Source organism: Thunnus albacares, chromosome 2 (genome assembly GCF_914725855.1).
Source record: "Thunnus albacares chromosome 2, fThuAlb1.1, whole genome shotgun sequence".
Taxonomy (NCBI): domain Eukaryota; kingdom Metazoa; phylum Chordata; class Actinopteri; order Scombriformes; family Scombridae; genus Thunnus; species Thunnus albacares.
The window spans coordinates 3,419,746-3,541,641 of NC_058107.1; the positions used below are offsets into that span (position 1 = coordinate 3,419,746).

The 121,896-nt window shown below is 38.8% G+C and overlaps 7 protein-coding genes and 2 long non-coding RNA genes across 10 annotated transcripts; 5 read left to right on the forward strand and 4 right to left on the reverse strand.

The window, feature by feature from the left end:
- Positions 1-17,313: 17,313 nt before the first annotated feature.
- On the reverse strand, positions 17,314-21,786 carry LOC122970327. Its single transcript, XR_006399183.1, has 3 exons — positions 21,551-21,786; positions 19,146-19,321; positions 17,314-19,015 (listed from the first exon to the last, which is right to left on the reverse strand). It is a non-coding gene; the product is annotated as an uncharacterized LOC122970327 (long non-coding RNA).
- A 15,378-nt stretch (positions 21,787-37,164) lies between these two features.
- sdf2l1 (stromal cell-derived factor 2-like 1) lies at positions 37,165-41,053 on the reverse strand. The gene is made up of 3 exons (XM_044363243.1): positions 40,803-41,053; positions 38,133-38,329; positions 37,165-37,847 (listed from the first exon to the last, which is right to left on the reverse strand). Exons 1-3 carry the CDS (start codon positions 40,978-40,980, stop codon positions 37,569-37,571), a joined length of 654 nt encoding a protein of 217 aa, XP_044219178.1. The 5' UTR covers positions 40,981-41,053; the 3' UTR covers positions 37,165-37,568.
- A 3,503-nt stretch (positions 41,054-44,556) lies between these two features.
- LOC122990143 lies at positions 44,557-72,184 on the forward strand. Its single transcript, XM_044363275.1, has 16 exons — positions 44,557-44,716; positions 49,094-50,318; positions 51,639-51,674; positions 51,771-51,949; positions 53,767-53,938; positions 54,102-54,152; positions 55,671-55,760; positions 62,638-62,639; positions 63,685-63,744; positions 65,000-65,699; positions 66,798-66,962; positions 68,861-68,976; positions 70,456-70,560; positions 70,760-70,931; positions 71,267-71,308; positions 71,414-72,184. Exons 2-16 carry the CDS (start codon positions 49,116-49,118, stop codon positions 71,510-71,512), a joined length of 3,192 nt encoding a protein of 1,063 aa, XP_044219210.1. The 5' UTR covers positions 44,557-44,716; positions 49,094-49,115; the 3' UTR covers positions 71,513-72,184.
- LOC122990151 lies at positions 71,175-80,533 on the reverse strand. Its single transcript, XR_006405274.1, has 3 exons — positions 80,438-80,533; positions 74,892-74,903; positions 71,175-71,185 (listed from the first exon to the last, which is right to left on the reverse strand). It is a non-coding gene; the product is annotated as an uncharacterized LOC122990151 (long non-coding RNA).
- gtf2h2 (general transcription factor IIH, polypeptide 2) lies at positions 72,323-83,795 on the forward strand. 2 transcript variants are annotated; one of them, XM_044363254.1, is made up of 15 exons: positions 72,323-72,394; positions 75,299-75,381; positions 75,488-75,565; positions 77,170-77,206; positions 78,390-78,476; positions 78,562-78,612; positions 79,071-79,125; positions 79,510-79,615; positions 79,700-79,790; positions 80,848-81,043; positions 82,231-82,294; positions 82,402-82,505; positions 82,612-82,714; positions 82,829-82,868; positions 83,270-83,795. In XM_044363254.1, exons 2-15 carry the CDS (start codon positions 75,326-75,328, stop codon positions 83,378-83,380), a joined length of 1,179 nt encoding a protein of 392 aa, XP_044219189.1. In that variant the 5' UTR covers positions 72,323-72,394; positions 75,299-75,325; the 3' UTR covers positions 83,381-83,795. The 2 variants fall into 2 exon arrangements, with proteins under 2 accessions (XP_044219189.1, XP_044219197.1); XM_044363262.1 differs by lacking the exon at positions 72,323-72,394 and adding an exon at positions 74,382-74,440.
- Positions 83,796-88,222: 4,427 nt separating this feature from the next.
- On the forward strand, positions 88,223-91,841 carry LOC122971113 (heavy metal-binding protein HIP-like). Its single transcript, XM_044337618.1, has 9 exons — positions 88,223-88,543; positions 88,627-88,668; positions 88,826-88,888; positions 89,067-89,108; positions 89,194-89,256; positions 89,562-89,624; positions 89,723-89,785; positions 89,966-90,094; positions 90,641-91,841. Exons 1-9 carry the CDS (start codon positions 88,297-88,299, stop codon positions 90,922-90,924), a joined length of 996 nt encoding a protein of 331 aa, XP_044193553.1. The 5' UTR covers positions 88,223-88,296; the 3' UTR covers positions 90,925-91,841.
- A 619-nt stretch (positions 91,842-92,460) lies between these two features.
- On the forward strand, positions 92,461-98,181 carry dhfr (dihydrofolate reductase). The gene is made up of 6 exons (XM_044363294.1): positions 92,461-92,637; positions 93,308-93,357; positions 94,424-94,529; positions 97,064-97,187; positions 97,376-97,491; positions 97,931-98,181. Exons 1-6 carry the CDS (start codon positions 92,546-92,548, stop codon positions 98,010-98,012), a joined length of 570 nt encoding a protein of 189 aa, XP_044219229.1. The 5' UTR covers positions 92,461-92,545; the 3' UTR covers positions 98,013-98,181.
- A 9,407-nt stretch (positions 98,182-107,588) lies between these two features.
- Positions 107,589-109,708, forward strand: ankrd34bb (ankyrin repeat domain 34Bb). The gene is made up of 2 exons (XM_044337470.1): positions 107,589-107,892; positions 107,999-109,708. The coding sequence occupies exons 1-2, from the start codon at positions 107,690-107,692 to the stop codon at positions 109,497-109,499; spliced, it is 1,704 nt and encodes a 567-aa protein (XP_044193405.1). The 5' UTR covers positions 107,589-107,689; the 3' UTR covers positions 109,500-109,708.
- Positions 109,709-112,341: 2,633 nt separating this feature from the next.
- Positions 112,342-121,574, reverse strand: fam151b (family with sequence similarity 151 member B). The gene is made up of 6 exons (XM_044363307.1): positions 121,378-121,574; positions 121,151-121,276; positions 119,580-119,739; positions 119,278-119,495; positions 116,351-116,486; positions 112,342-114,807 (listed from the first exon to the last, which is right to left on the reverse strand). Exons 1-6 carry the CDS (start codon positions 121,454-121,456, stop codon positions 114,654-114,656), a joined length of 873 nt encoding a protein of 290 aa, XP_044219242.1. The 5' UTR covers positions 121,457-121,574; the 3' UTR covers positions 112,342-114,653.
- Positions 121,575-121,896: the final 322 nt, after the last annotated feature.

Below are 121,896 nucleotides of genomic sequence, written 5' to 3' on the forward strand. Positions count from 1 at the left end.
TAGAAGTACTTTAACTTCAAAAGTAATGATCCTAATCATACCAGTCAAACCTATTGTCTTCTGACTTGTTGTCTCCTGGAAGACTACGTCTTGCTCAAAGACACTTCAGCAGAATGGGGGCTTTGTATTCAAAACTGTGGATCCAGATCATCGTGTCACCCTCAGTGTCAGGTGTCATCCCTAGCTGTGATATATTGAAACAAATATGCTTTTAAATGTGTTTAGTGAGCTCATCGTAGTAGTTGTACAGTAGATCTTCATTTGAAGTGTTCATAGAAGACGTCTTTCCCCATGTCAGGGTCGTAGAACAGAACCTCCAGCTGCAGCAGCCCCGCTTCTCCAGCTGATGAAAGCAAACATGGCCTATGGTTGTTTTCCTGTGAGAGTGGGAGGTGTGTCCTGCTGCTGCTGACTGGTCACATGGCCTGCACCAGGGGGCGGGGCCAGGACGCACACAGGCTGACTTTTTTGAATTCTTTCAGCTGTGATTGGCTCAGGGTCACAATGTGACACGTTGGCGCCTGACAGTCAGCATTGTTGAGGTTTTTTTCTTCTTCTAATGCCACAAAACACTCAGTATGATCAGCAGGCCAGTATCACTTTGAATGGAGGGAGCAGCCAAATGACTTTAAGGCTACAGAGTCACTTCTAAGAAATTTTGACACACATTTCTCCTTAAATACTGGCACTCAGGTTGAAACATCTGAGGGCTTATTAAAGCAAGGATGGTACCATAAAGTCTTGCTGCTGATACCTAATCAGTTTCAGAAGATGTCAAAGATCATTTATGCAGAAAGTGGTGACAAGCTTAATCAAGACAACTGTAATACAGTATGTATTCTGTATACAACTAAAAAAGCCACAAAAAAAAAGTGCTACTGGAGGAATGTATTGATCACAACAGCAAGGAAATTTAATGGTGAAGGTATCATAGGCAGAAAAATAAATGTGTTCATTTTTTCTCAATTGCTTTGGCACATTTCTTGAGACAAGTGCTCAGCACTGAAGATACATCTCCCAAACAACTCATATGTGCAGCAAAACACTATAGTTAACCTGCAAAAGGCTGTAACCCACCCAAAACTTTTAATCCGTGTTTCAAAATTTAATTATTTTGTCAATTAATATATTATTGCCACCAAAATGACACAATCCTTTGACAGTGTGTAAAGCTGATCAAAATGTTTAGATGTTTTATCTGAACAACAGTGGACTCTGGAAGTGTGTTCCTCATCTACTAATTTCCAAACGCTCTTGTCTGTCATGTTTTTACTGACACTGAATGCCTACAGTACCACACAGTATTTTTCTGAAGCTAACTGACTGCTACTGGGTATCAAAGTGAATACTCTTCAGATGCTGATTTCAAGAGTACAAGGTTTCACATTCCACTTTGTCAAGCAAAAGAGCACTTAAATTTGCATGTAATGTGAGGAAAAACACTTTATTTTCATGCAGTGGGCACACAACACACTATAATACAGAACAGAAAAAAACTGGGAATCACAAGACATCCTGTCACTCCTGTCTGTTTGGCCACAGATTCTCATCAACCTCACATCTAAGGCTCTTCCTTGCAATGCAGCAACCATCCTCTGCACGCTTCTGCTTTTATTTCATCACAAGCAGCATCCACTGCAGCAAGCAAAGACATTTGATTATCATGTACTTTACACCTACGTTGCCCTGTCCAATGTTAATCTGAGCAGGCTCTTCCATGTTCACAAATTGTTGTAACTCTGTTGTCCTGCAGCTCTATAAATGTGTTTTACACATTTATAGAGCTGCAGGACAACATGAGGACTTACTTAAGTCATGAGGACTTACACCTGTAAGCTAACTGGACAGCACATGCCATTGGTTGATCTAAGATGTAAGAAACTCCCCATTCGTAAGTGAAGTTTGAGTACTGACAACATATTTACCAGTTTAACATACTTTATGACCTCTACATTTCAATGCAAGTTATGAAACATGGGCTCAGAAGATTTCGACAGTTAGGTGGACTATTCTGCATGTGGTGACTTACACAATGAAATCATTTTAACATATTTTTGAGAGTAAAACTATTAAACTGAGAAGAAACATAATCTATTTTGATCACAAAGACATATATAACCAATAATTGTTCAAATTGTAGATAATTGTACTTAGTCATTTGCCTAAATGTGCTAAAATATTTGCAAATGGTAACAAAGAATGAGAAATGCTCTTTCTGTGGTGCACAAACTGTTTTGACATCAACTGTCATTCGAGAATTCAGCCAAAGCAACTGAGGAAAACTGTCATCTAAAAGCAAGTTTTGATTTTTTGGGGACAAACAGAAGGTTAAATCACTTTGCATAAAGATGCACCATTAACAGCAAGACGGAAGCTAATTTGAGGATTCGAGGGGGCGCAATTCTGTTAACATGAGACTACATAAGTTAAATAAATACCATTTCCAATGAAATCTGGCTGATATCTCAAAGCTGTTACTGTGGTCTCTGTGGTTTTCCTTCTCATTTCTCGCGCCTACAGTGGCCCTGAGAGCTCAATGTACTGCAACTTAAAGGACCAGTGTGTAATATTTAGGGGGATCTATTTGATCTATAATCACCTGAAAATAAGAATCGTGTTTTCGTTACCTTATGATGAGCCCTTTATATCTACATAGAGAGCGGGTTCTCTTCCACGGAACTTGCCATATTTCTATGGTAGCCCGGAAACGGACAAACCAAACACTGGCTCTAGAGAGGACCTTTTGAGTTTTTCCAACCCAATCGCCAGAACAAAACGTTGGCATTGTACATTTCTGCAAACCACGGATACATTAAATGTCTACGTTTCAGTGTTGGCCATTATCAGTTGAATAATGATGTTTTATGATGTGACAACGCTGTGGTTAACGTCTGGTTAGAGTTAGGGAAAGTTCATGGTTTGAATTAAAATAAAAAAATAAAATAAAAATGGTTGCAAATGTCCTGACGTCTCGCTAAAAACACACAGTTTTGTCAGTTGAAACAGGAAGCTGGCATTGGTTTTGAGGTGGTCTTGAACCGTGCTCTCTGCTGGTTTCCAACTTTCTTCCAACAAACTTCCCAACCATCCACCGACCCCTCCTCCTCCGAATAAGAAAGTCAGCTCACATAGATCATGTGAACTACGTTACTTTAGAAATGTTGACAGGATACGTATTGTTGAAAATGTTAATATGCTATGTATTACAGGTGTTGAAATGTAGAGATTCAACGTATCTGTGGTTTGTAGAAACACACAATGCCAATAATTTATTCTGGTGACCAGGCTGGTTTTTCACGAGTTTCGTGGCCAATGTAGGTTTTCCTACACGCTTGGAAGAGGAGGGGGAGGGAAGGGGTATTCATTTGGTTGCAATCCGCATCCTCACTGCTAGATTCCACTAAATCTTACACACTGCACCTTTAAGATTACACATGCATGCATGTGTTGTCAAATTGATGAAGATGTTTTCTTAATTTGCTTGTGTTTTGTCTATTTGCATGTGTTTTCTTCAGTTGCAGTGCACTGAGCTCAGGGCCACCGTATGCTCCACAACATTGTCACCAAACCACAAAATGTGCTACAGTCCACTCTCCTTTTTGTTTCGTTTCATTGTCAGCAGATGCCTCTGATATTATGAAAAACAAACAAATAAAGGATATATATATTTGTGTGCAAGAGCCTAACTCTCATTAGACTAACTGGGACTGGACTAAAATACTAGTTGTGCTGCCACAGGTCTTCTCCACAATGAAGCCAACTGTCCTCCTGCACATCATCATGGTTATTTCAAGCATGTGCTCCGTGGTCCAGGAGTTGCAGGACCTTATCTCAACAGATAGACTTGCAGAGGCCTGCTTGGTCATATGAAGACAACCTTTAGCCAGTCTGTCCACCACCATCCCTCTCACACAACAAACTCCTCACTGAGTGTTTGAGTTAGCTTGCATATAGATAGTATAGATATTGTATTCTGTACAACTAAATAGCTGAGATGTCTGTTCTAAATAAAAGAAAATGTTGAAAACGTTAACTCTGACTGATGAATTCATAACATGCTGTTACGCCGTGAGTTTCTTTACATGTGTGAAAGGTGAGCAGTTACAACGGTTCTGCTCTGTGCAATCTGTTGCTCAATTTTCTCTAAACATTGACTTACTGCAGCCTGCACTGACAAACAAGATTGGACCCTGGCCATGCATGACACAGCCTGCAGTCACAGCAAAATGCACTCAAGTACATTTCTGTCTGTCAATAAAAACACGTTATGTCTCATGTGTGAAATCTCATCATCATCATCATCACAAGAGATACTGCAGTTTCCAGAGAAACCTTACATGTAATTCATTTCATGTAAAGCTGCAGCCACAGTCATATTTTTGTAGATGATAATGAAGGGAGAAAGTTGTTCAAGGGTAAATTTAAGGGAGTTGTTGAGAAAAAAAATGTTAACAATTCAAGAATGAACTTCTAACTAGCACATACCTTCATTTTTCAATTGAATGACAATACATCTGACAGCAGTTGAATTCTAAGATTAGATTTTTTAATCCATGGCTAACATGTAATCATTCAATTTATTACAAATATGAAAATCATTAAATGGATCTTTTTTTAATTTTAAAATTCATCTTATGGCTCAAAGATGGCGGAGTCTGGCCACAATGTTGGCTAAACATGAGGATTATCAAACACTGCAGACATTAATACTGCAAACTATAAACAGTATAAGCAATGTGCTGTTTTCAAGAAATTCTATGTCCTTCACTTTATTTTGTACTAAAAGTCAGTTTGCAATGCACAACATCATGATAGAAAAACATCACAAAAAGCTTGAGAAATACTTCTCTGAAGATTCATTTGTTTTGGGTTTTTTCTTTCTTTCTGTCAATAAAATCCATTATATAACCATCCACAATCTTTTTCTCACTTTCTTCCATTATGGATCAATAGCGTCCATCAATAACACACTCATAAATTAAATAATTATCCTCTGCGTGCTGCCGTTTTTACTTTCGACTGTGAACATACAACATACGAAGTAATGTGTTGTCAGCTAAATCTTGATCTTGTTTAAACAGAAGCATGCACAGTGTACTGCTCCGTTATGCTGCAACAGAGATATTTATCTTCAACACACTATGACCCAGCTATCTGTTACTGATGATACACGGTCTGCAGGCTCTAATTCCTTTTGAACTCTTTGTCTGCTTTCCTGCTTCTAATCCAGCAGTTCTCAGGTCAGTAGAATTTTCAGGTCTCTTTGATGAGATTGAATCTTTTTTCTTTTTTTTTTTTTTTTTACACATTATGTAACACATAGCCTACAGTATATCATGTCCTGCACTAACACATACTGGATTCTAGATCCTTCCATTAAGTGACATGGTCAAAAATAAATCACCATGTTTTAATTGTAACACAATTTCATCAAATGAAAATACTATACATGTTTGTTCATCATTTCACATTCTCTCAAATGTAGCCTGACAGTATTTTTGGGAAACTTTGCAAACTATATCTAAGGTGTAATGTATTTTGTAGTAATTATCCCAGATACTATGTTTGAGAATTATTCATTTAAACCACGAACAAATAAAATCTTTTCATATTGATTCTTGCCTGTAAAATGGACTAAATGCATCTGTGGCCTCATACGTTGGGGTCTTTGTAAAAATGCTGAGAACATGCAGCTTTAATTGGATTTGATAAGAAGATCGGTCTAATATGTTTCATACATACTTTATATGTTTTACCCCAAAGTAAATAAAATAAAGTTTTATTTAAAACACTTCCCAGAACAGAAACATAACATGGAGTGTGTAAAAGATATGTGTGTAATTAGTTTCTGTGTATTTCTTAAACGTCTCTGGTTTTAAATGTTCTTTTGTTTGCATCTTCTGCATGTCCTGTATCCTCCCCAAAAAGCTACAAACAGTTCACTTCAAAAACAACAAACCCCAAGTGTAGAACAGCTCTTTAGTGCGGGCAGCATGTCAACCTGATCAGTCAGCCGTCACGGCTAAATATGGGCATAGGGCTTCCTGCGGCCCCACATACTTCGCTCGGCAACGCTACTTTACGCACAGGCGCGCGCGTGCACGCATCACTACACATACAGGCAGAGGCAAACATGAACGAGCATTCCTTACATAGCATCTAAAGCACGTCATGGCAGACAGGTTTCTTCTCAAAACTCGGGAGCAAAGTAAAGAAAGTAAAGGAGAGGACTGGCTGTACTGAGGGAAAGCTCACACTTCCAAACTTCAATAATGTGCCTTCCCACACTGCTGCAGATAGTCACATATATTATTCAGTAAATAATTAGCTTTCCCTGGCTAGATATTTTATAGCCTATATGTGAGTTTGGGTTGAGTTGTAAGCATACTTGACAATAAAGTTTACTGCACTGCATTGAGCTGGGGGAGGGGGCAGAGAGGTGGGGTGGAGGCATCCCTTTCTCTCCTCAGCTCAAATCCAGCAGGCTGTATTTGCATTAATAGGAAAAGCCAGTGTTTCATGTGCACCTCATCGGGCTTCACTGGAAATAATTTGCGTAAAAGTGCACGTTTTGCCATTTAGCGCGGTATAAATTAGCCACCGGCTGTGGAGTTGACTAGAGGAAAAACGAAATTAAACGAAATAGGCAAATGCGGAGTTTTAATTATTTATTTACTCATTCATACCAAAAATAACCCTCACTGTAAGTACACCAAACACTCAGCATCGCAAGTCGGTCCGGTGTCGGTGGAGGGGGGGGGGGGTTGGGGGGGGTCGGATGGTGGTGGTTTTGGAGGCGGGTCTTTTCCGCCGGACAATGCAGTTATTTAAGCTCCATTGGTCAGGAATGTCAGATTTCACAGGCCGCTGCCCTCCTCCAAGCGTCGACCGCAGCACCTCCAGTGAGCCTGTTGCCCTCTGCCCCGCGCTACACCACCCCGGCACTGCTACTGCGACCTGCAGCCCGCCTTCTCCCACAGTGGAACTTCTGTTACTGCAACATCCATTTGCATCGGGAGTATCTTTGGCACCCGCATGTAGCAACTTTTAAATACGCAGCGCGTAAAGTGTGAAAAACAATTACGCAGAATAAGATGTGGGCTACACATTCACCTACAAATTGCAGCAATGGATTGTATCCACATGTAGACTACTGTGCAGACTTTGGGTGGTCCTCAATGTGGACAGGATTGGCCAGTCCACCATCAGTTTCCATTCTTGTGTTTTACTGACAGCAGCCGACTGAAAACCTGATTGTTAATTTTTTTTTCGTTCTTTTCAAACACAGTAACACGATGTAGCACCTCAAAAGCGGGTAATGAGAAATTTGTGAATGGAAGAGAGAATTTGTGTTCATTGTTAAAATTAAACTATACAATGACGTCCCCTTGGTATTTGACCAATCCCGAATGTGATGAGATAAATTTTCCACCAATAAGGGCAAAGACAAGCGCAAAAACGGACCAATGGCAGGCTGGCATGCAAATAAGGAATTTGTCTCGGCAAGAGCTGAATGTCAACTAGTCAAAGATGGAGTCCGGAGCTCGGAGGCCGTGAGGTTGCCAATGGACGAAATACCGTTTTTATAACCGAGGAGCTGTCACACCCCGCGAACCGTTACTGCGGTTGAAACGGACGTATGTGTGGGAGATAGATGGTAATGGCCGCGGCGTTTTTCCACGCTCAAGTGGCCAACTTGGCTCCGTTGTGCCTCTTCTGTGTGTTGAGCCGTACGGACCGGCCCTGCCTCCGCCAGGTACCGTCCAACAGAACCTCTGCCCGCGCGAGGAGCGCTCCTGCTGCGCGGCGGACACGGCGTGGAGCTCGCGGACGGACGTGGATGTCGGTGGGTTTAACTGGCTGCAGAGAGGTTCCGTGAGCTCCCGTCTCTCAAACTGTATAGCAGCTATTGTGTGTGTGTGTGTGTGTGTGTGTGTGTGTGTGTGTGTGTGTGTGTGTGTGTGTGCCTGCGCGCGCGTCTGTGTGTGAGAGAAAGAGAGAGAGAAGTGGGGACAGATCGAGCACGCGCGTCCACGTGAGGGCACGCGTGATAAAAGCAGTGATTGACAGGTGGGTGCCCGTCCAATGATTATTTCTGGTAGCAAACCGAGATATCAAAAGTAAGTACTATCATATGAGCTAATCCGCAGGCTTCAAAGTGGGGTCCGGGGACACCCAGGGGTCCGCCAGTGATGCCAGAGGGCCCAAGCAAAACGACAAATGAGTCCATTAATTTCACTATAATATAATAATCCAGCTATTAAGCCTATTAGTTATTGCTTTAGACCTATAGCCTACTGTCGTACGTAAGTTTCTATTTAAATACTATACGACTAGCTCTCCATGCAGAAGTCAATTTTTATGTGCAACATAAATTGGTCGAAAATCTTTCTATGGGAGTCCGTTGATAATTGAGTGTTTTTTTTTTATTTGTTTGTTTTTATTTTATTTATTTATTTTTGTTGCTGTTGTTTTTTTTGTATTAAACTGTTTGAGAAACATGTAGAGTTAAATCATTGTGAGTTATATGTCTATACACCAGGTTTAGCCTACAGTGTGTTAAATATACGTTCTTTCTCGTAGAAATGCTTAATTCACAGTGCTTGACACAGAATATGGTAGCCTGGCTGTGTGACATTTTGCACAGCCCCACATGTGTCTGTAGGAGTTGTGTTTGAAGCTGTTCTCTGTACCGTTGGAATGTGTGCTTGGTATGGCTGCAGCGTTTTCAGAATACCTTTGTATTTTATTAACAGGAACATATGGAGTAAACAACTTCAGAGAGAGAAAAAAGACGTTTCCACGTTGAAACAAATGTGTAACCTCGTTCTTCTGTTAGGCATGAAGTGGACAGTACGTTTCTCACATATTGGCTTATTTGTTTTCTACTTTTAAATTTGAAAGTAGAAAAGTGCAACAACACGCTGTGTTAGCTTGCTGCTGCTTTCATGACATTTTTGGTCAGTTTGAAAGTGATAGAATTTGAAGTTTGAAGACTTTGGGCAGACAAAGAGTTTGATTGTAAACTTCTCTGAATATTGGAAATAACAAAGCCCCCCCCTCCTCACCCCTACCCCCCACCCCTCCATAGGCCCCCCGCCCCTCGGTTTCCTAAACGAGAAGGGTTTCAAATTGCCACTTTGGCCAAAGGGACAGGAATAGTAGTTACTAAATGAAGGTTTCTGGTATTGTATCGCGGAATGTGCTCTTTGCCCTATATGTTTTCCCCACCCTCGTTTCCTCCAGGCGAAGTCCTGCTCACTGCCTGTTTTCTGAGAGGCCGCAGCCTATAGGAAGAGCTTTGCTTTAGGTTGAAGTAAATATGTTTCCCTCCATGCTCTCATAATGCTGACCGACAGATCATTCGGTAATAACATAAACTAGAGAGATGTCACCTTACCACCAAATCACTATCAACAAACATTACTTATTGTTTAATAGTATAACAATTCATTACCGATTTACATAGTTGATTCCTATTTGTGTCGGCTGCATTGTATTGTAAAGCTAATAAGCCTATTCGCTTGTTTCACGGCTGCTGGTTTGCATATGGCTTCCAACATGTTAACAGTTGTCTGCTTGTGGGCTCGCAGATATTAGAAGCCCCGCACTGTCCACACTGTTTAGTAACGTGGAAGCTGACGGCTTGCATGCTGGGTTTGCAATAGAAACTGAACGGATTTGAGGAGCAGCCGTGTTGTCCAAAGCCCTTTTTCTGTTGTACTACTGTGAAATCAGATGAGCAGTGCAATATTAAAAGGGCATTGGCTGACACCCCCCCCCCACCCCTCCAGCCCCCACCCCTCCGCCTACCACTTCCTCTACTTACAAATCTTATTTAGACGTGACAAGAAAATATAGAATTGTCTCTCTGTTGGCCTTAAATGGATGCGACGCACAGCCAGCCGCAGTATGTAAAGCTACGGCTGTTACAGCTTTCATTTCTTTAGACATGTCACTTTGTCGTTGTGGTGTCTCCCTATGTGTGTGGTATGGCTGTCTTGGTGTGTGTGTGTGTGTGTGTGTGTGTGTGTGTGTTTCCCAGCGTGCAGAGGTCAGCTGCTTTGACGATGTTGCACTACTGTACCATCCGCTAAAGCAGTGCAATAGTATTGTCATAGCATTCGGCCTTCGCCCTGTACTACAGCAGCAGCACCGCGGAGGGACACATGCGGCTAAATGGGGAAAAATAGACGAGAAAATAGAAACCACGGAGGAGTCTCTGTAGGATCTTATAGGAAGGGCCCCCCCACCTCTTCCTCACACACACACACACACACACACACACGAACACACACACACACACACACACACACACACACACACGAACACACACACACACACACACGAACACGCACACACACACACACACGAACACGCACACACACACACACCACCAATCATAGGCCATAGGTTTTAGAGCCATTTTTTACCACAGCTGTTTCTTGCTTGCTGGCTTGTTGTCAGTTCACAGTAATGCATGGGAAAAATCCATGAATCCAATTCCAATAAATTATGACACATAAAATGTTATATTTTATTTAGTTAGCATAATCAATAAATAGCCCACTACAATTTTAAAGGGAGCATTGACTCTGCTGATATTTGTAAAGTGACTTGATAATTTCTTAAAAGTCTTTGGTGGAATTGTGATTGTGCTTATATATATATATATATATATATATATATATATATATATATATATATATATATATATATATATATATATATTCACACACACATATATATAGATATAGATATAAATAAATATAGATATACATATATGTGTGTGTATGTATGTATATATTGTATATATATATATACACACACAAACACACACACACACACACACACACACACATATATAAATATATATATACATACATACATACATACATACATACATACATACATACATACATACATACATACATACATACATACATATGTATATATAGTCAGGCTTTGGAGCTTATGTTGGTTGGCTGCTCTCATAGAAGGACTTTTCCACACAGACATATTTCACTGTAATTTTGAAGATTATCTCAAAGAAGAATCTATTTGAGATTTTTCAAATTTTTAGAATAAAATTCAGTATCTATATGTGAAGGTTAGTTAAACTCTTGGCGAAAACAATATATTTAAATTTGTTCATTGCAGTTGTATTGAAATAAAAATGTATTTTTTTATTTTGACCCATTTGAAACTCCCTCCTGGACCGCTGGAGGTCCTCAGTCCATAGTTTGAGAACCAGCAGTGGCTAAGACCTGAGGTCCATATGACAGGAAGAGTCCATGGTTTTTCTTTGCAAGCATGCTGCATTATTAGGCTATATTTTACCCTGGGAGATATAGGCCTCCTGGACCACGCCTCCTAAAAAAAAAGAACATTTTGTTCACAGAACTTCAGGGGCTGTCTTGGTTTGCATTGCAGACCACGTGTCAGATTAAGTAACATGCTTTGAGGTCAACTTTCCTAACTTTTAACACATTTTGTTCAAGAGTGTAATTTGTTGTTACATCATGACCCACAGTATGAAATCATTTGTTGTAAGTGTTGGATCTAGTTTACCTTAAAATGAGTTGCTGGACAGGACATTTATAAATGATCTGATTTTAGCAGGATCCTGATTAAATCACACGCCACAACCAAACCTTCATACATTTTTATTTGCAAAAGTAGTTTATTTATATTTGACATACATCCTACTGATATGAATTGATAGTGTAAAATCAGTGTGTGGAAGCCAGTCAGTCTGTGTGTTGGAAAGTAATAAAAGGGCTGTTTATTAAAAATAATTGATTTTATTGTAATGTTGTGATTTTGGGGCGTTGATTTAATGATTTTACGTAATGTGTTGATTTCGTGATTTTACATGAGTGAAATGATATGCAGCTCTTTTTTATTGTTAAGACTTATGACTGTTAATTATTTAACAGGACATACAACCCTTTGAACTATAAAATGTAGTCCAGTTAAAAAAAAACAGTTTTTATGTGTTTAAAATGAAAACACAGCCACCCATTTAAAAATCAAGATCCTCTTTGGAATATATTTTAGTTGCAACTGTGTTAAAGCCTCTGGTTTATTGCATATAAACATTTTACTTGTGAACATGTGTTATATATTCTACAATTAAAAAAAGCAACTGTGTGTGACTTCCCTGTAAAGGAACATGTGAGCCTTTAGGCTAACGCTGCAGTCATTTTGTTATGGCCATGCAGTGTGTGCGTGCGGGCGTGCATGCGTGTGTGTGTGTGTGTGTGTGCGTGCATATGTGTGTGTGTATGTGTGTGTGTGTATGTATAGCACAGGGCTCCCCCCCCCACCCCACCCTCCCCCCTCCCCTCTTTCAGTCGGCTTTTGAAAGCATAATTTGAGTGTGCAGGCTTGAAGAAGTCACGGTGTGGGTGGGAAAAAAGGGGTAAGTTTCCTATTTGGGGCAGGTCGTAGGGGGGATGGGGCTCCTTGTGAGGAATGTGGAGGGCAGGGCCGCTCTAAGGGAAGGAGGGGGGAGCAGGAGGAAGGGGGGTATGTTTCATCCTCCTCGGTTACCGCCTTCTGCTCTGTGTGTGTGTTTGTGTGTGTGTGTGTGTGTGTGTGTGCACCGTGGAGCGTTGGAGCCTGTAGCGTCATATTTAGCCACTGTTTTGCAAGCGACTGTGGAATTTGCTGTTTTTATTGTGTGTCTTTAGTGGGGAAAGTGTTGCAGTGAGGGATGGAGTGGCGGGCACAACCACCTGAAAGTGAGGACTACTTTCCTTTTAGTAGCTGCTGATTTAAGCTCACACACATCTCATGTTATTCAAGGAAAAAACATAAAGCTTAAAATAGTTAAATTGATGTAGTTTTCAGGGTATTACTCTTTTGCCTTATAATAATCACTCAGTGGAGTTCATAGTGCACCTTTTTTATTTTGAGGATTAGATCTGACCGTGTTTACATGTTGATATCAAGCTTTTTATTGTAGATTAATACATTAATTATAACAAATAGTATTAAACCCAGATAAAAGTGGGGAATTTAACTACAAACTATAAATGAATGTGTTTTTAGAAAGCATTGTGTTTTGTATGGGGAAGGTGAATGTTTACCCTCTTTTTTTTTATAGAACACTGCCTTTGCAGTTGTAGTGCAGCCATGCTGGGGACTCCATGCTGGAATAGCATGCGTTGGCCCTGTAGTGTAAGTTCAACCACTGCTCCACATGTAAACAATCAAAGCCTCCACAAGGTGAACGTGGCATGTTATCAAATGAGTATGACTGAAAAAGCATGAAGCTGATGGGAGAGTTTGGATCTGCAGCGTGTAGAAGCTTGTCTCTCTCACTGCGCTGGCAGGCAAATACCAGAGCTGACTGGGTCTATATGAAGTGTAGCCGACAGGGACCGTCCATGGAGGAGGGACTAATACTGTGTTTACAGCTGCCATTAACATGTCTCCAGTGATCGGCCAGCTACTCCGTCATGCTCAGCAGAATACAGATCCAGGTGTAAACACACCTGAACCACATAAAAAGGGTGATCCTATCACTCAAACGAGCTCCAGAAGCTGTTAGAGAAACATTGTATTCAGATGTATCTGTTTTGAATAGTGCACCAGCTCTCAGAACATCCATAGACTTTGTCATATTTGCTTTAGCGAGGGCCACACACAACATCCTGCTTGTGTTGCCGTCTCTACTGGACACGGTGCTGCGGACATACTTTCTCCCTCCAGCTTTTATTATGGTAGCTGCTAATATAAATCACAAGTAATGAAGCCCTTACCATGATTAACACCAATACAGCGGAAAAAGCCTTTGATAGGAGCGGTTTGCATTTTCAGGGTGAAGAGGTCAGGTTATATGTCACTGCAAAGGCATGTGTAGTATATGTGCAGTGTGATCATGGCTGATCTGTGTCAGAGCTGGAAGAATGAGTCAATACCTGAATGACAGAAAATTAAATCTTTCATTGATTATGAAAATAATTGCAGATTAAATATTTTTTAAGCAAAAATGGCAAAAATGCAGCTTCTCAAATGCAAATCTATTCTGGTTTTCTCAGCCTTCTATGATGGTAAACGGAATATCTTTTGGTTTTGGACTGTCGGTTGGATGTTACCATGGGCTCTGGAAACATGTGATGGACATTTTTTGTTATTTGCTGACATTCTATAGAGCAAACATTTAACTGATGATGAAAAGAACTGTTAATTGCAGCCCTAATCTACACCTATCCGGATAATGGTAGAATGATAATGTAAGTGTAAACAGGGCAAAACATCTTCTATGCACTATGACCTTACATGGGCTATTAGCTATAGCATTAAGGTCATAGTCTTGCTACATCATTTTAAGGTGGCTGTATGGTCATGACTGTTCTACATTTAAATAATCATGAGCTTTTTAAATGCTTGATCCTTCCATATGAGTGAATTCCAGTGAGCCTGAGTCAAGGCACTGACAGGGCAACTCTGTCAGTTTGCTAGTTGTGAAGATACAGGTTTGATATGATGGTAGGGTCAGTGGTGATATTGAGTATAAATGTATAATTGTATTGTTGGTTGAAATGTTTATGTTGGCACACCAAGATTTAAATTGTATAGTTGTTTAGGAATAAGCAAAGTGACAGGATTTGATACAACATGGCATGGAAATTGAATGTATCGGTGAATGGAAATTTTGAATGAACTTTCTGAAATGTTCTGTACTTAAAAGTCAAAACAAAGACGTTTTATTGTATTTATGACTCTACCATGCAACACAGGCCATCCTGAGGTGAGCTGTTTGTGTGGTTACGGAGCAGATCAAAGACATGCAGAGACCCCCTGACCATTTCTAAAAGAGCAAAAAAGGGGGAAAAAAGAAGATTGGAATTTATCACATCTGTTGTCTCGAAAGTCTTTGGTTTTAATGAGGGTCAGAGTGCAGCATTTCTGCCACTGAAAATAATAGAGGCTCCTCGGAAGCTGTTTCTGTTTAAAATGACCCAACTGTTTCCTCAATCCTGATAAATGGAAACATGATGAATGGCAGAGACTTTAGATGGAATGTCCTGCAACAGACAGACAGACAGACAGACAGACAGATAGATAGACAGACAGATAGATAGATAGATAGATAGATAGATAGTGAAAGTGAAAGTGTAAAGAATTCTTGAAAGGATTTTTGGTGTACAGGTGGATATTGCAGGCTGATATGAAATTGTAATCTTTGGCATGAACTTTGCCCCCTAACACACAAATGTAGTTGGTGTTGTTTGCTTAGCTATGGCAGTAACCTTTGTGCTGGTACAGATGGTGGGGGTTGGGAAATTAGAACCATCCGAAACATCTGAGTGTCAAAACTCCCAAACCTCCTCCAGCCTGGTCTCACAGGAAATTCAAAACCGTTATCCGATATACAATAAATAGAAAAAGAGCAGACCACGTGGATTCAACTAGGACTTTATTTTACTGTCATCAAAACAAACCGGAACCCGCCAAAATAATTTATCCTCGCTGGGTACCCAAAAACCTCTAGTAAAACTGAGAAATAGAGGTGTGCCAGCATTTCATATTAATTAGAGGAAATCAGATGTAAAATAGGGTTGTTCATTTTTAAAGGTATGAAGACATGAAGTGAGTTTCTGATATGTAATGTTGTCCATTGATTTGGGCTCATATTGATCAAACTTGTGAGACTGCTCATAAGAGTCAACTGAGGAGTTGAAAAGTTCTTCACTAAGGGTGAAGAATAAGACGTATTTATCAAGTGGCTTATTCCTACCGACTGCCAATAAGAGTAACAAAAAAAACAAAACACCGGTGTAATGTTTTATGTGTGTTCAGATTCAGCTTAATCCAATTTAAAATTGTACATATTGCTTCAGGTTAAGACCAATGATATTTAGGTATTTTGTCATTCATGAGCTCTCTTTAATTTAAGAGCATTTGTAAATAAAATGAAATTTGATAGATAAAGTTTATTCTGAAATTTACAGGTTGATAAAAGTTTGCAACTAATTTTTATTTTTCATTTAATTCCAAAATGTCACTTCCAACAGCTTGATGAACACGGGTCTAGATGGAAAGTATAGATCACATTATCAGCTGCACTCAAATATTGTGTAGAAATAAAATTCAGACAGTTTTTTACCAGGTCCACGCTCCAACTGAAAACTTCAAATTGTGACTCAGGTAGGCTGAATTCTCAGCTCTTTATCAAAGCTGTCTTCTGTTTCCGAGGCTTTCAGGAGCCTCATATAGAATTGAAATGTGTGGACAAGCTGCATGAGATTATTCTCACAGTGGCAGCGTGAGAGTGATGATCTCCACAGGTCTGTACTCCTTCATCTCTTTCACCCTCTTCTTCTCCTTCATCATTTTATGTCAGTCCTCTTCATCAGCGGCACAGCTTCTGGAAGAAAATTCACATTTTCTTCTTTTTATTCTCACACAGTTACAAAATCTCAATAAGAGGTTTAAGTAAAAATGACAACTTTTACCTTTGTCTCATTTTTAACTAATATAATAAAATATGCAGTTGGATAGGACATGATTTGCTTCTATAGACTTTTTAAAAAAATTTCTTCATAATATTCTACATTGATGCGCCTAGAAGAACAGTAGATTTGAAAAAGTGGATAAAACTGGGAATAAAGAAAGTTTCCCAACAACATCAAGATTAGATTGATGGATTCTACAGATGCACAGTTTAGATGGTAAGTCTGCCTCACAACATTTCTACATGAAGGGGAACTTGACTTCCAGAAGCTGATGTTTGATGTCTGTATGGATTTGTAGTTGTTTACCTCCTCCCTCCTGTCTCCGTCGGTCACCTGTTGGCCTCAGATTGAGACTCTCCCGCACTGTGAAGAAGTGGGTCTCATACACGTCACCTTGCAGACGAGACCCTATCAATATTGCCTCTGCTTTCACTAGAGTTAACAGAGTAGTGCAATATTGCTTATAGGGTCTTGACTCTGAGGGATGATCTTCCTCCTCTGATGTGGTATGCTGCTGATGTCACACTGGTGGTCCTTCTCATTTCATGACATAACATGAGGTTGTGTTGCTGCTGGCTGCATATCTCACTCATGTTAAATATACAGTGCGATAAAAAAAAAACAACATTTTAGCTTTGCTCTAAGCGAAATGCTGAGTCTTTATTGTGTCGACCAAATAAATGTGATGGCTAATGAAGATGTTTGATCCCTCTTTGTGAGATGTTTATTTCTTTATTGCTTCACAGAATTGTCACTTGTGTAACTTTATACCTTTTTCAGCTGAAAATGTGTCCCCATGAAGTCAATTCAAAGTTGTAATACACTCACAATAACATTGAAATAATAAGAGTCCCTGCATAGCTGTTTATTCATTAACGTGCTTATTGGAAACATCTCACAAAATAAGTCAGTCGTTTGGAATTCCTAATTCACATCCACACAATCAAAAAAACATAAATACGATACGAACACTGAAAGAGTCGGTTCACCTCAATTATAATAAAAACATTTCTGTCTCACCTCTATTGTTGCATGTAACCATGGTTTGTCCGGGTTTTGAGGTATCTGTCTCATCGGTCTTCACCTCAATTTTTCAATGATTTTCACAGCATTGAAAAATGATATTTAAAAAGATTCAACAGCAACATCTCTCTCTAGAAACAGTGTCCCATTATGAAAATAGTAGAGCTGTGGTTCCCAACTGATTTTTATTTGTGAGCCCTTCATACACAGGAATATACTGAGTGCATGTATTTGAGAATTAAGAACAGTTCCGTATTAGAGTATGTAATTTGAATAATTTTTAGGCTCACGAGGTAAAACTATACAGTACTTTATAAGAAACAAGAGAACTGTATGTATTAGATAATGTAATTTTTTTGAGGAAGGATTTTCTTATTTTCTACTCCCAGGAATCACCTCACAATCCCCTTCTGACCCCTGGTTTAGGTTTATTGACAACACTGTACTATATTTTAAAATACAACATATCAGACTCTGTCAGGGATAGGATGATAAAGTCATTGTTGTCCCTGATTTTTTCACAAGGTTGGGAACCACTATAGTAGAGGAACAAAGACACATTTTTGAAAAGAAAAAATCATTTTGATGCTGTAAGTGGCACAAACAGTCATTTGCCTCCATTATATTGGGGTGGAGACAGAAATCTCAAAATGTGGGCAAAACAAGACGAGATTACCTGCATGGCTAGATAACTCAAGAGGAAAGTAAAAAAAAAAATGTTTTGTCATTTGCATGAACTGACCCTTAAAATACTTTAAAAAGTCCTAATGTAATGCAGCAGCTTTACTTTTATAACACTAAAAATGTTTTAAATCTTCATTCAAATTGAGAGTCATTTCAGACAAAATCAAAATGAAAACAATGCACTCGCACATGTTCATAGCACTTTTAAAGCTTATCACTGATGTATCTCGCAAAGGCTTAAAAACTGCTCAATAGACGTCACTTTTTGGAAGCAGTGCTGTGAAATCATTATACTATTGATGAAGGTAATAGTATGTGTCGCTGTGTCAGGATGTGGTGTTCAGCTTGTACAGCTGTATCCTCTGATGCCTGTTGTCAGCTCAGTCTGCTCCTGTACAGACCACTCATTACTCACCAAAGTTTTCTTTGCAATGAAACATTTGCATAAAATGCAGAAGCCAAGGAGCAAAAACATGAAACCATGTTAATGTCACAATTCTGTCTCAGATTTCCTGCTTCTGAAACAATGACTGAGTCCAAAATCCCAAAGAGTTGCAGTATTCTGATTCACCGAGTACTGAAACGAGTAGTAAACAGAACTCCACTCGATGATTTAGTGGTGACCATCAGAGGGATTTCTGCTCCCAGGCGGGTTGAAGAGGGAATTCTGGTCCTCAGGTTGCACTTTGTCACCCAGGATGAAACTCACAGGACGCTCTCTGCTTGACACTCTTTCCCTGTTGCACTACTGTGGGAGCTGCAGCAAGCAGTGCAATAATGAAAGGGCATCGGTCAGCTGGGCCTAACCCTCCTCCTCATATCCTCACCCTGCCCTGTCTCTGAGTGAGGAAGCACAACACGACACTAACTCACACTTTCCACTGTCCACCTTCATCTTGTCATGAGGACAATCACTTCAATAAAGGCAACATTACATTAAAAAAGAGGCGTTTGTGTTTTATTCCAAACCTGGATATGATGATGATGTGATGTTGGGGCGGGGTGGGGTGTTGACAGACAGAGTGCCTCCTGTCGGTCCGGAGCAGCGGGGTGTGCAGCAGAAAACATGTTGGCACCATGGATGTGTTGGCTTCCCCTGGTTATACTACTGCAATATAAGCCCCATACAAGATCAACTGAAATGACTGGGTTGCAGTGGCAGGTAGCAACAAGAGACAGAAAAAGAATAAAGCAAAAGAAGTATAGGAAAAGTTTCAATTTAGACAAAAAGAAAATGAAAGGAAAAAAGTGACTTGCATCAAAATACAGCAGTAGGAGCTGTTAGTGTGTTAGTGTTTCATTTATAAATAAAAGCATCTCTCCATGCAGATAGTTTTGAGATTTCTGCCTCCAGCCCAATATAATGAAGGTGAATAAAATTTAGTTTGCAGTGCTCATAGCAATTAATAATCAACGTTATCAACAAAAAACAGTGTCAACAGTTTTCATAGAAACTATTTCTAAAGCACAAACTAGTCCATGAAAACTGTCGACGGTATCTTCTGTGCTGGTGCACTTATTCTATACATTTTTTATTAATTGCTATGAGCATCACAAACTAAATATCATTTCCTTCCATTGTATCGGAGTGGAGGCAGAAAAACAAAGACACAATCTGGACAAATAAAACCAAAACTATCTTCATGTCTAGAACACTGTATTGCTTTTATTAAGAAAGAAGGATAATATCTACAACATGATTTCCAGGATAATTTACAGTTACACCATTTAGATGCAAAATGATCCTTTGAGCACCATCCACATGAGAACATTCAGTAGCCAGTCTAGTTGTGTTGCTGTATTTTGACAAATACTTATCCAGTTAACGTCTCATCTCAACATGTACTGTAGGTTTGAGTGAGCAAACTAAAAGCTTCTCTTGCAGGGGTATAAATCACTAATTTTATAGAGCCCCTGATAATACAGCTACAAATAAAAAAAAACTGTTTACCATCTTCCTGATCCCAAACAAAACATATGTCCATAAGATTTGTTATCAAAAACTTTTGAGAACTGAAAGCTGGTATTAAATTTGTGGTCAGATTAAAAATCTTGTTGACTTATTCCTCGATATGACTGAAATCATATTCTTGCCAGTTTTATTTTAGTTCTTTCAAGCTGCTTGTGTTTAGACGACATTCAACATTTGACGAATTTGGCTTCTTTTATTAAATGAAAAAAAGGTTCAAAAAAGGTTTTTATAGAAAAACATGTTTTAATTCTCAGACCAAGATATAGAAAAATATAATTTTGATATCAGTACCAAAACTCATGTATCGTATTGGCAAAACGATTGAAACCTTTCAGCCAATCTAGACTGCACCAAACTGATCTTGTTTATCTTCATTAAATTGTCTGTGGGTGTAAAAGGCTTTTTAAATATCTGACTGACTTAAACATAATCTTATATACACTGTAAAACATGATTCACTTATAGACAATGGTGGGTAAACTAATTATCTAAACCTGAGATTATAAATACATTCCTAATCTTTGATCTGTACATTTATAGTAGACATCATTGAAACTAGCTTAGAACTGATATAGATAACATTAAAATTCATTTTGTTCACAGACAGCTTAATTCCACATGCAGTCATAAAATTGTAAATAAAAGACAAATTGAGCAGGTCGAATGCTCGCCTGTGCAGGACTCTGAGTGTCAGTCAGCAGCTGCAGTGTCATTTAAACGTTCCGAGCTGCTTTTAATCTCCAATGAAACAGCCAGACTTTGTAGAAATAAGGCCAGAGCTGGAGAAACATTAGAAACAGTGAGGTAATAGAACAACACAGCACTTCCTCTTCAGAGGTGGGTGGCCACATGTACATTTCCTCTGCTCTGCCTGCTGGGACTCCTGCATGGAGAGCCTGGAAGCCTGTCACTCCACCCCCACACACCTACTGATAGTTTGGCAAATTAAAATTTAAACACACCGATTTTAAGTGTTTGTAGGATTCACATCCCTTAAAAAAATTTAAAAAATGTTTTAATAATTTCTCAATCTACAAAGAAGAAAGGAATTGTTAAGTACATCCGAATGTGATAGCTTCCTGTAATGAAATTGTAAAGCTTCCCGCCTGACAGAATCATATTTGTCGGGTTTATTATGAAGGTATAATGACTCTGGAAGGATAATAAGACACACATGAATAGATAAAGCAATAAATGATTTATGAGCGTGTTATTTAACATGATGCGGCGTCAATATTCGGATTTTTCGTTAGCTATTAATTTAACATTCCAATAAAAAGAAAAAGAGGAACTTATAATGTATGTTACAAGCCGTAAATAGCTGAAATGTTGCTGCTGACGTCAGTGATATGAATGGAAAATATACAGTAGGTTTCAAGGGCAGGTAGACGTTATTTTTCACCTTTTCTTGCCTGAGCTGACGTAGAATGAAACAGCAGTCTGTCATATTACATGAAGGCATGAAACCTTAGTTAGCAGCCCTGCATGTGTTCTAGACAGTAGCCTGTGATTCAAACACAGAGTCCAGGTCCTCATCAGGACTCAGTGAGGCCGATTGGCTCTCTGAGCTTTAATATCTCCTGATGCAGGAGATCTGCAGGAGATGCTGGATGTTGAAGAAGAGAATGCTGCTGATGATGACGGAGGTGATGATGATGGTAATAAACATCCTCCATGCACGCAGTCTTTCTTTACTGTTGCTTTGTCGCCACCTGCTGGACAAAAAGTGAGCAAACGTGGAGACGCTGCTTCGAGACATTGCTGGGCTTAGTGAACATAAAGACACAATTTAACATTAACAGGCAGAGATAAGAATTGATCTGACATAATCAATCAGGAGAGGACTGATTTATGATGGTGGTGGTGGTGGTGGAGTGTGTTATATTGAAAAGTGTGTGACATGAGGTTGCGAAGCCCAAGAAAAAAGCCAAAGCCAGAGAAGAGCAGGCCAAAACTGGTGAAATGACCCAGAAGAAAGAGGGTGACACTTTGTTTAGGGTGCAGCTTCTTATGAAAGAAAAAAATAAATTTAAAAAACAGGTTGAAGGGTTGGCTCACTGCGTAAAAGAGCTCGAGGGGCAGAAGAGGGCTGCAGATAAAATAATTAATGAACAGAAAGAGCTGTTAAAAAAAGATTGACAAAGAAAACAGTTACACGATGAAAATGCTTCATTAAAAGAACAAGTGACACACGGCATCAACCATGAAAAAGGACTGCACCGTTGATGATGGTAAGACAGACATACACAGAAAGACAAACAAATTAAAGTCATAACATATGAGAAAGAAAAACTTGTTCAGAAAAATGTGCAACTCCAACAAAGGATATGCTGTCTAGAGGAAGACAAATCTTCCTTAGCAGTGAAAATAGTAAAGCCAGAAGAAAAGGTAGAAAAACAGTACAACAGCATGGAATACGTCAAAATGAAGCTGAACAAGGTCAACAATAAAAAAGCTCAACTTGAATATAAGTGCGACAAAGACACTCAGATCATGAAGAACAGAGAAGACGAGGTAACCAATAGTAGACTTTTGGTTAATGAGTCAGAGAAGAAGATGAGGCAGCAAAAAGTGCAGAGAGCTTAAAGATAAGTTAAAAGCATCGATGGCAGAAGCCTGGGTATTCAATGATAAGTACTCTAGTGCGACAGGAGAGAACAATGGGCTGAAAGATGAGTTAAAGGAATTGTATATTAGAGACAAATCAAGTAACACCCCTTTGCCTCCTATTTCCAAAAAGTCCCAGCTCCACTCTGAGAAGAAGCCAGAGGATGGATCTAAGATCACCCTCCATCCTCCCTTTAAGGTCTATGGAAGACAAGTGAGGCCACACCCACCACCACCCCGTAAGATGGGCTGGGTTTCAAAGTGGTCGGCACTGCAGAGGATCAGTTTCCCCATGGGGATCAAAGTACTGTAAAAAATCTTATCATCATATCTGAGAGAAAAATATTGCACTTTGTTGTCCATTTTTATTGCACACTAAGGTGCAAATTCACAAAGAATGGACTGCGGCCACTGATAGCACCAGGAATTGTGCATCACTTTCAACTGCTACCTGCATGGTCTCAAGGTCCGATTCACAAAAGATATTGTGCTAATGATATTACAGTGCAAACAAGCCCATAAAGTTCTCCAGCTGAGAAACTGTATTTGGGATTTAATATCTCAGTCTCTCAGTGCTGTTGGTTGTTTTAAATGCACACCTTCAGACTGCAAAAGAAGATAGCATGATTTGAAGAGGAGAACAAAAGAAAAATTTGGAGAGAGAGAGTGAGTGAGTGACTGAGTGTGCACTTCAGTGACCACCAACTCTCTGAAGATGCTAATAATTTCACTCTAACTGCATGTGGCTATTAACACTGGTCTTTGTGAACTGGACTGTTTTTATAATGAGACTCATTTGCATAGAAAGAGGCCAAATTTGTGCCAAATGTACAGTATGCATATCACCTAATTTAAATACATGCAGATAGCAAACGTGCACCAAGACACTATTTCCTTGGCACAGTTAGGGGTGCATTTCACACTTTGCGGGTGCTTTGTGAATTACACAGTTTAGCACAATCCTTTTGTGAATTTGCGTGTTATTGTTTGTGTACATTGATTTAATTATATCATATGTTTACCCCCTAAACCACATTCAATGCCTTTGTAAAATAGACTATTGTGCCAAATAGAATCGAATGCTATTTTGAAATCTATGAAATACACAAAGATTTTGTCATTGTTTTGGTTAACATGTTTGTCAGTTAAGGTGTGTAGGGTGTAAATCTGAATTGAAATCCAATTTGACTTTCACTCAAGACATTGTGTTTGGTAAAGAAGATTATAAACCTTGAATTTATAATGCTATAAAGAACCTTCCCCAGATTACTGTTCACACAGATGCCAGTTACATCTGTGTGAACAGATGTGTGCCCAGAGCTCTTCTGAGAAGAAAGCTTTAAAGAATACAATTTTGGCTCTGACAGGGAACACCTGAAATTTCAATACCAATACTCCTCTGGGAAGACAAAAGACAGAAGGGGAAAGATATCTTCATCATAGTATGGTGAGTCACTAGGGGGACTGTAGACGAGCAGCACATAGGAATATGTATGTTGGAGTAAATGATGTCTTGTTTTATTTTAAGCCATATGTGTGAGCATTCATATTTTATAAGGGTAATGTAATTTGATATTTCTTCTTTGTACCAGATGATAATCTCTCCTGAATCCCTCCCTCTTTTAACAGTAGGGAGTCTGACTGATGATTTCTTTGTCGTTTGGGGGACAGTGAGTGACAGAGGCTGATGTACACCTACATTTATAAAGCCTTGCGTACAAATGGTTCAGTTTTATACATCTCAGTCGTAGAGGGACTGTACGCAAGCCTCATTTCCACTCCCACAATTAACCATAAATGGATGAAGACATGCCCTGAACCAGTCATTTTCACATCAATTTTCCGCCTGCTCCACCGGTCTGTATAGCTGTCAATTAAACAAACAGGAAAGAAGTAGTGCAGTTTCACTGATTGTGTTGCACCGGCGAGGATCTCCAACAGCAGAGCAGCTGTCATTAAGTGCGACCATTACACACGGCTGTGCGGCTCTTTATACCATCTACGTTATTAATTCATCACATGGACTGTAAACCGTTGTCAGCAGTGATATCTCAGAAATGTAATCAGTGATGTAATCAGATTCAGCAGATCGTTGGTACTGAACTCATGGCTTTCAACTGCACGTACTGTCCATTCACTGTACTTTGTTGACAATTTCAACTTTTTCTGGGACCGCAGACATCTTTTTAAGGCAGATGGACTTTGCCTTAACAAGTGAGAGGTCTTTTTTTTAAATCTCTAACCTATTTTACTTCCTGCTTCACCCATCTGGTCCCTCTTCCAAGGACAAGAGATAAGAGGAATCTAAACAAGGAGAAGACATAACATAATGCGGCAGAAAGAGAGTTTTAAACATGAGAGTCATCAGAGCCAAGAGGAAGAAGAGATTTTAAAATTACATTCTGGATATCTCGAATGGTTTTTCATTTTGGATATCTGAAATTACAATTATGACTAGTAAGAATTGGGTTATAGATACCTTGAAATACAGTTTCTACTAGTAAGAATGTTATTGTGGATATCTTTAATTACCATTCTGACTGGTGAGAATACATTTTTGACTAGGAGAAATGCTATTATGGATATCTAAAATGTAATTACAGACAGGAGTGTGGTTCAATTAAATGTTAAAATGGCTTGCCATATAAAGGACCAGTTTAAGAGACTGAAAGGACCAGTGTGTAGGACTTAATGGTATCTAGTGGTGAGCTTACAGATTGAAACCAAATGAATGCCCCTCCCCCTCCCCTTCCAAGCATGTAGGAGAACCTATGGTGGCTGTGAAACTCACGAAAAACGTGAAAGGCCCTCTTTAAAGTGTTTTGTTTGTCCGTTCTGGGCTACTGTGGAAACATGGTGGTCTCTGTGGAAGAGGACCCGTTATGGTGTTAAAAAAGTATAACTATTTACAAACAGAATGCAAATAAATGCAGAGTGATTTGTATCTGTAAATCTGTATCTGTGCCTCTAATTCACTTCTTGTAAATCATTTGTAACATATATCATCATTTGTAACTCGTATATCATCATTTGTATATCAACTTAGCATTTTTAAATGGAAATCTATTCGGGAATCTCCACCTTTGTGTGGATCCTTTTGAGACTGTTGTACCATGCCGTTTTACACAAAATCCACAAATGCAGGAAGCATATGACTTGTAAAATGTCATGTGTCTTGTGTCTCGTAAAAATGATGCACAAATAAATGCAGAGTGGTTTGTATCTGTAACATATCATTTGAATAAATGTAAACTGACTTGAAAATATGCATCAACGGTAATTTACGACTCGTATATCATAATGTACAAATAAACACAAACATTTGTACAAATACATTGTCATATTTTTACTCAAACATCCCCATTTACATGGCTTAATAACATTCACAATCCTTAAATTCATTTGTGAATCGTCAACCGAGCATTTTTAATGGAAATGTATTTGTGAATTTCAACAGATTCGTGTGGATCCTTTTGAGACCATGTGTGTCAAACTAAATCCACAGACGCAGGGAAGACCAAGCGCTTTCCAGTAGATGGCGGTAATGCAACATATATGGATGCCAAGATGCCGACTGCTGTTCAACTAAACAGAGGGAGAAGACTAAGGGCACGGCAGCAGCATGACTACCTGCTACCATGGAGGATTATGTCCTGTCATTACCTTTTTTGATGATGTACTTTTTATCATGAAGATCTGTTTATTAAAAGATTTACATGAAATATTTTTAATATATTTTTCTCAGTATTTAAAAATACCTTTAATGAGTGAGGAATCATAGGTGTTGTAATTTTTTGAAGTGGTTTTGACTGTTGAATGACGTGCAGTTTATTTGTGCTCTAGACAAGTATATTGAAATGGACAGTCACTACCTCTGATGTGACACGTCTGGAGAGCAACACGTTCAGTAACAACCCAGTCTCACATCAAAATGTATAATACCTACGTTGGTCCACGGTGCCAAACGTATTAGTTTCACAATAATGGCTCTAAAATTGTGAGATCCCTACGTTGTTTTTTTTTTTTTGTTTGTTTGTTTTGGCCTATTCTTTTCCATTAGACTGCGTCCACGTCACGTCACGTTTCTGTCTGCAAAATCAAACAAAATGGCTGACATTTCTTAATTCTCTAGAAAATTCTATATTTTAGGATAGTTTCAGCATTAAAATGCGTTTAGATTACATTTCTAGTGAGAAATGTGCGTTTTATTTTCATAGTCTTTGTTCAGTGAATGTATATGATGTTCACTTTGTTAGTTATTACGAGGGTTGTTTCAGGTCTCGCCCGAAAATTGTAGGAATCCAACGTTTTCTATCGTTGCTATTGTGGTTGCTATGGTAGTTGCTATGGACACTGCTGTCTCTGAAACCTTTGTGCTGTGTAGTTATCTGAGTAGTTATGTGATTTGTGTTATTTTATGTAACTGTTTGATGATGTTATTTCCTTACAAACCTAGATTTTAGAGCACAGAAATGAATTGAATTTGAAAGCCAGAATTTGAAGCTTTGTGATTGGCTGACCGGAGTATCAGCCGCCCGGAAGTATTTCCTCACTGTCAATGTGTTAAGGTTTTCTTTTAATGACATTTTTAACATTTATCAACGCAAAAACACGAAAGTGTCCTTGATAACTCAACAATATGATAGATTTACTATTATGGCCATCCGTTTTAATTACTTCTCGATTGATTCTGAGAAATAACGTTTTTCTTTCAGGTTTTCATAGCGGAAGGCTAGGGAAGAGCATTGTATTGTGGGCAGATGTGGCGCGTTCGACTACTGTTTTTGGTTGTCTGCCATCAGTGGGCTTCATTCCATTTCAAATTGCCGCCGTCTGCCGCAACCCGGATCCAAATGCTACTATCTCTGTTAAGAAAAGGCGTTTTATAGCCTGTGATTGTAAAATGTGAAGTTGCTCATTTAATTTTGTACTTCCAAGAATATGTCTGGATATTTAATATGAAATCATCTTTCTTATAACAGTCTTCCTCAATTAATATTGTGTGTGTGTGTGTGTGTGTGTGTGTGTACCACATTGAAGACGGGGGTCATCAAACTGGACTTTACATTTCACATCCCTCATTTAATCCCTGCACATGTCACTTTCAAATATTTCATCAAACTGGACTTTACATAGTGCATTGCATTCAACCTCCACAGTTACATAATTTAATTATTTATGCATGTCATTTTTAATTTTTGCTTGTCACTTTCATATATTTAATGTACTTCATTTCTTTGTACATATCACAGTCCATATTTCCTTTGTAATCAATATTTAACTTCAATTTTTATATCTCATTTCAAAACTATTATTATTCCATTCTGTAAATTGAATTAATTTTAAAACTTCAATTTAATTTTAATATTACTTTATTTATGTCATTATTATTACCTTTTCTTTTGTCTATTTTTATTCTTCTGTGTTACATGTTTTTGGGAGCAAACACCAAGACACATTCTTTGTAAGCTTGCATTGGCTAATAAAACAGATTCTGATGTATGTTATGATGACTTAAAGTCCCAAAACCAAGAATCATAAAGATACAAAAAATCTTCAGGGTTGTGTGAATAGTGACCTATGCATGTTTTGGAATTTGATGACCTGGAAATGAGAACAGGTTGGTCTTTTCAGCCCTAACCCAAACACTTCAGGCCTTCCTGTAGTAAATGTACTACATTGTCAGCAGTATTGTAATCTCTGAGGGTGACTCATTTTGGTCACTATTTCCGCTAAAAAAGAAAAAACAAACAAAGAAACAAAAAGCTTCATTTTATATATTTGGCCTTCAAAGTGCTCTCTGAAACTAGGCCTGGGATAACTTGTGTCCATTAAATGAGAAAATTAAAACTTTGTTGTAGAGCTAAAACAAATACATTATTGGAAAGGTCTCAACCTGGAGAGTAAGATATGTCAGTATGAAGATTCTACATGGAAAGAGAAATAATTAAAACTGATTGCCTTAACATTAATCATATTGTTGAGTTATCAAGGACACCTTTTTGTTTTGTTTTTTGACAAATGTTAAAGATATCATTAAAAGAAAACCATGACACGTTGACAGTAAGCGCGGCTGATACTCTGGTCAGCCAATCACAAAGCTTCAGATTCTGGAAGCTTTGTGATTCCAGAATCTGAAGCTTTGTGATTGGCTACGAGGTTTCGGCGGCAGCAGGGTCCATGGCAACCACCATAGCAATGGAAGAAAACGTTGCATTTAGAAATGTAACCAAAGCGCATCTTCATACTGAAACTATCCTAAAATATTACATTTTTCACTGAGAATATAAGAAATGTCAGCCATGACACCTGACAGTCATGTGACGTGGACGCAGTCCAATAGAAAAGAATAGGCCAAAAAATAAACAACTTAGGGATCTCACAATCTTAGAGCCATCATTGTGAAACTAATACGTTTTGCAGCGTATATATATCATTGAGATGTTCATCCTCCTGAACCTGTTCATTATTGTTGTTGACTGACATCTCTTGCTGTGGCCCTCACAGTGTGCACAACAAGGCAAGTGACAGAAGAAGCCTGGGCCACTCAAAGTTCAGTGTAGCCCAAAATGATGAACCCACAGAATGACCTTCAGATCACTGATCACAGTAGAGTGGGGAGCTTTGAGGGTTTTGATCACATGAAGAAGATGAAATTTGAATAGATGAGGGTGGCATGACTGCTGCTGTGTTCCTGATTTTCTTTTCCATTTATTTCAGACTAATCTTTTCTTCTCTGTTGAGTAGGTTTTATCAGTTTTCATCACAAAAAGGACAGATATGTTTCAACCAGTTTTCAACATGCTTTTATGTCCCCTCGCATCCAAAAGTAGTTTTGTTTCCTTCTGCATGAATATCACTGCAGTTAACAATAAACAAGGTCCTCTTTTAATAAACAATATAGAATTAGGGATAAATTCCCAAATCTATTTCAATAAATTAAAAGTCCCAATTCAGGTATATTATGTAAGTACATTATTTAGTTAGTCGGGCTGACATGTTTTTATCTTTCATGTATTACATGCTGATGCATACCAAATTTGAGTTGCATTACATACATGTATTTGAAAACCATTAAAATCACCAATACCAGAACTAAAACACAGGCAACTATTGGATGAAAACCACGAATCAGATGTTGACAAAAACTTAAAAGTTTTAAGTTTCGTTCAAAATTATATTAATTGGGTCAAAGATGGTTGTTTGGATGTCTGTTAATCCACATAGCAATTAAAAAATATCAGAACAAGTAATGGAACAACTCTGGATTCATTCACTCATTCAGTTTGAATGCTACATGCCACATCCACACTTTCTGGCCATTTTTTAATTTGTTACCTCCTTTCCTCTTACACAGACCTGGGGAGAAAGGTTCCACTGCGATTTTCCTCCTTTGTAGCTGCCCAGAAAAGATCAAACTATCGGTAATTACAGCAACAATGCATCGTGTAGTTTAAAAAAAAAAAAAAAAAGACATTTGACAAACTCAAAAGCTCAAGATTATACACAGTCCTTGTTGTGAAAATGTTGTCTAGTACCAAGTATAGGCAAAACTTCAGAACCAAGCAGGGCCTTGGAACTATCATGTGACTCCCCCGGTCCATAACTGGATACCTTCTTCAAACTCCAGGGTCTGCAGTATCCCACCAGTTAGTATTGTTCCTCTTAAAGTTGTGCATAAGGTACAACTCTCCCCTGTTACCAAGCACAGTTAAGACATTTCAATGCACATTCAAGTATATATCAAATCCAAATGACTCTGAGGTCTATAACATTTATCAAGTCTTCCACTTGTTGCTCTATGAGAGGGCTATGATCATCCCAGCATCTGTACCAACAGCATGCCCACTTTCCTCCAAGTTTATTTCAGGAATGCTGATCTAAAAAAACAAACAAACAAAAAACAAATTTCATTATTAAACATTTTGTTAATCCTACAGTATTAAGTATATAGTCTACAGATTTGTATTTATTTGCCATGTGAAGAGGTTCTTTTTTTGTGCACTGCAAAACAAATTTCATATCCCATGGCCAAAGAACATGCCTGTTTCTGATTGGACGTCTCTGTTAAAATTATTCAAAGTACTAAAGTAAAAGTACTAATTTTGCAGAAAATTGGGCTGTGGGTGATATATCAAATACATTTAACAAAGTGTATTATTAATACTGATAAGTCAATGCATAAGCATTTTATTATTGTAGCTGCTTGAGGTGGAGCTAATTTGACCTGATTTTACTTTAGTACTTTTAAGTAAATTTAGCTGGTAATACTTCTTTACTTTTACTTAAGTAGGATTTTATATATAGTATCTTTACTTGTAATTAAGTATTGCTACATTGTGGTATTGATACTTTTACCTAAGTAAAGGATCTGAGTATTTCTTCCAACACTGCAGGTCACAGAATCTGATGGATCACCAAATATGGTGTAACACCATGTCCCACAATTTACCATTTTAATCCTCTCTGCAGATGGCGTGAAGCCACAGATCTCTTCTTCTTCTTTTACTGTCCTTCGCTCTTTGGGGAAGTAAAGTAATTTGTAAACACGATTTTTTGAAATTGTTTAACATGCAAAATGTGCAGCAAGGGCTTTTATGCATGGTGCCACTAGTTTTTCCAATTTGGCTCCTGCACTTTTACAGCGCTTGTTCACCCAAAAGGGGGCGTGGTCATTCTGACAACAGGGAAGTGACACATGCCTGCTCTTATGTATTGTTGTCCAGCCCTCCGTGTCCAGCAATAACGTCTTGTGATAGTCAAAGTCATGACCTGCCCTGCACTGCCTCTGATTGGCTAGTAGCCGTTGCATTTATTGGTTGGGTTGGTTAGGTTTAGGCATGAGGAGTGAGACTGGTTAGTGTTAGGGTAAGCCAGGGTAAGACAATCTGAGGCAGAGTAGTGACTTTGCCATCCTAGGACAAACAAACGTCGGCACAACTATTTTGGAACTATTTTTCAACTTCACACAACAGTCACTCAATGTCTCAATGTTTGCTGGGGAGGCTCTAAATCACTGACCTTTTCCTCAACAGTAGTGTTTAAAACATACACGCTAACATAAGCAAACTTACCCAACAGCGTTATTTCTGCACAGTTTCTGTCCTCATATTGAACATGAATGAGACAAAATTAAAAAGATTTGTGACTCACTAATTAATTCTTTGTAACTCTTATTAACCCAGATGAAGCTCACATCATTGCTAAACTGTTAAAAACCTGTAATACTCAAAGAGTATCCCATGTGGAGAGGACCTATTATGCTCATTTCCAGCTCTATATTTTTATTTTTGGACTCCACTAGTGTAGCTATGCATGATTCACAGTTCAAAAAACTCCTTATTTATCTTATACTGGCCCTTTATGCAGTTAAGCCTCTGTCTCTTAACAGGCTGTCTAAGCTCCTGTCTCTTTAAGGCCCCCCTCCCAATGAGCCCCCTCTGTTCTGATTGGCCAGCTCTCTGGAAGCTGTATAAGAGTTGTGTTAAGTTACTGCTGATGCAAACCAAAATATTTGCAAAATATGTCCTGCTTTACTGCTTCAAATCAAAAGCTTATGAATGACTAAATAATGGGAGAATTTTATTATGAAGAATTTACAGGAAATAAAATGTTGTAGCAGAGCTTCATTAGCGGCGCTAAAAACCAGTTGAAACACTTTGTTCAGCTGATCAGTTAGAAATAGTGCAGGGAGGAATAGTACAAGCAAAAATAGCCACAGTGATGATGATGTTTGATGAAGAGCTGCAGACAACCAGCACACCTCCAACAGGTAAACTTATTTTACTTTGCCCTGCTGTGTAATGGAAAAACACTCACAGCATGCCAGCTCGACTCCAGTCATGGCTCAGTATGACTACCCCTAAAACAATGGAAAAATGCCATAATGTTAGTGGAGTGGAGCAGTGAACTCACCCACTGTGTGTGGAGCAGATGACCATATTCTCACAACACTCACACACTATCTTCACTCCCATGCACACCCTACACTACTGATTCCACTGCTATCTACACTCCATGTGCTTTGTACTTTTGTGGAACAGTCCTCCTAACCATCTGAGGGCAGCACACACCCTAGACCCATTGAAAACAGGCCTAAAACCTTTCTATTCAGGAAGGCTTTTTCATCTTAACTCTTATCACTTTATTCTTTAGCTGTGTGTTCTGCTATTAATACCGTAGCATTTTGAGTTTCACTATGAATGAAAAGTGTGGCACAAATTTATTTATTAAATCCCTGCAGCCAGGTTCCAACATCAATTACATGTTCAACAATCATTTATGTATGTTCATATAAAACAGTCAAATTGAGCAGGTAATATAGTGGAAAACATTATTACCCCTCAGTCTGAATGTAACTGTAATCTGTTCTTCTGTTAACTCCAGAATAAAAGTACAGACAGCAACCAGATGAAATCTCCCATTGACTGACTGACTTCTTCAGACTGGATTTTTTTATTCAAATCACAAAGGAAAAAAACATATTTTTTTCTTATTCTTCATCCATGTGGATATTGGGCTTAATTTAAAGTTTACACATAGGTCATTTCTTTAAATGGCTGCATTTCCCATTTATGGTTGTTTTAACCATGCATGTTTTAACTATACCCATAGGTATTCCTGCAATGTGTTTTTTGAAGGGGCACTAAATCATTTTTAACCAATTGACTCATCACAAGGAGTACTACTCAGCCTGTGAAAACTGAGGAAACCGGGGAAGAGGTGTTTGAAAGACATGGACCAGGTAGCGAAAAACCAACAAAAGTCACAATCAAGTTGCTTTATGGGAAATATAGGATCCAGCATTTTGGGGGTTTGACTCTTTGATTTGGTTCAACTTAAAGTCAGTATATCCCTGTCCCTGCTGCTTTGATTTTGACCATTATTTTTTACTTTGTCTTTTACTCTCTACTTTAGAAAAGTGTTACACTAAATAACTAAACTTGTTTATTTTATTTTATTCGACCGCTGTCTTTAAAAGCCAATTAGGGCTCCTAGATCCTACGAACAGACTGTTGTGAACCCTACAGAACAGATATGTTGGTCATGCAACATGCATGCAACACAACTCTCATATGAGTTTAGAGGTTGAGTAACTTCATCTGGAGGTATCTCAAATGTAGTATATAGGGTTGTAAATTGTTTATGACAGCTACAGCTAATAACCCATGGAGCTACAATACTCTAAAAGTGAAATATTGTGAAGTGAACTTGAATATTAACTTATTATCTAAAATCACTAATGCTTGGGGGAAAAAAGGAAAAAAAAAAATTATAACTGATGTGAAGTAACGACTTTTATGTCATCTTGACCTGATGTCCACTGTCATCCTGTGTTCTCAACATTGAAGACATCTGAAAAGTAGCCTCTTATATTGTTAACATTATACTGACTTCTAAAAGCTGAGTTTATTTACTTCTTACTACTTAACTCACTTTATATGTCAAAGCCACTTATTGGTTCAATACAATCTACCAGGCCAAAGTCAGTTTTTGAAAACTGTGTATTTTTATTGGCTGAGATTAATAAATATTTGATTATGATGGATCTGAAGGAAGAATAAACCTGTAAATGTCACACCCTGCCTGGACTTTGTGTTTTTTGGTCTCTTTGTGTTTTTGTGTTCTTTGGGGTTTCTTGGTTTGCACTTCTGTTTAGTCCTTCTGGTCATATGGTTTTTCTTGTTATATTTGGGTGGTGGGTTTGGACTGCCTTTTGTTGTTTTGCCTGGTGTGTTGTGTACATGGATTTAGGTTCATGGTAGTTGTTCGACGGGTTGGTGTGGGTTGTATTTTCTGGGTCTTGGTTTTGTTACTGTGTTTCCCTTGTGTGTTCATGTGCTCCTCCTTGCACCTGACCTGCATTTCTCCTTGTTAGCCCTGCCCTTTGTCTTCCCCAGTCTGCTGTGACCCTCACACCTGCCCTATATCAGTCTCGTCAGCCCTGTCCTGCTCTATGTCTTCCCAGCCTATCAGCTCCCAGCCTGCCTCTGTGTCTTGTCACCTGTTCCTCATTGTCTGATTGGTTTAGTTTGTATTTAAGTCCTGGTTTTCTGTTCAGTCTCTGTTGGATCATTTGTTCTGTTTGTCCTGTACTGTCCTGACTGTTTCGACATTAAAGAGGATTTTTCAGCAATCTCTGCATGTCGGTCTCTGTATTCGGGTCTATTCCTGCTACTCCCACATGACAGTAAAAAGTTGTACTGATCAGGAGAGAGCGAGCAGAGGTTATGTATGAACATGTTCCTGTGTGAAAATGTGGATTATTTCTTCAGCAGAAAAACAACATGTTGCCTGCCAACAATGCATCCTCTCCATCCACGACAAAAGTTTCTAGAAAGTATAAACAAGAGCTGACAAACCACAGCAGCATCATGTGGCAAGTTATTTTATGATAAATCAGAAAACAGTTTCTTTGACACATTTTCATCTGACTCATGACAATAGTGAACTCAAGCACTGAACAGGTTTTTTTTTTTTTCATGTTCTTGTGTGTATTAGTGTGTTTCTCCATCTGAGTCCTGGAGTCAACCGAGGAGTGAAATCAGGAGTTGTTTGTGTATAGTTTAAAGTAAAGTAAGAGGTCTAAAGTAGTTAATGAATAGGATGTCTAATAAACAATACAAATCTAGACAGAAAAAAACAGTAAGAAGTTATTTGAAAACATATGTACGTATCTTCCCTTCACGTACAGTACCAATCAAGAGTTTGGACACACTTTCCCATTTTCTTGACTGGTACTGTAAATATTCACCAGGACATAAGAGTATTTTTGTCACACACGCAGTAATGCACAGAAATTAAAAAAACAACAAACTGAGAAACTGAGGAAAATCTGCATCAGGGCACTAATTCCAGTGAAATATGGTTTACCTTCTTTATAATACAATAATCACATCAAAAGCAACTGATGGTCAAACCAAGTCCCCCGACTGATTTATTTTAGATTTACCTGTTTTTCAGGACAGTGCTATAAACTATACACACAATCCAGCTGCACTCCTGAGATACAAACTGTCTGAGGTTCATGCAACTGTCCTCTTAGATAAGCTTTGTAGTTTGCATGGTAAACAAAATCTTAATTTAAATCCAAGTTAAGAAAATGTCATAATGACCTGCCAAATTTACAAATGGATTATGGCAATGCTTTAGTTTAAGGGTCCATAATTTCTGAGGAAGTTTGTTGACCATTTTAACTAAAGTTTTAAAAGAAGTTACTCAATCATTCTTTCAAGGAAACCTCAGAGGGAAATGTGTACCTGTTATTTCCATAATTACAGAACTACTGTATTATTTAATCTGCCTGGGATGTAACAAAATTCATGTTATGTTAATCAATAACACTTGAAAATACTCCGTCATGATGGTTTCCCTTCAGTCCGTCGTTCTGTCTACTCTACATTGTGAGTCAATCACATTAGAACCCAACTCAACCCACAGTGCTATCTATTCAGCTGCCTGCAGCAACAGTGCATTAACATACTGTCCAGAGATACGTTTCCCAGACAAGCGCCCCCTTATTGTTTATACTAGTTACAGACTGGTTAAGACTTAGGTAGGAGGAGGTAATGTTGATTAAGATGCCTTGTTGTTGAGGACCAGGGTCAAAGCTATCAACAGTCAGGACTTCAGATAGTTCTACTTTGACTCAGCAGCCTTTCCTCTGAGATGAAGATTACTTTGATTGACCCATAAACTGTCAGCCATGTTGATCCCCCTCCTAAATTATTTTTTTTGGAACGATCCATTAATGAGGCAGTCCACCTAAAAGTCAGTTTACTAGTCATGTGAAGTACCACTGAGCCTGTAAAAACTTGTGTTAATGTCCTCTGTTGTAAATAAATAAATAACACTTATGATGTCATAGAGATGTCAGCAGGATTATTGTCAGGTTGGGTTAGGGTTAGGGTTAGGAGACTACAAATTGATAACATAAAGCTTGTGTTACTAGAGTTTTAAATATGTGGTTGTTTACCAGGCGGGCAGTTTCTCATGAAGGGATGCTATTGTGCTGCATGATGGGAAGTGTAGAACCCAATGTTTTGACCTATATTACAGGACTAAAAGTCAAGATATCTCTCACCCTCTGCTGCACAGATTTTCCCTGTAATTTTTCAGTCTATAAACATCATGATGTTCTCAGAGCACAAAATTACCTCTTAAGTCTAACAGTCTAAAACCCAAAAACAGTTTACAAAGATATAAAATAGAGAGAAGTAGCATATCCCCACATTATAGTATTTGGAACCAGAGAAGGATTGACATTTTTGCCTGATAATTTACTAGAACAATTAATCTATTATTAAAATCTTCTGCCAACTGACTAATGAATTATTCAGCTCTGTTACTTTGTGGTAATTTGATTGCATGTTTAAATTTATAGAGGAAAATCATCATGGAGGAAGAATATCAACTGAAATAAAGGTTTTATTTGTCACATTTCAAATGATATTGTACTTTAGATGGGTATATTTCTGGACACGCAATGAATTTGTTGCTTTCAGGACCCCCCAGGGGTCTGAGGCCACATAGTAGTTGCTTTACAAAGTTGGTTATCCAGCCTTGATTTTCCACAAAAATGATTTCTCCCCTTGAAATTCTCCTACCGCTACCCTACATACAGTGTTACTAATTGTCAAATTTTGTCAGCCCTCTCTCAGAGGGCTCAGAGTGCTTCACATGGAGAATGATGAGTCAAATATTCTACATCATTCACACATGACGTCATTTCGTCCAGGTGAGCTATAAAACCACTACAGGAACCAGAGGCCAGAGTCTGCACACACGTCCATGCTTTGTGTCTCCTGGTGATGTCAGAGCTCGTCGTGGCGCATTGGCTCCTGGCTGGGCTGGATGAAGACACCCTCCATGGCGCGCCACCAGTTGTGCTGGTTGGGCGTGCTCATGCCGTGCACCTCGCGCTGGCCGCGGATGGGGTGACCGTACTGCTCCCCCGTTACACTCAGGAAGACGTCAGTGCCCATGTGTTTGAAGCGGACGGCCTCGTCGCGCTCCCAATGGACGCCGTCACACTGCACCGTCCACACATCCAGGTCATCGCCCTCGCCATGTTCTCCAAACGCGCTGACCTCCTGCAGACAACACAGATGGGAGGAGGAAAGGAGGAACGTTTGTACAGTGGTGTTAGTGAGCTACTGTGCTGCCCCCCTGTGCTGTAATTATAATAAATTAATTCAAGAATAAAGCTGATATTCAAAATGTTTCTTATTGTAAAGAAATCTCATGTGCACAGTCAAACCAGCAATAAACTTCTCCTTTTCTTAAAGTATTGTGTGTGTGTGTGTATCAAAGCCTGATATATCTTATTCTATTGTTGTCCAAAAACTATAGAAGACGTGTGTGTGCTGCTGACGGACCTGGTTGTTAGACAGAGGTGAGCTGAAGTGGTGTGTGTGAAGGTTTCGGCCAGTCTTCATGTGTGTGATGCGGATAGCCTGACCACACTTGATGGCTGACCCACGCTGACACGGGCGGTTGGGCTTTCCTCGTATCTGCCAATAACTGTTTGCGTCGTCAGCGTTCTCCACTCCGGTTACAGACTGCTGTCCGCTGCCTACACACACACACACACACACACACACACACACACACACACACACACACACCTTGAGTTCACTTTAACATGTCAGACAGAAAAACTCAACTTTGATGAAAACACAGACAAACTGTACCCTGTAGACCGTTAGCATGGATGCTAACGGTCTACCTGGTAGACCACTAGCATCCATGCCATTGTGTTAACGTGTTACTGGGCCCTGTCAAAAATGTGTAGTTTGGCCTCCACTGACAATGCATTGCACTGAATTGAACTACTTGGCCTCTGAAGAAGATCCATATGTAAATCCGTGCACACAGTTTATTAACATCCCCCCAAGCTGCCAGTTTGAAGAATATCCTGATAATGACTGAAGCCTAAAGAAACTAGATGGTTCATTAGTGATACTTTAGAATAGTTTATGTTAACATATAGCTTTGCAAACATGCTTTATCTGCCTAACACAACAATACAAGTTAGCTTGCATTGTAACTTATTAAAATAATGTAAATAAAACTAAAAGCTGTGACTACTATCATATCAAATTCCTTCAGCCATCTCTCAGATTTAGAGGTGGAAATCTAAATAAAAAGTGCAAAATTGTAAACCAGCCATTATTCTCTGTCTTTATTTATGTCTGAGACCACTTTACCATTCACTTGTCGGAAGATGTGGCAGAGTTTGTTCCTCTACACCAGTCTGGGTTCACTGTTGACCAGGGACAGAAGCTAATCTGACGGTTATCATCATATTGTTTTCCTGCCCCGTGGTTCCACTCATTTTTTTTCCCTCTTTTCCAGAGGACGTCCACTTTCTTCACCGGTAGCTCAAACAATGCTTTGTGGTAGGATATTGGTGTGTACTTTGACTTGCAAGCCAAAAACTTCAGACTGACTGGCTGTTGTCACATTTATTCCTGCTGTGTGATAGGCTGTTAGATCTATCCATATCAAGTTAAAAATGTCTGAAGTTTATCATCGTAAACAACTTAACCTTTACTGCAATCCTGTATCGAGAGCGTTTTATTGCCCAGCCCTACCTTATAATGTGAAACGTCACATTACAACAAGATAAATAGTATATTGTTATAACAAGAAAAGTTCCTTGTTATAACATGATACGTTTGTATGTTGTTATAACTTGAAAATATCTTGTTATAATGTGAAAAACATCTTGTGATAACAGTAAACTAACAGATACTGATCTGTTTCTGTAGAAAACAGCTGTCTGCTGCTGCTGGAAACAAGGATGATGAGAGCTGTGAGACTGAACCAAAACCGTGAAGTTTGGACAGTAAAACCAAAACAATGAGCTGAAAGAGGCTAATAGGCTCAGTAGAGCTGATCAGTTGTTATACAAGAACATTGACTCTGCCAGAGAGGACCAAATGCAGGCTGTTTGCTTAGAAATTGGAGTCATCCCTCGTATAACTGTTACTGTTAGCAATAACATAGCACGAGGGAACTACATATGAACAGAATATGTTTCCAAGAGTATCTAGTGATTCATATAACTAAAGACCGTTATGCCGCAACTACAGGTGCACATCCCCAGTAAATACAGTTGACAGTGTCTTCACACAGGCTTATGACATGTCATCACGACCCGATGACACCTGGTTTGTTGTATTTCAATCAAACATATTCTGTTTAACTCGGTACAGTGTTCAATTTTTAAAAAAGGGCTTTACATTGAAGATTTTGACCGGAAGCCCAATATTTCGCGTTTTGGTGAATGTGACACCGGTGTAAAAGCTGAGGAAAAACTAAACCCGAAACTACCGTGAAAATGTCGGTAAGGTTTAGATATATATTAAAATACATATCGATATGCAGTTAGTTTATACACTTGTTTCTATTGGCTCAAATATAAATTTGCCTGGTTAACTGACAGCCACCTGCACGCTCGAGAAAACAAGACGCTGAACTGCATTGATAGAAATTAATATTTCATGTTGTTCTGCTTGCCAGGCAAAAGTAAAAACACGTAAGATATTGTTTTACAAATTTCACAATTTAATAGCTTCAACTCTTAAATTCGGCTTACGGAAAATATGGCGAAGAACGTTTTTTCTAAATTAAATGTCGAATTATATAATTTGTCATCCTGCTGTTTCCACAGTATTCTTCCGCCACAACAGAGAGAGTTGGGCGGCGGTCGTGTGTGGTATCATATGTACAGGTTTCACGCTTTAAAGAAATATAGAGCTGCATGCCAAATCATTTCCGTGCCGAATTTACCACAGAGTCTCAACATAAGAGACAGTGCGTTTGGTATGTACTGTGGTGTATGGATGTTAGGAGATGAATAAGGAAACTTTAAATGGTTGTTGTTTAAATGGTTTTTGGAGGAAGTTTAACACACTGTTCTCTATAAGACTAGCATATGCTGCCGGTGAAGTTGCAGCTCGGTGTCATTTAATGTGGCGGATTTAAAAGCTACATAAGTCGATATATCAACACACCGGCTGGATGAGGAGAGTTAAGGTTACCTGAGCCGTATTTGACATCGTGGGAATGCAGGCGGACGTTGTGTCTGGTGTTGAGCAGTTTGACCAGCGAGCCGCAGGTGACTCCGCTCAGCTCCGACTCTCTGCCCTCGCAGTGCGACCACAGCAGCACAAACAGCAGCGACCTGACAAAACCGTGAACAGCGTGAGTTATCTCCATCTTTGTGTCTCCGTTGTTCTGACACTGTGAAGATGAGCAGCAAGTAGAGTCAGCTGGGTCCAGCCAATCACAGCCTGACAAGTCCTAAAACACGGAAGTACATGTCGGCGTGTGTGATTGGTCAAAGTACGTATACGTAGGTGTTAGCGGCATACCGGAAGCACGGTTTTAATATTTGTAGTTATAACAATTGATAGACCATGGTATTCAATTAACAGCAATGAAACAGTCCACAAAAGAGAGCTTTCGACATATCTATACTGTTCAAGCTGTGATCGGGAAGATAGTTGGACAGAAAGTGAAAGGACTTCATAAATCATGAGTATACAACATTAAAGCATTATTGTAGAGGTTTAAGTGCAAAGTGAAAGGAAATAAAGCAAAGGTAGGGGATGAAATGTACTGTTGTTGCCACATAAAGGTCTGTACATCCAGGAAGGTATGGTTAAAGGAACTGAGGGAGGGTTGTGGATTTTGTCCCCCATCACTTACATTGTAAATACATTATGAAGGGATCTTGAAGAAGAAAAACATGTTTCAGTGTTCATTTGGGCTCCTGACTGTTATTTTAAGACAGACTTGAAAATCTGTGAACCTATTCCTTAATTAGTGAAAGGTCAGGTGTTTAGGCGTAGAGCTGCAACAATTAGTCCAATTCTCTGATTCCAGCTTCTCAAGTGTGAATGTTTACTGGTTTATTTAGTCTTTTATGACAGTAAACTGAATATCTTTGGGTTGTGGACTGTTGGACAGGATAAAAGAAGACATTTGTGAACGTCACCTTGGGCTTTGGGAAACAAAACATAATTTTTCACCATTTCTGACATTTTATGGATCAAACAAGTGATCGATTAATCAAGAAAATAATCCACAGATCAATCGATAGTGACAATAATGGTCAGTTGAAACCCTATTTAGGCATTTAGCTACCAGCCTAGTTTCATCATTAGTGAATAAATATAAATTCCAGCGATATTCTCTCTCAAGCATTCTCCTTATTGTATACAATACCCAACTACAATGTTCACCCATCATCCAAACAAAAGCACACATAACAGCATCAAATAATCTACACTGCAGTGCACAAACTATACACTCATACACACCCAAAAACCCAAAAATATTAATATTTACAAAGAGGTTGAGACTTCTCTTTTCTGTCTTTTTGAAATATTTTCTAGATTTTCCATAAAACAAAAACTCATGAATTTTTTTGTGTAACATTCTTGTTATATTATAATAAGCCTTTATCCTGAAGAAAGTTGTTTACTGAAACATCAGTCTTAACAAGTTGAAATAAATGCATTAGAGTTATGAGTGTGCATAATAATAAGCCCTGTCAAGCATCAAACTACTTGAGAATAAGGCTGTAAGGTTTCCATTCATCTTTCAGGCATATATTAATAATATATATTATCTGCCATAACTCTGCACGTGACTCTTTGATAGACTGGTGATTAGCTTACTAGCTAACAGTATAAAACATGGATTTTTTGGAGTATTTTCCACTTTTTACAGAATTTCCCCCCCAAAAGGTCACTCCATACACATATTGATGGAGCAACAAAAAGCACATGGCTCTGTAAGGAGATTACCCCACCAATAGATTACTGGACCACATTTGCATACACAGGATAAAAGGGCACGTTTTATGACAGGGTTACCTGTGACAAGGAAATTCTGCCCTTAACAAATGTAATATGACCTATAGAAGTACTGACAATGGGTAAAACTTTGTTTAAAGTCAGGACTGGAGCTGAGCTTTTTATTTGAAACTGGAGAAGAAGATGATTTCTAGAATCAGAATCAGCTTTATTGGCCCAGTATGTTTACGCATAAAAGGAATTTGGCTCCAGTTTCTAGTGGTTTCCACACAACAATGTTCAGAGAGATACACAAGGACAACAAGATTAACAAAGATATTTAAACATAAACATATTTCTATTATGTACAAACAAGTGAGTAAAAATAGATACATAAATACAGAAACAACAAATGGACAATGATATACAATGTCTATATACAGGTATACACAGTGACTGAGTTAACTTTTTATTTATTTTTTCTTATTCTATGGCTTATATTGGTTTGCATATACAGTATTTTGTGGTAAGATTGAGTCACATGAGGCAACCTAAACATTTTGATTGGTTGTGAGTTATAAATGCTTTTTTATGTCAATAAGCCAACCTGTCAAGTTCAGTGTAGGCTTTTGGTCTGGGCCATCAGCCAGCAGCTTGCTGTGTGCCGTCTCTACAACAGTAGATGGTGACAGTGAGTCAGTGTTGACATTCATGAGCGCTACGACATATTGAATTCATCTTTAATGTTTCGCAGGGTTTGGAAAATCAAATCTTTAAGTTTTTATTTTTTACTTAACATGCTGGTGTTCTCCCCAACAGTTGCCTCTAGACTTGATCATAATGATTTCACCAGCAGAGACACATACATGTCTTCTACTTTATTATTAGCTATTGTAGGACATTCATAAACACATTGACGTGAAAATGTTTGGAAATAATAGGCACACAAAAGAAATAATCTGCTTAAAGTGAACAAACGTTCCCTGGGTCCAGAGTTTGAAATCTGCCCAAAGGTTGACTTTTCATTACTGATGTGATGTGTAAGATACATTTTATACAAGAAACTGTTTTTCCTCCCGAGTGATTTTAACTCTCTTAAATTCTTTGTGTTGCCTTAAGGTGGATTTTGTGTCTTATCACATGAGGTGACTGAAGAAACTCATCTTAGATATTTGACATAAGGGGAATGTCTGGAAACAAAAATGCAGAGCCATCAAACCGATTTAAAGGTGATTCAGACAAGATGGAGAAATGAGCAGCAAAACTAAACACCATCTGACAGTAAAACCTGTAGTGAGGATAATGTGAGGGGGGCGAAGTAGAAATAATACTTTTCATTGGGGAAGTGAAGGTCTCATTCTGTGCTGCCTTCACATACAGTCGGAATTAAAGAACAACCAAACAACAACACCCAGCTGACAACTACAACTAATAAGTTATGAAGAAGACAAACACACATTGCACGACAGAATTAAGCGAAATGATGAAAAGGTATGTAAAGTATAGAAAATGTAGATAGAAAAATTAGGAAGAGAACAAAACTAAAACAACTGACATCATGTACATTAGAAATGAAAGATAATGTCACTAATACTAAAAACACTGATGGTAAAAGGTATCATAGCCTCAAGTGCAGGCATTGAATATGTACAGAACAATGCACATCAATACGAAAATAATCTGCACAGAAGAATAACAAAGCAAAAAAAAATCTAATAAAAATATATGTTGAAAAACAAACATGAGACAAAATCAGTCATTTGCTGAAAACTTTGGAAATTTGATGTTATGTATAAAGTCTGATCAGTATCAGAAATATTCAAATTCCTTACTCTTACATAAATAATATCACGATATTTAGGAAACAGACAACTTGGCTAATGAGCGAGCTTTGTTTTACGAATTTGAATGTGCAAATTCGCATGCGAGGGTAGCCCGTGAACGCATCGCGTGGCTGGTTAGACTGGCCAGGTGAGTTTCACCGCGGCGGGAATCTGAGGTCAGTTTTCGTTTCCACTTATGAGCCTAAATGAAGCAGGGATCGGCTCAGACGACTGATCTGAGATCAGTATGAGAGTGTAGGAGAACAAAGCGAGTGTGACAGGATGTTGCACCTGTTTCACTGAGAAAAATAGTCGGAGAATTAACAGCAGGTAAGTCCACGTCTAAATATCGAATTGTTAGTGTGATTTACTGCTGTCTTCAGGACAAGATTGTAGATTTTTTACATGTAAAAAAGAAACAACAACGAGAAGGATGGGCGGTATCGTGTTTCTCATTGTAAACTGCGGTGCGTTTGTTTTATCCATCTTTCTCAGGTTTATCCAATTTGATCCAGTTAACCAAACCTAACAGCTGTTTGCCTCCCGTGCTAGAACATTTCAGCAGGCTTTTTACAATCTGTCTAAATGTGTAGGCTAGAAAGTTAATTTCCTAAATTTTAGCACTCCGTTGTCCTGGACCCACTATAGATCAGACTTAAAGGTTTAGTCCTATTTTTCCTATTTTAGTCCTGTGATTATGATGTAGACCTACTAACTCCGAGGCTCCCCCCTTTTTTTTAGGCATGTGACATCCTAATATAGAGCAATGTCTTGTGACCCCACATCACAGGTTATGGGGTCATTGTGGACTTGCCTCATAATTAGTTAAACTAAAATATGTTTTGTCCTTCTCACATTATTTCATTTCAAGGATTTTTCATATTTATCTTAGGACCCGACCCCAAGGTTTGGAAGCCTTATAAAAACAAATCAATCATACTCTGCAGGTATTTAGTCTACAGAGAGTCATGAAACGTAATACAATGTAATACTGCCTTGTTCTGTCAAGTCATTTCTAGGAAAACTCTGAAACAGACAAACAGCCTGGGAACAACTGGAATTATTCTGGCATGTTTTCTAGTCTGAAGAAATATAATTTTTTCAGGCTGAATATGAGACTAAATTATTTGTTAAGATGAATGTAGAACTCATACATACGTATGGAGACGAGACTTTCAGCAGTTATCTGTTAAACTGGTTGAATTTCTTGTCTCTTCAGTCATAGGATGAACTATTCCCAGTAGTGGAAGAAGTAATGAGATACTTTACTTCAGTAAAAGTACCAATACAACAAAGGAAAAATACTCCATTACAAGTAATAGTCCTGCCTAAAAAAGCCTACTTAAGTAATTGTAGTTAAAGTATTGCAGTAAAAGTAGTGGTTTGGTTCCTCTGACTGATATATTATTATATATGACATCATTAGATTATTAATAGTGAAGCATCAGTGTTAGAGCAGCATGTTACTGTTGTAGCTGCTGGAGGTGGAGCTAGTTTCAACTACTTTATATACAGTTAGCTAGTTTAGTCCAGTGGTTCCCAACCTAGGGGTCGGGCCCCTCCAAAGGGTCAGCAGATAAATCTGAGGGGTCGTGAGATGATTAATGGGAGAGGAAAGAAGAAAAAACAAAGTTCTGATACACAAATCTGTTTTCAGTTTTTGGACTTTTTCTCTCATCTTTGATTTTTGGTGAAATATTGAATCATTTGAACATTTATTGAAATGAAGTTTAGAGGGAAAAATCACTATTTGGTGGAGCTGTTAACAACTCATAGACATGTGAAATGTGACCCCGACTACACACTGCTTTTTGTAAGACGTTAAAAGCCAAAAAGGTTGGAAACCACTGGTTTCATCTTTAACAATGTGTTGTATTTTAAAAGCTTGTTATATTATCCATTGTGTCAAATCTTCATCTGAAAGTAACTAAAGCTGTCAAATAAATGTAGTGGAGTAGAAAGTACAATACTTCCCACCGCTGGCTATTCCTCATCATAAGACCCATAAACCATTGCTTCTATCTGCTTCATTCGATAGATGCTCTCAGTGTCTCCTATAGATTTGGAAAATCTATCCAAAAGGTTGTCCTCTGCCCAGAAAGATTTTTTGCTATTTCTTATCATTGCTGTCTTTCAAAGGAGTGAGTGGAATTGCAGAGGAAAGTGCATATTGATTAAAAAGTCTACAGGGACAGTACATTCATGTACAATAGTTCGCTTGTGAATTCAGCAATGTTTTGTAGCACACTGCTAATACTCAGTGCTGTCTGCAGTAGGATGTACTGATCTGACTTTTTCTCTTCCAATTATGATAACTTAAATCCGGGTATAAGACTTTCTTGACTATTATATATAAGACATGAATGCACTTTATGTACAAAAAATTAATTGTTTTAGTAATTTTGAAAGCAAATATGTCAAAACTTAGCTGATTTCAACTTAGCTGAACTTAGCGGTCAGATCTTCAACTACACACCCATGGATTGCCGTTAAATATTTAAGGTTTACTTTGTCCAAACTGAAAGACAATAGGAAGTTTGTGAATGTGTGTCACTGTGGCAGAGAGTCAGTCCTTCTACATTCCAGCTGACTCAGGCTAACCATGCTAACAGGGATTTAGCTCTACTGCGAGGTCATGGGCACCTGCTGAATTCCAGTTCTAGAAAAATCTATGTTTTATAAAATGTCATCTGCTGAGGCTTTATTTGCTGGTAGGATGTCCTTGCTGTTGTGGTGTTTTATTCAACTTTTCAAATGCAATTTTTACAATTCATTTCTTTGTGAAATCCCAAACTGCAGAAATTGAATCAGGATGTTTATGCTGCATCTTGTTACACCAATTATCCAAGTCACAAAAAATAGACATAAGGATTTATCCTACATCTACCTTATTGTTTATTCTGTAAAATATCCTCATAAAAGTACATAAATAGGGATGAAATAATAGGAAATGGAAACAAAAAGAACCAAATCAAACTGGAGAAAAGAAAATAAATCCTGCTGCTGGTAGACGGAAACACAGTAAACATAAGGAGAATGACCAGTGAAGACAATGAAGATGCATGAAAACCAGATTTATTCTTGTTGTTTTCACACCTGAGGAATGCACAAAAATGTGTGTTTTGGATAAAACAGCTGACAAGAAAGCAGCAGCTGCAACCAATGAGCTGAAACTATCCTATGATAAATCATATTGCTTCATTCAATGTATTGTTAATCACGACCAGTCTTTCCTAAACATGCCTCAGAGGGTGTGTGCTGACCTCTGTGTCTGCACTCCATTTAGGACCCAAACAGACTTCAGAGATCTCTGGACCTCCTTAAACTTAAGAGCATTTTAAAGTGAAATAAAATGAGGTAAATAGCATTTTCTTTCTTAAGTAGGAGAAAAAGTGAATGATTTTAACTTTAACAGTATTAAAAAAAATGTTCAGGAACAAGTAGCTTCACTCAGTTTGTTACCTTAGAAAAGCAAAGGGAGTCCTTTGGTACTTTGGTAAATTTGGAGAAGTACTGACACGACACCACTGAGACTTTACGGCACTAAGACTCCAAATTTAATTGGATAATTTAGATTTATTACAACTTGGCTCTTGATTTTGTAGTTTTGTCCATCATTTCTGTCAGTAAAATTAACATTACTTATTGGTTACTAGCTGACACCTTGGAAGTGATGTCAGCTTGTAGCAACATTGCTAAAAATGCACAGGTCAGACGGAGCAAGACACAAAAGCAGTCAGATGATTAGACAGGTTGGAAACAAACAGGCTGGCCAAATGTAATTGGAAGAGAAAACAAAGGGGAAAGGTAAAATTATTCACCAAACTCTCTGGTGTAAACATCAATTACAGTTTACTTTGATTCAATTTTGATTTCCTGTACTTACTGTAGTCTTGCTCACACAGATTTCCTGCACACTGTGGGATGATCATTCTGTTTGACCTCTAAATTAAGTGGTTTGGGATAATCTGGCTAATGCTGAGATCAGATTGCAAAATATTTTTGTCTCATGAGGTGATCTCTGTGGCAGGTGAGGTGATCATAGAGTCTTGCTGTGACTTGGCCAAGAGACATGTCACTTCGAAAGTCATAGCTAGCTGTCTTTCACAACTTGCCTGATGTACTAAGGTAATGGATAAAGTAAAAGTGCGAGGAACTGACCTCACAACACCAGTGAATGTTTCTTTATGTAATCAGGATTTTTTGAATGTAAGAGACACTGGAACCATTCATGGTGACTGATTGGTGAAAGCGGCCTCAGTCTTTTTGCTTCCCATTTAGCAGAAAGAGAGTGAGTGTGTGTGGATGAGAAGTAGATGTCTGTGTGCAGAGGTTGATGTCACAGAGGATGGTGGTTTAGTTGATATAATGCTCCTGACCTGGCTGATAGTCAAATGGTTACAGCTATGATCAGCTGATACTGTGTAGCCTGATGATCTCAGCATAAACTGTCGACTTGTTTACAACCTGTCAGATTGTCTTACTGCTCGTATTTGTTGCCTCATCGGACCTTGTTGTAGCAGTATCACCGTGTTCCTAGATCACAGCTACCATTTGGCTGAGTGCAATGTTATCATGACCGGTAGAAGTTATGTCTAAAGCTACAGAATTAAGACTCAAGTAATAAACCATAATTATCCTTTAAAGCCATTGCAGGACCTCCCACTGACAGTAGACTGTGTTTTAATCCTCAGTTTTTCTCTATAGAGAGCACTGGCACCAGGTCCCCATGTCTTCAGGAGGAGGCGGTTTTGTCACCAGGTTCGACCGGGTGCGGGAGATACCACACTATGACCAGGTCCCTGTGGGCTCCTTATATCGGGACCAGGGGCTACCTCTGCCTCCAGTACCCATGCATGGAATAGTGCCAGCCCTCAGCTTAGACCCCCTCCCCCCTCCTCCTCTACCTGAACAACCCGCCATTGGGCCTGAGTCCTTCTACCCTCCTGCAGAAGATGAGCAGATGGAGGGTGACTGTGATGCCATGGACATCAAGCCGGTCCATCGCTTCATCCCTGACTCCGTCAAGAACTTCTTCCGTGGCAACAGCGGTAACCGTGGCAGCAAGGGTTGGTCCATCCCCCCTACACCTACACCTCATTCCCCTGCACCTTCATCCAGGAAGAGTGCCAACTGCCACACCACAGAAGGGGTCCCTTGTTCACCACCCCACTCCGCCCCTCCATCTCCTTCCCTGCCCGGCTCCTACCGGGAACCCTACACCTCTCAGAAGGATGGGCTGCTGCTGGGTGCAGACGCATTCGAGTCTGTATCTGCTGTGCCCACCAACCTCTCAGCTCAAACCTACCAGGAGCGGGTGGAGGAGTACCACCTGCGCTACGCCTACATGAAATCCTGGGCCGGCCTGCTGAGGATCTTGGGTTGTGTGCAGCTGCTGCTGGGAGCTGCCGTGTTCGCCTGCGTCTGTGCCTATGTACACAAGGACAACGAGTGGTTCAATATGTATGGATACTCCCAGCCACAGCTGTTTGGTGGGCTTGGTGGGGGCGCAGGTGCACAAGGGGGTTACTACACCGGCCCCAAGACACCTTTTGTCCTAGTAGTGGCTGGTCTTGCGTGGATAGTGACTGTAATTCTATTAGTTCTTGGAATGACCTTATACTACAGAGCTATCCTTCTAGACTCTTCTTGGTGGCCGTTGACAGAGTGCGCAATCAACCTGGTCTTGGCAGTACTCTATTTAGCAGCAGGGATAGTTTATGTGAGGGACACCACCCGTGGGGGGCTGTGCAACTTACCAGTTTTCAATAACGGAATCAACGGGGCCTTCTGTCGCACCGAGGCTGGCCAGACTGCAGCCATTGTTTTCCTCTTCATCACCATGGTGCTCTACTTTATTAGTGCAGGAGTGTGTCTGAAGCTGTGGAGACATGAAGCAGCAAGGATTAGGAAGGAGGAGCTGGCACAGGAGGTCTGAAACACACGCACACACTTCCCTCTAGTTTACTACTCTGTTAAATAATCTGCTGTAGGGTCTGAATGGAATGAAAACTGGACCTGTAGTAGGAACATTGTACACATTCCTAAAGCAGTGATTCTCCCATATTGCTTTTGACCCTTCGGGCCCATATCTGTGACCTCAGCAACCCTTAGTTTACTCTGTGATTCAGTTACATAGTGTTCCGAACACAATCCTTAGGGGAAAAATTAAAATGTTATTTTTCATTTGTTATCCAGCAATGAATTGTATATCATGTTATCATTGCGGGCAGAGAGTAGACGTGTGAGATTGTGAAAATATCTCTGAGGATGCAACTTGCTGCTGAGGGGGGTTTAAGGGTTTAAGATAACCTTTTTATTTTCACCCTAACATTTACTTAAGGAACACTGTGACTGAGTAATATACTGTATGGAGTGCTGAAGTCACAAATGGGGCTAGTAACCCCTTAATATAAAGCAATTACTAGTTGCAAACCTTTGTGACAGGTTGCATATGTAAGACTTTAGAATGGTTCAATCGGTTCCCTTCTTCAGCTGTTTCATACCAATAATGTTAAAGGCCTGAAAAGGTACAATTATGCAGCATTTCACAAGAAAAAAGCAGTTTAAAAAGTAAATAGACTAAATCTAAAGTCAGTGATTTTTGATGGTATTACATATGGTCCTCAGAGACCAGGATGAGATTTGAGGGTTTAAAGGTAATGTAAGAAGGGGCAAGCTATTAAAAGCTATTCAAAGATATCAAAGAAGCAGCCACTACAGGTCTATATATTAGACTTACTGCACATATATTGTGTGTGCAAGTTCAAAATCATTGTGATCTCTTGCCAGACATTTGTCACCCATATATTTATTGTTGGTTTACTGCTACTTGAACATTGAAGGCATGACAGGCTACCATTCATTGTGAATGGGATCTTGACACTAGACAAACAATCCTTTTCCAACCTGTGTGTGAATTTGTCACATTCTGAATACTCTGTCTGAGATATAATATACCTTGACTCCTTGTCTCAAAAACTCTAGAACAGTTTGGCTATTTAATGGACCATACCAGTGCACATTTTACACCATGTTCTAAAACATAACAGATTTTTTTACTACCATCCAGTCAGCTATTGGTTTCAGTTAACTTTAGTATGAAAATTAAACTGCAGAGAGTTGAAAAGTGGTCTATAACATTCAGAAACACTGGAATGGTTCATTGAATACAATAGGCAATTGAACTGTCTTTGATTACACTGTGAATAAAAATGAATTCCTCTCCATCTTTTCTTCACAACAATCCTAGATGAAAACTATTGGATCATCAGTGCCTCTATCTGTAGTAAGTATAATGGCTTGTATGTCTAATGTTGTATCGGACATTACATTAAACACAGTATACATGAACTGAACACACGAGTCTGTACATCTACTGCAGCTGGGTTCAGGCTCCAGGGCTTCAGAGCAGACACCTCTCCCCACCATCCAGCCAGACCTCATGGATGCTCCAAACAACTCTGCAGCCGTTCCTCTGGTAGCGTTGGAGCCAGAGATCCTCCGAGGTCACATCCCAGCTGGATACATCCCCAAACCTGTCGTCATAGCTGACTATGTGGCGTGAGTATTTGCCTTTAGTCATATTTCACAGAAATACTTTGCTATTTTCAGACATCCAGGATAGGCCTCTTAATTGTGTATGATTTCATGTCAAATATAAATACAGTCTCTGATTTTGTTACAATTTGTTACAAACTTCAATCCGCTTTAAAGTGTATTGATTTTCAGGCCAGTACAGGCTATCATGTCTGTGACAGCAGTAAAATGGGCTTCAGCAGTGAAATGACCTCCACTGCAGTTTGTACATCAGAAAACATTCTTGAAAGCTAATTTAATCATAATTATTTAGTGTCTTGCTCCTGTTGAAGTAGTCACTAAGTAGTTTTCTAGATCACACTGTGAGACAAGTCAAATGATGGCCACTGTAGAACTTTGGAGACAAAAGACAGGCTGCATCAATATCCTGACTGTGTCAGAAATTGAGGACTAAATCCTCACAATCTGTCATGCTGCAAAACTGATATCATAGTCTCACACAGTGTGTGACATGAAATGAACTTGTGTATAGGGTGATATTCTCTTCTGTTCCTATTATCAACAAATTCCATGAAAACACCTAAACCAACAATTAATCAATCCTACTAACAAGTACTGTATGTAAAGACTGATAAATCTTCAGTGCCATTGTTGTCCAAAACAATGGACAGCTCGATCCCAAATACGTCCTGCTGCCAGAACACTCACTAGAGCACCAAACATGGATTAATCCACCACTGAAAATAGTTCTGTTTGAGTAATGTTTGCTAACAACTACAGTGACCAGCTGTTTTAGGAAATTTAGGAAGTTGTATCTTACACTGCACTGTAACTTCGACTCTCCTGTTTTATTTGTCTTATTCTATTTTAGCTTATTTTTTATTTCCAATTTAATACTTTTTAGTTGTATTTAAACATCTTTTTACATTGCCTTATGTGGTTTTATATCCTGTCTTGATGCTGTTTATGCTCTATGTAAAGCACTTTGAATTGCCTTGTTGTTGAAATGTGCTTTACAAATAAACGTGCCTTGCCTAGGCAAATCTAGGTCTGCAGCTTAACACACTGTTGATTTGGGTTTTTTAATGGGATTTATTGACAACAAGAAAAAAATGCAATATTGCTAGCCATGTGTTTTAGCTCTAATCTTCCTTGGTTAATTCAGGATTATCCTAATCTAGCAATATTTTAAACCACACCTAAGAAATCTGAAGGTTAAATGTACCCTGTGGAGTTTCTGTCCTCTGGTCGTGCTATGGATATGTTTGTTTTTTTTTTATGAGTGGGTCCCTGTTTTTTTTGTCTCCTGCATGTGCATGTGCATGAGGACGCATGTGCACACGAACACAGTCGATGCTATACACAGTCTTGCCAATAGTTTCACACTATTCCCACAGATCTACAGGTGGCTGTTATGTGCCAAGAAATGCATCAATGTACCAGCAAAGACAGGGAAGAAGACTGTAAACTAGTAAACATAGTTGTCAACAATAATTAAAATACTTCAAAAATCAATTTTGCAAATGTTTTAATAGTAAGGAATGCATTCAACACTTTGGTTAAAGCTCAAGGATACATATAGTGTGTTTTGGTGAATAATACTGTAAACATAACTTTTGTTTGTTTATAAGAAACTCCACAGTGTACCTTTTTAATCGGGTTTTAAAGGCAGTCTACTCTTAATCCTTATTTGGGATTACACTGGACCGAAGTGTTAGATGAACTGACTGATGTTGCCGCCCTCCAGACCTGCTGCGAAGAGACAGAGACATATTCAGCTGCAGTGTGAATGTAGCCAGCAGCACCATAAAATGTTTTGTGTTTCGGCCCTGTTTCCACAGGAAGTATCCCGCCATCCACTCAGAGGAGGAGAGGGACCAGTACAAGGCTGTGTTCAATGACCAGTATGCTGAATACAAGGAGTTGCATGCTGAGGTTCAGGCCATGGCCAAGAAGTTTGAAGAGATGGATGAGATGATGCAGAACCTGCCCCCTCGACCTTCTAGCCAAATGGTACAATCCTGACTCCACTCCAGTCCACACACACACACACACACACACACACACACACACACACACACACACACACACACACACACACACACACACACACACAGGAGCACTCTTGGATACACATTGTCGAACTATGTCCAGTAATGTGCTAATTTTCTTTCAGGAGAAGGAGCGGATCAATGGCATTTTGCTGGAATATCAGAGAAAGAAAGCTGTAAGTATTCATGATAAAATGTCGCTCACTAGATGGCTGTTTCCACGCCGTACTTCATACTGTGGTTAATATCTTACTGACTTACTGTTGATACCCAGAGGTAGAATGCAAAAACAAAAAAATTAGTCTCCCCATGACAAGTATACTATGTCCCTTTATAAATAAGTAATTTCTTTAAAAAAAAAAAATGCAGCACCTCTGGTTAAAGTTCAGTAAACAATTCACCAAAATTCACTTTTCAATGACATAATTTGCGATAAATGTCAAACCACTTCTTCTCCAAGTCATTCTTCACTCAGTCAAATTGAAGCGCACATACACGCACACACACACACACACACACACACACACACACACACACACACACACATACATCAGGATCTCATCTGATCTCCAATGTTAGATTCAGACTTTTTCTTCCGCATCAAAATAATCCAGCTGACGTCTGTACAGTTTGTCTGTAGCTTTGTCTTTTTTTCATAGACACTTCAAACCAACTTTATTTTTATTTTGACCATCTCCTTTTTATGCGCAGCCTCCATTAAAAGCGCAATATGATCAAATTAACAATCATGATATGTTTTTTATTTTACTTTTCTCTTTTTTTTAACAGAGACACTTGTCTCACCAACTTACTCACCAACTTTCCCTGTTATTTAAGATGTTTTTATGATGCAGTAATCACTTAATCATCCAAACCACATTTTTAAAGTGAAACTGGAAGCTTATCAGTTCATTCTGTCCCAGTTGCATCAACCAAAACCAGGTTACAGTACCTGAGTGTTCGAGTTAAGAAAGGAATTCTCCATGTTGTTATCATAACCAGTGAGTCATGCTGGAGAAATGTAACTGTATTATCTGGATGATGTCATCAGAGTTATCTTGTTTTGGATTTGGACAAAGCAGACATTACAAACTAGCTGTGTGGAGTTTAAAACACATGAGCTTTTATTAGGCAGAGCTTTTATTAAATAGATGCTATCAAGTTGCATTTTGGAAGTTTTAGAATCCAGTGTTTTGGAGCTTGACCTATACTACGGACTAAAAGCTGGGATGTTTTTACCTCTGCTGCTTCAATTTAGATTTTTCTAACTCTAATATGTCTCTCACAAGTCCCCCACAAGTTTTATGGAGGTGTAAATCACTGGACTGCCCCTTTTGTACAGTAAGTCTGATGTTCTGTCATCTATCTGATGACTTCTACATGGCTTCTGTAATAAGCTGAAGTGCCTCCATTATCTAAAATGTTCCTCCCTCCTGGTTTGTTAATGGCCGTCTGGTTTGCTGAAAATTATGTAAAAAACAAACAAACCATGTATTGTACTCCACTGTATTCTATTGTATTGTGCTGTATTTCCCATACAGTGCCCCACTAGTGTAAGTGTGATATTCTCTGACTACCACTGTAAGGCTGTCCCTGATCTATAGGAATTCTGTAACCAGTGGAAAGAAAACTCCAACAAAGGAAAAGATGGTCAACAGTGAATTTATTGCCTTTATTTTTGTTTTTCTTGTCAGGACCCAACTTATTTGGAGAAAAGAGAGAGGTGTGAGTACCTAAAAAACAAGCTCTCTCACATCAAGCAGAAGATTCAGGAGTACAACAAGGTCATGGACTGGAATGACGGCGACTAATACAGCAGTTAAACACTGCTGTGAACACACCAAATGCAGTCTGTGTCTACAGTACATAAGAAACATACATGTCTACTGCACAGAGCAGAGACCATGTATTGTGATGGGAATGAGGTGGGATCTTCCAGAGTCAGCAAGTTAGAAATGCAAACCTCATGTCAAGAGAGAAGTACCCCGCAAAGAATGTAAACCGCTGTCATCATTCTTAAACATAATTGCTGATTGTAGATATGTCACTGTCACATTGAAGCAGGTGGAAATGCCATCACTGTTGAATCAGACCTGAAAACATGTGTAGAGCATAAACAGCTGGAATGCATCAGCTGTAACGTAAATGAAGGGCATAACAGGATTGTTCATTATACTGTACATTATAGCATTTCCTGATGCAGATCTATGAAGTATACATTTTTACCTAGAGTCAGATGAGGATGCCACTATCAATGTCATCACTGTGTGTCCGGTCCAGTATGTGTTTAGCCTAGCTTAACACAAAGACTTCACGCAGGGGGAAATTGCTAACGTAACTAGGCAGCCAGCTTCCAAGATGGTGCCTCGTTCAATCCAATGAAAGATGCCACCAGGGTGCATACATAGGAAAAAGTTTTTCAGGCTTGATCAGGCTTCTGTGTTTTGGGGCCCATAGATCATTACAGTCCCTCTCTGTTAGAGCTAACTAACTTCCTGCTGACCCCCCACATACATGAATGAGATGAAAATAATTGACTGATACAGCTCTTTGAGACCTTTTGACTTCTAATGGACCTGATGAATCAAATTCTGGAAATAAAAAGGTCACATTGGACAAATGTATTTATCATTTTTAACCATTCATTTTGGGAAGATTATGTATGTGGCATCAAAAGAGGAAAAAAAAAGCCTTCCAGCAACATAAAAACATTTTCCCTCTTTTATTTACATGTAACCATGTTTCCTAAAATATGGGACTGTTCCTTTAACACCAGGCATAAATGGGGAGCTGGCCAGCTAGACACACCGGCTGCATTGATGAATCAACAGACAAAGCTAGCTTTCAGCTGGACTGATGTAAATACTAATGTAGATTTAGGCTTCTTCCTACTATGATCAGAACGCTGGCGCTGCAGCAGACAGACGTGTCTCTACAAATTTTGTTAGGTTAGTTTAACAGAGTTTGGCGGTTGGTCAGATGGGAGGTACTTCTACGTAGGCTACTGTACATGTCATAGATGGAGGTTTAGCTGCTTGTCATAATCTTCACTGTTATTGGTTTATACATTGATTTTCTTCTGTCTTCTCACTAACTGTGAGGTGTAATGTCAGCATTTACTTACAGCTCTAAACAGTATGAATTTTTGCTGAGTCTTGTTACTGAAAACAAACAGGTGTTTTTTTTTTTAGTAGTAGTTTTAATCAGTCCTTTGGTAAACTCTTTTTTTGTACATGATCGTGTTTTATATTTTCATTCTGTATCATATTTGGTATGTAATGCTGCTGTATGTCAATGAAACACCTTTTTATATCCTTGGGTTTTGCCTCCTTTGACTTTAATCATTAAGCTCCTCTTTGGTTCTAATGTGCAGTTCGAGTGACTTCTGTTATACCAACTGTTATGGAATTTTCCATCTTTAGGGGTTACAAATTGGGTTACACTGGGTCAAGCCTGGGCCTTGAGGTCACACTGTAATTCTTAAGCAGGAAGGGGACATATTCTCCTCTCCTTGAGACTCCAGCTGTCGGTGATGTTTTGGGGAAAGCAGAAGCCTCTCTGATAGAGGGTAAATCAGCATCGCCATGGTCACCAAGGTCGGAGGAGGCTCTCCTAGACAACACAGATAGGTGGATGCATAGATTCTATTGACACAGTCAGACATTCAAACTAAAACTGCTGAAGTTCCATGCAACCTGACCTAAACTGACACGGGTAAAATGCAGTTCCTTGTTAAGAAACTAGTGAACCAATTAGACTAATTTTTCATATTGTAGGCTGATCTGCTGAGGTTAAAGACTAAGACTCAGACCTTCAGAGGGCAGAACGGAAAGAGACAGCATCCGAGTTGCAGATGACTTCGATGCTCACTATTTCAGTTCTTCTTGATCAAGTACTTCAATAAACTTTTTCAGCTTTGAGACATCAAAGGCTCGTGTCCACTTTTCTCCACTGAGGTGCTGACCATCGCTCAAAAATATCCACAACACCAACCGTTCACAGTTTCTGTCCAACAGCTACCCAGGCTCAGTGGTAATAAATGTGGGTAACTAATGACATTATAACCATGGTTCACAATAAATGTCTTTATTAAAATGTAGAGGGGAAACACCAATCAAAGTTAATCAGTACCACAGAAGAAAAATGGATAGTATGTCTTTGTGTGGAGGTAAATTATTTGCTCAGTGATGCATACAAGAAGATTCCTTACAACTGAATAAGTGTGGCTCCTCTCTGGGATGAATGATAAATCTCGTGGGAAAAACCAAAGATTTTTGAGTGGGACACTGAATATCCATTCAGTATATAAAGACCTGAGTGAACTGAACTGCATTCCATTTCTCGCTCCATCTCAAACCACTCTGTCAACCTCATAAAATGGCTGCTATTGTGTCCCCTCAGGTATACAGCCTGGAGGACTGGTTTTGTTGAGCTGTGTTTTTTTTTTTAAAACTCTTTTTTTGCCGGTGTCAGGTTTTGCAACACTGGAGGCGTTTTCCTGTAGATTCACTCAGCAGGGAGACTGGATCAACATGACAGCCTTTCAGCCTCAAGTTACATTTGATCAGTGGCTATGACAGTCGTTTAAAATAATCTAATCTTAATTTCATTTAAAGTGGTAGAAATGTATACACCAAAAGCTACTGCACTGCCCATGTTAAAAACGTTCATTTTGTAAAATATTTTACATATAATCGACTGCCATACGTCCTGAATTTTTAATGATTTTAAAACAACACTGAATAGTTGAATATTGAAACTACTGAATGTATGGGAAATGATTTGAAGCAGATGCTGAGTTAACGCTGCAAGTTACAATTTTTCCCATTCCAATGGAGTGAAAACCTGCCCCACAACTGAAACCTAGTCCACAGTGAAAAACGCACGTCATTTGGGGGGGTGAGACAGGTTAGTCCTGTAAGACCTGGGGAGGAGACCACGTGACGAGCACACACACACCTGTGGGCGTCTCTTTGCAGTCTCCTGAGCGCGTGGAAGAGCACAATCAACACAACAAGGTGCGGTCGCGCGCCTCTAGTGTATGTTGTTGGCGTCCATCACTGCAGCGTCAGTACAGTCTTCCTCATCCGGATCAGGCGGTTCAGCAAACTAGGTTGGTCAATTTCATAATTATAATAATAAGGGCGGCATGTAATAAGAACAAAACCAACGTTTTTCTTCTCTGCAGAGCTTTAACCCGTTTATGCTTTTAAGATTTCTGAAGAAACCCTGGGTTAACAATAGTATTCGTGATTAAATAGCAGTTTAATTAACGCTACGCCATTTAAAAACAACAACAACAACAAAACAAACAAACAAAAAAAAAAAATCAATTTTGCCTGTACAGTATTTGTTGAGCGGCTAGCTATATTTCAGGCTTCTTAATGTCTGTTTAAGCTGTTTCCTCTTTACACCAGCTCATCTCTACACTAATGACAACCTAAAAGGATTTGGTGAAAGGGTTACTTTTAATTTTTAATCATGTTTAATGGGGATTAGTCTTTTTACCTGTTGTGTGCTTGCTCATGAGAGAATATTGGGTCCCTGTAAATTAATGCTATGTCTAGACCTACTCTCTGTGAAAAGTGAACAGAGATAGCCTAACTTATGTTGTTATTTTGGCGCTATATGAATAAAATTCACTTGACTTGAAATTATCTCTGTAACTTTAAACAATTTAGGAAAAAGACCATATTTTAGTCCAACTATGGCAGCCAGCATGCAGTATACAGTCAGTTTCACTCTTCATTCTTTTACTATTTTTTTTACAGTCTATGGTTTCAGTCTGTGAAACTAGCCAGCTCTGTTTGAGCCTATCAGCTGCTCATTTTTGAAAATAGTGCGGCTCTCAGTTTGTGTGCCAGTAAGATCTCCACCCACCTATTTTCTGCTTTGTTTCACCACAAACAAACCTCAAGACCAAGCAGTAGGCCTGTTTCACCAGCCTCTTAGGTCAGTATTTGAAAATTAGTTTTGAATGACAAGGTATCTGCCATGCTTTGTGATACTTTACTACTTTACTTCTCACACACAAATATAACACTAACATCAACACAAGGATGTTTTCCATTTTTAATGTTTTCCATAGCCTCGAGGCAGCCGCATGTTTCCGTTAATATCAGTAGAGATGGGTCAAACCTCAATACTTTGTCAATTGTATTGAAAACTGTCATCAAATATCTGGTCAGATTTGTGGTTTAGTTTAATTATTCTTTAATGAGAAGTTTACTGATTTAATTTACATTTTTGTCTGTTTCATTTAGATTTGGCTGCTTGTTTTTGCTCATTTTAAAATTTGAGAAGTTTGGCTTTTTTGTGAAATGGAAACAAAGGTTGCCTTGAAAAACATGTTTAGCTATATTTCTCAAAAGCAGGGCATCAAAAAATGATTGCTTTAGTGTCGGTACTAAAATTCATGTATTGAATGATATTGAAACAATATTCAGCCCTACATATACGTAGGTGCAGATTAATTGGAAAATTCTGTAATACTGTAACTTTGCTTACAATAATGGCAGACATGATGATCATTGTGGTGGATTACCTAATTCAAGCAATTTTCAAACTGTATGGAAATTAATGTAAGTGGTGTTGGCTGCCTGGAAGTAATATAGCCCCTGAGCTTGTTAGAAAAGTCTGAAAATTACTTGCATATATTGTCAAAGTTGCCAAAAATCTGATGCCACTGAATTAAGTTTGGTTATGGATATGGTTTGGATGGATAACAAAGGATAGCTGCTGCTTTGTGATATTAGCAGTTAATATAATACAAAGTTCACTCTTTAATGTTTTTTTGTAAAATCAGTGCTTGTGTGTTTTTGTAGCAGGGTGAGTTCCAGTTGGATTTCAGTATGCCAGGCCATAAACAAAGACCCCATCATCACCATTCAAGTGGCAGCAAACCGTAAGTTAACCTACATTTAATGTATCCCTCACTACTGTACTGCATTCCGATGTTATAATGTGTGTCTCACACACACACATTATAACATCACATCAAAAATCACTACAGCATTACAATGTATATATATATTTTTTTTAATATAAGAAAATATTGTTTCTAGAGCAGCAATAGCAATGTTTACAAAAACAAAGTCACAGTATAAACTCAATATCATCCAATTCTAAATAAAATGCTTAATATTCCTGACATTAAAACACTGACTGAAGTTTAAAAAGAATGTAAAACAGAAGTCACTGTTACCTATTCATCATTGCTATGAGCCTAACAAGTGTGCTACAGCTGTGTAAAACATACTGGTGGTAGATGGGAAACTGCATAACAGCTGAAAAATTGTTGTGTTCTTAATAAATTACTCTAAATGGTTTTTTACATGTGAAGGTTTTATTGCATTTACAGCTTGATTTAAAAATTTATCTTTCCGCTGATCTCATTTGTTGGTTCCTTTAAGTACCAATAAAAGAACCAAACTAAAAAAAAAATACCTCGTTGCCTTACTAATTTAGAACCACTCCAATTCAGAACTGGGTTTCAAAGGGGATCCCATTCCCTACCTACAGATACAGTGCATTCAAAAAGTATTCTTCACTTTTTTCACATTTTGTTATGCTGCAGCCTTATGCTAAAATTGTTTAAATTCATTTTTTCCCTCGTCAATCTGCACTCAATACCCCATGATGACAAAGCAAAAGCAGAATTTTAGAATTTTTTGCTAACTTATTAAAAAGGAAAAACTGAAATATCACATTTACATAAGTATTCAGACCCTTTGCTATGACACTTGAAATTAAACTCAGGTGCCTCCCATTTCTCTTGATCATCTTTGAGATGTTCTACATCTTTATTAGTCCACCTGTGGTAAATTCAATTGATTAGACATGATTTGGGACAGAACACACCTGTCTATATAAAGTCTCACAGCTGACAATGCATATCAAAATAAAACAAAGCTATGAGGTTGAAAGAACTGCTTGCAGAGCTCAGAGACAGGATTGTGTTGAGGCACAGATCTGGGGAAGGCTACAAAAACATTTCTGCTGCATTGAAGGTTCCCAAGAGCACAGTGGCTCCATAATTCTTAAATGAAAGAAGTTTGGAACAACCAGGACTCTTCCTAGAGCTGGCTGCCCAGCACAAACTGGGCAATCGTGGGAGAAGGGCCTTGGTAAGAGAGGTGACCAAGAACCCGATGGTCACTCTGGCTGAGCTCCAGAGATCCTGTGTGGATATGGGAGAAACTTCCAGAAGGACAACCATCACTGCAACACTCCATCCATCTGGGTTTTATGGCAGAGTGGCCAGATGGAAGCCTCTCCTCAGTGAAAGACACAGGAAAGCCTGCTTGGAGTTTGCAAAAAAACACCTAAATGACTCTGAGACTGTGAGAAACAAGATTCTCTGGTCTAATGAAACCAAGATTGGACTGTTTGGCCTCAATTCTAAGCATCAAGTCTGGAGGGAACCAGGCACTGCTCATTACCTGCCCAATACCATCCCAACAGTGAAGCATGGTGATGACAGCATCATGATGTTGGGGGTGTTTCGGCAGCAGGGACTGGGGGACTTAATGAAACCTGGTCCAGAGCGCTCAGGACCTCAGACTGGGCTGAAGGTTCACCTTCCAACAGGACAATGACCTTAAGCACACAGCCAAGACAACACATGAGTGGGTTAGGGACAACTCTGTGAATGTCCTTGAGCGGTCCAGCCAGAGCCCTGACTTGAACCCAATCGAACATCACTGGAGAGGACTGAAAATGGCTGTCCACCAACGCTCCCCATCCAACCTTACAGCGCTCGAGAGGATCTGCAGAGACGAATGGCAGAAAATCCCCAAATCCAGGTGTGCAAAGCTTGTTGTGTCATACCCAACAAGACTCAAGGCTGTAATCACTGCCAAAGGTGCTTTAACTAAGTAATGAGTAAAGGGTCTGAATATTTATGTCAATGTGATATTTCAGTTTTTCCTTTTTTAATAAATTTGCAAAAAATTCTAAAATTCTGTCTTCACTTTGTCATTATGGGGTATTGAGTATAAATTGATGAGTGACAAAATTAATTTAAATGATTTTAGCAGAAGGCTGCAACATAACAAAATGTGAAAAAAGTGAAGGGGTCTGAATACTTGAATGCACCGTATGCTTTTTCCACTTGCTGTTGCTGCCATATGTTTATTCAGCGTTGTATTGATTGAGCTGATTGTTTAACTTTTTCACTTTTTACTGCACATACTGCACCTATGTAGCATCTGAGGGCTCCAACATTAACAATCTGACATTTTGGAAAATACAGCTTAGCCAGACAAGATCGATCAATTAGATTTTTGTAGGTCTGTGCAGAAATACGGTAAATAAGACACTTACTTATAAACTTTTTGACACATTTGTTTTGCGTCCCATAGGTTTTTTGCTAACCTAATATTCCTGTTTGGGAACCCACACAATGAAGGGAAAGACAAAAACCCATTATGAGACCAGGCTGATCAAATGACAGCTACAGGTTATATTCTATTATATTTAACACCATTATGTTGCAGACAGACAGTATAATTTGATAAGGTCATTAATGACAGGTCACATGATTTCCTGTGGAACATCATTGTGTGTTACAGAACCACTTCCTGTAATGCTGTCTGGAACAATGGGTTTCATTCACTAATATGTGCGTAGAAATGTTCTTACTTTGCGCACAGAATAAGTGCGCATGCAAAATTACCGTTGGATTCATGACATGTGTGCACTGGCCAGTTTTGTTTTTACCACTGTGCGTATGTTAGTGAATCAGAATCATTCTACATTGACAGGCACGTTCCCGCTATCGGTAATTAGCGTACTACTATGCCCCCATTTGTCTATATAAGGAAAGCTCTGTTGGAGCAATGCAACAGTGGAGAGAGCTGTCACTCATTGCAAAAAGGTAGAAAAACTTTACCGCTAGTGAAATGCAAACAATAGTTTCAGAGGTAGAAGCCAGAAAAGGCAGATTTGGTTGGTAAACATGTCATTAGCACAACAGGAGTCACAATTGTGAATCCTGTATACAGCCTGCATACCTGTTGCACCACTACCATGCAGTACATCCATAACAAAATAAAAAGTTGGTAAATGTGTAGATCTGTCAAATTGATCTAAATAAATCTCTCATTCTTTTTCATCATCATTTTCAGCAGCAACAGGCAGCTGCTTTCAGAGAAGAAGCTCTTAAAAGTCACTGTTCACTACCTGCTCAGTACCAAACAGCAAACAGACACAGTGAGCTGTAGACTAGCTGGTGAACATAGTGGAGCATTTATCAGCCAGATAGATGGATAGAAAGAGCCAAATATTTCTCTCAGGAGTTGGTAGAGAGCAAAAACAGAGCTAAAAGAGAGTAAAAATTGGACTTACATTCACCAGGTGGACAGAAACACGACTCCAAATGAATGATAATGTTGCTCCATAACTGCTGGATGTGAAAATAAGCAACTGTTTACTAACAAGTTCAACATATCAACTTAGAAGGTGATCATATGTCAACATAGTGTTCACAACTTGTTTCTGTTGTGGCCAAAAAATCTGTTAATTCAAGTTTAAGTCATCTACCAAGCCAGAATCACAAACACTTGCTGGATCAGACAGTCAAAGTAAGTTACTTGCAGATCTGCAATTTTTCCTAAATTCAGTCTAAGCTAGGAAAACATGCCCTGGACTTGTCTCTGTACTAGACACACAGGCATGAAACTAAGACAACAAGAGAATTTCATGAAAGGTTGAACTGTTCCTTTTAATGACAAATAAACCAAAAAGTAGATTACCCAAAATGGGTACATTTTTGGGCAATTCGTAAAAAGTTTTTCAGTATTAGTAAAAGATGTAAGTTGGCTCAGTTTCGTGTCAGCTTTGTTTAGAATCACTGGCAAATTCAAAAGACTTTTTGTTGTAATATTTATATCAGCATTTACTTTAAGGCTTCACCATGTCATATGTGAAATGCAGCGTCAGGCACGAAGTTGTAGATCATTCCTCTAAGCCTGTCTGTCATAACAAACACTGACCTCAGCTCCTTTGTCCTCTTCTGTTACAGCCACAGTAGCAGACCCAGGCACAGCGAGCTGATGTCCAACCCAGCCTTTTCCTACTACCCGAACGATAAGATGCTTCACTTCTATCTCTGGACATCACCGCCGGGTGTGATGAAGATAATGTCTATTATCATCATCATCATGTGTGTGGCTGTGTTTGCCTGCGTGGCCTCCACACTGGCCTGGGACTATGATATGAGCCTCATGGGTCTGGGAGGTGGAGTAGGTGGTGGCTTGATGCCAGGTTATGGTGGTTCATACGGCGGCTCATACGGTGGCTCCTATGGCGGCAGTTATGGCGGCTCATATGGAGGTGGTATTGGCAGTGGTTCCTATGGTGGCTACGGCAATGGATACAACAAAATGGATCCCGTAGCTGGCAAAGGCTTCATCATCGCCATGGCTGCTATTACTTTCATAGCTGTGCTTGTCATTTTTGTGTTGGTTATATCAAGGCAAAAAACTGCCCGTTCATCAAAGTTCTACCTAGCAACCATCATCATCTGTGCCATCTTGGCATTTCTGATGATCATTGCCACCATTGTGTACCTGGTGGCGGTGAACCCAACAGCCCAATCCACAGGGTCCGTCTACTACAGCCAGGTCGTTCAGCTGTGTGCCCAGTACCAGAACCAGAACCAGGCCCAGGGCATCTTCCTCAACCAGTACCTCTACCATTACTGTGTGGTGGAGCCCCAAGAGGTATGATAAGCTTGTTTTTTGGCGGTGTAGTGGTGTATAGGTTGTAGTGGGGCAGGTTATGTATACTGTATATCTTCTTTTCTTACAGGAAGCCAGTGATTTGTGTATACAGATATCAAAGATAGATTATTCAGGTTTACCCATATAGTCAACAGTAATTTTCCAATGATTGCTAAAAACATCTATCCAAAAAAAAATTGCTTCAAAAAAATTAGACAGTTTAAGGGAATTGAGTTGTGCAAAGAATAGCAAACACTGCAAAAATGTTCATATTGTTAATTGTAATTTTCTGTGTTTTAAAGTCATATTTTATTTTTAAAAAATCACAAGAAAAAACAAAAATTCTGCCTATAGGATAAGAATGCTTCTCCCTTTCTGAATGCTTAATCAGCTTGTTTCCAATTCTAAATCAACTTGTTCTAGAGATACTGTATATTTTGTTGCTGCAATCAGGCCTTATTTAGTCTTTTTTGGTGACACTAATTTCTTGAAAACTCCTGAAACAAGGAAAACTGCACCAGAAACCGGAAACAAGTATCTTACAGTTTTCACAGACAAATAAGTTGGAGAACATTTCCGTCATAAGCACTAAAAAGATTGTAACGTTGAAAGATATCTACTTTACTCATTTGGACGACTGAAGCTTCATATTAGCTTCAGATAAACTTTTAAATACATTTTTGCACAGAAGGAGGACTGTGGATTTTGTCCCCCATCACTTACATTGTAAGTGCATTATGAAGGGATCTTCTAATGGTCAGTATGAACAGGAGGAATGATTACAGCAAGAAAAACATGTTTCAATGTTCATTTGGGCTCCTGACAGACTTGAAAAATTGTGAATCTGTCCTTTCAACCATATGCCATTTCATTTCATTTTGTTTGCTTGAGAGTTTTAACTATGTAATTTTGGAGAACCTACCCTTTAACCTAGTCCTGTGTGGAGGTAGCGGAGCAATCCTATGCTCTGTTGACTCAGACGCACTATTGAGTTTGAGTCCTGTGTTAGCTCCGACTTTCAGACTTACCTGTCATGTACTATCCATGTTAGTGGATGTAATTTCAGCCCACTGATGTCGAGTCCTCTGCTTCCTGCAGGCCATAGCTATTGTCCTGGGCTTCCTGGTGTTTATAGCCCTCATCATCCTGCTGGTGTTTGCAGTCAAGACTCGCTCCAGTATCAGGCGCTGGGGCCGAGACCGCATTCTCTGGGAGGAAGTGAAGGTGGTCCACGATGGTTTACGCAACAGCGTCGGAGAGTGGGTGAGTGTGTGTTTGTATGACAGCACATAAGTGACATGAGTGTTTGCTGAAGAACAAAAGGCTGGATCAACTAAATATACAGTACCTGTACTCAACAACATATGAGACTGATTAAACACATTAAGCACATCAAGTCCATTTAACAAATTGTGGACAGTGGTTTTAAACATAGTGAGCTCAATTAAACATAGTACATCCAAAAGTATATACTTTGATTGTATGTATCTTTTGTAAGTCTGCATGATAAATCTCTGGGTCAGTCAGTACAAACCCATGCTGTGCAGCATTGTTCATACACCCAGAGCTTTATTTAAAATTCTAGTTGATCATACGAAAAAGATACCAAATACAGTACGTCAGGCTGAATATTTGGGAAATGTGTACAAATTGATGCAAAAGACATCCAGAATATTTTCATTTGATGGAAAGGTGCAGCCATAAAATTCTAGAGTCTTGGGTTTGAATATTTCACTCAGTGACGTAACTTTGATGAAGAGATCAAACAATATCATGCACAATGTATGTGATACTGTCAGATAAAGTGGAATAAGAGATGATTTTAAAAACCTTAAAGCTACTTATGAGGAAATAAAAGGGAAAACATGGATGTTGAGAGGTCAATCTTTATTTCTATCCAATCCATTGTTTTTATAATGTGAAAAACGTACGGTGAAAAATTATTTTTGATCAGACAAACATTTTGTGAAGTAATATTTTACTTCACAAAATACTTTTTTTCCTGAAAAGAAGCTTGTGTAATCAGTAAAAGACTTGAGAGACTTTCATAGAGCCTTGAAATATACTTATGAATTCCCAAGGCCATATGCAACTCTTTTCTTTTTCTCAGAAAAGACAGTTATATAGGAAAATATTTTACTTCAAGGAAGTGGGCACAGGATCTACTCTGTGGCACATTCCTAAAGAAAATAAAGTAATGGCACAGTATTTGTAAGGACAGATGAGATGGTGTGTGTGTGTGTGTGTGTGTGTGTGTGTGTGTGTGTGTGTGTGTGTGTGTGTGTGTGTGTGTGTCAGGTGAGATGAAGAGCAGGAAAGGAGAGTTTCATTTGCAGTTTCTGGGTGTGGCCTGTTAAGTTACTCTTGGTTACAGCATGTTGTTCGGCAATGTCAGGATGATGTTGTCTAAAAATAAAAATGTATCTAACAACTATTAGAATGAACTACATATAGACCAAACTCTGAAATCACCTTGAGTGAATGTACCCAACAATCTCAGTACGTAAGTAAGTGCCCTTACATTTCCAGTAATGACATTGCCATGGTTTATGTTCTTAGGACAGTGACACAAATGTGTTTACCTGAAACAAAAGTGTTGACCTAGAAACTATTTCCATACAGGCATAGTTCTCATTCTAGGTGTGTGAACTTTCCCAGCAACACTTTCAGAGCTCACAGAGTTGTTATAGCTGAGGGACATTCAAGCTTCCTGTTGATGCTAGTGATGGTATCAAGGCATGCTGGGAGAAGTTGTGGAACCGGTTGGTCTTGGTGAACAGCACACACAACCAGAGTGTTTACCATATGGAGAGAACAGGTTGCTGTAGCATAAACTAGGAAGAGTATGAGAGGAACTTTAGGAAAAACTTACCAAAACCTCAGGCATACTGTAGGACAAAACATGGTGGACAAAATGGTTATTTTTGTGTTACAATGGGTGAAATCCAGAAGAACAAAAAACAAAAATCCTTTGAAAACAGTTTCTTTATCTAAGACAAATGCATGCATGGGAATGATCTTCATTTGTAAAACTGGCGGAGTGCCCCTTTAAGAACTAAAGTTTGACTTTTAATGCAGAGCCTCAGACCTCTTTCTACTGTATTTTTCTTCTGTCACACTGAAAACTTATGGAAACTGTTTGACTTTGTGTCTTGCTCCAGGTGAACAATGTGTCAGGTGACCCGGAGGTGTTTGTCAATGACTATAATGATAAAGTTGGGGGCTCCAGGGACTATCTGGACCGGCTGGACCACAACAAGCCTCTTTACCTGCCAGGGTAAGCCATGCATTTTATATAGTACAACCTCTCAAGGGTCTGTCAATGTTTTAAAGACTTTTTTGTTTAAAATGAGCCCAATGAGTCTTGTTTTTTAGGTAGGCTAACTTAGACTGAACAAAAAAAAAAACAAATGGGGCAGAGTGAACCAAGAAGTACATTTTTCATGTGAATATTAACAGCCTCAAATTAAAGAGTTACCACTTAAACCACATAGTCATTGTTTGATTATGCTAGAGAGCTATTACAACAACTTTGTAGGATATAAAGTTTAGAAAATAGCAAGTTTACTGGCATCAAAACCATATAAATCTTGACAGAAACTAGGTGAGCGGTGCAAGAAAAATCAATAATAATGCGTAATGTTCAAATAATGTGTGTAATGCCTGACAACATCAAGGAGGACAGAGAATCCACATGTAAGAGGAAACAAGACTGCTAGAACCCCATGAGGCTGTAAGAACTCATTACATGCCAGAAAACGCAATTGTTGGAACTAATGAAAAATGGTATTGTCTAACTTAGAGTTTTTAGTTACTTCAGTAGCTTCAGTTTGCGTTTTAACCCACATATACAGCACCAGTCAAGAGTTTGGAGACATTTTCCCATTCATTTGAATTAGCTATTTTGATGCATCTGTCTTTGGTTATTATGGTATTTTAACACTGCTAATGCTACACTGAGCTAGCTTTGTAATAGAAATGCCTCGCTACTTTAGGCTGTTCCTGGAAACAGAAGAGCAGTCTACATCTACACCAACTTTGTTTTTAAAGTAAAGTTTATCAGGACTAGACTTGATATATGTCCACTAAACTAGTCATACAAATTTTTAGGTTTTACAGTTTGTTGAGTTTTGTACACCCCTACTAATTAAGAGTTCATTCCTTATTGTTCAAAAGCACAGTTTGTTACATAGGTTGAATGCTCATGAGAGAAATGCTTTCACAGCTCAATATGTACCATCTCTGAATATTTCAAATAAAGTTCAAGTTGACTCAGATTAGCTCAATCTGTTTTTTAGCGGCCTAAAAATATGCAGGCAAGTTATGTTTCCTAGTGGTTGATCTCCACTGTTACTTGTTACTGTTACTAATTCACTGACAGGTATTACTACTATTGTTCCATCATAAACAACAAAGACAATAACTTTGATCAAGATAAATATATGCACATGAAAATGGGTCCACATTAGGAATAATGAATGTTCACAGTTTTATATATAGTTAAAATGTTTAAATGTATGAATTTGCAAGTTATACCTGTTTATGAAGAACAACTGAATAATTAAATGATTACGTTCAGTGGCTGACAGATCAGACTGGTTGCACTGGGCATCTTCCAAGTGTGGATATGTGTAACTGTGTGAGTGTGAACAGAGCATTCCTGGATAAAAAAAGCAACACTCTCAGCAAACCTTTGCTGTGAGAAAAGATACTCAACAGTACTGCGTATTAAACGTATTAATCAATCTATTTGCAGAGACTCAGATATCAGCAGCTCTGTGGATGGCCTGAAGCCCAGACTGAAGGATTATGACACTGGTGCAGAGTCTGGAGATGACCTGGAGGAGGAGGACTTCAGCGTGTGAGTACATGTGAGGGGATGTTATAGTCAGTGATAGTAATGATTATGAGGAGGACTTGTTCTAGTTATGATAGAGTACTCTAAATCCTAAGACCTAAATCCATCTTGTCTGTACACTATTAAATGTATATAGAAGAGAATGTTATTAGTATTGGCTAGTTGTCACATAATGAAGTTAATTTCATTCTGTTCTCTGCAGTTTCTTTCCTTCTATTGTGGATGAGCAGGAGCGTCTGAACTACAAACAGGAGTTTGACCGGGATCACCAGGAGTACAAGAGCCTGCAGGCAGAGCTGGACAGCATAAACCAGGACTTGGCTGACCTAGACAGAGAGCTGGACCAACTCCCTCAGGGCAGTCCACAGTTCCTGGTGAGTATGGTTCTTTGAAGTGAGGATGGCCAGTCCTCTCTTCTTCAGAGGACTTGTCTATGATGTGATTAAAAGTAGAATGAAAAAGATAGAGGAGAGTTACAGTCAGGAATTTCTGTTCTCTTTTTATTTAGTTAGGTGATGAGAATATTGGCCCAAATTGAACCTTCTGTCCTGGTAGATTGAGTTTTGGTTGCCTTTTAAAATTTGGCAAAGGACTAGAGACAAAAACTATCCTTCTTGAGTTGAGAAATCTTTATTTAGGACAGGGTATGAATGATGCTTTGCTCTGAATTGTCACTTCACATCAATGACCACTGTCTTTTTAATCTCAGGATACCATGGATGAATACAACAGACTGAAGAATCTCAAGAAGGTAAGGCAAATACAGAGCTATGTTTGTGTTGTTCTTTACAAAGAAATACATCAGAGTTGTTGTGAATATAATCTAATTGTTTGAATTATTGTCTTTCTTTTGTAGTCCCCAGACTACCAGATTAAGAAAAGGCGGTGTAAATATCTGCGGTCCAAACTGTCGCACATCAAGAGGAAGATCAGCGAATATGACCGCCGGCCTTGAACCTTGACCTCTTACCCCTCTCATGAAGGGCAAGAGACAAATCTGCAATTTCCCACTCCACTGTGTTTTAATTGATCACAAACCTATACAGGATTATTATAGTGAAAGCCTGTTGCTTTTATCAATCCAATCAACTGAGATGTTTTCCAGAAGAGAAGGAGTGAAGAATATTGTTTTTTTTTTTTTACTACAGTCTGATAAATTCTTCAACCTCTGTGAGTTTCATGAAGAACAATGAAGGTGTATAAAATGTATGTTATTTCCATCCTCCTGAAGTGAGAGATAAAGTTTTTAAATTTTTTAAATGTTTTTTGTCCTTGTGATTGTAAGTTCTTATTATAGACCTTTCTCATGGTGGATATTAAAAGGAAAAGCCCTGGCTAACCAGCTCTGTTCCTTGTATGTGTGCCATAACATTGGTCATTTACGGTAATGATTTTCAGTTCCCATTTCCACGTTACTCAACAGCAAATGAACAATACCTCCATACTTGTCTTTCTCTGTTTTTGTTCCACATATTTGTCATTGAAGGAAATTTAGGCCTGTTTGTTGTTTTTTTTTTAAATGATTTACACAAAGTGTATATTTTTTGTGCAATATACTCACAGGGTCATATCCGTTTGTATATGAAAGCAGGGATGTAAGCTTCCAATAAAAAGCTATTTTTCAGAGCTCGTTGTGTTTCTGTGTTTGAAAATAATAAAAGTCATGATAATGGCGCTGTTGTTATTTTAGTACGTTTGAAAACAGTAAGGGTTACTAGCATAGACTGTAAAAAGAAATTAGTACTTACGAGGGCGGAATCTTTTTTCTCTGTAGAGCATGTGTCTCTCCGGAAGAAAACTCCGTTGCACCAGCTGGCACTACGCACCGGTGTTGAAGGTACGACTGATCATTGTTTTTAAATATTAAGCTAGTAAGTTGTATTATTTAGTATAACGAGACACAAAATAGAAGTTAAGTAAGCTTTCTCACGTCACCTGAAAACCTCCAATAAATCTGGTTCACATAAGTGTTAGCTAGCTAGCTGAACGTTATCTGTATTTAAGACTTCAAGTAACTTACCGTTAGTCGCTTGTGTTTACGATATGACTTTATATAACTGCGAGGTTTAATTTGAAATGTTGAGATGTGCTATTATAGCAAAATATGCTCTAAATGTACTGCAAAAATCGCTTTAGACAGTTTGAGAGTATCGTTTATGGAGACAATTTAAAAATGCGTTGCTTAGCGTTACTTGTCTGTGGAGCCTAAACTGTAGAGCAAAGTATTTTAGATTCTTGAATCTTGAATGTGCAACTTTCCGCATATAAATGATTGGCCAAGCAGCACTTGAACTCTTTTGAACACTGAAAGAGAGTCATATCTGTTTCACCTTTTTATGCTGATGTATGTGGCAACATAACAGACTATGGATGATGTATGCGAGGTCGTTGTTGAAATGAGGAACCATTTGTACTAGTGAGTGACTCTTTGCTCGGCTGGAGTAAATGGAGGTAAAACACTGTACGCCAAAACCAGCAGACACAGGAAGTTTCTTTCCCCTCTATTTCATCCAACTCACTGTGACACTGTGCAATGGAACACTATAATACCTACTGCACCTAAAAATTATATTATTATTATTATATATATTATTATTATAATTATATTATACACAAGAAAATACAAAATGTGCAATACATTTCACTCACTTCTGTATATCTGAACAGGCTGTATATACTATACATAACCTACTACATAGTATGTATATAAAATAAGTCTATTTTTTTTTTTACCATTTAAAGCTATAATATGTAACTGTTCTACATTAAAATGTCTAAAAACAACTAGACCTATGTTATATATTTTGTTGAGTTGTGTACTTACGTTTTCCCAAATGTTTCCAACAATTTTCAAACCCAGAGAAATCCATAATTTTAATCAAGGTAACGGTCCGTTTCATTTGGTCACCTGTCAATAGCGTCATACCCCCTCTACCAAAGAGTGTACGTGCACAAGATGCATGCGTTGGGTATACACTAGGGCTGTAGTCAACCAAAGAAAATCTTGGTTGACTAAAATTGTACTTGGGGGGGAACTACAGCCCTAGTAGACACCTACAAGATAATCACCGGCTCTCTTTGTTTTGGAGAGGAGGAGACCTCTGCTGATAATTCAGCTCTAAGTGAAAACATCCTGAATGATAAACACTGAAGTAATCCTATCCTGAAGAAGCTGGTTGTTTAACAATGAAGACAACATCTCCCATGATCCCAAGCGTCATCACACTCCGTCTTTTGTTATTGTTTTGATTGAGAGACACCCCCTGGCAGAAATGACATATTGTGCGCTCAATATGTATCTCATCACTGTGTACATTTTACTTCTTTGCACCGTTTGTATCCTGTATCACATGTATATAGTCATTCCTTGTGTATATTTCTGAAGATTGTTGTGTTGTTATTCTGTGTAACTACATTAAAAGCCACTAAACCACAGTCATTTTCCTTGTATGTGTAAACATACTCGGCCAATTCAATTAAATTTTTATTTCTAACATTTTAAAAGAAAAGCAAACATATACATATCATAATCCCAGTAATCAATTTAAAAAGGCATTCCATGTTCAAAAAGGAGAAGGAAGAATTTAAAAACATAACTAAATGCTTTTTGAACATAGAAGTTCCTCTCAGGTCATGTTTACTTTCTCTCATTTGAAACAACCCTTGGGTGCTTTTAGGTACTTGTTGATTTTTTTACTCTGTGCATGATTTTTGCAGTTTTGTAGTCGACCAGATCTTTGAATTTTAGTGCATTTAATTTAATAAAGAGTAGATTTGTTGCTTCTCTGTAAGTAGTGTTATTGACGATTCTTACGGCTCTTTTTTGAAGGATGAAGATTGGAATAGTGTTTGTTTTATACGTATTTCCCCACACTTCCATACAGTAAGTTATACATGGGAGTATGAAGGAACAGTATAAGGTGTATAATGAAGCTTGATTTAGAAGATATTTGACTTTATATAGTAATGCAATTGAATTTCATAATTTAACTTTAATATAATTTATATGTGGCTTCCAGCATAATTTCTCTATTATCACTCCAACAAATTAAAATTCAGTCACTCTTTCTGCATCATTTATCATGAGTTTGTGTTATTTGAACAATTACCAAACATTATAAATTTTGTTTTGTTAGTTTATTTGGATCAATCCAATTTTTTAGCTTTTTCAATTACTTTTCCACTGTATCCAAAAGTTGTTTCACGTTGTCTCCACAACAAAGTAAATGTGTATCATCTGCAAATAGAATAGTTTTCAGTGTTTAAGACACTTCACGTATATTATTTATGTTCAAAATAAACAACAATGGTCCCAACACTGAGCCCTGGGGAACACCACAAGTAACCTTCATGATCTTTGATTTGACATTTTGTGTCTGAACGTATTGATATCTATTCTCTAGGTAGCTGGTTAGCCAGGAGAGTACTATCCCTATAATTCTATATCTTTGTAATTTTTTTAAATTAGACGTCATGGTCTACTGTGTCAAATGCTTTTTTGAGATCCAGAAATACCCCTACTGCATATTCCTTATTTTCTATTGCAGTTGATATTTGTTCTACAGATTCTATAAGTGCAAACGAAGTTGTCCTATTAACTCTAAATCCATATTTCTGTTCATACAGTACATCATGTTTTGTGATGAAGTCATGTAGTCTTGTATAGAATATTTTTTACAGTATTTTTGAGAACTGTGACCAATAAGATGATTCTGATTAATGTGACGCTGTTGTTTCCCAGATCTTTGGTTCCTGACTGAAAGTCACAATGGATGAAGAACCAGAGAGAGCCAAGCGCTGGGAAGGGGGCTATGAGAGAACATGGTAAGACTGTTGGAGAAACCGCGGAAATTTCATTCATGCACTCAGACTTTGTTGTCCTTTATGTTGGTGCACCATAGTGGATCTTAATGTATGTGCTCTCCCACAGGGAAGTGCTAAAAGAGGATGAATCCGGCTCACTCAAAGCCACAGTTGAGGAGATCCTGTTCCAGTCCAAAAGGAAAAGGTGCGTGTGTGTGTGTGTGTGTGTGTGTGTGTGTGTGTGTGTGTGTGTGTGTGTGTGTGTGTGTGTGTGTGTGTGTGTGTGTGTGTGTGTGTGTGTGTGTGTTTGTGTGTGTGTATGTGTATGTGTGTGTGTGTTTAGGTCGTCTGAAAGATACAAGGAGACAAGGAAATGATTGACCAAATTATTAATTTATGTTTTCACAGCTCCAAACACAAGACTGGAACTCTTTCTTTAGGGACTTAAGTTCTGCTATTAAGTTTGGTGCATTCAGAAAGTATTCAGACCCCTTCACTTTTTTCACACTTTGTTACGTTGCAGCCTTATTCTAAAATCATTTAAATTCATTCATGCTTCACTGTTGGGATGGTATTGGGCAGGTGATGAGCAGGGCCTGGTTCCCTCCAGACTTGATGCTTAGAATTGAGGCCAAACAGTCCAATCTTGGTTTCATCAGACCAGAGAATCTTGTTTCTCACAGTCTCAGAGTCATTTAGATGCTTTTTTGCAAACTCCAAGCAGGCTTTCCTGTGTCTTTCACTGAGGAGAGGCTTCCATCTGGCCACTCTGCCATAAAACCCAGATGGGTGGAGTTTTGCAGTGATGGTTGTCCTTCTGGAAGTTTCTCCCATATCCACACAGGATCTCTGGAGCTCAGCCAGAGTGAGCATCAGGTTCTTGGTCACCTCTCTTACCAAGGCCCTTCTCCCCCAGTTGCTCAGTTTGGCTGGGCAGCCAGCTCTAGGAAGAGTCCTGGTTGTTCCAAACTTCTTCCATTTAAGAATTATGGAGCCACTGTGCTCTTGGGAACCTTCAATGCAGCAGAAATGTTTTTGTAGCCTTCCCCAGATCTGTGCCTCAACACAATCCTGTCTCTGAGCTCTGCAAGCAGTTCTTTCAACCTCATAGCTTTGTTTTTGCTTTGATATGCATTGTCAGCTGTGAGACCTTGTATAGACAGGTGTGTTCTGTTCCAAATCATGTCTAATCAATTGAATTTACCACAGGTGGACTAATAAAGATATAGAACATCTCAAAGATGATCAAGAGAAATGGGAGTCACCTGAGTTTAATTTCAAGTGTCATAACAAAGGGTCTGAATACTTATGTAAATGTGATATTTCAGTTTTTCCTTTTTAAAAAATTAGCAAAATTTTCTAAAATTCAGTTTTTTCTTTGTCATCATGGGGTATTGAGTGCAGATTGACGAGGGGAAAAATGAATTTAAACGATTTTAGCATAAGGCTGCAACATAAAATGTGTAAAAAGTGAAGGTTTCAATACTTTCTGAATGCACTGTAAATGAGTTACAACTCACAAACTAATATCATTTCTATTTGACTTTTAAATTGTGTCGGAACAATGTTGTTCACACTCACTGGAGTGATATTTTCATTATTTGTAACTCATTAAATACAAGTTAGTGAGCAGAATATTAATTGAAGTTTAAAACAGAGAATAAGATTAATGGTTTTTATTTCTTCTTGTTCTTCTGAAAGTAACGTATTGAAGTCTGAGCCTGTAATGTGTGTGGAACCTAAAAATCAAATGGATTCTTTCACCAACAAACAACACTACAACATTAACTGGCTTTGTTTATCTCATAGGGTTGTAGAGAGCCATGGACAAGTGAGGCTGGGGATGGTGAGTTCAGTCTTCTTCCTACAGAACCTTCTACTCCATTCATTATCTGCAGGGTTCCCAAACACAACGCCTGACACCACATCAACATAGTGGCATCTCTACAGATGCTACACAACATTTCTTTGTTTGTAATGAGAAAAATGTGAGTGGGTGGATAGTACTGCTAAATATTCACTGTGTTTTGAATTTGCCCCTAGTACTGCGGTGAATTGGATTTCCAATTTAGCCTTTGTTGGAGTGACTATCAAAGCTAACAATTAGCCTCTGAAAGCACTTATGTTGTGGGATCTGTCCTACGCTATGTCCAAACAAGGAGCACAACTTCTTGCAGAGGGGAAAAAAAAACACCATTACTTCACAAGAACTTCTGCATGATGTGATACTGTGTGGCAAACAGCAGATATGAGGATAGCAGTCAACATAAAACAAGGGCTATCTTCTCATCACGTATCTATCATAAACAGAACTAATAACTAACGGATGATATTAATTACACACTACTGCTATGACCCAGTGATGCACACAGACACACATACACGCAATTACTAAATGGGACATGCATGCATCTGCAGTCTTCACTGACAGGAGATAGCAGATTCAGACTGGTGTCTTAAAGAGAACATAATCTGCACATCTCCAGGTCTATATTTATATTCTGGGGGCTCTACTGGAATATCTTTGCATGATTACATGCATGATATGATGATGCATGATACAGTTAAAAACTCCTTATTTATCTTTTAAACATATTTAGCAATAAATACTTTCATCACGCTTCTCTGCTTCTCCAGGGACTGTTGACCGATGTGTGTCTAACATAGGAAGCACAGCTGCAGCTAATAAAATGAATTAGTAGTAGTAGTAGTAGTAGTGAGTAAGCAATGACATTCACTATGCTGTCCCTCCTCTTTGATCAAAAATGTAATCATTACATGGACTTTTCATGAATATTGCAGACAAGCCCAATTGGAGGAAACAGTAACATGTACTGTACAACCTTATCAGCTGCAGCAGTGTATATATTCTACTATTACACTGTGAGGGTCTGCTAGAAGTGTCATGCAGGCAGTTCACTACCTGAGTGAAAGGACCACTTTAGGACATAAAGATGGGGATAAAGTTGTTTAGAAGGTATTATCATTACCAAATCATTCCTGATGATATTTGATGTCCTGCTCTGTAGATGCGTCATCTCTATGTGGTGATTGACTGTTCAAGAAGTATGGAAGACCAAGACTTGAAGCCGAACCGCCTCACCTCTACTCTAAAGGTAAGTTCTGTTGCAGCCTCATCACACCGTACGCCAGCAACCGTTCAGCTGTAAAACGTCATCTCCCTTCTCCTTTTATCTTCAGCTGATGGAAGCTTTTGTTGAGGAGTATTTTGACCAAAACCCCATCAGTCAGGTACGTTTCTATAATCTTGTGAACTGTATTGTAACTTTACATTTGGGCTTAGCTTTTGCCAATAATGTTACTTTTGTACTGCCAAATACATATATGAAGGATGTTTGCAGCCAAAATGCACTTCCACCATTCAAATGAATGGGAGGACTGGTGTTTTCACCACAGCGCCTGATTTGATCTGAATATGGCCTTATTTCATATCATCAACCATGTATTGCATAGTGATGCATATTATATGAATGTATGGATCTACCAGCTCACCGACAAGCTAACATACACAAAATTAGGTTTGTCTGGGTAGGATTTATTCAGTTTGAGGTGAAGGACGACAAAGAAATAGAGCAGAACTGCAATATTCTGTCATCAGCTATTTTATCTAATTGCCTAAAAGTGGTGGGCCTCCACCAAGCTGCCAGTGGCTGTTATGTCACCCAACAACACATGTTATGTGTTCTCAGGTGGGCATCATCACTACAAAGAATAAACGAGCTGAGAAACTGACTGACCTGGCAGGTAAGGAGAATAGAAACTGCTGACATCAGATGCCAAGAAAGATTTAACACTTAAAGGAATCAGCTTTAAAATGCTTTTCCCCTGTACATATGTTTTTAAAATCTTTGTATTTTTTTGTTTGTTCCCATTCCTGCTACTTGATGCCATAGGTGTCTCCATCTATGGAATATGTTTCTGTCTGTCATCTTTTGGTTCTATCATACCTTTGGTGCCTTTTTTGTATAAAGCATTGCAGTGACTATGGCTGTGGTGCCTTACTGGAACTCTCGATTTTGAGCTTCAAACTTTTCACTTATTGTTAGCTGCCTCCTGCAGTCTCCAGTCTGTGAAGTTACCCATGCATCTTTAATGTACTGTGATTTGTTGATCTTGTTTCACCACCAGGGAATCCAAAGAAGCACACTGCTGCTCTGAAGAAAGCAGTGGACACTGTGTGTGTAGGAGAGCCGTCCCTGTACAACTCTCTCAGCCTGGCCATACAGACTCTCAAGTAGGTTCTGCAGCATGTATTTTTAAGATTGTCTTCTGTGATATCACTGAATGTCACTCAGCTGTTGCCTGTCTTTGTATGAAGACACATGCCTGGACACACAAGCCGGGAGATCCTGATCATCCTCAGCAGCCTCACCACATGTGACCCAGCCAACATCTACGAGCTGATCAAGGTGAAGTCACAGGTTAAACCCTCATACAGCGGCACACTGTCATCAGTTACTAATTGTTAGCTGATTAGCAGCTCAGCTGCTAGCCATGTATGTACCATTTAATTTTAACTGAATGTAAATTTTTTAGAGGTTGTATTAAGCACAGATATGGACTAAACTAAAAGGACAGGGCTCAAAACAATAAGAGTATCTTAAATGGGACCTATTATGCTAATTTCCAGCTCTAAATTTTATGTTTGGACTCCACTAGAGTAGCTTTGCATGATTCACAGTTCAAAAGCCTTGTTTATCTTATACTGGCCCTTTATGCTGCCCCTCACTATACACTGTCTCTTTGGCTCCAATGAGCCCACTCTCTTCTGATTGGCCAGCTTTATGTATCAGAGTTCTGTAACTTTACCACCAATGCAAACCAAACATTTCCTGCTTTCCTGCGACTAAGTAACGGGAGGCTTTAATTGTGAAGAATTTACAGGAAGTGAAACGTGTTCTTCGGTGAATTAGCAGATCTTTGTCAGTGGAGCTAAAAACCAGACGAAACAAGACATGGAGATATTTGGACCTGTTTGTTCAGCGGATCAGTTATGAATAATGCAGGGAGGAAAAGTACAAGCAGAAACAGCCACAGTGATGATGATGCAATGAACTGCTAGGAGTGGAGCAGTGAAGTGTGCATGTAGCAGATGTCCATATAAAGAAATCCATCACCAGCTGATGTCAGCTCAGCCTGAAAGTAGAAAAAACTGTTGGAAACTTAACGTTCAGAGCAGTCTGCTGGTGCTTTTTGCTCACAAGGATTACTTCTACTTCTACCTCATTATTTGACATGTCAGCCATTTTTAACATCAACATCCGACACTGTGACATTATATATGCATATACATATATGCATATATATATATATATATATATATATATATATATATATATATATATATATATATATATATATATATATAAATTCCAAATTAGGGCCATAGAATTGACCTAGAAATCATTCCTCATGTACTGTGTTACTTACTACTGTCTGTATAACTGTGCTGTCCTCCACTGTCAGACCCTGAAGTCTTTGAAGGTGCGTGTGTCCGTCATCGGCCTCTCAGCAGAGGTTCGGGTGTGCACAGTGTTGACCAGAGAGACAGGCGGCTCGTACCATGTCATCCTGGATGAGAGCCACTTCAAAGAGCTGCTGATGCTGCATGTCAAACCTCCCCCTGCCAGCTCCTCATCTGAATGCTCTTTAATACGCATGGGTCAGTATACAGATGGTTTCTCATTGTAAAGACTTAGCTTCCATCTCCGAACAAACTGAAAACATAAAACACACCACTTCCCCTGACGAAAGAGCTAACAAACACCAGCAGCAAATGTAACAGAGCTTATGACACCATCATACCTGGGCCTGAGTCTTCTGCTTGTTTTAAACAATACAGGGATAGTTGGGATTCTATATGATCTCCAAGTTGCTGAGATGTGGCACAAATTATTATATATTATTATATATTATCATTATTATTATTATAATTAAAATATTGAGTTTTAGCATTAAAAGAGCCATACGTAGGGTTGGATTCCATAGCTGCAGTATTTGTTGATTTCCATTATTATGCATTTATAATAATAAAGTTTCATCACATTAAAAAAATATGACATTAGCTGCATTTTATATCATGTTTTTCAAACCTATCAAAATAGAAAATATAAGCAATACATATCCAAATCACTGTGAGAGCTCACTGTTCCTGGTTGTCATAGTAACACAATACTCAGTTTCCCAGGCGCAGTCAGAGAAAGTGATGTAAAGACTGTAAATAGAGTTGTTCTCAACACAGACTGAGACATTCAAAGCTGAGCCAAGCAAAAGAACTCAAATCAGCCGTTTGGCTCACTGCTTTATCAGGGGCTGATATCCACTGTGTTCAACTGCAGGTATTGCTGTTCGTAAACATCATATACAGTCTCTGTGTCAGCTGCCTCATCTCTCCTCGCATCAAGAGATATGATGAGTGCACAACAGCAGGTTCATGTGTCCCATTAAGATACATGACACTTCATTTCTTTTTTTGTGTTTTTGTCCTTTAACATCTAAATATTGATATATTTATGATATTTCTTGGTATTGGTACAAGGTATTGTGAAAAAAATTGTGTCCTTGTGCAACTAAAATAAAAGAAGAAATACATTTAATTTAAAAAAAATCATTTAATTATATTATTGGCTTATTTAAAGAAGAATATTTATCTGAAAATCCACATCATAAGCTAAAACTGATGAATTTCTTTTTTCATTTGATACTGATTTGAGTTCATACGTCATACATGTTCCATCAGTTTCATTACTTGGGGCGGGGGTGCTATGAAAAAACAAAGTTAAGCAGGTCGGAGCATATTATTGGATCTTCTGTCTCTGACTGACTGATTTTGTTCCTGTGTATGTTCAGGTTTTCCTCAGCACACCATCGCCTCTCTGACTGACCAGGATGCCAAGCCTTCATTCAGCATGTCGTAAGTAGAAAACAGTGTGAATTCAACTTTGTGGCCAGAAGTGTGAGCAGCCGCTTTATTTATACTCATGTAAATTCTCTCTGTAATGTTTCTGGCGTGTGTCTCAGTCATTTAGACAGCAGCAGTGCTCCAGGTCTGTCTCTGGGAGGATACTTCTGTCCACAGTGCCACGCCAAGTACACAGAGCTTCCTGTGGAGTGTAAAGTCTGTGGTATGTCTGATGGGAGGATTCAGTCTTTGTGTGCAGTCAGTGTAATGTTAGAAGAAACAGGGATGCCATAGCTTTGACTGTGTGTGTGTGTGTATGTGTCTCCAAGGTTTGACTCTGGTGTCGGCCCCTCATCTTGCCAGATCCTTCCACCACCTCTTTCCCCTCCAAGCCTTTATAGAGAGTCCTGTAGAGGAGCTCCAAGGAGACAGGTACCTCTGACACACACACACACACACACACACACACACACACACACACACACACACACACACACACAGATACTATGCCGCTGTGTATCTTAACCTGTTGTGATCTATTTACAGGTTCTGTCAAGCATGTGAAGGAGAGCTGAAGGATAAAAGTGTAAGTGTGTCATTGTCCTATCTGTCTATATCTATGGAGGACTTTCAGGTGATAGAACATAATATTAAAGGGACACTTTCCCTATTTTGCACATGGAATTCAGTTTGCTAATCAGTATGAAGACCACTGTGGCTCTGGAGGAGCTTTGTCATGTGTTATTTTGAAGTCCAGGAGTTTGAAGTGTAGGACTCATGCTAGGGACTATAAAAGTCAGGATATCTCAGCCTCCGCTGCACCAAGTCTCTCATGAGTCCCACATATGTATAGAAGTGAGATACTAAATTGCTGGTCAATTAAAAAGTATCAAGATTGTAAAAATAGTGTTAATTCATTCATTTCTACTTCACTACGTCTATTTGTCTTTATTTATGTGCTCTCTCTCCCCCTCTTTGTGTTTCTAGATATTCACCTGTCCGACATGTCACCAAGTGTTCTGTGTGGAGTGTGATCTGTTCATCCATGACTCCCTGCACTGCTGCCCCTGCTGTATTCACAGTCAGAGTGCCCTCTGACACTGAGAGGCTGTCAGACAGAGACTGAAACAAACCTTCGGACCATGTATCTGGCTTTCAGCCCGACATTCAGCCAGTAAAGGCCACCGGTCTTGTCATTGTTGTCCACTGCTGACAGGATGGATATGATGTATACAGGCTGTCTATGGACCAAAAGTGTTGATGATTTGTAAGATATTGAATAATTACAGTTGATCCATATCTTCTCAATGTGGAAGCAGCAGCTGTATTCTTGCTCAGCGCGGTGCTGAGTTGGTCTGAAGCTCCTGTCTGCTTTGAAAACTGCATCTGAGCAGCTGTAAAACAGCACACTGCTGTATTTGTCAGAAATGGTGTGTGCACATTGTTTATACACTTTTCTACTACAGTTCTTATTGTGACATGACAGTTACAATAAAACTGAAATGTATTTGTACTGGTTGAAATTCTTGAAGTAGAATTGTTCTATTGTTTAAACAGGCACTTACACATTTGCTCTCGTTTTTTACTGTCAAATCCCAAATCTTGCATTTGCTATGCTGAATTTAGAATTGGCAGCAGGACTGTAGCTGCCATCGAGAACACTGAAGTTCTGAATTTGCAGGTTTTAGCAATTTGGGGTGAGTTAACATTTTACAGTTAAAACCTCTGTGGGTATTTTATAAGCTGATTCCAGTTTTTTAGACTCACCCAATTTAAATTTGACTATTTGTAGAACAAATAAATCACTATTTTCCCACCAGCGCAGCCCTGGATCTCACTGTTTAATTCACCTAATCCTGACCTGCAAACAGAAGCTTAATTAAAGCTGCAAGCAGCGTTGAACGGGCCCTCGCGCCTCCGCTCATGTCAGACCGCGGCGCAATCGAAGGTCTTCTGTCACAGGCATGTAGATGTGTTCAGACCCGGGCTGTTTTCAGACAGTGCAAGAAGATAAACATCACTTCCTTTGCCCACTATTTTGCCTGCTGCTGGGGCTGTTTTGCTGAATTTTAGTAGGGGGCGCTAGTCAGCCAGTTTGCATCACTGATGGAATATTGTCATGTACACGTGTTCAGGCTGGGAGTCTTATCAAACATGTGAAGTTTGGTGCAGACTGGAGCATGTACAATAAATTTATAGCAACTTCCTCTGTCATGGCGAAGCATCAAATCTCAATGGAATGAGGATGAGAATTTTCTGCAGGGTGAGACATGTCTGTCTTCTCACACCTGTGTCATCAAAATGATGCAAGTTTTGGGCCCATTCACTTGAATTTCAATTAGTAAATTGAAAACTCTTGATGAGTTTGTGTGTAAAACAAATTAACTTCCTAATTTTCATCAAGTCTATTTTTAGAAAAGGAAAGACTTTTAACCCAAATGACCTGGTGAAAGTTTGATTGACATGTGTACTGTCAGGTGTGTCGAGACAATAAGTAACTGCAGCTGGACACATGGAGAGTGTGAGTGAACCCACACCTTTTAGTACATTTACTGCTTCCACATAGTTTTAGATACAGACTTCATTTGAACTTTGAACGAGTCACAAGACTTTGACCTACAAATCGTGAATTTACATGTTTTTTCTATCTTTTACTGTTTTTGAGATATCAGAGTGTGAGTTTTAAAGTCTTTTCTTGCTCCTCCTGTGATTTTATAATGAGTGTGTATTGTGGAATGTTTCACGGCACTGAGGGAGTCCCATAACGAGGAGCAGTTGGAGAGGAGTACACTTCTGGTGAAATATCCTCATAAATCCCATTACTTTGGCCAAATCTTATATTTAAAATGATATTTTAATAGGAAATTTTGTGGCAAATCCATTGATACAGGTTTGAAAGTGGTCACCGAGTGGTGAGTCACAGTGAGACAAAACCAGCTGCTACAGTCTTATCTTAAAAGAAACTAAACTGCAAAAATATGTATAAATGCTTGGACTCCATTTGCTGTATTTCAGAACATGTTTTGGTTGAAATAACTTATTGGATGTATTAATTGTTCTAAAATTGAGATGCCACTGAATAAAAACTCAACTTTGTAGGATTCTTTAATATACATTTTTCCAACCAAAAAAGAACAAAATGAATTGTGATTATTTGCCACTGGATGTTTTTCTGATATATACAGTACTTTTCTGCTACTTCTACTTCTAGTCAGAACATCTTCAAGGTTTAAAACAGTAAGAAACATCCACTGAGCTGCGATGTGTCATTTTCAGTTTTTTCCAAACATGCTTGTCAGGAACGGGAAAATAGTCTCCCAAGTACTTCAATATTTACACAGAGATTTTTTGCTGGCGTCTCACCTATTTCAACCTTTTAACAGCTTGTGAAAACATCATGGTAATAGAGTTGTTGTGTGCTGTTAGTACCTGTATTAAAGGATCTGTAAGTCCTTTTATATAGGGTTTCAAATATGTGCTTTGACTTTTGTTTGTTAGGATGTCCTTTAGTTTACATTTGGATAATGTGCCAGAACAGTAATTTATCTATATACGGCTGTAAGTTTCTTACCAGTTTTCCTGCTTTGAATGTGTTCACGTCTCTCCATAACCTGACAACAAGGCTGCTTCTATGTGTTTCTCTTTCCTCCTTAAACTTTTTTTTTCAGTCTTGAATCAGTTGTGTCTTTTTTACTTTCTCCTTGTTTTTCTTTCAACACTTTTACATTCTGCAATTCTTCCTCACTTCTGTCTCTCCTGATTCCTTTCCTCACTCTGGAAATGTAAAAAACTGAGGAACAGCAAGAGCAAGATAGAGAAGGCAGGTAAGCTGCTCATATCATTGTTAAAGAGTAACTTCGAGTAACTGCGAGTAAACCGTCTCGCAGCAGATCCATGTTCTGTACAAAAAGGAAAAATATATCTAGGAATACTATTAACTAGTGCTATAAAAGAGGCAAAATGTACTTTATTCATGAACTGTTTGTTGAGGTAAGTTTGCCTCAATGTGCATCTTCCTACATTCACACAGACCGACCGAAGGTGGCGTTCTCACTTGGTCTTACTGACGCAGGACATGTTGGACCCTTCAGTACTGACAGTACATTTAAATTCAGTAAAGTCTTCTTTAACTTTGGTCAGGCCTACAGTCTAACTACAGCTACTCACCTCTTTCTCCTACACACACAAATTAACTATTATTATATAATGAACTCATTATAATTGTCTTGTTAGATGTTTTTAATATGTATTCATTGTTACAGCTTTCACTCCATCTTCTGTAATTGCTTTCTCCTCACTATGGCTCCAGCTGCACACTTGGTTGTCTGAGGAGGAGAAATTTCTGTTTATATTGGCTTCACTCATTTTGAGCCAGGTCATTGGTACTTTGCCAACATTGAGACATGTGTGATATTGTGCTGTGCAAATACATTTCACTCAGTGACTGATAAGGTTCTGGTGGTGAAGTGAGCTTCTCTTTCATGCAGTTTTGTAAAAACCTTTTCAAAGCCTTTGCAGTTTCAAAAAAACAAGAAAATGATATGTTCTGAAAAGGCTTTGATAACTTTTTGGTCTGTTTTGAGGTGATCAGTTATATCACTCTCTATGAACATTATCTCAACCTATACAGACTATACAGGCACTGGGTAATGTGATGTTACTAAGCAACAATTCCTTCAGATTAGAGAAACCTACAGTAGCCTGACCAAAGCATTGAGAAGCAACAGCCTACTGAACTTAAGGAAGATGCAGGTATCTTCACAGCCCCAGTCAGAGGAGCCTACTACTTTGTCTGCATGGGAAAGACGGACAATGACTTGGATTGGTGCTAATCTCTATCGCAATGGCAAAAGAGTGATATGGAGTTCTAATTACAATGATGAACATGGCTATATAAGTGTTACTAATGCATTGGTTTTACAGCTGGAAAAGGGGGATGTGGTCTACATGGTTTTACCTGCAGACCATGGTATATGGGACGATACCTGGGACGATGATCGTACTATCTTCAGTGGATTTCTGCTTTTTCCTCTGTGAGACTCAGACATGAGAATGTCTTCACCCCAAAAAATGTTTTGCATAGTTTATAAAAAAGTCATACAATATATATATATGGGAAAACCAACCCATACACACAAAAAGATCAGAGACTGAAATCCCACTTATCAGCTGTTTAGTTCTGATGAGGATCTGATGATCATTCGACATCTTAAAACAGTCAGGTGTCTATATGAACACTTAAAGAGGTTTTCCTCGCTGTATGCATTCCTCCTGTTCATACTGGATATTAAAAGATCCTTCAAATGTGCTTTCACTGTAAGTGATGGGGGCCAAAAGTCATTTTGTGCAAAAATGCATTTAAAAGTTGATGTGAAGCTTATATGAGGCTTCAGCAGTCTGAGTTAGTCATATCAAGTGAATATCTGACACATTTACAGTCTTTTTAGCATCAAATTCCCTCTTTGTGTTTCCTCAGACAGTGTGTCCCTGATGAGCTGCGGTGGAAGTATAGTAACAAAAAGAGGGACTTTGGCACTAAAAAGACTGTAATATTGAAAGAGATCTGCTTGATTTGACTTATTTTGACAGCAGCTTCATTTTCGCTTCAGATACACTTTTAAATATATTTCTGTACAGAAGGAGGCTTGAGGATTTGGCCCCTATTACTTACATTATAAGTGTATTTTGAAGTGATCTTCTAATGGTCAGTATGAACAGGAACATTTTAATGTACATAAGGGCACCTGACTGTTGTTTTAAGAGAGACTTGAAAGATTGTGAACCTGTCCTTTAATGTCGTTATATTGAAGGAAAGAACATCATTCTAACTTGTTGTTTGCTTTAAACTCAGTTCACTGTTCAAGGATCTTTGGTGTTATATTTATATTTGTTATCAGACACCTGTTTCATTCTCATACAGCAGTTCTTTGACCTGTTTTACGTGTATATAAAGACAGGAACTGAGCGAGACGTGTCAGACTGCATCTTGCTGTCTAAAGAGGTGATATTTCACAATGAGGCGTCCTGCAGCTTTTCTGGCGTTGCTGCTCTGTCTGTACTGGACGAGGGCTCAGGGTGAGAGTGGAGGGCTGACAGAGAATGATGTCACTCAGAGAGATGATCAGAATGAGATCCTGAGTGTTAAAGCAACCAGCGATCAGACTAACATCTCCCCTGATATCTGGGCTGAGCTGAAGGCGCTGAGAGAAATGGTGATCCAACACAGTCTGGAGCTGAGGAAGCTGGAGCAAGAGAATACAGGTTCATTCACATAGTGATAAACACGTTGATGCAATGTTCACATATTCATCACTTTCAGGACTAATTTACTGCTTTTATTCCAGCCATACAGGCCAGACTGACAGCCAGTGAAAACAAGAATGCAGGTAGATATTTACATGATATATAATTCATTCATGTTTGTGATGTTTTTCCTGTCAAGCACAAGAGTTAAATGTAACAATATCTTTAAGATGTTTACTGAGATTAATATCTAAGATTCAAAATGAACCTTTTGGTAAAAAACTTTAAATGTATTCACAGTTTTGGAGGCCAGAATAAACACCAGTGACAACAAAGTGGAGGAGCTCGAGAGAGAGAACACAGGTAGAAAATATGACTGAATTAAAAAAAATGACATTTTAAGTTAGAAGACATGTTGTTGTTTTAAAGTCTATCAGATGTGAAGTCCATTTAGCAGGAACAAGTTTAACTTGTTGTTTAACTTATTGATGAGATTTTACATGTGGATGTTAATCTTAATTTATTTCCTCCTCTAATGCAGATCTTCTAGCCAGAGTAACAGCAACAGAAAATAAGAGCACAGGTAGGTTTAAATAGTGATCAAAGAAAAATGTGAAACTGCAGATCATAGTCCTACTTTACAATAAGAGTTTTAAATGTTTTCACAGTTTTGGAGACCAGATTGAACGCCAGTGAAAATTTGGTCAAGGAGCTCCAGAGAGAGAACAGCGGTGAGCTTAAAAAAATCAAAGTGTGAAAATGAATTTGAGTATATTATGTTAGCAATGAGAAAATATAAAGTAAGTTTCATTAATAATGTTTTGGTGGGAAAACTTTAAACATCACAGAGCACAGATAAGCTACAAAAATCCATAAAAAGCAAAAATAGCATTGTATATTTGAAATATAAATATATTTAGTGAGATCCTAATAAAAGGTTCATAATTAAACTCTTTGTGAAAAATGTTACAGTTTTGGAGGCCACAATAAACAGCAGTGAAAACCTTTTATGATAGTAACAAGAATGTGTTCACAGTTTTGGAGGCCAGATTGAACACTGCTGAAAACATGTTGGAGGAGCTCAAGAGGAAGAACACTGGTAAGCTGCCAGTTTATTAGATATACACATACAGGCATTTCAACTTCCAGTAATGTAGTTGACCTCCTTTACAATAAAAATGATGAATGTGTTCACAGTGCTGGAGGCCAGAATGAGCTCCAATGAAAACGAGGTGGAGGAGCTCAAGAGAGAGAATGCAGGTGAGCTGTTTACATCGTTATTAAAAAGTCAAAATGTCGTATTATGGAGAATGGCAGCGGTAAATCGAGGGTCATCCTCTGTGCAGCAGGTTATTAAATGAGGCAGAGGTGACATTTTGCAGCTGTTACTGATGTGAGAGGAAAATATTCTCTCTATGTGTGTCTTCCACATTCACACAGAACAACCGAAGGTGGCGTTTTCTGTCGGCCTTACTGACACAGGATATGTTGGACCCTTCAGTACTGACATGACACTTAAGTTCAGTAGAATTCTTACCAACGTCGGCCAGGCTTATGACCCAACTACAGGTACCTACACCTCTCTCACCTACTTTTTAAATTTTTTTTATTTGAATTATTACACACTCTTATAGATTTATGATCTAACTTATCTTTTTGTTTTTAAATTGCCTTTTCATACATAACTTTTATTGATCCTTAGTTGTCCAAGTGTGGAATATCTCTCTTTAAATTGCCTGTCTCGCCAGTTTTTTTTCTTTGTATTTCTTGTCTTCTTAGCAGGCTAGTTCTGGGTTGGAAGCTCTTATGAAGCTCTTTCAGATAAAGTATACTATCCTGGGATATACATGATGCCATTTCTCTTTTACATAGTTTGCACATGTTTTAATGTATTATGTAGCTATTTTTATTCTATTTGGCAGGTTTTTTACTCTAATGGGTTCTTTCTGTGAAAGCTTTGATAGTTCTCACTTGTATTTGGTTTGGTTTGTGTTTTCACTGAATTGACTCCTTGATCAGATTTCTAACAGTCTAACATACACGTACTTGGCAACAACAAACACTTATAAAGCCTGATAAAATCAATTAATGGACTGAATTCCTCCTTTGTTGCAGGTTTCTTTACAGCCCCAGTCAGAGGAACCTACTACTTCAGATTCAATGGGTTTGAAACACGGCCTTTAGCCTTAATAGGTATTAAACTGTATCACAATAACAATATAATTCATATAGCTCATGATGCAAATGATAACATTGCTTTTGTCAATGTGTCTAATGGATTTGTTCTTCAACTGGAAAAGGGAGATGTGATCTATCTGGTTCTCTGGTCAGGCTACGGTGTTTATGATGATCCCTTTAATTATACCACTTTTAGTGGATTCTTACTTTTTGCTATGTGAGATCTGCTGTAAAAACAACCACAGTTGATTGTATGAAGTCTCAAAATAACACTATTAAAAATATGAAATCTGTTGTATTTTTGTCTGGTTACATGAGCAACATATAGGATGAAAAGGTTCTCTACTAACAATATCAAACAACCTCTTCACAGTTTAAGTTACATTCTAGTGTTTTATAATAATGATACTAAACCAAACTCATCCTACAAACCTCGCCTGAAATGCACCCAAACCCAAACAGATCACACCCTCTGCTTATTTATTTTTTATTTCTTTTAATATTTTTCTTTCTTCTTCACATGCTGTCCCCTGTTACCTATCTGTGTCCTTTTATGTTTAGTAAACCAGAAGAAATATCATCTCCTGTTGCCTTTGTATTTGTTAGTATGTCCATATTGTCTATATATGTATGTACTTATCAGTGAATAAAAGAAAAACATTCTAGTGTTAATGAACATGAAGAGGATGTTATATGTAATTCAAATAATTTCACAAAGCATTTTGAAGACTCCTGTAGTAGTGACTCCATACACAACTGTTTCATGAAGGGAGAACACAGCAACCCTTTTGTGAAAAACATTACAGTTTTGGAGACCAGAATAAACACAAATAAACAAGTGAAAATGTGGTTGTGGAGCTCAAGATAGACATCATGGGTAAGCTACAAAACTATAATTAAAAAATAAAAATTGCATATAATGTTAGAAAACATGTTTTTGCAAAATGTGATGTGCAAAAGTACTTGGAAAGGAGTCAAAACATTTAACAAAAATGTAACATCTTGGGTTGTTAATCAACTATTCTATGGTGGGACAACCGTACTTCAGCTTGGATTTGTGCTTATCTTAATCACAATGACAAGAGAGTGATGCATAGTTCAGACTGCAGTGATAACATTGGCCATATCTCTATGTCTAATGCTTTAATTCTTCAATCTTAAACTGCGATCATACCACCTTTGATGGTTTTCTGCTTTTCCCTCTCTGTGAGTGCAGCTGTGAAGTACCCACAGTTAATATTACACAGTTTCAACATTACTTAAAACATATAAACATTTATAAAAACCCAAATAACTTGTCTGTGTGTTTTCTTTCTGGCGCTCAGGCCCTAATAAAGAAAGAAACAAACAAACATGAAATACAAAACTCACCCTTTGGGCTCGGGCCCTAAATATGCAAAGCCTGTAGTGAGAATTGTGAAAAGATGAGAGGCCACTGAAAATCTACAGTCCTGCCTGGACTGCACTGACTGGGACGTTTTGGGACATCAGCTGATCAGGATGAGTATGCAGATGCAGTATTGCATCCCCACAAGGACCCAGGTCAAGTACAACAACAAGCCATGGTTTACTGCAGAACTCAGCCAGGACTTCATTCGACCTATGACCTGAGTTTCTCTCAAAAATCCTAACTATGACCAGAGGAGAATGTATACTGTGATTTTTAGTAGTTAGGGTTAGGGTTTTCTCCTTTAGAAATAAATCGACATTGAAGGAGTTATTTAACCGCCACTAGATGGCAGTAACGTAACGACGTGACACCTGAAGAAGAAGAAGAGGCTGGCGGGAAGGTGCCAGGACATCAAACACAACAGAAGTCTAGAGGATTGTTCAATTGTCGCAATGTCCCGCATCCTGAACGGTATCGTGGCAGTGTGTCCTGACCTGGGCATCGGCAAGAGTGGAAACCTGCCCTGGCATCCAGTCAGACTCAGGTAAGTCCTGTTTACAGACGGTTTGATTCATTGAGTTCATGTGGAAACTATAAAAAGCATGAATGCGAGGTTCAGCAGCGGAGCACAGTGTTATAGTATATAAGTATAGTACCAGAAGTATATAAGTATAGTACCAGAGGCTCAAAATGATCGTACCCGAGTTATAACGAAGGGAACAAATAGGCATAAGTGTGTAATTTCAGAAAACACGTGCTGCGTTCCACTTTGAAGATTCGTGGTCACAAATGCGACTCAAAAAACATTTCGAATTTACTAATGTAAAATATCTTATCAAAGGAGACATATCGGAGAAAAATCAGGCATGTTCGAAACTATTTAGACTGTGTGATGTTTACTACATGTTTCTCAAGACATCTAGGCTACTGTCCAATTGCATCTTTCCTCTGCACTGTAAGATTTTAATTTCCCACTGCACTGGAAGGCAGCATTAGTATTAGTACAGGTTGCCCTGCACAAATAGAAATAGTCACAAAATGGTCAAATTATCGAACATAACGGGACTTTTGGCGTTATTGACCGTACATCGTCCAGAGGGCAAATTATTACACAAATACGGTATTTATCGTACATTTGGCAACGCTGGTGGAGCACTGCTAATCTATCAGTTTTGTCTTCAATTGATGTAAGTTAATATGTTCTTCTTTTATAGTAACGAATTCAAACATTTCCGAAAGATGACAGCGACGTCATCTGTGGAAGGTAACGTATGTCTGTTAAAGTCAAACAGTCAAAGTTTGATTTGTCTCTCACAGATGAACATGTTTGGTAACGTTATTATATTCCAATGGTTGTACTAAGAACATGATACCATGAAGTGAGCTGAGAAATAAGAATATGCACTATAATGGAAAAGTTGTAGACCATGACGTCAGCAGGAATAAGCAAGTGTCATCAGTACAAAGCAGATAGAAGTTACAGCAAGGGACGTGTGGTTATAAAAGGTTAACTATTGCCATGACAACAAAAGTTGTAAGAAACTGACTTTGGACTTATGAAAAGTGTGACTGAAGAAAAACATCCCACCATTTGCAACAGTGGAGTTTGTATTTGTCCACATTCAAAATTCAATTATTAAATTGACTATGTTTGTTTTTATATGAGAATATCATTCAAATTAAATTTGGAATTTTATTAAATTCAGCTTTGTATGTCAAACAAAAACCTTTTAGTACAGCATGAAACAAAAAGCTTTAGCGTAACAAAAAGCTTGAAGAATCAGTTCCACTGACTGGATGAATACTTGTCACTATTTTACAGTGTGTCTCCTTCACTTTTGGAGCTACTGGGCAGGATGGATCAGAAAATGTTTTACCTCGCATATCAGCTTCTATATTAGCGAGAGAGTACTACATAAGTAAGAACATAGTATACATGCTGTTTGAAAGATGACTCTAGTATTGTATTTTTGGTCATTCAGTCCTCTTCCATTTCTTGTAAGTGGAGATAACTGAGGTTTTACATTTGTTGTCAGAGTTGAGGTTTATTCAGCATTAACTGGATCATGAGTTTAGTTTTGAGGCGCTGATAATGAAACGTTGATATTCACTCACACATTTTTCAGATCAGATTCAGGCTCAAACATGTTGGGATGAATTTAAGAAATTAATATTTGGAGTAAAGAAGAAAACACTGTTTGTTTACATTTACAGGAAAAGATTCCAACTGTCTCAATATTTAAAGTTCAGACTTCCATATCCTTAGTATGTTCATGGTTGTATGTCAGCTGGTGTGTGTTAGGTGTTGATCTGCTCTTACTGTCCTACAGGAAAGCAGAATGTGGTCATCATGGGCAGGAAGACGTGGTTTTCCATCCCAGAGAAGAACAGACCTTTGAATAACAGGATCAACATCGTCCTCAGCAGGGAGCTCAAGTATGTCACCAACCAGTTAATGCCAGTGTTTCCCATACATAAGTTCTACTTGTGTGGCCCGCCCAGGTAGATGAAATCTGAATACAGTTGTTTGGTTTTTTTTTCAATGGAGATGCACAATTGTCATTTCATAATGCATATAGTCCAGCGGACCCAGTATAAATATCACAACACTGTAGCCTCAGTTTGTGCCTCTGATGATAGACAACAAAAGCTACAGCTACATACTGACACTCCGTCACAGACACACACACACCTCTCGTAGCAGAGCCGCTAGCTCAACGACAATGCAGCTACCAAACTTTTACAAAGGATAGAATGTGCTTCTAGTGACTGTCAAAGCTCCAGCAGATCAAATACTCTGCAAAAGAGTATTTCCTGCTGGTCATCAAATCTACTGTAGCTGACTAATTCACAGCTTCACCACTTTCTTTTTTTTGTCATTCTCTGACACCCAAGACATTTCAACTTCAAGTGCTGAGTGTAGAGGTTAATCCTGTGTTCATTTTTAAAAGTTGTTAACTGTAATTCATTAGTTACATTCTTAGTCGATAGCATTCACATCTGATAAGAAACGGAGCATGCAAGAGATGTAGTAAAAAGAATAGAGCGCTGTAGATAATGTAGCTGAATGAGACACTTTCACCCCAGCATCCTCTGATGATACTTACAAACAGGCTGTTTTATTGGTGGACAATCAAATGCATGTCTACTGTTTTGGCATCATGTTGATCATCACCGTTACCATTGGTAACTGATGAGGCATTGAAAGAGACTGCTCCCATCCCTTATGTTAGAAATGGTATAGACCAAAAAGTCTCTCTGCATCTTTGAATAGATCTTTTCAAAAAGATTGCAAGAATTTAGGCATGAACATACAGTACATGGTATTTTTGACATTTTAAAGCTGCACTAATGGATATTTTTATAATAATGTGTGTAATGTGTCACTCATAGTGACAAACCCGTAGAGGATTATCTTTTTTAGCTTTTTAGCTCCTTTCAGCTCATTGTCATGGTTATTTGGCTCATAAATATACAGTTTCGGTTCAGTGCACTCATCACCAATGACTTTTCAGTAAGAAAGCTCTAATAAACCTACTATACACTACCTGCTCAGCACCAAATAGCAGACACACACAGTCAGAGACTAACAGGTGCACCTAGTGGAGCATTTAGCAGCTAAAGAGCCAGATATTTTTCTCAGAAGTTGTTGGAGACACAAAAAAAAAGTTGTTGTTTTTTTTAAAAAGGTGGAAGGGTACCAATATTTTCAGCCGAGAGAGATAGAGAGATATATAGATGATACCTGTGTTTGTCAGTCTCTCTTTAATCTGCTGAAACATTTCAAGGAGCACAATTTCAATGAGGCTACATAACCTCCAGGTGAGTCGGCTACACTAGTGCTACATTTAGACTTCATTGTTTACATTGTTGACAACTCCACAATCAAACATTTGATTTAAACAGCAAATAGAGGTAATTGTGGATTTGAAATGATCTCAACATCTGTTGAGTCAATCACATTTCTATAAAACCATGGAGTGCTATACCTCCATTTGTTGGGAAGGAGGACTTTCCAGTCAACTTAATCTTACAAGTGAGCAGAAATATCTGAAAGCATGACAGCTGAAATACAAAAATACCTGCGTTTTGCCGAATAGGGAAGCTTCAAAAAAGTTCACATTGTGTTGCTTTGAACTTACATTTATGTGTTAATGTAAGCTGTGGTTGCTCTGTGAGAGGGCTGGACACCCACACGGCAGACATCAAAGCTACTATAAGTCTTCAAATCTTAATAATGGAGCAAAAATTTCCAAAATGACCACCAGCACACTTATTAGAGACCCGAGATTCAGCGATTAAGACCATAATGACTGGTTTGAAAAATGTATTGACTTAGTATTTCATGAGAGAAATCAACGCTTTTTGAATGGGAGTCTATTGGAGTCAGCACCTAGCAACTGTCAGTGGTATTGCACTATAAGGTACTTCCACATTGGCTTCAATATGAAGCCTTGGTTGTTGCCGTTTGGCGTAAACAGGCCGACTCCATTCGGACGATCCATCAATCCCTTACACTCAGCACTTAGTCCTCTTCCCCCCTTTATATTCAAAGTATTTGTGTGGTGTCGTTCCCTCCTTTTCCTTTATTATTTTGGTATATTTCGTCATGAAATAAAGGGACAGGTTGACACATGCACTGTACTGCACTGAAAAGCCCACTGAGATAGTCTGTGTGCATACTAACTTCCACACCAGGTGCTCAAGCTGTAAAGACTGATAATTACACCTTGAGGTGGACGGGCAGTCCACGCCTTTACTTGAAGAGTTTACCAACTTTTATGTAAACAGTGTCACGGCTCTTGTCAATCAGATGTAATTGTCTTTTTAATTACATCTGATTGACTGCCCCTCCATTCAGATGATGTGTGAATGCAGCCTAAAATGTTGTGATAAAGCAAGATGTTGGTTTGTATCAGTGTTACACTGTTGTAGGAAACAGCTGATGTTGAGTGTTGGTTGTTTTCCAGAGAGCCCCCTGCAGGAGCCCACCACCTGGCTGCAGATTTCAGCTCAGCTCTCAGGCTGCTTGACACTGAGCTAGCGGACCGGGCTGACCAGGTCTGGGTTATAGGAGGCAGCTCTCTATACAAGGTACAACATAGAACACAAGTCTTGATGTATTGAGATTGACAATGGCAAATACTAACCAATAATATTCAATTTTCCTGTGAGACTGGTTGCAACTGTCAGTAATGGGTCATGAGCTGAAATAACATACTTTTGCATTCACTCACCGTTCTTCTTTTTGTAATTATGTTTGGTTCCTGTGGGCTACCCAGGAGTTGATGGAGAGCCCGGGGACTAGGAGACTCTTCGTCACACAAATCCTGAAGCAGTTTGAGTGTGACACATTCCTCCCTGAAATCAGCCTGGACAAATATCGTCTACTGCCAGAGTAAGACCAGCATGCATATTCTACTCATTGTTGTGCTCCTTATAAAGGATAATCAGGTTTATTATAACTTCAATCTTTTGTAGTTTTGGCCATCATTTCAGTTATGGTAATATTGTACCTACCAAGTAAACTGCTGAGATCTGGGAACACAGATTACATATATGATATGATATATCAGATATCAGTTTGGGTCGTAACTTTATTGTTTGCATTTGTTTTCTTTCCAAACAAGGGGAAAATAAGACCCAAGTTTTAATGAAGTAGAAGCCTTAAATCTGATTTACTTCATCATAAAGCCTCATTTTCCCTGCAGCTTTTTTGAATGCAAATACAAACATATTTAAAATTCACCAAATTTCTTTTTCAATAACATCCCTCAAGGTGTGAGACTGCCCTTAAAACCTTTTAACATTAACAAGATGGCTGGTTTCTCCTACAGGTTCCCAGGAGTGCCACAGGAACTGCAGGAGGAGAACGGTATCCAGTACAGATTCCAAGTCTACGAGAGCATCGAGCAATGATGTGAAGTAGAAAATGAAATCTTTGTGATTGTGTAAATGGGCACCAGAACAATGTAAATACAGGACTTGAAGTGATTTTTTTAAAAAACTAACTTGTACAGTGTGAAGGTGTAATAACAAGTTGTATTTTTTCTCCAGAGTTGAAATAAACACTGATTTCAGACATAAAGATGCCTACAGTATATGGGTGTCCCAGAATACAAATACGTTATTCGACAAAGCACAAATAGTGGGTTTCTTACGAATATTTGTTTCATACAAATATTTTTTAAATTATTTGTTTTCGGGAAGAAAAAAAAAGTCAAATACTAGCATGCAGGTCGGTTACATCTCTCTCAGTGTCTCTGCTCTGCTCCGCTGTTACGTCTATCAGCAGGTCTCCACGAGGGGAGTCACATCCACCTGCTGCATGACGCACATCCTGATATGAACATCACTCCTGGAGCTACTGACACTTTCTAAAATTTAAAAGCGTAATGAAAACAAAACGGTAATTTTAGCCCCCTTCCCACTTTTATTCGAATACAAATACAAATAATTTTGCTGCCTCAACAAATACAGATACAAATACAAATACTGGGCCCTCTGCAAATCCCTACTACAGTAGCAGTAATTATTTTCACTGTAATCATTCCTCCTGATTGTACTGACTATTAAAAGATCCCCTTCAAATATGCTTTCAGTCTAAGTGCTGGGGCAAAAATCAAAAAGCATTTAAAAGTTGATGTGAAGCTTATATGAGGCCTCAGCAGTCTGAGTTAGTCACATCAAGTGGATATCTGCCACATTTACAGTCTTTTTAGCATCAAATTTCCTCTTTGTGTTTCCTTGGACAATATAAACAAGTGAGACTGGTGCGAGAGTGGATTTTGCTGTTTAACCCTGTTTTGTGGAGTTTCAGTCAGCACCATCAGACCTGCAGCAAACACCGTCACTACTGCAGCTACAGTAGCTGGAAAGGTCATCCCCCATCTGTGGTTAAGTGTCAGTTTTAGCAATAATTATGTTGTTATTGGTTAACTGATCCATCCATCCATTTCCTGCCACTTATCTGGGTCCAGGTCACACTAATTGATAAATTGTATTACTAAGAATTATTATATACGTCTGGAAATTACTGCCAGAAATATGATAAAAAATGTTGTCAGGTGTATTGTCCCTACTGGTTTTCTGTCATTCTTTGAGCGGTCTGACCATGACACAGGTATTGAATTACATTCTAAATGGTATTAAAAATGTTTTTAAAAAGTCAAATTTAATTTGGTAAACACTGCAGAAACGCTGTCAGTACATCTGCCAGTTATTTGTAATGGATAAACTTCAGTACAGTTTCAACTGATGCCTATATCCAGCAGACAACATTAAGAAAGCCTTCAAAATGCAGTTCCAAGACTTTGAACTTGGTGTCAGACATTGATGTTTAGATTCCCCCACCCCAACTAAACATGAACTAAAGATGGCAATGGGCCTTCTGTTTAATGTGGACCAAAGGAACAGAACTGTGGGACTGAAACCCAGACTAAAGACATTTTAGGGATTAGCAGTCTGACTAAGTTTCTCAGCTCATCTACTGCATTCTATCAAGTTGCAAGAGATCCTAAAACCAGAACAAACCTTAGAATATATTCCAAATCCAGTAAAGCCATGATTTATACCAGTAAACATATGTAACATCTCCTGCATGTTACATTAAACACATAATTTGAGCTATGTCTAATAAAAAAATCTCGTAATATATCATTTAATTTGGTCGGTAATTTTATCTTTATTTCTTGGTTGTAAAGTGTACATATTTGTGTTCTTGTAATATTTTTACGTTATTTTTCTGTTATTTTATATTTCATATTTAATACTAGGCTACACAGTATCCAAGGTAACGATGCAGCTGTAAAGCCCATCACTGGGAGAACAAGTCAGACTGGGCTTGCATCCCCCAAGTGAGTGTGTGACTGTAAAATGAAAACCTGTAAATATTAATGTAAAGCCAATTTGAGAGAGACTATATTACTAACTGTAACTATATTGACATCCAAAGTGATGATTAATGTGTACTGATCCATCTATATCAGTAGTGTCTCTGTGTAACGTGATCCTGCTCAAGGTTAGACTGTTGGCCCTATAATATGTCAGTTAATGGTTATTGAGCTTGGCTACAGAAATGATTCATTAGTATTATAAGTTTCCTTTAATTATGATTTTATTTTTTTACTGAATAGTTTTACTGAGACCAGACTTGTATCTCCCACATCCTGAAGTGTTTCTAAGCAATCAACCACTCATTGAATCGACATCAGAGCTGTCAGTGTCTCTGCATTAGAGTCACCTAGCTAACTGTCAGCCGTTAGTCTACCATCAAAACACAACGCAGAGCCTGTTGGCTGTTACTATCAGCGATATAAAAGAGATTCAACGGGGGTGTTATAAATTGTGTAGTAGATAGTCAGAGAAGATTGACCCCCATTACACATAAATATTTCTGCATGGAGATTGAGGTGCCCAAGATTATCTACACAATCTTTGTATGCATTTAGTCAATAAAGTCATTTAAATAGTGTCTGAAAGCCTCTCCTATAAGACTACACATCCATAGTACATGAAGGGATATTTGAAATATCTGCAGTTTTTTTCAACACTTTATTCCTATATTGAATTTAGGAGAATCGTTCTGCTACAAAAAGGTTGAATATGTCAAAATATTGTCAGACTTGTAGTTGCTTAACAAATCCTCAATTAGACACCTGGCTCAGATGACCCAAGAGATGTTTGTTGTGGAAATAGTTATTATTGTCAGTATGGAAAAGGCACAGTTTTCAAAGATGTTCTTTACAAGAAAGTCCCCCAATTAACTTAATAAATGACCTATGATACCAACCATGTTATGGACTTGAATGCTCCTGCAGTTGCTTTTCAATGGGTTGATATACCGTCCATGGGTTAGACTAAAAGAAGACCACTATGCAAGTCACACTGGATACTGGTGGCTCCACATTGAAAACTACAGGCGTCAAGGCCACAGGTTTGGCCTATTACAGTGGTGATATTTATCTACACCATGTCATTTAAACCCATTATACTACATATACTTAAAACAAAGAGGTAGACTCTTATCCTCACAACATCTAAAAACATTTGTTGGCAGTCTTTTGCTCTCAACAATTGAAAGCACTTGCTTTTCTTTAAAGACTCACAGGAGCTAAATATGTCACTAAGTGCAAATTTGTTTGAAAAGAAGCAGCACTCAATGACACTATCAACAGAAATGTTAAGCACCTTCAAGCAGCAATTGTTAAAAAATGTTGAGGTCTTGTCTTGTTAATGAGACTGATGTTAAAACACTTCTTATTTGAATGAATATGGCTCTTACATTATACCTGTAAAAAAACAAACTAATCTGACACACCTGGGGCTGGTATGTACATTATGGCACTTGAAGGCAATAGAGCACATACAGAATGTGTGATGAGAAAGTCAGCAAGAGTCCACAGCTAATTGTTGCCCCCATGGCCCTCTAGTGGGTTCATCTTTCCCTGCACTTCCTGCAGAGACTGGCCAGGTGTGTGAAGGTATGAAAGTTGGCTGCTGTCACTTCCCATGTGAACAATCAAGTGCAACACCAAGAATGTCTTTGAGGCAAAGCTGTGGAGAGAGAGCATCTTTGATACATATGATATGGCATTGCCAAGTTATGAGGACATTTGGGGTAAGAGTTCAAAATATATTATATTCAATATTAAATGTGAATGTATTACTGTGTTTGTTGGCCATTAAAGTGGATGGCATGAATCTGCATTAACACAATGCCTGATAGCATTGGCATTCCTTTCTGTGAAAAGGATCATTCTCATGAATTGTAAAGTAAAGAAATCAAATTGTTTTTGTTTGAGTTACTGGCTGAAGGATTTTATAGAACTCATAATGATGTTTACATAGATAATGGCTTACATGGACCATGGACACTTATAAAGGACTATATAAATAAGAGACATTTAGTTAAGAAGTGATTTGCACTGGTAGAAGATACAAAGCCAGTACAATGAATAGGAACCCATAGACGTCCTGTCAAGAAGGATTTGTGATGCAATATATTATAATATAATATTATAAGCAAATATACAGAATTTACATCTTTTTGTCTGTAACCTGTGACATACTGTTCTTGTGTTGTGTATTTATGTTGTCTGTGTTTGGTCTTATGTTTTTTTCATAAAATGTAAAGAAAAAAAAGAAAGATTGCCTTTGAGGAGACATGAAGTGTGAAAGAATGATTCATCACACTGAGACAACATGGACTTACAGAGTAGTTGGAGAGAGATGGGGGAGATGGGGGTTCTCGCCCCGCTTTCCAATGTGGCTATTTGAAAAAGGTATGAACACTTTTGCCTTCAGATGTGGTCAGACGACGTGTCCTATGACCTCTAGTTTGTTTAAAGCATACTGATGCCTTAACCGTAGAGCTGAGTGCATCATATAATGCATCAAGTTCAACCCCTTCTCTGGAATTTCATAGGAGCATAGAAATGAGGGAAATCGCTCACTGAAGCAGATGAATCAGGTTGAGGGAAAGAATAGTTCACCAGAACAGTACATTTCATCATAATGACTCTTATTACACAGACAGACATCATCAGGTTTAGATATTCACAGAATAGACAAAGACCTCAGGGTGGACATGTCTTTTAAAAGCTTGTTCTGCGTTACCAGATTTACAAGCTAGAAAATCTAACATCTTATTTTGTCAGCCTTTCTCCATCGATTGCTGAATATGGTAATACGTCCATGAAGCAAGTGAAGCACTCTGTTGTGCAATCTTCACCAAAATAAATCCGTCTGCAGCCTTGAACTTTCCGGTGACGTCGGCAGCACTATTGTCATTCCACACATCGACAGTCTGAATACCTGAAGGTGAAAAGAAATCAGTCTTACCTCCGCAAATGCTTTACCAAAGACCACTGTCTGTACTGTGGCTCCTCACAATAGGATGAGCTGTCATTGGCTGTGTGCTTTCTGCTGCTTGACTGCCATAGGCTGGCCTTTCACTTTCATCTGACGTATATTAGTCTTCACTCCCTCCTTTCATCAGTCACTCCCCTGCATGGATGTCTGCTCTCCCTACTGGTTTCTCCTGAGTCCGTATGCTGAGAGTGACCTATCAAGTGAAGGAGCCCTGCAGTTTGAACATCTTTCACAGTCAAGAATGAAATGCGTTAAGGTAGGTTTGCAAACAGACTAATTAATGTGTAGTGTATAGTTGAGTATTACTTCCTTGTGTTTTGAAAAAAGCCAGTCATAGTTTGTTATCGCATTGTTTGTGCCATAACTTTTCTTTAAGTGGGGATATTACAATCTGTTATTTCTTATATCCTCAGCATAGTCTATCATATTTACAGTGGTTATGCTATGAAACATTACCAATGTGGATGTCTTACTGTGTTCTTTAGTGTAAACATGTAAGAGTCAGCATCCTATATAAATGATAAAGACACATATATGACATAATCATGGTCTTAAGAGCACATTCAGAATATGTTTATGGTCTCAAAGACAAGCAGCAAAAGATTTTGATTAATAGTCCTTGGAGAATTATTTCTGTGCTGTTAAGAAAAACATTTTCATCCCTATTGAATCATATTTGAACTGTGCTTCTGTGATGAATTGATACAGTGGGAGGAGAACATATTCCAGTCCTCCCTCTGACTAAATAGATTTCTTGTGTTAGACATTATAGCCTTCCACATGAGTACATCTGTAAGTAGCTCTTAACACACTCATGAATATATGCACATACATGTAAAGCAACAGTATTTGACAAAGACTGTCATAATCTGAATTACAACTTTAGAGCATGGAATGGAGAAAAAAATGCCTGGCTTTTACATGCCAAGTGATAAAATGTTAAGGAATGACATTTTCTCTGCTGCCTCTATCATTAGCTATTCTGTCTGTGCTGGTGCTGGTTGAAGGCCAGGTCTGACCCCTCAAAGAGGCACAGACGGGGGTTTGAATGTCACTCTGCAGAAAAAGGCTGCTAACTGAGGTTAAAACCTTCTGCTTGTCACACATACATTATAGCCCAAATGAACAGTTACAGCATTGTACAAACGAATAAAGGGGTACTCCAGTTTTTCAGCATTGTGCTTCCATAAAGTTGGGGACTCACAAGACCATGATTTTAATAAGAATGGTCAAAATCTGTGACTTTTAGTCCCTCATGTGGGTCAAGCTCCAATCCAGTTTGTAATGCAGGTTTTGTTTTATACTGTAAATCTTCAAGTCCTAGTCATGGGAAGTAGCTAAGTACATTTACTCAAGTACTGTATTTTCATTGAAACTGGACCAATCAATGTGAAAGGTGGTATTCACATGACAAACCCCTCATTTTACATTTGTTCATTGGGCAGACACTTCTATCCGAAGCGACATGCAAAAGCAGGAAAAACCAAGCCACAGTAGATCAAGAGGAAGCCTCAGCGCTCAGTTCTAAATTCCACCTCACATCAGTGTCACAAGATTGCAGGTGACCAGAAAACGAGAAAGGAGAAGGAGGGAGGGGGAGAAAAATGTAGTTTGTTTGAACATTATTTTTGAAAATGGCTTGGAAGTAAAATAGCTGGACTTACGAAAATATTTGGTTGATATTTGAATTCTTCTAATTATAGCTTCAGCACAAGTTATGGCTTGTGTGGTGGCCTAATGTTGGGATTAGACTACACAATATTTGGAGAGATATTGCAGGCTACACGTTGGACCCCAAACAATCATAGCTTACTGTCTTTCTCTCCTTGTGTGACAACAACAAATGTTTCTGTATGCAATCAGGGTTTTCTGAGGGAAAGTGAAGCTGGAAGTATCTATGGTTGTAGGATGGTGAAGATGAGCTCTTTTTCCTTCCCAGAAGGTAGAAAGAGGGTGAATGTGTGTGTGTGTAGCAGACGTGTGCAGAAGTCACACATGTGACATTATTATCATGTTCATTTGGTAAAATGCTCCTGACCCAAAATGAAATGAGACATCATTCCTCTTTCTCTTCTCCATGTTAACAGTTGAAGAGCACTCTGTGCTGTTATTGGCAAACGTCATGAAACATGTTGTGGAAATTGTCAAAATTGGCGAGAGAAGGCCAAGAAATTCTGACACAACTAGTCTTTTTCTTGTAGTTATCCTGTAGTCTGAGCTCCTGCAGCCCCACAGCCCCCTGTAATGCACCCACACTTAGCATCAAACAGATGTGAGGGGATGAGACAGCTATTTGATGGAATAAGTAGGTCTCTCATTGGGCAAGGATGCAGTCAAATAATGAACTGAAATAAAGGTACAGTATGTGTCGCAGTACTGAACACTGAAAAGTATATTACAACACTGTCAGTTCTTTATATAATTTGTCCTCAACTGTATTTACGTACATGCTTTACACCCCACTGACACACGCACAGACACACATACCTACGCAGTTAAAATAAGTCATCAGTCACAGTTTCAGAAACACAAGGCCACACACACAATAGGCTGCAGAAGTGAATACAGGCAGTCCAGGAGAGGATGACTAACCGATTATGTCCTTTATGTTTGAAGCTGGAAGGAGGAAGGAGCAAAAGCTGTGTCCTCTAAATGTCTGATTTCCATTGATTCACATCCTCTCTACAAACAACACAACAGCAGATGGAGTGTTTGGGTTTTTTAAATGGTGGTATTGTGTAACATTATTTACTGTGAATCCCATTTGCAGAGGCAACTATATTAAGGAGTCTTTTGAAGTTGAAGCACTAAGTAAATGTATACACATGTATGTGTCAGCCTCAGACGTCGGACAATAAATATGAGAATTCAAGGCAACATAAGGCTTCTTCCAGAGTTACAAAGATGCCAGATAGGTGCTGCTGCATCAGTCATAAGCACTCAAAATTATGTAGCATCCAAAGAGAAATGTCATGACAACATATGCCAAACAGAACTGCGATTGAAAAGTTGAACAGTTGTCACAAGTGGCCTCTCAAGTGGCCTCTCACCAACACTGACACTTATCAGAATATTGGTTTCAAGGACCATTAGTGTTTTTCTATGATTTTACTCTTTTATGAGAAATTGTGTATATTTTACATTACTGCTGACCATTCCTCAAAGCATGTCATAGATTTTGAGATCTCTTAAAATGCATTTCTCCTTCCTGCCAGGCAGATAATAGTTTGCATTATTTCAATGTGCTATGAACTGTCCCAACAACAAATCTATGCAATGAGTGAGCTCACAACATACACCTGTTGTTAAGTTTGTGTTGTTTTTCCATTAACAGGACTTACTGACCTGTAGCTGAACCTCTAGCCATTGTCCTGGGTTCTGCTTTTGTTTCCACTGTCCTCCACCCTCTTTGTAGAAAAGTTCCAGGATTTTAAGGATGGTTTGATGACTATGAAAATGATGTGAATCATATGCTGTGACTTTCACAGTCACCAGATCTCAACCCAATTGAACACATAATTTTCATACTCATTAAACCATTCAGTGATCCCTCGTGGGGCATTGTCATCCTGGAAGAGACCACTCCCATCAGGATAGAAATGTTTCATCATAGGATAAAGGTGATGACTCAGAACAACTTCGTATTGATTTACAGTGACCCTTCCCTCTAAGGGGACGAGTGGACCCAAATCATGCCAGCAAAATGTCCCCCAAAGCATAACAGAGCCACCAGATCCCCTCCCTGTAGGGGTCAAGCATTCAGACCTTTACCAATTTTTCCTTTAATTTGTTACCCGTCTGTATCTGTTTATAGAGATTAGCCGAAATGTCGTCTGGATTGTCTCAAGTTGCTCATCAGACTGCAATCAACGACCGGTGCACAGAAGAGGAAGTTTTGGCCTGGATATCTGTTATCTGTTATCAGGATATCTAGTGGCTACACAGGAACCCCCAAAATATTGGCCATTGCCCCCAGAGGTTAAATTGTCATCAGCAAGATAGCCAGTGGGTTCCAAGATTGCCTTTTCTCTACAAATTCTCAAAGATTCAGGCTATGGGAAACTCAAGTTTATGGGTTGTTAAGTCTTGGTAATGGAAAAACACCACACTTGTAATCTTGTGTACGCCATGCTAATGCTTATTAGTTAGCAATTCAACATCTCCGAATGCTTCACGCTTTATTATTATTTTATGTTTATTATTATTTTATATATATATATATATATGTGTGTGTGTGTGTGTGTGTGTGTGTGTGTGTGTGTGTGTGTGTATATATATATATATATATATATGTGTGTGTGTGTATATATATATATATATATATATATATATATATATATATATATATATATATATATATATATATATATATGTAGTACCAGTCAAAATTTTGGACCTTCCCATTCCCTTGAATGAGAAAGTGTGTCCACACCTTTGACTGGTACTGTAAATTTGGGTTTGGAGGACTCAGTAATCAGAGACCAAAAATGATGTGTGTCAAACAAACGGAGTTTGCAGTTTATCTGAAGTTCTGTGACGTACAAATGGTTGAGAACCCTCACTTTGTAGCTGCAATGGCTGCCCAGTAGATGGACTACACCTGAGAACTTAGTGTTCCTCTTTCTTTATTGCAGGCACTGGGCTGTATGCACCTTTGAACAAACAAGTGATTATCCTTCATCAAAGACACTTAAAGTGAATTAGAAGTAGCCAAGATCGTTACAATGGATGAGTCAACAGAGGTGCGAACAGATGGCAATTCTCTGCTGAAGGCTGTCTATTTGAGTCGTCTGCGTCTGACTCGGCTGCTGCTAGAGGGAGGGGCCTACATAAATGAGAGTAATGAACATGGGGAGACACCACTAATGGTGGCCTGCAAGACACACCATACAGATTCACAGAGCGTACCTAAACACAAGATGATTCGGTATGTACTATCAAAATACATGAATGCTATTGATTATTGAATGCATGAATTTATGTAAAGGGCTACTAGCTTCCACTTAAGCAATTTCCATCTTTACTTGCAATAGGTATCTTCTGGAAAATGGTGCTGATCCAAACATCCAAGACAAGACAGGGAAAACTGCTCTGATGCATGCATGCCTAGAACAGACTGGAGCTGAAATCCTGTCACTCCTGCTGAGTAGTGGCGCAGATCCAACTCTGGAGGATCATGTCGGCTTATCAGCACTGGTTTACGCAGTCAATTCAGGCAACAGGGATGTCCTCAGGGTCCTCCTGGATGCCTGTAAAGCGAAGGGTAAGGAGGTTATCATCATCACCACCAACAAACTGCCATCCGGCCACCAGATGACGAAGCAGTACCTCAATGTCCCTCCACCTCCTGATCTTGAAGAACGTTTGCATTACACCCCAACATCTTGTTGCATGTCTCCATATGAAATCCAGCTACGAACTCCTCCACAGGGGTCTTCAGCAAGTGCTTCTCCCCAACCTGGTAGTCCTCTTCTTGGCCTCAGGAATCCCCAGTGTTTAGGCTCAGGACCCGGCCTAGTCACATCTCGACCAGGTTCTCCAATTCAACACCCTAGTCCTTTACGTGTTCCTAGTGTGGATAAGCGACTTAATCTCCAGAGGCTACACTCGGAGCAATGGTCCAAAAGTCCTTCCCTGCTGCTCCAGCAGAACCAGGCCTCCTCTCTGACAGAGGAGCTGGTGGAAATCACGCCTGAGGAGGAGCTGTCCTTCAGAGTCAATGGTCTTGCCTTCCATGGAAGATCTCCAGCTGTTTCACGCCACCACAGCATTGATGTCAAAGATGCAACAGGGCTCCTGAAAGCACTTGAGAACCTGTCAGGTAATGAAAATAGGGGTGGAGGTGGAAGAAGAGGCTTTGGTAGAAAGATGTCATATGACAGTGCAGCAAGTTCACTGCATTCGGCTTCACACCCAAACTTGCATCAAGATGACAATCTTTGCTTTCCCCATGAATCCAGTCCTGCAGATGAAGATTCATCAGACTGTCTTAGACAATTAAATGTTTCCAGTCTGCAAAATGTGGTCCGTCGGCGGGACATTGGTTTTGACCACTACAGTTCAGACTCTCAGTTACCACAGTTTGGTAGCCGCAACAACAGCTCCAAGAATGGTGGTGGAGCTGGAGCAGGACCAGAAAGGCACAAACTACTCAACAGCAGATCCTCCACTCTTTCAGGCTCTAGAGAGTCCCTGGAGAGCTCTGTTCAGAGACGAGGTGCTGTCGGGCTGGAAAGAAGAGGCTCAGGGGCCCTTCTTCTGGATCATATTGCCCACACTCGGCCTGGATATCTCCCTCCTCTGAATCCCCATGCTCCTATACCAGATATTGGTGTCAGCTCTAGTGCTTCCTACCCTTTGAGTGGAAGTAGCAAAACACTGAATGGTGTTCTTACAGGGTCAAAGCCTATTCTACCATGTGCACCTATTTTCCCAAGGGACTTGAAAGCCAAGAAGATGCTGTGGAGACGCCACTCAATGCAGAGTGAGCAGATAAAACAGCTGGTCAACTTTGAAGAAATGTTTGGCCACTAGAATAAAATATTGCATGTATCAGGAGAAAATGCATGTGCCCTGTACCTACAATACAGATGTACTATGTGCGCTTTCAAGACCACATATAGCTTAGCCATTCTGAGTCTGCTTTGGTGTATCTAGACTTATCATGACAGGATTTCTTATTACTATACCACCTAGAGCGATAGTATGAGCTCAATATAATGAAACATGGAAACAACAGGAACATGTCACTCAGTGCATTAGTGTGGCCCATTGATGTTTTTTTTTATCATTTTGTTAGCAGATCAGTTCATTGTTGGTTTGACTCTGCACATGAGATTTTTTGACAAAAAGAAAAATGTAATAATAATCGCCAGCCTTATCCTTTAAGTACGGTGGCCCTGAGAGCTCAATGTACTGCAACTTAAGAAAACACATACAAATAGTCAAAACACAAGCAAATTAAGAAAACATCCTCATAAATGTGATAACACATGTGCAGTATTTAGAAAACAAACTGCAAATTCAGATAACACAACACATTATAGACAACACAACAGAAACGTGAAACTTAAAAGTGATGTAAATGTCTGGACATGCGATCACAATATTAAAATAAACCAAAAAAACCCCACTTACATTTTAGATAATTTTCCAATACCACTGACGAATAGCCAACTTCACTGATGTCATGAGTCACAAACTGTGGCCACTTAATTTGATGTTTTCTCTATTTGCATGTGTTTTCTTAAGTTTCAGTGTGTTGAGCTCTCACTGTATTTAAGTGTGAAACTTTGCATTATAATTACCTGAGAAAATAAAAATTGCAGCACTTTTTCCGAACAGCTACACGGTTTGACAGAACAATACTCAATGCAAGGACTGACTTGTTCCTGAAGTTTTCAACGACCTCTTGTTTCTTTCCTCAGCAGATGTAGCAGGTCAGTCGCCATGGAGATTGGTTAGTTGTTATCACATGGGGGTGACTTTACATGGGGGTCATGTGATGTCATGCAAAGATTGTGGTAAGTGTGACTTAATTGTGAGTTGAAGACTCTGGCTAGGTGTTCTGATAGTCCAGCCACATAAAGGAGTCCCATTGAGATGCTTCCGGTAGTTTCCCCTTGAACTACCCTTCCTCTGCCCTCCTCTTCACTAATAATGCAGATATGCTCTGTGTGGGATCTTATATGTTGCAAATAGATCAACATATAAGATCTTATATGTTGCAAATAGTGAGTAGAGTTAGTTATTGATTAATATTATTGGTCTCCCATGTACGACCACCTGTTATCACATGACCAAAATTCCATACTTAAGTCACAGGACCTTAAGTATGGAAGCTTTTCAAAGACAGCTAAACCATTTTCATGGCAATTGAACAACTCCAACCGGTGAGGAAGGACACAAGATGTGCATGAAACTTGAAGCTAGTAAGAATTTTCTTTTTTTGCCAAACTGCTCTTTCCGAGTTCAAAAATAAACATTCAAGCCCAAGTTAGATAGTTCTCAGAAAATATTTGATGAATCTATATCTTGAGGCATACCATCCATTTTACAGCAGCATTAAGAGTTTCATGCTGAATACATGGATTTCATGATTCAGAATTCATTCAACAGTCTTGTGTGTCTCTGTGCTCTCTGAAAATGAAGAAACAAGACCTTTGCTTTTCAAAGCCAGTGTGAAATTACAGAGCTTCATCTTTGAGAATGATCTTGGATCAAAGAAAGTACAATGCACAATAAAATACAGCTCAAGATACATCCACTTTCAATCTACTGGTAAAAAAGTCATTTAAAACTTGAAAAGTAGTTTTGTGTGAATTATATTTGAGCATTTTTGCAGCTCTTTAGCAGTATATTGTGTCTGCTTAATCCCAGATTAAAAAAAGAAGATACGTGTGTGTAAAGCCATAATTGTTCCTGATTTTAAGAGTTAAATTTGAAAAATGCTGCTTGTTAGCAAAAACATGTACACCATAATAATACAAGTTATTTCAACAATTTTTTATTATTTTATAAATGACCAGGTATTAAAGATGATCATATATACAGTATATCATATCTTCCATACAAAGGCATTAATCATATATCAATCATCTAAATTTTAAACACAGAATGCACTGTGTATCACTGTTGGAAAAAAACTGCAGCCAAGCATTTACAATTTTTATTCCTGCTTGCTCTCTTTGTGTTATAAAAGCTTTCCTTTTAGAAAAACCTTTTATCTAAATTGTCAATTAGTAAATCTGCATCCTTGAAACCCTAATACATTCTCAGATGCAGAAACAGAGTTGCCAGTGGCAACACTTAAATGCTACACTCAACCTTCAATGCTACCCATTAAATTTTGTGCTCTCTGCCATTTTCAATAAACCTTGTACCAAATAATTAAGTGACTTTGTTACAAGATTTATAACTTAGTTACGATATAGTGAAAGATTGAAAGGCAGGAAGTGAACACATGGTTGCTTTGGACTTTTCTTCAGAAATGTTATTTTCCAGGGAATAACAAGATCTGCTCAACAGAGGTGGAGATCACCAGAAAGCTGTCAGTCCAGAACTACAGGATGACATCAGACAGTTTAGCAGTGAGAATGTCAGTATGTGCTGATGGAAAGCCAGCATTAACAAAACTAATGAGGAATGTCCCAGCCATCTTACTTACTGACATCATGATCCTCATCACAACTAAACAGAACTTTATTTCACTTCTTCACTGAGACCCATCAGAGTGCAGACAAACTAATATTTAACCTCCAGCTGCTGGCAGAAATCTGAGTACAAACACTTTCTCCATCAGTTCCATCTGTCTGGAGAAAAAACAGCAGATGTGTTACCGTATGAAAAGACAGAATCAGTAGTGACACACATAAAAAAAGATTAGGAACATTTATTCACTTTACCATTGGGCCCTGTGTAATATACTCCTATAATATTCATGTCTGAACTTATAACATCTTCTAGGTGTAGTGATCTTACAATGAGTTTTACATACTTTATATCTTTGTATATAATTTCTAACATCAACATAACATTTTAGCCATGCTAACAGTGTGACTCTAGGTATGGAAATGTCTTAGTCATCCCACCACTTTGGTACAACTATTGGATGGATTACCATGAAACGGTTCCCAGAGGATGAACACTAACAGCTTTGGTGATCCCCTGGCTTTTACACTATTTACCATATTTGTGGTTTTCAGTGAAATAACTCCACTATGGAAAAGACGTTCATGTCCTCCTCAGGATTAATTGTGATAAATTGGGTGATCATCTGGCAACATCATCAAGTCAAATTTTATTTGATTTATACCTGCAAAACTAATGACATTCCCATCAACAATAGCTGTACTTTGTGTTTAGCACTAATTAGCAAACAAATAAACATTATCCTGAACATCAGTGATGTCATTGTGACCAATTACAGCCCCACAGAGCCACCAGTCTTATCAAAAATATTTTAAAAAAGCTACTTTAGTTTAAATTGATCATATCATAGTAATAACATAGCAGCACATTGTAGGTTCTCTTGTATGAGTGAGTTTATGACATTTTTCTCAGTAAGATATTTAAGAGACTGTGTCTCCAGTTGACAGTTTCGTCTATCAGAGATGCTACTGCAGCAGTCAAAGCTGAGTAGTGTCATCATCATCATCACACCCTCAGCTTACTGCTGGGAAATTAGAGGCTTTCATGTTTTGATGAATACACCAACACTGCTGACTTTTAACTTTATTATTTTCATATTACTCAGAGTAACATGTATATCACATGCATGCATGAGTTTGTCCTTGTTAATGCAACAGCTGGCAACAGTTTACTTCCACCTACACAGTGGTTTGTGAACAATGCAACAATGCAACAATGCCTACAATGATCCCAGTTCACATGTTGCATATGTACTAACAACCAGGAGTGAGTTCTCTTCTCACAGCTTTACTTTAGAGCTTCTATTTCATTTACAGAATTTCACAAAAAGACAGCCATGATATGACTGAAAGTGATCTTGAGCAGCAGGCTGCAGTGTATTCTGCAATGACAGACAAAGCTGTGAAGAAAAAAGACATTGTGACTTTGTCTGAAAATGATGTGAGACTGGCTGAGGACGTTATCACAGTTCTGAAACCCCTGAAAACCGTGACAACCCTTCTGTGCACCGAGTTCTCTCCATCCACGTCCATGGTCCTATGAAAATGATGATCCTGAAAACTATGATACTGTCTAATGATGCAGCAGTGCAGGATGTCAAAACAGCCACCGGGAATGACCTGGAGCAGAGATCCATAGACCCTGATCTTCAAGATAACCGACACAACAGCACAGCTTTTGATCCAAGATTCAAGTCACTGCCACTCGCCTGACAGTCTATGATGTAATCACCACAGAGATTATGAGCACTGAACAACTGGTATTATTTATCATTTTGCTGCTTACTATATTTTTGATTAATTATTTGCATACCTGGTCATTTCTTTTACTAGTGTAAGATTTTTAAATCAAATAATGTGACAACAAATATATTATTGTTGTTTATATTTCTTCAGGGCCGAGCTGCAGACACCACAGAGGCAGCCACCTCTGTAGTGACTGAGACAGTAGACTTGGAGCCTTCAACATCACCTCCACCAGAAAAGAAACCGTTCATGACCCAAGAGCCAAGCACCAAGCACCAAGTCTGTGGCTATAATGGCCGAGGAGGAGGTGAACGTGTTCAGGGCAGTGGACTGACTCCTCTGGATACTGATCCACTGGGCACTTATAGTGAGAGGCTATTTTCTGCTGCAGGTGACATTGTCACATCAAGAAGATCTGTGCTGTCTACAGAAAATGTGGACAATCTCATCTTTCTGAAAAAAAACTGAGTAAAACACAGTTCCGTATAAAAATAGAACGGTTTCTTTTGTGTGTATTTGTTTATAACTACAATACTACTTTTTTTTTTATAAGGAGCTGTTTTTGTTTTCTCTGCTGCTAAGAAGATCATTGTTCAAAGTCAAAAAAAGGTCATACTTTATGATGTTAGTTTTAATGAGTTAAAAAATATGAAAATCAAGGAAATTTCTCTGGCATTTCTACTGTTGTGCTGTATTGAAAACGTACCAAATCGTGAATTGTTGTGAACCGTTACACCCCTGGTGAGCAGTGGAAACTATTTCCCATTTTCAGCCTTAATATTAATAATGTATTTCAGTTATTGTCTTGCGATGTCTTGGTGAGCTCTGTCCTTATAAAGTCTGGCAGGTCGTAATAGATCCGACTGATGTCAAACTCTTTTCTGTAGGGCAGTAAGTCCTGTAGTGTCACGTCGTCCTTCTGGCCGGTCCACACTGTGAGAGTGTACCTGTGCACAACATGGGAGAGCATGAACATTTCATTATATGTAAGTGCAAAAGCAACAAAATAATTGTGAATAAATGAATTCATGTTTTTGAAGTTCATTGCGTGTTCAGAATAATTAAGCTGCTGCACATACTGAACCAAAATAGCAGGTAAAGATGCCCACACTAACACTTTTCTCTTGTTGTGCTGTTGTGTGCAGTAAACATTTTTATGGCAGATGTTTTAAGATGTTGACCAGGAAAAGCACTAGAGGAGGGGAAAAGGCGTAAAAAGACGTGTCCTTCGTAGACTGCAAAGGCCAAAAGTACCCCTCCAGTTGCCTAGCAACCTGGACAGCCGCAAATTGATGAAAATCAAATCATCTGGCACGCAATGAGTCTTGGGAGAGGTTGTGCTGCGAAGGATCCAGCTGTTGGATCCTCCAAATTTGGGAAAAGAAGGTTGCATTTCTCGGCTGCATTTGACTTCTAAGTGGGACGGCCGTGTTGCACTGTTGTGACGAGTTGCTACTGTGCACGCTCTTATTGGGACACCTGATGGAACAGAGCCGTCATCAATGTTATTAGTTCCACATGTGCTTTTCCTGCTCTGACAAATCAAAACGTCTGCTGTAAAAAAGGTGTTTTATTTATTTCATTAGCACTAAACACAAAGTACAGCTGAGGATGATGGGAATGTCATTAGTTTTGCAGGTATATTACTTGATGAGGTTCCATGATTGTAGGCTAATGGAAGACATGGAGGCTAAGAATCCCTCCTGACGCGGAGCAGAAACACCACAGTCAGCCATGCCATGTGTAATCAAATGAATAATGTTAGTTGTTGATTTACAGACACTAATTATCTAATGTTGATATCACTTTTCTCTTTTTAACATCATAAAATATAACTCCTGAGCCTCAGAATTTCTTGCATTTGTGTTGCTAGGCAACATCTAGCTAAATAGGGAGGGGTTGAAAATGCTCTGAGTTTTATAATTATGATGAGTTTTGAAAGTGTAAGAGGAAGAGAAGGTCACTGATTGTTTTCCAGCTCAAGAAATGACAGAAGCGTTACGTAGCGCTCTCTCTCCTCTGTCACAGACACACTGACTCACTGTCTCTCTCTCCCTCACTCTCCGATCGTCTCTCCTTCCCTCTACAGCTGTCTCTGGGACTTAGGCTACCAGCTTCCATGTGGATAATAGGTCTTCTAATCAAGTCCTCTGTCGTCCTCCTACTTTCGAATGAATTTGAATTTCCAGATTCACCCAAATATAAAACTCATTTAAAGTTAAATGTGAGTGTGTCTCGCTGAACCGCTGTTTAGAACCGGCTGTTTATCCTGTTGTGGTTGCTGGCGGTGGTTACCTCGCTCCATGTGTTTATCAGCTACAGTTTAATACTTACAATGGCAAACAAACACTATGTCATAGGTGTCCACTTACTAAAACTTCATCCATAGCTTCCAACCAATCAGAATCCAGAATTTTCAATGGCCATATAAAGCAGATTTAGCTGAGGATGGTGATAGTGTGATGCTGATGTGACTGTGTTGATGATCACCTGTCTGACTGCTGCAGCAGCCATGTGAGCTGGGAGAGCGACTGGGCCAGCAGAGCTGCACGCACCGGGAAGGTGACGGGATGTTTAAGTGTTCTACATATCTCCTCCATCTCATGCACCATATCCCAGCTGTAACCTGGAAAACACATTCAAACTGTTCAATTACAGCAACACTTCCTTCATACAGTATCTAAAGGTTTCACAAATATTTATTCCAGATGTTTAACACTATTTTCAGTGTAAAAAAAAAACACTCCATATGTGGAAAAAGCCTTTAAAACTAAACAGGACTAATTCAAAGCTGTGAAACTTTGAAATATTTTAAAAATGGCAGTAAAGAAAAGCTGTTAAATAATATTTGTAATAGAAAACCACACACAGCGCTGAATAACCAATTAGTCAATCGGCAAAAATTAAGAGCAATTTTGACAATGAATGAATTGTTTCAGTCATTTGCCAAACAGAAATGACTCTCTGGTTCCAGTTTCTCCAAGGTGAGGATTTACCAGTTTGCTGTTTTATATCTTTGAGTATCTGTGATGTTCTGATATTTTCATTAAAGATTCATTCATAAACTGATTCACTGAGCACTGTAATCACGTAATTATCATCAAATCAAATCATCTCTCAATGCACAAAAAAATAAAGAATTGTGAATGAACCCATTATAATTTGCAATAAATTCTTCTGTCAGATAAGTCTATAAAAATAATATTATCACAATAATAACCAGCCCAGCGTTTGTCCCATATACAAATGCTGGGCTGGTTATAGCAGTCATATAATTAAGCCTTCATGAGCAGATAGGAATTCAATGGCTGCATCTCAAGTCTCTTAAACTTCATCCACATTTCCCTCACTTGTCTCAGTCCTTCCCACCATGGATGCATGGAGAGACCAAAGGAAACCATGCGAGGAGAGAGGAAACAAGGACATGAAGCGTCACATGAAGCAACGTCTGTTTCTGATGGCGGCGGCAGCTGATCACAGCTGGATCAGCTGTCAGTCTGCTTTAACAGCTGTACAGATTTTTTTATGGAGTTTGTGTCGGTACACATGTGAACTGTGCTGATACTAAAGAGGCTCACAGTTATCACAGCCTGTTTAACAGACTCCTGCATTCTGTATTTATACTGTGTACTGTTTCTACAAGCAGAATGCATTTATATCATGTGTGTATTTATTGATATTTTGAATTCATTATTTAATAACCCAGAATATGATTCGGGTGTCTTGGATTGAACATTAGAAATGATCTATTGGAAATGTTTCAGGGAAAATAGAAATGATGTAACTCATATCAAACCCAACACTCACATGTGACTGAATGGAAATCACAATAAATGATAGAACGTGTTTGAATTGTGTGTCTTGCTGACAGACAGACTCTTTCTTACTTTAATTTGATCCATAATAAAAGTTAATGGGGGGAAAATAACAGGAAGAAAAGAAAAATCTTTCTAATAAATGAAGAAAGTTGTTTATGGTTCTGTTGTTGATCAAACTGGCGATTAACAGATTTTTAACTAGATGATCAATCAGAAAACATAAAATATAAAACTTGTCTTCACTCCGGTATGAAAGTGCAGTGATGTTATCTGATCAGCTGCAGCGTCCAATCAATAACTGATATCCAATAAGAGGGCATGTCAGCTGGTAAAAGACTTCCATGATGGCTGCTCTCGTGACTTGGGACGGCCTTCAAAATGGCCGACCAGAACAACCTCTGGTTCAAGTGAGGAGCAAGGAAATATCATATAAGAGACTTGGGATGTACCCGATGAGTTTCCCAACTTAGCGTCATTCTGTGTCTGTGCACAAACCAGGCAGCAGAATTCTCAAATTAAGGATGAAATTGATGAGAAAATGTAAGAGGGGGTGAATGTGCTCCTTTTGCTCATAGCGGTCATATAATTAAGCCTTCGACTACAAATTAAATTTTACAACCCATAAATGATGCAGCCCGTGTGAAAACAAAAAACACTGAGCCTCATGCAACAACCAGTGGTATGAACAGAATGTATGAACGTATGCAGAAATGCTCCCTGAAAGTCAGAAGCCAGGGTTTCAACCTGCTCTGAATGCTTCCGTGAAGTCAGATTGTTCACACTCGCCCACAAACAGCTGTCTGTTCTGTAGCCTGTGTTGCTAAAGTTGCTGCTGAGGTTGTTTCACAGGCTGTTTGCGTTGTCCACTCTCATATTTTAGCTTGAACAAGTACTGATGTATTTAAGAAGTTTAGATTTCCAAGTAAAGAAAATCTGACTACTGTGGTTTGTTTATGTAGCCTCCAGAGCCGGAGGTTTGCTAAGGGGCAGCTTTCAGAAGCTGGCCAATCAGAAGAGAGCGGGCTCACAGGAAGGAAAGGAACTAAAATGGCTGAAGTGAGGGGCTGCATAAAGGGCCAGTATAAGATAAATGAGATATTCCAGTAGAGCCCCAGAATATAAATATAGAGCTGGAAATGTGCAGAATATGTCCCCTTAAGAAAATGATGTCCCTCCCACAGCTGCCTCTGGATGTAGATTGCTAAGCAGTTAGCAGTAATGGCTGCTACAGGTGGCTAGTAGCTTCATTCAAACTCATAGACAAGAAATCAGGTTTATTTGGAGAGCTGTAGGAGGCTCACGCAGTTTCCCCGACGTTCTATAACAGAGCTGGAGAGACGAACGTTAGCATGACCCATAGAGCCACAACTGCCACATTATGGGAGATACTCCAGGTTGAAATAAACCAATCCCCTAATTGTTTTTAGCTTTTTAAAGTTTATAACATTAAATGTGAGCGTAGAGCCCTGTAAATGTTTTAAGAAAGCATGTGAAGAAAAGCCTGTACCTCACTGGACAGTTCAAATCAGTCAAACTTCTCTCAGAATGAATATTCTGACTGAGGGGTTTTCTCTGATGTAAACACAGATGTGTCTTCACCTGGGTTATCTGTACCAGCAGTCCACCCTGTAGTCCAGCCCAGCGACAGCACCGTGTGACTGGGAAGAGTCCCCACAGCAGCCAGGAAAGCCTGCGGCTCCAGAGGTGTGGCCTGTCCGCTGGGACCAGGGAGCACATCTGCATTGATCCACACAGGACAGCTGAGTTCAGCCAGCACCTCCTGCAGCAGAGCCACAGAGGGAGGCACTGCCTCCAGGCTGCATGGAGAGAACACCACAGAGTTAGCATCACACACAACCACACATCACTTAGAAGAAACATGAGCCCACCTCAAGTCTCACCTCTTGAAGTCTAGTTTTATCCCTTTGTCGTGCACCTTGACTCCTTCTAGCCACTCCTTCAGTGTGATGTCACTGTCAGTCTGAGGGGGATGCGCCATGATTGGCTCTTTGGGGTCATGACCTCTCATGATTATGTCAGCCTCCATCATATGAGTGGGACCTAAGGGTTAAAGTGGTTGGTCAACTGTCAGTGAAGAAGAACTCAGACCAGCAGCTGCTATATCAACACAAGAGTCAAACGTCTTTCAGTGCAAACATAACTGTCAACTTACAGTTTCAGACCAAATTCAAGTTTATTATGATTTTGAGTCTTATTTTCTTTGTTGTGACCAAGTTTTAATGAACACACTGTATTGTGTCCACCAAGCTCAAACAAATGCAGTCTGATCTAACAGTGCTGCAATACATCATCTCTTCAGGAAGGTTCTCATGTTCAGGACAAAATAACATAAACAGCTAACAATGTGATGTCACAGATCTGTAAATCAAACATTAGAAGTTAGATGTACTGGAGGACAATGATGATGGAGTGTATATTGTCTCCTGTTTTCACTTTTTCATGATTTCATTGTTTGTCTTTTTGTGATGCAAAGTTTTTATTTGAATTTGCCCTTATTATTATTATTATTATTATTATTTATTTTTTTTTTCTTTTTCTCTGTAAAGCACTTTGTAACTGAAATGTGCTCTATAGATACAGTTTTTTTCATCACATATGGTCCAGGTGTCCATTTTATTATGAATCCATCCCTTTAAATAGTGGAAATGTTTGTTGTATTTTGCTAATCAAAACTCATTAATTAAAACAATAAAAGAACAGAAGCTTATGATTATCATTTTGTTCCAGTCTGATTTAAACATGTTACATTTGGAAGGAACAAAAGTGTGTATTTAAATCATTAGAACTGCAGTTGCATCATCTTTATAACAATTATTAGTAAATAAAAAGATATTTCTTCTTTATGCTAATTTTGTGCATCTGAAATAGAATCAATATTACATTTGTTTTTGACAGTTTTTCAGTGAGCAGATGATTCTTTAGCAATCACATTTATTACACAAGTATTACTGTAAATCAAGAACAACAATGTTCCCAATTTGGATTGATGACATAATGTTTTATGCATAGCTTAACTACACCGTGAAGAACAATAGAGGAACTTTTTTTTTTTTTTTAATCATAATTCATTTAATATATTCTCTATACTGTCCCAGGCAACGACAGAGGTTGACTCACTTACCGGAACAGCGCTGCTCAGAGACTCCCAAACGCTATTGATTTCAAATATTTAAAAAAAATAATTTTTTTTTTGGCCTGGCGGGGGGATTATTCGATTATCCGAGAGCATATCGACCAACTAATCGACCAGTCGACCAGCAGACTACAGACCTATAGTAAACAACCGTCGAGATCTTAGGACAGAGACTATGGATTATGAGATGAGCCTATACATTTTATTTATTAATATTAATGTCAGTTAAGTTGGTTAGGGCAGCTTGGAAGTCTTCCAAAGGGATTGTATCGTCTGTTGTTTCCTGGAGGAGGGGGTGACAGGACCGTGTTAACCCACCTGTCAGCGCCTCCGTCAGGCTGCTCCTGTTGTTCACAGCGTGGGACCATCTCACCTGGGCAGCGTCCCTCTTCTGTATCTGACCCCGACTCAAGAAATACTCCAACGTCTGCTCACACATCCTGTCTGCGAACAATGATCACCAACACATCACTGTCGGCTGTTCACGAAGTGCTGAAATGTTAATGTTAGCTCACGAACAGCTGATCATAGTTCTCACACCTTACCCTTTAAAGTCCAAACGATGTAAACTGTTAGACACCCGATCACAATGAAGATAATACTGCGGACGGTAGACCTCCTCATGGACAGCTAGTTACGGCAAAACCACTTGAACAAACTACATGTTGTCACAACAGGAGTTGAGTCCGTCACTACCATTGATGTATAAAGAAAACTGCCGAGCTGCTCTTCTTCTTGGGTTTTAACGGCAGCTCGCATCCTAAATGTTGCACTACTGCCATCTTCTGGAGTTAGTCAGCTGTTAAAGCGTCCAGTATGTCAGATGTTCTGCATTAACCCTGTTCTCATTAGGAAGCTGACCAAGCACTTTCTGCTCCTGTTAGCCCTAATCTTTCCATTTCCTCCATCATGTCCTTTCTTTCTGCTACATATTTCCTACAATTAACAAGAACATGCTCTACAGTTTCTGATACCTGGCGATGATTACAAAACCAGTTGGATGCTTCCCTATAATATGAAGTGTACTGTTCAGATCACTTAGTCCTATTCTTAACCTACTCATG

Bases quoted from the DNA above. Each gene is read 5' to 3' on its own strand.
- sdf2l1 (XM_044363243.1), bottom strand. From the start codon at position 40,980: ATGGAGATAACTCACGCTGTTCACGGTTTTGTCAGGTCGCTGCTGTTT. The intron at 38,330-40,802 runs GTAACCTTAACT...GTGTGTGTGTAG, and splicing joins CGATGTCAAATACGGCTCAG to GCAGCGGACAGCAGTCTGTA. The intron at 37,848-38,132 runs GTCCGTCAGCAG...TGTTGTCTGCAG, and splicing joins CACCTCTGTCTAACAACCAG to GAGGTCAGCGCGTTTGGAGA.
- LOC122990143 (XM_044363275.1), top strand. From the start codon at position 49,116: ATGTCTTCAGGAGGAGGCGGTTTTGTCACCAGGTTCGACCGGGTGCGG. The intron at 54,153-55,670 runs GTAAGTATTCAT...TTTTCTTGTCAG, and splicing joins AATATCAGAGAAAGAAAGCT to GACCCAACTTATTTGGAGAA. The intron at 65,700-66,797 runs GTATGATAAGCT...TGCTTCCTGCAG, and splicing joins GTGTGGTGGAGCCCCAAGAG to GCCATAGCTATTGTCCTGGG.
- gtf2h2 (XM_044363254.1), top strand. From the start codon at position 75,326: ATGGATGAAGAACCAGAGAGAGCCAAGCGCTGGGAAGGGGGCTATGAG. The intron at 75,382-75,487 runs GTAAGACTGTTG...GCTCTCCCACAG, and splicing joins GGGGGCTATGAGAGAACATG to GGAAGTGCTAAAAGAGGATG. The intron at 82,506-82,611 runs GTATGTCTGATG...TGTGTCTCCAAG, and splicing joins TGTGGAGTGTAAAGTCTGTG to GTTTGACTCTGGTGTCGGCC.
- LOC122971113 (XM_044337618.1), top strand. From the start codon at position 88,297: ATGAGGCGTCCTGCAGCTTTTCTGGCGTTGCTGCTCTGTCTGTACTGG. The intron at 88,544-88,626 runs GTTCATTCACAT...CTTTTATTCCAG, and splicing joins GCTGGAGCAAGAGAATACAG to CCATACAGGCCAGACTGACA. The intron at 90,095-90,640 runs GTACCTACACCT...CCTTTGTTGCAG, and splicing joins GGCTTATGACCCAACTACAG to GTTTCTTTACAGCCCCAGTC.
- dhfr (XM_044363294.1), top strand. From the start codon at position 92,546: ATGTCCCGCATCCTGAACGGTATCGTGGCAGTGTGTCCTGACCTGGGC. The intron at 94,530-97,063 runs GTATGTCACCAA...GTTGTTTTCCAG, and splicing joins GTCCTCAGCAGGGAGCTCAA to AGAGCCCCCTGCAGGAGCCC. The intron at 97,188-97,375 runs GTACAACATAGA...TGGGCTACCCAG, and splicing joins GAGGCAGCTCTCTATACAAG to GAGTTGATGGAGAGCCCGGG.
- ankrd34bb (XM_044337470.1), top strand. From the start codon at position 107,690: ATGGATGAGTCAACAGAGGTGCGAACAGATGGCAATTCTCTGCTGAAG. The intron at 107,893-107,998 runs GTATGTACTATC...TACTTGCAATAG, and splicing joins CCTAAACACAAGATGATTCG to GTATCTTCTGGAAAATGGTG.
- fam151b (XM_044363307.1), bottom strand. From the start codon at position 121,456: ATGAGGAGGTCTACCGTCCGCAGTATTATCTTCATTGTGATCGGGTGT. The intron at 121,277-121,377 runs GTAAGGTGTGAG...CATTGTTCGCAG, and splicing joins CATCGTTTGGACTTTAAAGG to ACAGGATGTGTGAGCAGACG. The intron at 116,487-119,277 runs GTGAAGACACAT...TGTGTTTTCCAG, and splicing joins TGCTGGTACAGATAACCCAG to GTTACAGCTGGGATATGGTG.